Source organism: Oncorhynchus gorbuscha, linkage group LG19 (assembly GCF_021184085.1).
Source record: "Oncorhynchus gorbuscha isolate QuinsamMale2020 ecotype Even-year linkage group LG19, OgorEven_v1.0, whole genome shotgun sequence".
NCBI classification, from domain to species: domain Eukaryota; kingdom Metazoa; phylum Chordata; class Actinopteri; order Salmoniformes; family Salmonidae; genus Oncorhynchus; species Oncorhynchus gorbuscha.
In genome coordinates, this window is record NC_060191.1 from 19,860,014 (window position 1) to 20,003,460 (window position 143,447).

Genomic DNA, 143,447 nt, shown 5'->3' on the forward strand with positions numbered 1-143,447 from the left:
GTGTCTCCATTAAAACACAGATGGTGGTTTGAGTTAGGGCTATCATGGTGGTGTCTCCATTAAAACACTGAGATGGTGGTTTGAGTCAGGGCTATCATGGTGGTGTCTCCATTAAAACACTGAGATGGTGGTTTGAGTTAGGGCTATCATGGTGGTGTCTCCATTAAAACACTGAGATGGTGGTTTGAGTTAGGGCTACCATGGTCGTGTCTCTATTAAAACACAGATGGTGGTTTGAGTCAGGGCTATCATGGTGGTGTCTCCATTAAAACACTGAGATGGTGGTTTGAGTTAGGGCTACCATGGTCGTGTCTCCATTAAAACACAGATGGTGGTTTGAGTTAGGGCTACCATGGTGGTGTCTCCATTAAAACACAGATGGTGGTTTGAGTTAGGGCTGTCATGGTGGTGTCTCCGTTAAAGCACAGATGGTGGTTTGAGTTACAGCTATCATGGTGGTGTCTCCATTAAAACACAGATGGTGGTTTGAGTCAGGGCTATCATGGTGGTGTCTCCATTAAAACACTAAGATGGTGGTTTGAGTCAGGGCTATCATGGTGGTGTCTCCATTAAAACACAGATGGTGGTTTGAGTTAGGGCTATCATGGTGGTGTCTCCATTAAAACACTGAGATGGTGGTTTGAGTCAGGGCTATCATGGTGGTGTCTCCATTAAAACACTGAGATGGTGGTTTGAGTTAGGGCTATCATGGTGGTGTCTCCATTAAAACACAGATGGTATTTGAGTCAGGGCTACCGTGGTGGTGTCTCCATTAAAACACTGAGATGGTGGTTTGAGTTAGGGCTATCATGGTGGTGTCTCCATTAAAACACTGAGATGGTGGTTTGAGTTAGGGCTATCCTGGTGGTGTCTCCATTAAAATACTGAGATGGTGGTTTGAGTCAGGGCTACCGTGGTGGTGTCTCCATTAAAACACAGATGGTGGTTTGAGTCAGGGCTACCGTGGTGGTGTCTCCATGAAAACACAGATGGTGGTTTGAGTCAGGGCTACCGTGGTGGTGTCTCCGTTAAAACACAGATGGTGGTTTGAGTCAGGGCTACCGTGGTGGTGTCTCCGTTAAAACACAGATGGTGGTTTGAGTCAGGGCTATCGTGGTGGTGTCTCCGTTAAAACACAGATGGTGGTTTGAGTCAGGGCTATCGTGGTGGTGTCTCCATTAAAACACAGATTGTGGTTTGAGTCAGGGCTATCATGGTGGTGTCTCCATTAAAACACTGAGATGGTGGAATACTGTTCAAAGGGCTGTTGCCCGGTTTATTATTTCAGTGGAATTGAAGATAATGACAAGGTTGAAGATGTAGTGGTCTGGAAGGGAGATCAAGGGAAATATTAGTAACAAAACATAAAGGGGTGTAGACATGACAAAGGGTTAGGGTTAGGGTGCCAGGTGACTATTACAGGGAACTGGGTAATATAACTAGGCACTTAATTTGTCATATCACACACAAGGAAAATGATGGGGGCCACCCCATGGCATCGCCAAGCATAAACTATGCTAGTGCTTAGGGAGAAGCATGCTGCTTATATGGGGAAACAGACGAGCGAAAAAGGGAGGAGAGGTGATTATAGAAGTGGGAACTGGTGCGTGTATTTGACCTGTTGGGGAAGCCAAAGTGGTGATAGGATAAGGTGGTTAGCGATAGGATTAGGTGGTTAGTGATAGGATTAGGGGGAATGTCAGTCAGGTTAGGGACAATTCGACAACACTGATCTTTACAGCAGGGCTGTCAAACTCATTCCATGGAGGGCCTAGTGTCTGCTGGTTTTTCCAAAGACCTAGGCAATCAGGTGAGGGGAGTTCCTTCATAATGTGTGACCTTAACTCAATCAAGTACAAAGGAATAGAAAAATCCCGCTGACACTCAGCCCTCTGGAATGAGTTTGACACGTGCTCTACAGATTGTCCAAAAACCAATCCTGTGAAATGACGTAAACACATACTGGAGGAGTTAATGAGTAGCTACAAGTGGCTAGTTTAGCTAACAAACTAGCTACATTGGTCACTGCGCGCATGACACACCGAAGGCACACCCCATTTCTGTTAGAACCTTTTGGAGGTGCAGGAGTTTGACCGTTTTCATGTCCACCTGAGCGAGTCTGACCACAAGTCAGAGACCACTGTAACGGCAGATTTCCTCCTCTTCGTCTGAAGAGGTGTAGCAGGGATCGGAGCAAAATGCAGAGTGGTAAGGGTCCATATCGTTTATTCAGTTGTCCACTACTTCCGGCGCCGACTGAGATGGCCGCCTCGCTTCGCGTTCCTAGGAAACTATGCAGTTTTTTGTTTTTTTTACGTGTTATTTCTTACATTAGTACCCCAGGTCATCTTAGGTTTCATTACATACAGTCGAGAAGAACTACTGAATATAAGATCAGCGTCAACTCACCATCAGTACGACCAAGAATATGTTTTCCGCGACGCGGATCCTGTGTTCTGCCTTAGAAACAGGACAACGGAATGGATCGCATGCAGCGACCCAAGGAAACGACTCCGAAAAAGAGGGAAACGCGGCGGTCTTCTGGTCAGACTCCGGAGACGGGCACATCGCGCACCACTTCCCAGCATTCTTCTTGCCAATGTCCAGTCTCTCGACAACAAGGTTGATGAAATTCGAGCAAGGGTGGCATTCCAGAGGGACATCAGAGACTGCAACGTTCTCTGCTTTACGGAAACATGGCTTACTGGGAAGACGCTATCCAGGGCTGTGCAGCCAACGGGTTTCTCCATGCATCGCGCCGACAGAAACATACATCTCTCTGGTAAGAAGAGTGGCGGGGGCGTATGCCTCATGACTAACGGGACATGGTGTGATGAAGGAAACATACAGGAACTCAAATCCTTCTGTTCACCTGATTTAGAATTCCTCACAATCAAATGTAGACCGCATTATCTTCCAAGAGAATTCTCTTCGATTATAATCACAGCCGTATATATCCCCCCCCAAGCAGACACATCGATGGCTCTGAACGAACTTTATTTAATTCTTTGCAAACTGGAAACCATTTATCCGGAGGCTGCATTCATTGTAGCTGGGGAATTTAACAAAGCTAATCTGAAAACAAGACCCCCTAAATTTTATCAGCATATCGTTTGCGCAACCAGGGGTGGTAAAACCTTGGATCATTGTTACTCTAACTTCCGCGACGCATATAAGGCCCTGCCCCGCCCCCCTTTCGGAAAAGCTGACCACGACTCCATTTTGCTGATCCCTGCCTACAGGCAGAAATTAAAACAAGAGGCTCCCACGCTGAGGTCTGTCCAACTCTACACTCCAAGACTGCTTCCATCACGTGGACTGGGACATGTTTCGTATTGCGTCAGATGGAAATATTGACGAATACGCTGATTCGGTGTGCGAGTTCATTAGAACATGCGTCGAAGATGTCGTTCCCATAGCAACGATAAAAACATTCCCTAACCAGAAACCGTGGATTGATGGCAGCATTCGCATGAATCTGAAAGCGCGAACCACTGCTTTTAATCAGGGCAAGGTGTCTGGTAACATGTCCGAATATAAACAATGCAGCTATTCCCTCCGCAAGGCTATTAAACAAGCTAAGCGTCAGTACAGAGACAAAGTGGAATCTCAATTCAATGGCTCAGACACAAGAGGCATGTGGCAGGGTCTACAGTCAATCACGGACTACAAGAAGGAACCCAGCCCAGTCAGGGACCAGGATGTCTTGCTCCCAGGCAGACTAAATAACTTTTTTGCCCGCTTTGAGGACAATACAGTGCCACTGACACGGCCTGCAACGAAAACATGCGGTCTCTCCTTCACTGCAACCGAGGTGAGTAAGACATTTAAACGTGTTAACCCTCGCAAGGCTGCAGGCCCAGACGGCATCCCCAGCCGCGCCCTCAGAGCATGCGCAGACCAGCTGGCCGGTGTGTTTACGGACATATTCAATCAATCCCTATACCAGTCTGCTGTTCCCACATGCTTCAAGAGGGCCACCATTGTTCCTGTTCCCAAGAAAGCTAAGGTAACTGAGCTAAACGACTACCGCCCCGTAGCACTCACTTCCGTCATCATGAAGTGCTTTGAGAGACTAGTCAAGGACCATATCACCTCCACCCTACCTGATACCCTAGACCCACTCCAATTTGCTTACCGCCCAAATAGGTCCACAGACGATGCAATCTCAACCACACTGCACACTGCCCTAACCCACCTGGACAAAAGGAATACCTATGTGAGAATGCTGTTCATCGACTACAGCTCGGCATTCAACACCATAGTACCCTCCAAGCTCGTCATCAAGCTCTAGACCCTGGGCCTCGACCCCGCCCTGTGCAAATGGGTACTGGACTTCCTGACGGGCCGCCCCCAGGTGGTGAGGGTAGGCAACAACATCTCCTCCCCGCTGATCCTCAACACGGGGGGCCCCACAAGGGTGCGTTCTGAGCCCTCTCCTGTACTCCCTGTTCACCCACAACTGCGTGGCCACGCACGCCTCCAACTCAATCATCAAGTTTGCGGACGACACAACAGTGGTAGGCTTGATTACCAACAACGACGAGACGGCCTACAGGGAGGAGGTGAGGGCCCTCGGAGTGTGGTGTCAGGAAAATAACCTCACACTCAACGTCAACAAAACTAAGGAGATGATTGTGGACTTCAGGAAACAGCAGAGGGAACTCCCCCCTTATCCACATCGATGGAACAGTAGTGGAGAGGGTAGCTAGTTTTAAGTTCCTCGGCATACACATCACAGACAAACTGAATTGGTCCACTCACACTGACAGCGTCGTGAAGAAGGCGCAGCAGCGCCTATTCAACCTCAGGAGGCTGAAGAAATTCGGCTTGTCACCAAAAGCACTCACAAACTTCTACAGATGCACAATCGAGAGCATCCTGGCGGGCTGTATCACCGCCTGGTACGGCAACTGCTCCGCCCTCAACCGTAAGGCTCTCCAGAGGGTAGTGAGGACTGCACAACGCATCACCGGGGGCAAACTACCTGCCCTCCAGGACACCTACACCACCCGTTGTTACAGGAAGGCCATAAAGATCATCAAGGACATCAACCACCCGAACCACTGCCTGTTCACCCCGCTATCATCCAGAAGGCGAGGTCAGTACAGGTGCATCAAAGCTGGGACCGAGAGACTGAAAAACAGCTTCTATCTCAAGGCCATCAGACTGTTAAACAGCCACCACTAACGTTGAGTGGCTGCTGCCAACACACTGTCATTGACACTGACCCAACTCCAGCCATTTTAATAATGGGAATTGATGGGAAATGATGTAAATATATCACTAGCCACTTTAAACAATGCTACCTTATATAATGTTACTTACCCTACATTATTCATCTCATATGCATATGTATATACTGTACTCTACATCATCGACTGCATCCTTATGTAACACATGTATCACTAGCCACTTTAACTATGCCACTTTGTTTACTTTGTCTACACACTCATCTCATATGTATATACTGTACTCGATACCATCTACTGTATGCTGCTCTGTACCATCACTCATTCATATATCCTTATGTACATATTCCTTATCCCCTTACACTGTGTATAAAACAGTAGTTTTGGAATTGTTAGTTAGATTACTTGTTGGTTATCACTGCATTGTCGGAACTAGAAGCACAAGCATTTCGCTACACTCGCATTAACATCTGCTAACCATGTGTATGTGACAAATAAAATTTGATTTGATTTATAAAACATAAACTGAACACTAAGAACTACAAAACAATAAATGTGAACATGAACGAAAATCAAACCGAAAAAGTCCTGTGTGGTGACAAACACGGAAACAAACACTCACAAACCAAGTGAAACCCAGGCTACCTAAGTATGATTCTCAATCAGAGACAACTAACGACACCTGCCTCTGATTGAGAACCATACTAGGTCGAAACAGAAACACAAACATAGAAACACAAAACATAGACTGCCACCCCAAATCACACCCTGACCATACTAAGTAAAGACAAAACAAAGGAAAATATAGGTCAGAACTTGACAACCACTATGATGACACACCAAATGTATTAGATAGATCGCGGGAAAAGAGCAGGAATAGGCTTTTGTAGGCTACATTCCAAACTATGTCTTCCAATGGTGCGACTGCTGTCGGCATTGAAAGATGATCCATTTTGAATCCAGGCTTGGACGTAAGGATGACAGCAGTGGTGTGTAGTCTATAGCGACACGGACATCACTTATTATTGATATCTACATAGCGCGTTGATGTGAATCGCACAAATTGTGCCTTACGGATTGTGGTTGTTGTAGATGGCTGTTTACAAATCTAAATGTGTATTTGAACCCAATAATGGTTGAATTCAATACGTTCAAGCTGCCTATCAATCACTGTTTTTGAAACCAGTGGGCAGCCAGTGAAAAATGCGCTCTTGCAACAGCTCCATAGTGCGGATACAAACCTATGGAATAAAAGTGGGGCTTTTATTGCTCAATTTAATCCATGCTGATAAAAAAACAAAAATCCATTGGCCTAATGGACACATGCTCAAATTTTCACACTTTTGATAGACTTAAAGGCGCAATCTGTAGTTGCTACATCAATTTTTGCCCTTATACATTATAATATATATATATATATATATATATATATATATATATATATATATATATATATATATATATATATATATATATATATATATCCATTGATTCTTGAAGAATATCATTTACAAATGCCTCATGAGTTTAGTTCAACTGTCAAACTCCATGAGAACCCAAAATATATGCTTGTTTTACTCCAATGTTTGTAAACATTGTAAATGTAAACAAACATTGTATAGCCACATAACCTGATTAAAATAATAATTTTTATATCATGGATGGTCAGTCCTTGCATCCATAATCTGAGAGCGGTTACATTTCTCTAGGCCCATCCATCAGCTTTTTACCAAAACAGGCAGGGTGAACCATTTTGTTATTGTTTCATCTGTGGATTTGCCCTTTCAACAGCTGTATATGATCAAGATATCAAAGTGTCACCAACAAAAAGGTAAACAATAGGTCTATAACAAATGCAGCAGGCATTCATTTTTCACATGTAAATAGCACTTTTCAGTAGTCCTCAAAGCATGCCATTCCATGAGCGCAGCATTTATTTTTTAAACTCAAATCACTGAGCCCAATCAGTCCTACATGACAACACAATCATAAACAACAGAGTAGGGCTGGCCAGTAAGTCCTTAGTTTTGGTGTCATGTTGAGGTAAAACTACTTGGCTAATCTATACTTCCATATTTCCATGTCCTATTCTTGAAGATCAAAGGGTATAACATTAATTGGAATGACTGGAATTCTGATAGATTTTGGTTTTAATGCAAAGCTATAATTTAATGGTATTATACGTAGTAGAAAGCGATGGGTTAGAAGAGGTCTACATAACCAACCCATAAAGTAAAATCCATATATGGCCAGCTATGTAAACTTTAACTTAGATTGATCCTGCAATATATGTGGTTCAATTGGTAACATACATTTTTGCTTTCTTTTATGCCTCTTAAGGGGAAAGCAATCTAAAAGTAACAGAATGTAATCAGATTACATTACTGAGTATGGTTAATCCAAAGGTTACGTTGCTGATTACAATTTTGGACAGGTAACTAGTAACTGTAATGGATTATATTTAGAAAGTAACATACCCAACCCTGGTTATATATAAGAAGTGGAAACTTTAAAACTCGTTTTCACATGCAGTCTTTTGAACATTGAGACTCATTGTGCCCATACAGTAATAGTATTACGAGAAATGCCTTACATTGTGATTCTGTGCCAAGGCATGGCCACTCCTGAACATTGTTACTGAAAAGTGAAGCAATAGCATTACTACAGAGCTGGACTGATGCTTATCAGTGTAATTCCCATACAAAGACGCTTTGACGATACGTAGGGTTCAGTAGGCCTATGTCACTAGGAGGATGTCATTATGCCAAGACAGGAGGGTCAACTTCAAGGAATCATTTACAAAATGGAACCAGTCAGACATCAATTCACTGCATTGTCTCCACTGTCATTCTGTTGACGGTATGACCCACTGTCATTCATTCCACTTACTGTAGATCCCTGAGATGATATACAGTAGATATGATATAGAAAGCTATCTTTAGCAGATAACAGATATACCGGTAACAGATATTATTTATCTTTTGGTGTCGAACTTGGGGATTTCTTTGAAGACAATATAGCTAATTGGCAATAAAGCAAGTATGTGGAAATGTTTACTGAGAAAATATTATCAGTTGAATATATGCTGCTATGTCTATCAGAAGTTGTTTTGTCTCAGTTTTATTTGGATGTGTCTCAAATGTGTCTGGATGTGGATGTGTCTTTTTTAAATATTTGTTTTACTTGCTATATTGTATTTACTTCGCCACCATGGCCTTTTTTGCCTTTGCCTCCCTTATCTCACCTCATTTGCTCACATCGTATATAGACTTATTTTTCTACTGTATTGTTGACTGTATGTTTGTTTTTCTCCATGTGTAACTCTGTGTTGTTGTATCTGTCGAACTGCTTTGCTTTATTTTGGCCAGGTCTCAATTGTAAATGAGAACTTGTTCTCAACTTGCCTACCTGGTTAAATAAAGGTGAAATAAAAAAATTACATGAAAAAAAGTGGGTGAGTACGAGGTTTAAAATAGGTTTATAGGTTTTATAAGTTGATTGGACATGCTTTCTGGGCACCAAACTAAGTCTTACATTTGTCCTGGCTTGTCTAAATAAACTGCTTAGCTGCGGATGTTCATTTCCCTGAAGCTAAAGTATATACTACTTATTTGAGTGACCAATCTTTATTGGCAAGTCGTCTGATTCCAGTATTAGACATTCAGAAGCACACAACCAGTGAGTTAATGGCTAACCAGGCTAACTAACAGAGTTCATGTAGCCTATTAATACTCCATACATGTAGGTTAGAGGCACACAGCTCAGGGTTGACTGCTCTGACCTGGTGGTAAGTAGTAACACTAAGTAAATATAGACCGGCTTTAGAAGGAAGCTCCTACTTTCTGTAAAAAATCCTTCTCATCAGCCACTCATTGTGTCATATTTACCATCCGGTCTGACATTGGTCCGTGAGACATTAATCAATCACTCAGTTATAGTAGGCTGATATTGATTTAATCACTCTGCAAGGTCTAGTGTTAATCTAAGCAGTTTTTAATGGAGGAAGACCATATTGTCCTGGGTTCCTGGTACAATAACAATAAGATTGATAAATACTAATATTGAACCATTTCATGATTGGCCTATGCTTTATGGTGGTCATTATGCTGGGTTATGGTTTTGTCATGGGGTCATATGCATGTGAGGCATTTTACTGAATCAATATTATTGAAATGTTTGTTATCTTTTCTTCATTTGTAGGAATAGCTATCAGTCTTGGCTAGATAACCGATAAGCTTCTCTAAACTACGGGTACAGTAGGTATCATTGTGCAATAAAGCTATGCGGTTTTTTTTTCATGCAGATGCTACGTAGCATAGCAACAAGGAAGGGCATATTGCCTCTATGTTAAATTACAACAAACCCACACAGTAAGTAAATATTTATGAGTCAAGGAACCCTGCCAGATATGAATGTCAGTGGAGGCGGTGCACATCAGATAAGGAGATCAAGATCAAGACAGCAGTCTAACAGACTGTCCAATGAATTATAAACATCATAAATTGACCCTTCCAGCAGAAAGAAGGAATTCATTATCTAAATATTAAGCTCTATATCAAGAGCAGAACTCTGACCTGAAGTTTGAAAGGGTCCGTCTTAATAGCTGGTCTCCAGGAAGTAGCCATTGCCTATGTATATGCTACCCAATGTATACAGTACAGTAAACAAAGTGGAGGCTCTGAATACCTTAGACATTTTGGTATCAGAAAATACAATCTGCCAAAGATTTAAAAAATATATAATCCAGAATCTTTATTGAGAAAAGCAAGGGCTTCTGAAAATAAAATGTTTTCATTAAATTTTTCATCCCTTGGTATTACTCAAAATATCATAAAACATTGCTAGAATACCAAACTTAGTGTAGGCTATAGCAGGGGTTACCAAACTTTTTCACTCGGGGCCCCCCTTCCAACATTGGGGAACATTCCACGCCTCAAGCACTACACTAGCTGTTCACAGCCCTCTTGTTGGTGGAGAGAATTTCCTGCAATTTTACTAATTTTGTCATGGGGTGCAAAGAACATTTTGCAGTTTTAAAATAAATGTTCTGTAATTCTATACATTCTGCCATGTCTAATGTGTATTCATCTGATATTTGAGTGACAAAAAAATTACTACAATGGGCATTTTTGTTTTATATTGCTAAAAAACCTTAATAAAAAACATTAGCTGACATGTGCTAGTTGATCTGGACATTTCTGACAAGTTATAAATAGCTCTCCAAGGTATGCAATGACTAACATTAAAAGAGGAACTGGTGATGCACTACCCAATTTTGCAATTGCATCATGTACTATTACAACTTTCAAGAGTAAGTTTAAAGCCGGACTGAGTTCAGCCTAGGGGCCGCGCCCCACAGTTTGGGAACCACTGGGCTGTAGGACAACAATCAAAGGGTTCACTGACATATTTGATGAGATGTTAGAATATGTCATCTATGACAATCAGTTATTTTCTTAAATATTGGTGAAGAAAGTGTGTTGTAGGTGATCAGTCAGGTGTAGATGTAAGGAAGCAGTACATCTATGACAATCAGTTATTTTCTTAAATATTGGTGAAGAAAGTGTGTTGTAGGTGATCAGTCAGGTGTAGATGTAAGGAAGCAGTACATCTATGACAATCAGTTATTTTCTTAAATATTGGTGAAGAAAGTGTGTTGTAGGTGATCAGTCAGGTGTAGATGTAAGGAAGCAGTACATCTATGACAATCAGTTATTTTCTTAAATATTGGTGAAGAAAGTGTGTTGTAGGTGATCAGTCAGGTGTAGATGTAAGGAAGCAGTACATCTATGACAATCAGTTATTTTCTTAAATATTGGTGAAGAAAGTGTGTTGTAGGTGATCAGTCAGGTGTAGATGTAAGGAAGCAGTACATCTATGACAATCAGTTATTTTCTTAAATATTGGTGAAGAAAGTGTGTTGTAGGTGATCAGTCAGGTGTAGATGTAAGGAAGCAGTACATCTATGACAATCAGTTATTTTCTTAAATATTGGTGAAGAAAGTGTGCTGTAGGTGATCAGTCAGGTGTAGATGTAAGGAAGCAGTACATCTATGACAATCAGTTATTTTCTTAAATATTGGTGAAGAAAGTGTGTTGTAGGTGATCAGTCAGGTGTAGATGTAAGGAAGCAGTACATCTATGACAATCAGTTATTTTCTTAAATATTGGTGAAGAAAGTGTGTTGTAGGTGATCAGTCAGGTGTAGATGTAAGGAAGCAGTACATCTATGACAATCAGTTATTTTCTTAAATATTGGTGAAGAAAGTGTGTTGTAGGTGATCAGTCAGGTGTAGATGTAAGGAAGCAGTACATCTATGACAATCAGTTATTTTCTTAAATATTGGTGAAGAAAGTGTGTTGTAGGTGATCAGTCAGGTGTAGATGTAAGGAAGCAGTACATCTATGACAATCAGTTATTTTCTTAAATATTGGTGAAGAAAGTGTGTTGTAGGTGATCAGTCAGGTGTAGATGTAAGGAAGAAGTACATCTATGACAATCAGTTATTTTCTTAAATATTGGTGAAGAAAGTGTGCTGTAGGTGATCAGTCAGGTGTAGATGTAAGGAAGCAGTACATCTATGACAATCAGTTATTTTCTTAAATATTGGTGAAGAAAGTGTGCTGTAGGTGATCAGTCAGGTGTAGATGTAAGGAAGCAGTACATCTATGACAATCAGTTATTTTCTTAAATATTGGTGAAGAAAGTGTGCTGTAGGTGATCAGTCAGGTGTAGATGTAAGGAAGCAGTACATCTATGACAATCAGTTATTTTCTTAAATATTGGTGAAGAAAGTGTGTTGTAGGTGATCAGTCAGGTGTAGATGTAAGGAAGCAGTACATCTATGACAATCAGTTATTTTCTTAAATATTGGTGAAGAAAGTGTGTTGTAGGTGATCAGTCAGGTGTAGATGTAAGGAAGCAGTACATCTATGACAATCAGTTATTTTCTTAAATATTGGTGAAGAAAGTGTGCTGTAGGTGATCAGTCAGGTGTAGATGTAAGGAAGCAGTACATCTATGACAATCAGTTATTTTCTTAAATATTGGTGAAGAAAGTGTGTTGTAGATGATCAGTCAGGTGTAGATGTAAGGAAGCAGTACATCTGCAGCCAGAGCATATTTGTTCATGACGTGAATGTTTACTCCTTTCTTGCCACTCACTGGATACAATTTTATTAAAACTGTTTGTTCTACATTGTAATAACATTTATTGCCGACGTGAAGGTAATGCCAAAACAGTGAGTTACCCTTGGTTTGCAGTATAAATAAAGGAAAGGATTATGAGAACTTGGGGGATTGTACCTAACAGCCATGAGCAGAGTACTGTGTCTTATGAGAGTTAGTAGAAACATTCAGCCATGAGAATTAGTCTGCAAGAGGAATTTTAATTTCAGTAAAGGGGGATGAAGCAGTTCAGTCCCTTGTGTAAGGCATATCAACATATCAGCTGGTCTTGAACAGATAACAGCATCACCTCCACTAACAGGTACAGTTACACGCTTTTAAAAGATGCATCTTTAAATGTACTAGTCACAGGAATACTTTAAAGGTTCTCCATTGAGCATGCATTTTAGCCCAGAAATAGGTTTAATCTGGATCCAGGTAACAGCCTACTTAGAATGGCATATATCCTTTATTAGCTTTGCTATGGAAATTTGAGCATTTCACTTCCCAACACCACAACAGTAGTCGGAATTAAGTCAATAGATCAGTTGATGTGCATGCCAGAACTGACCATACGGTCCGGTCCGTGTTGAGAAATCTCACGTTCAGTTGCCATTTTCTAATTTTATTGCCCACAAAGCGAGAACTATACATTATAGGTAGAACATTATTGGTTGTTGGTATTCTTGATCTGGTTGCTTTTTGACTATTTTATCAATACTTTGCTGACTTCTACACTAAAGCCTAACTTCAAAGATGCACACTGTTGGACCATTCTTCAGTGCAAGCATGTTAATATTCAACCTGTAATAATCATGACAGTGATGGTAAACATGGATGTAAACATGCATCCATAGATAAGAGTGTCATGGCGATATTTCACAAATCTCTTCTCTTGGCTTTGAAACAGAAATGTGTGAGTAATGTTGGGCACAGACATAAATACTGGTAACATCAGAGTGAAATCCATTTTATTCCTCCCTATTTCCTCTAGTTGCAATAGAGGATTGAAGGACGTAAAGAGGAGACTATAGTCAAACGTCAATGATAAAGACCTAGAGAATGTAATAGATGTTGGTTAACAATCTTGTCAATCTTGTAATTTGTTAAACTTGACAGATTTTTCCATTCCTTTACAGATCGAAAATGTGCATGCACACAATGATTTTACTGGGTTTTGTGTGGTTTAGTCTGCCACTTCTTGTGGCCCTTGCCTCACCAACCCCTGCTTCGAATGATGAGAGAGGCCCCTGTCAAATCTACAACTCTGGTCGCTCCGCAAACTGCCTTGGTCAGCAACTGGATCATGTTCCATGGAAGCACCTCCCTTCCACGCTTGAAAGTATAGATCTCTCCTACAATGAAATTCATGCCATTCGTGTTAATTACTTTTCTCGCCTACCTCATCTTCGTGTCCTCGAGCTGCAGTTCAACAACATCTCTGTGATTGAGGACCGTGCCTTCCACAACAACCCCCTCCTGGAGCATCTTAACATCTTTAACAACTCCCTAGAGGAAATCCCTGCCAACGCCTTGCAGGACCTCTTCAATCTAAGGGAACTCCTTATGTCGAATAACCTTTACACCCAGGCCACATTGTCAGCTGATGTTTTCTCCAGATTGACCCACCTCAAGGCCCTGTCCATGGGCGGCCCCTTGGTCAAGGGTCTAAGGAAAGGGGACTTCCAGGCATTGAGGAACATTCAGTTGCAGGACTTTGCCATTAAAACTTCATCAAATATCAGTTACTATGAGCCGGGTAGTCTGAAGGTAATCCAGACAGGTAGAATGGGTTTTGACATGGCCATAGATAGGAAGCCGAATTTCCTACCTTTGATTCTACGAGACTTGGCCAACAAGACTTTCAGTCTCATCCAATTCAGGAACCTCTTTGAGTTCATGTATTACATGGGAGATGAGGATATTTTCAGAGGCTTGCAAGACATCAAAGTAGATTCGCTCATCTTTCACCGTGGAAAATTCAATGAGAACCTTATGAGGATGGCCCTATTTAATCTACAGGTCACCCCCCTTAAACGTCTGACACTTCAATACATTGACTTTGCTCGCTCGCCCAACTTTCTGGATAATGGCTTGGGATCCAGTATCAAAGACCTTGCACTGAGTAGACTAAATTTGTGGTAAGCATATCTTATTCTACTCTGTTAAATTACAAAAGCACTTTGCCTTACATTTCTACCCAGAAGACGCAAAAACAAATACAGGTTCCTAGTCACAAGTGTACGTTTTTCATCAATTGAAATCTTTTTTCATATCTATGTATTGGGAAAGTACCACTTATGTTATCATCTTAACCACATCATCTTGACCATGTTTTTTTCATGCTTACATTTCTTTCTTGCTTACTCCTCAGGCACATCAGTAATCCAGACATTTTGCGATTTGACTGGCGCTTCACATGGTTCAACAAAGTCCGACTGCTGTCCATCCAGAATGTCAACTTCAACTCTGTGCCTTGCGATGCCTGGCTTAATATGGAAGACATGGAGGTTTTGGACATCTCAAACAACCGCCTGCAGGACAACATCCTCTTCAACCAGAAATGTGACTACAGGGGCACCATGCCGGCTCTTCGTTCCTTCAATGTCAGCACCAACCAACTGACCAGCCTTAAAGACTTAGCCTCCCTGACCAGGGAGTTCAAACAGTTGAAGGTCCTGGATGTCAGCCACAACATGCTGGGCTCTGCTGAGAAGAGTCACAACTGTAACTGGATGCAGAACATCACCCTGTTGATCGCTCACCACAACCGCTTCGAAAGTGGTGCCCTCCAGTGTCTGCCCACCACAGTACAATTCCTGGACCTCTCGTACTGTGACCTGGACCAGCTGGACATGGCCTACTTCCAACAAACCATCAGCCTCAAGGAGCTCCTGCTCAATGGGAACAAGATCAAGTTCATCCCCTCTGGGTGGAGAAGTCACTCCTTGCAGTCACTGGCTCTGAATGGGAACTCATTTGGGCTCATCAGCATGGGCTCCTTCCAGGACATGCCCCAGCTGTCTCGACTGACGGCGGGGAACAACCCATTCCACTGCACCTGCGACCTCCATGCCTTCCTCCAGGACACAATTTCCAAGGGGAAAGTCAACATCACTGACTGGCCAGAGAACTACAAGTGTTACCATCCAGAGGCCCTGCTCAATACCGCTGTAGAAAGTTTCTTCCCGGGTCACGTGGCCTGCGATATCAGACTGGTCATCATCATCTGTGTGGCTACTACTGCAGCTGTGGTTTTAGTGTTGATGCTTATATGCTACATATTCAATGTTCCCTGGTACATCAAAGCCACATATCAGATCCTCAGAGCCAAATACAGGGCTCATCAGGAAGGAGCATCTGGAAAATCACAGATCTATGTTTACCATGCCTTTATCTCCTACAGCCACCCAGATGCAGACTGGGTCAGGGACCAGTTGTTGCCCTGCTTGGAGAACAGCAAGCCCCCCTACCGACTCTGTATCCACGAGAGAGACTTCATGCCAGGAAAGTGGATCATCGACAACATCATTGAAAATATTGAGAGCAGCGAAAAGGTAAGGGTGAGGACCCACCAAGACAAGTTAGAGGTGTTTTAACAAGTAAATAGTACTAGACTTTTAAATATAAAATGTCAATTGAACAACCCAAAATGTAAGATGTATGTTTTGTTTAGGTTTGTATCCTGATTCCTGCACTGTGAATTTGCCTAAATGAATACACCCTATCCTCTGAATGTTTTGTTTCCTAATCCAGGTCATATTTGTGTTGTCACACCACTTTGTGAACAGCGATTGGTGCAACTACGAGCTCTACTTTGCCCAGCAAAGAGCCATCGGCAAGACCTTCAGCGATGTTATTCTGGTGGTGAAAGAGCCCATCGACCCTGAATCTCTGCCCAGCAAGTATTGTAAGCTCAAGAAGATGCTGTACACCAAAACGTACCTAGAGTGGCCCCAGCAAGCCAAGCAGCAGACCTTCTTCTGGGCTCAACTTAGGAGCTGCCTGGGCAAGCCCACAGTGACTAGAGAGCAGGCTCTTAGTGGTAGGAGCAGCAGTGTATCCTCAGTGGGTGCTGTGCCTGTGATAGAGCTCCCTCTAGAGGATGGGAAACCAGCGATAGCTATGCCACATTTAGACAGAGAAGCAGAGCTCCACAAAGTAGTTCCTCAGGAGATCGAAAATCTTTCAGTGAGAAGTGCAGAGTTTTATGGGCAAAGACCAATCCATGTAGCCGTGGCATCAGACAAAATAAGCCAAGCATGTAGCTTGTAATGTGTATAGTGTCCCAAGACCAATCTCTGTCTGAAGTGCTGAGCTTGCGTGACTTCTTGGCCATGCTGTGGCAGATAATGTGTTTGCTAAGCTGCTGGTAGCATTTGCAAGTGTTTCATAATGATGACAGTGAATAACATGATCTGTCTGCCACCCACCCTTCTGACATGTACAGTGCTTACTCCCCCTTGAACTCTTTACATTTTGTTGTGTTACAAAGTGGGATTGAAATAGATTACATTTTTGTGTCATTGATCGACACAAAATACTCCATAATGTCAAAGAGAAAAAAAATAATAACAGATGTATAAGTATTAATTTATAAGCACAAGTATTCAGCTCGGGGATTTGATCTTTCAACCTTTTGGTTACCAGTCCAACACTCTAACCACTAGGCTACCTGCCGCCCCATGGACTCACTCTGTGTGAAATAATAGGGGTTGATGGTATTTCTGAATGACTACCCTTTCCTCTGTCATCTGTAAGGTCCCTCAGTCAAGTATTGAATTTCAAGCACAGATAGAACTACAAGAAGGGCAGTGATTGGTAGATGGTAAAAATAACAAATCAGACATTGAATATATCTTTAAACATGGTCAAGTTAATAAGTATGCTGTGGAGGATGTGTCAAACAACCCAGACACAACAAAGAAACAGTCGTCCTTCTGAACTGAGCTGCAGGATAGGAAGGAAACTGTTACGGGATGTCAACAAGCGGCCATTGCATTTTAAAACAACTACAGAGTTCAATTGCTGTGATGGGAGAAAACTGAGGATGGATCAACAACATTGTAGTGACTGCACAATAATGACCTAAATGACAGAGAAAAATAATAATACAAATATACAGAATAAAAAATATCCCAAAATATGCATATTTATGCAACAAGGCACTAAAGTAATACTGAGGGGGAAAAAACACAGCAAAGGAACACACTTTTTGGACTAAATGCAAAGCCTTACACATAATGTATGCCATTTAGCAGACACTTTTATCCAAAACGAATTACATTTTGTGTGCACATACACATGCCATGTAGAATCGTCTCTGCCATGTCAAAAGGCACGCAAGCCACAAATCTCATACGAAAAAGGAACCAGTGGGGACTGGATGTTAAATGACAGTTGTTTAGAATGAAAAATGTAGCTTATGCAATGTATTCATGTCCAGTAATATTGAGAAAAATGTGATGGTCCAAATATTGAAAACAATATAAATACAATAATGAAATATAGTTTCCTAAATATTTTTTACTTTTCTATACTCTATACATGCTTTAATGTACATGTGAATGTTATTGTTAATGTGAATGGTATTTACTAATTAAGTAAATAACAAATGAGTTAATTGCTTGCCTAATGCAAATGAATTTAAGCCAATAACTCTAATAAAACAGTGGTGTGTTTTATACTTGACTGTTGAGTGGGTATTTAGAAATAGGGATGTGTTAAAATGCAGTGTAATTCTTTTTTACAATATCAGTGTGAAGGGCTGCTTTGTGAAACCTGGCAATATTTATAACTGACCAATAGATGACACCCTTTTACATGTTCAGGAAGACACTTTAAGTTTGTTTGTGTGTGTGTGTGTGTGTGTGTGTGTGTGTGTGTGTGTGTGTGTGTGTGTGTGTGTGTGTGTGTCTTGAGGAAGAGATCAGACTTATATCACAGAAACTGGCAGATGTCAGACATGATATAACAAACAGCATCTGCCTGTAGTTATATGCCCAGCAAGACAACATACATACTTTTATTGTATCAAGTGTTTGTTCTATGCAACAGAATAGAGTATTCTTAACTATTGTATGTGTGTTCTACTGAGGATGGGCCTCTGGGAGATAACACTGACAGGAGATTTATAATGTATTTTGGGTGATAAAACCTAAAGAGCATTCCAGAGCAATGAGTTAATGCTTCTGTTCTATATGGTACCAGGGAGAGATGGTTCCAGTTTGGAGTCGGAGGGACAGACACTGGTCTCTATACAATGAAAACTGTTGACACAGCAGATACTGTCTGCTATGTATTATAGGTATCTTTCATACAGATCTTAACCTTGTGACCCATTCTATATATCTGTTGTTCGTCATGTAGGTTGAAAGGGGTGTGTCTTGGCTATAAAATACCTTTGTACTTTTGTCTCGGGGCTCTCAACGAATCATTTGATCGTGAATAGTCGACCAGCCATCATTATCGTAGAGCACTCAATTGATTCACTTTATATGTGTGCGTTGTATTGACCTGCTCCCTTATTAATAAGTAATTAAATATTTAGTTTAAGTATAACTCTGACTTGTGTGATAAGTTTGTCTTTCCTCATTTGATAGTAAAAAAAATGAACCACCACAGTTCCTATTCTAGTATGTCTCCTTATGTGTTTTTCCAATTGTTAAATGAGAAAATGGCTACCCAGACTAAATCAAAATGTATTATGTGCTGGCTATTTACAGAAATTGCCATCTGAGCACAGAACATAAGAAGAAAACATGTTATCACTCTACTCATTTTAAATCCCATGTGCATTATCATTGCTACCTGTATTTTCAGTATTCTGGAATAATAGGTGTGAACTGTACAAGATAATTGAAGGTACAATTAAGTTCAAGATTGCACAGGCTGTAAGAGATTCTAACAGTTGGTTCTGCTTCTCTGCACGGTAATGAGAGATGGTGGCTTTAGTTTCCCACACAAAAGGGAAAGGTGAGTGCTCTTTTTCTGGGTCACTCAAGTTGACATCTACTTAAGTGAGATCACCTTGGAAACGCATTCCGCAGAGCCCGCTTTTGTGGCCTTGACATGGCCAAGCCTCGATGAATGACTTCCACCAGACTTACAGTATTTGTCCTGGAGCTGTCTAATCTTGGAAGGTTAAGTAAAGTATAGCCTGCAAAGTAATACGCAAAGTATATGACATGCAAATACTTATGACAGAGGTCTGTATTCTGACCCCATAGACAGTTACCACATATCAGGCCTAACACCTTTGCCAAGATATCCTAGAAACTATGGCTTCTCAGGCATTATCACTTAATTGATCCCTTGGTTGTGTATTCTGCAAATATACATTTAAATTAGTGTTTGTTTTATTGAGTGTTTATCTAATCTACCGTAGTCATAGCATAAGAGCATGTAATCTTGAAAAGGGATAGAAGGACAGGTGTTGTATGTCAACGTGGACATTAGCATATGAATTAATTAGAATATCATAGAATATAGCATGTGTGATGAAAGATGGCTCATTCATCAGCTACAGCTGATTTGAATTTGGTAGTTAGAGTCTGTTATGAGCATACAGAGGGAGATTATTTCCATGTGATGTCATTTGAGGTGATAAATGCTGGCAAACCCTTTTGGGTGCCCAGCAAGGGACAATGGTGAGAGAGAGAGAATGAATGTATGGAACATACTGTAGTAGGCCTATACATATCTGACCTGCTGCTGTCATATCCCATGGCTTATGTACCATCATATCCCATGGCTAATGTACTGTCATATCCCATGGCTAATGTACTGTCATATCCCAAGGCTAATGTACCGTCATATATATATATAATAATATATATAATATAATATATGCCATTTAGCAGACGCTTTTATCCAAAGCGACTTACAGTCATGTGTGCATACATTCTACGTATGGGTGATCCCGGGGATCGAACCCACTACCCTGGCGTTACAAGCGCCATGCTCTACCAACTGAGCTACACAGGACCACTTATGTACTGTCATATCCCATGGCTAATGTACTGTCATATCCCATGGCTAATGTACTGTCATATCCCAAGGCTAATGTACTGTCATATCCCATGGCTTATGTACTGTCATATCCCATGGCTAATGTACTGTCATATCCCATGGCTAATGTACTGTCATATCCCAAGGCTAATGTACCGTCATATCCCATGGCTAATGTACTGTCATATCCCATGGCTAATGTACTGTCATATCCCATGGCTAATGTACCGTCATATCCCATGGCTAATGTACTGTCATATCCCATGGCTAATGTACTGTCATATCCCATGGCTAATGTACTGTCATATCCCATGGCTAATGTACTGTCATATCCCATGGCTAATGTACCGTCATATCCCATGGCTAATGTACTGTCATATCCCATGGCTAATGTACTGTCATATCCCATGGTTAATGTACTGTCATATCCCATGGCTAATGTACCGACATATCCCATGGCTAATGTACTGTAATATCCCATGGCTCATGTACTGTCATATCCCATGGCTAATGTACTGTCATATCCCATGGCTAATGTACTGTCATATCCCATGGCTAATGTACTGTCATATCCCATGGCTAATGTACTGTCATATCCCATGGCTAATGTACTGTCATATCCCATGTGTTATGCAGGTGAATGAGGACCCAAAAGCGACTTGGCGAAAACAGAGTTTTTAATCCAGTAAGATACTTAACAAAACAAAAGGCATAATACTACTCGTAAAGACGAGAACAGACTGGAGACTTGATCAAGAACTGCAGGTTGCCTCGGGAAGGCACTTGAACCTAGCAGACTCAGACACCTGCTCACCACGCAGCATCTGAGGGAAACACGACACGACAGGGCAAAACATAGACACAGCACGGTGAATATAGACAAGGATCCGACAGGGCAGGTACGGAAAACAAGGAGAGAAATAGGGACTCTAATCAGGGAAAAGGATCGGGAACAGGTGTGGGAAGACTAAATGATTGATTAGGGGAATAGGAACAGCTGGGAGTAGGAACGGAACGATAGAGAGAAGAGAGAGCGAGAGAGTGAGAGAGGGAGGGGGAGAGAGAGGGATAGAAAGAGGGAAAGAACCTAATAAGACCAGCAGAGGGAAACGAATAGAAGGGGAAGCACAGGGACAAGACATGATAATTAATGACAAAACATGACAGTACCCCCCACTCACCGAGCGCCTCCTGGCGCACTCGAGGAGGAACCCTGGCGGCAACGGAGGAAATCATCAATAAGCGAACGGTCCAGCACGTCCCGAGACGGAACCCAACTCCTCTCCTCAGGACCGTAACCCTCCCAATCCACTAAGTATTGGTGACCCCGTCCCGAGAACGCATGTCCATGATCTTACGTACCTTGTAAATAGGTGCGCTCTCGACAAGGACGGGAGGGGGAGGGAAGACGAACGGGGATGCGAAGAAAGGGCTTGACACAGGAGACATGGAAGACAGGATGGACGCGACGAAGATGTCGCGGAAGAAGCAGTCGCACAGCGACAGGATTGACGACCTGGGAGACACGGAACGGACCAATGAACCGCGGAGTCAACTTACGAGAAGCTGTCGTAAGAGGAAGGTTGCGAGTGGAAAGCCACACTCTCTGGCCGCAACAATACCTTGGACTCTTAATCCTGCGTTTATTGGCGGCTCTCACAGTCTGTGCCCTGTAACAGCAAAGTGCAGACCTCACCCTCCTCCAGGTGCGCTCACAACGTTGGACAAACGCTTGAGCGGAGGGAACGCTGGACTCGGCAAGCTGGGATGAGAACAGAGGAGGCTGGTAACCCAGACTACTCTGAAACGGAGATAACCCGGTAGCAGACGAAGGAAGCGAGTTGTGAGCGTATTCTGCCCAGGGGAGCTGTTCTGCCCAAGACGCAGGGTTTCTGAAAGAAAGGCTGCGTAGTATGCGACCAATCGTCTGATTGGCCCTCTCTGCTTGACCGTTAGACTGGGGATGAAACCCGGAAGAGAGACTGACGGACGCACCAATCAAACGACAGAACTCCCTCCAAAACTGTGACGTGAATTGCGGACCTCTGTCTGAAACGGCGTCTAACGGGAGGCCATGAATTCTGAACACATTCTCGATGATGATTTGTGCCGTCTCCTTAGCGGAAGGAAGTTTAGCGAGGGGGATGAAATGTGCCGCCTTAGAGAACCTATCGACAACCGTAAGAATCACAGTCTTCCCCGCAGACAAAGGCAGACCGGTAATGAAGTCTAGGGCGATGTGAGACCATGGTCGAGAAGGAATGGGGAGCGGTCTGAGACGACCGGCAGGAGGAGAGTTACCCGACTTAGTCTGCGCGCAGTCCGAACAAGCAGCCACGAAACGGCGCGTGTCACGCTCCTGAGTCGGCCACCAAAAGCGCTGGCGAATAGACGCAAGAGTGCCTCGAACACCGGGATGACCAGCTAACTTGGCAGAGTGAGCCCACTGAAGAACAGCCAGACGAGTGGAAACAGGAACGAAAAGGAGGTTACTAGGACAAGCGTGCGGCGACGCAGTGTGCGTGAGTGCTTGCTTAACCTGTCTTTCAATTCCCCAGACTGTTAACCCGACAACACGCCCATAAGGAAGAATCCCCTCGGGATCAGTAGAAGCCACAGAAGAACTAAACAGACGGGATAAGGCATCAGGCTTGGTGTTTTTGCTACCCGGACGGTAAGAAATCACAAACTCGAAACGAGCAAAAACAACGCCCAACGAGCTTGACGGGCATTAAGTCGTTTGGCAGAACGGATGTACTCAAGGTTCTTATGGTCTGTCCAAACGACAAAAGGAACGGTCGCCCCCTCCAACCACTGTCGCCATTCGCCTAGGGCTAAGCGGATGGCGAGCAGTTCACGGTTACCCACATCATAGTTGCGCTCAGATGGCGACAGGCGATGAGAAAAATAAGCGCAAGGATGAACCTTATCGTCAGACTAGAAGCGCTGGGAAAGAATGGCTCCCACGCCTACCTCTGAAGCGTCAACCTCGACAATGAATTGTCTAGTGACGTCAGGAGTAACGAGGATAGGAGCGGACGTAAAACGTTCTTTTAGAAGATCAAAAGCTCCCTGGGCGGAACCGGACCACTTAAAACACGTCTTGACAGAAGTAAGAGCTGTGAGAGGGGCAGCAACTTGACCGAAATTACGAATGAAACGCCGATAGAAATTAGCGAAACCTAAAAAGCGCTGCAACTCGACACGTGACCTTGGAACGGGCCAATCACTGACAGCCTGGACCTTAGCGGAATCCATCTGAATGCCTTCAGCGGAAATAACGGAACCGAGAAAAGTAACGGAGGAGACATGAAAAGAGCACTTCTCAGCCTTTACGTAGAGACAATTCTCTAAAAGGCGCTGTAGAACACGTCGAACGTGCTGAACATGAATCTCGAGTGACGGTGAAAAAATCAGGATATCGTCAAGATAGACAAAAACAAAGATGTTCAGCATGTCTCTCAGAACATCATTAACTAATGCCTGAAAAACAGCTGGCGCATTGGCGAGACCAAACGGCAGAACCCGGTACTCAAAATGCCCTAACGGAGTGTTAAACGCCGTTTTCCACTTGTCCCCCTCTCTGATGCGCACGAGATGGTAAGCGTTACGAAGGTCCAACTTAGTAAAGCACCTGGCTCCCTGCAGAATCTCGAAGGCTGATGACATAAGGGGAAGCGGATAACGATTCTTAACCGTTATGTCATTCAGCCCTCGATAATCCACGCAGGGGCGCAGAGTACCGTCCTTCTTCTTAACAAAAAGAACCCCGCCCCGGCCGGAGAGGAAGAAGGCACTATGGTACCGGCGTCAAGAGACACAGATAAATAATCCTCGAGAGCCTTACGTTCGGGAGCCGACAGAGAGTATAGTCTACCCCGAGGAGGAGTGGTCCCCGGAAGGAGATCAATACTACAATCATACGACCGGTGAGGAGGAAGGGAGTTGGCTCGGGACCGACTGAAGACCGTGCGCAGATCATGATATTCCTCCGGCACTCCTGTCAAATCGCCAGGTTCCTCCTGAGAAGTGGGGACAGAAGAAATGGGAGGGATGGCAGACATTAAGCACTTCACATGACAAGATACGTTCCAGGATAGGATAGAATTACAAGACCAATTAATAGAAGGATTATGACATACTAGCCAGGGATGACCCAAAACAACAGGTGTAAAAGGTGAACGAAAAATCAAAAAAGAAATAGTCTCACTGTGGTTACCAGATACTGTGAGAGTTAAAGGTAGTGTCTCAAATCTGATACTGGGAAGATGACTACCATCTAAGGCAAACATGGGCGTAGGCTTGTCTAACTGTCTGAAAGGAATGTTATGTTTCCGAACCCATGCTTCGTCCATGAAACAACCCTCAGCCCCAGAGTCAATCAAGGCACTGCATGTAGCACCCGAACCGGTCCAGCGTAGATGGACCGACATAGTAGTACAGGATCTAGATGAAGAGACCTGAGTAGTAGCGCTCACCAGTAGCCCTCCGCTTACTGATGAGCTCTGGCCTTTACTGGACATGAATTGACAAAATGTCCATCAAATCCGCAATAGAGGCACAGGCGGTTGGTGATCCTCCGTTCCCTCTCCTTGGTCGAGATGCGAATACCTCCCAGCTGCATGGGCTCAGTCTCTGAGCCAGAGGAGGGAGATGGTTGCGATGCGGAGCAGGGAAACACCGTTGACGCGAGCTCTCTTCCACGAGCTTGGTGACGAAGATCTACCCGTCATTCTATGCGGATGGCGAGAGCAATCAAAGAGTCCACACTGGAAGGAACCTCCCGAGAGAGAATCTCATCTTTGACCACTGTGTGGAGTCCCTCCAGAAAACGAACGAGCAGCGCCGGCTCGTTCCAGTCACTAGAGGCAGCAAGAGTACGAAACTCTATAGAGTAATCCGTTATGGATCGATCACCTTGGCATAGGGAAGCCAGAGCCCTAGAAGCCTCCCCACCAAAAACTGAACGGTCAAAAACCCGAATCATCTCCTCTTTAAAGTTCTGGTAATTGTTAGAACAATCAGCCCTTGCCTCCCAGATAGCTGTGCCCCACTCTCGGGCCCGGCCAGTAAGGAGTGAAATGACGTAAGCAACCCGAGCTCTCTCGCTAGAGTATGTGTTGGGTTGGAGAGAGAACACAATATCACACTGGGTGAGAAAGGAGCGGCACTCCGTGGGCTGCCCGGAGTAGCAAGGTGGGTTATTAACCCTAGGTTCCGGAGGCTCGGCAGGCCAGGAAGTAACAGGTGGCACGAGACGAAGACTCTGGAACTGTCCAGAGAGGTCGGAAACCTGAGCGGCCAGGTTCTCCACGGCATGGCGAGCAGCAGACAATTCCTGCTCGTGTCTGCCGAGCATGGCTCCTTGGATCTTGACGGCAGTGTTACGAGCCTCTGTAGTCGCTGGGTCCATTCCTTGGTCGGATCCTTCTGTTATGCAGGTGAATGAGGACCCAAAAGCGACTTGGCGAAAACAGAGTTTTTAATCCAGTAAGATACTTAACAAAACAAAAGGCATAATACTACTCGTAAAGACGAGAACAGACTGGAGACTTGATCAAGAACTGCAGGTTGCCTCGGGAAGGCACTTGAACCTAGCAGACTCAGACACCTGCTCACCACGCAGCATCTGAGGGAAACAAGACACGACAGGGCAAAACATAGACACAGCACGGTGAATATAGACAAGGATCCGACAGGGCAGGTACGGAAAACAAGGAGAGAAATAGGGACTCTAATCAGGGAAAAGGATCGGGAACAGGTGTGGGAAGACTAAATGATTGATTAGGGGAATAGGAACAGCTGGGAGTAGGAACGGAACGATAGAGAGAAGAGAGAGCGAGAGAGTGAGAGAGGGAGGGGGAGAGAGAGGGATAGAAAGAGGGAAAGAACCTAATAAGACCAGCAGAGGGAAACGAATAGAAGGGGAAGCACAGGGACAAGACATGATAATTAATGACAAAACATGACACCATGGCTAATGTACCGTCATATCCCATGGCTAATGTACTGTCAAAGCCCATGGCTAATGTACTGTCATATCCCATGGCTAATGTACTGTCATGTACTGCCAGAAATTGTGTACACATCATTGCGACATGGAGCTGTGCATTATCATGCTGAAACATGAGGTGATGGCGGCAGATAAATGGCACGACAATGGGCCTCAGGATCTCGTCACGATATCTCTGTGCATTCAAATTGCCATTGATAAACTGCAATTGCGTTTGTTGTCCAAAGTTTATGCCGGCTCATACCATAACCCAACCACCACCATGGGGCACTGTTCACAACAAACCACTCGCCCACACAACGCCATACACGCCACCTGCTCGGTACAGTTAAAACCGGGATTCTTCCATGAAGAACACACTTCTCCAGCGTGCTCGTGGCCATCGAAGGTGAGCATTTGCACACTGAAGTTGGTTACGACTCCAAACTGCAGTCAGGTCAATACCCTGGTGAGGATGACGAGCACGCGGATGAGCTTCCCTGAGATGGTTTCAGACGATTTGTGCAGAAATTCATGGGCTTATTTTTCGTGGACAGATTTTGGGCGGAGTAAAACCTCTTGCTTCACCTCTTCCTCTCTACTTACAGCTGGTCACTGTCGTGGGTTCTCAGCAGATGTGTATGGAAGACAGCTGGCTCCATGTGAACTACTCCCGACGCTCTGTTTTAACGTTCAGAAACGTTAATAATTATACCTTGCAATATGGTTTTGGAAACATAAAGCCTTCCACTTTCACATCAAAATAATTTCACAAATGCTAAATAAACACTTAATATACAATGTTTTAACCGGTTTTAACACAGTTGCAGGCAGCAGCATTTTTCAGTTACAACACTATTACACACAATTGTTAGGAGACGCTTCGATAGCTAATTAGTAAAATAAAGGTAAATAAAAAACAACTCATTAATTATAACAGGTCGTCTTCTTCAAATTTCAGTCAGTCGTCTTCTTCAAATTTGTATTGGAGGACCGCAACAAACTTAAAGGTGCATACACCACCACCTACTGTATTGGAGTGTGAGGACGGTCCTGTGTTTCCACCTACTGTTCTGGAATGTGAATTCATTACACTTTGACACAAAAAGGGAAGGGGACAGGGAAAAGGGACCAACTAACCTTACATCCATGAAAAACCTCACAACTTTTCCACTACTTGGCTCCATCTGAATCCTACACCAGGCTGACATCCTGGGAGGACGAGACACTATCATTCAACACACATTGTAACTCAACTGCAGTAAAATCTCATACACCCAAATACCTGTCTGCAGCTGCCACCACAACATCTATTTGTGTGATTTACGTTCCATTCCTGAGGTACAGTTGATAACCATGGCTATGCCTCACTCTCTATTGGCCACAGCCTGCTCACAGGGATCATCTTAGGATCTTTAGCCCTGTACCCATCTTCCTCTTCTACTCTCTTCACTGTCTGGGCATACAAAACTTTCTGTACTACTCTGATCCAAGCAACTTCAGCCTGCCTTTCTCTCACTGGAAACTTCTGATCCTCAGCACCATGGGTACCCCCACAGTTAACACACAACTGTTTTCACCGATACTGCATATTCCTTTGTCTCATGCCCCCCTGCACACTTCTCACGGTCGCCTGTCTTCCGTAGGCCTAAATAAGCGCTATAACATGGAAATATGGCAGCCCTACATGGACCTCTAATCCTAAAAAGGTGTGTAGTCATTTAGCCTTTTGTTTTTTCATAAATACCATCTCACCGATGTGAAAGTTATTCCAAATATTTCCAAAACAGTATCTCTTCGTGCGAGGTATAGGCCTATTTGCGTTTAGACAGAGCATTTGGGAATTGTCACGGCATTTCTCTCAGAAGGCTAAAGGGTACGTCCAATGGCTCATGCAATGCAATAGAATACATGTTACATGCGGTATATTCATTCATTACGCCAATTTTGTTGCAAAACGTTTTGCAACAGAAACCATTTAGCCTACGCCAAACGGTAAACGTTTTGCAAGAGTTTCTATTGGACAAATTCAGGTAGGTCCCGTCACCGTTTCCTCTGAGTGCATCAGTGTGGTTCTTAAACCATAAACGGTTTCCGTAGCAACTAAACTCGGAATGGAAGTCGGTCTTTTTAGTTGCTTTAAACCAATAGGTCCCATCATTTCAAGACGTCGTTGTTAAATACAGCCTATACGACTGTATACCGATACTGTCTTGTTTATGCGATAGGCTAATACATTCTGTATAATACTTATAATTAGTAGTTGCACAGCGAAATGTAACCTTACATGGTTAAATTAATTAGGCATACCTGTGTCATTTGCATCCGTGACGTTGTAGGTTTCACCGGTGGGGGGCGCCTGATTTGAATTTAGTCTCAAGTGAGATGCATAAAACAGGTAAGATGAGAGTCGACGCCACTTCTGCTTCGTTTGTCATCAGCTTTGAGGTGAGTAGCGGACCTGTTTGTGGTAATATATATATATATATATATATATAACCTGTATGCCTAGTTCTTGTTGAGCATATGTTCATGTTTGGCCATGCAGCCTATTTTTATTTGTTATACCTTTATTTAACTAGGCAAGTCAGGTAAAGAACAAATTCTTATTTTCAATGACTGCCTAGGAACAGTCAGGTGAGTGAAATCAAATGTCCTTTTTTGGGGGACTGTAGCATTGGGTTTCTATTTTATAGTGGTTCTCTTTTGGTAATTGCACAATTTGCCATCTGTTTTATAATTGGCTTAAACTAGGCCTACAAAAAGTTTCAGCAAATGTGCTTTGGGCCTATACTGACTGGAATAACAACTATACAGTGTACAAAATATTAGGTAGACCTTCCCCTTTTGTCCTAAGAATAGCCTCAATTCGTTGAGGGCGACGTACTCTACAAGGTAAAAAGCGTTCCGCAGGGATGCTGGCCCATGTTGATGCCGACACTTCCCACAGTTCTGTAAAGTTGGCTGGATGTCCTTTTGGGTGGTGAACCATTCTTAATAAAAACGGGGAAACTATTGCGCAGCGTTGCATTTCTTGACATACTCCAACTGGTGCGCCTGGCACCTGTTAATTTGAACAGAAGTCTTCTGTCGTGCCCTTTCACCCTCAATAGCACACATTCTCAAGACTTAAAATCCTTATTTTAACTTGTCTCTACCCCTTCAACTACACTGAAGTGGATTTAACAAGTGACATCAATAAGGGATAATGGCGTTCACCTGGTCAGTGTCATTGAAAGAGCAGGTGTTCCTTATGTTTTGTTCACTCGGTGTACTTTCAGTCCAATTGCCTCAACAGCCCGTGGTGTTTTAACGAGGGTGTTTTCACAGAGCTGATCACATTTGTAAGGTACAGAACCACACAATCTAAACTTATCAAATAATGCTTGATTCAGGGGTGTTGTGTGCTTTAGATGCATCAAACATTAGGCCTACCCCTTCAGAGCTTGAATTACTAGGATAGCTGCACACATCACGTAAGAATGGGCTACATTTGTGTCTCTGGGGATGACAATTTTATAGCTTGTGAAACCATCTATAACCTTACTGAGACAACCAATCCTTTTTGAATGTTTATCATGGACCCCCTGAGAACAGCAAGGTATGACTGTTTCCTCTGTAGGCTCACCAGGACAACCAATAGCAATGTCTCATTCTCCTTTGGATCAATATTTTTCAATCCTAGTTGCTGCTGGAGTTGATGTCTTATTTAAAGATCTTAATTCATGGGTTGCTAGTTATCGGATGCCTGTCTAGATCATAATTGAGAATTGACTTGTTTTCAAAGACTACATTTGAAAGGGGGATAGAATTTAACCCACATGATCATTTTGAACTGGATTAAATGCTAAAAACTGGCCCCAGTGGCTGTTGCATACAGTTTACAATATTCTACACTGACAAATGTTTCATGTAAAAATAAACAGGAACCAGTAAGGAGTTCACTTCATGCAAATTGACTTTTACTGTAAAATCTAATTGTCCATACAGTTTATACACTGTCATGGATTGACCTGTCCCTCACGTTTCTTTTAGGTATTCACAGCAGTGTAAAATGGGTTCCAAACTCGAGAGTGCAATGGAGGGGCTAATTCAAGTGTTCCACTCATATTCCTCAAAAGAAGGGGACAAGTACAAGCTGAGCAAAGTTGAGCTGAAGAATCTATTGCAGGGTGAACTGAGTGAATTCCTGGCGGTGAGTTTGATTCCTAATGCTGTCCAGGCGAGGGATATGTGGGTTCAATTACATTTTAAGTAGACATAAACAAAATGTAAAACTGCCCCAAAGCAAGTCATGCATGCAAGAATTGGAGAAGTCTTGATTTATTGAACAGTTGTGGGACCATCACCTTCACAACATATTGTATTAGAATCATTTAAATAATACAATGGCCTTGCCTAGAAATGACACATCACCTAGACATTTCATAGATCTGAAATGATTTGATGGTAAAACAATGGCATGAGATGGATTTTTCCATCTGATTGGCTTTGTGCAATTTCCTGCGCATTGCTTATTCCAGTTCTTATCTACAACTGTTCTAAGAGTCATGTGGCTGCTTCTGGTCTTGGCCTACCTTTCAATGCATTAACTGTTTCTACTCCTCTCTCAGGCATGCAAGGACCCTATGGTTGTAGATAAGATCATGAGTGATCTGGATGAAGACAAAGATGGCGAAGTGGACTTTAAGGAGTTTGTCGTCTTGGTTGTTGTGCTGACAGTGGCCTGTAACGAGTTCTTTGTAGAGGGCCTGAATGAATGAGTTGGGGGGGGGCGGTCTGTGACCAAATTTCTACTCATTATTCCTTGTTAATAAAACAAACGTATGCTGTCATTTGATTGAAATGACTCTCTCCTTGACAAAAAGGCAAATGTTTGAATATTCTTGTCACATAATGGTCATTTCTAACAAAGGCTCTTTTCACTGTTGTAAAATGATTGCTTCTGGAGAGAATCCTGCAATGGACTGTGCAGTTTCAGTGTACTATTGCACTAGTAGTTAACATTCTGCTCAGATCAATGAAGGTGATCATTGCTCTTTCTAAATGTTACTCAGCTCATTTGACTTGAATGCGTGTTACTGGTACATGTCTTTTACATGAACTCTGGGCAGTATGAATCAATTGTCTCGGAGTAGGAGTGCTGATTTAGGATCAGTTTTGCTTTTTTGATCTGTGAATAAGATTACATGGACGGTAGGGACTTGATCATAAAAAAGCACTTATACTGAGATTCTTCATATGGCCCCTGGTCTGCCACCTATGCTTAAACATGGCAAACCGCACCCAACATTTTAGGGAAGGCTTTGTACTGAAATGCACAACACTTTTAGCCAAACATGGTTCTAAACTAACTTCCAAAGTGACTTCCCCTCAGGTGTGCACTGCAAAGCTCCAGAGAGGAAGGGGGGAAAAAAAACAATTTCCCACACAGACTGGCTGCATCCTAAGTTTCCCCAATCTTAATGAAATGCAAAGCTTGATTTAAATCCATGTAAAAGATTGCTTTAGAGCCTGTTTGCGGCAACAGAACACTGCAGTCTCTGACAACTTAATACTGGAGTCTGGATGCTTCAGCCATTTGCGTTGAACACTTCCTGTAACTTAAAATATGAGCGTGCACTGAGCAACATGTCAGGGTTTCATGTATGACTGCTGCTGTGAGAAATTTGCCACCTTAAACTATTTCAAGCAGCCTTCAAAACTAGTAAGACTACTAGAAACAGGCTTTGGAAAATTAACTAAGGATTCATCAGGTGAAATCTAAATACTAGTCTTCATTCATTTACACAATTAGCCAGAAAAGGGGTACATTCTCTCAAGCTATTTTGTCCAGACAATATGGAAAAGCAATTGCATTACATGTATGGTTGCGTGCCCTTCTTTCCACACTCTGAAATATTAGTCATTAGGCTCTGGCCATGTCTGAATACCCATACATTTAAAATCCATTATACTTTAAATGTGCAGATGTCATACTTATTTCAGCTTTGACAACCAGATATGGGGATATGCTATCAAAATTAACAAAAACACGAAATGATGCATTCTCAGTATAGAAAAAACATTTTTATAGTATGTAATTTTCAAAAATCAGGTATTGCTTAAATGTTACTGATTTCAGTTCATCTAGAATTCGATGCACATTTTTCCACAGTACATAGGAAGAGGTGGGCTGCGAGTGATTGGCTACTTGGAGAACTAGGACCAAAATTAGGCAACTTAATTGGAAAGATGCCAAATAGCAAAGCTTCTGCGGTGGTGTTCAAATGTACTGTAGGCCAAGTAGTTTTTGTTTTCTTTAAAATGATGCGTGTTGCTGCATCAGGCTACATCTTTTGAAAACATTTATTGACGCAAAGTGGATTTCTGTTCTCATTAAAGTATTGTTCATCAGAGCTTTTAAAGTAAACCATCTTTAGATGTTTTAATGCGTCAGTAGTGGGGACCCTGGATGTGGCTGCGTTATTGTCATGTTAATCAGGCCTTTTGATTTGAACACATGGATTGTTTTAGGTTTGAAGGCCTTAGCAGTCATTCTGATCTCGTTCCCAGTTATCAGTGCTTTAGTTTTCTGTTGCTGTCCAACAGTTTTGAATCTGCGATGCACCGGCATGTCTACGTTTTTTGTTGATTTTAACATTTGAAAAATGTTGGTGTGTGTCCTCGGTATTTGATTTAATGTATATATGCACTTGGGTTTCACTAAATATGTTAACGAAACCAAAACCAGATTTAAAGTGCCTTTGAACGGAGTATGGTAGTAGGTGCCAGTCATACCGGTTTGTGTCAAGAACTGCAACACTGCTGGGTTTTTCACACTCATCAGTTTCCCATGTATATCAAGAATGGTTCACCACCCAAAGGACATCAAGACCACTATTACGTCATGACTATTAAGAGTTTAGAGAAATTAACTGAATTGGAAATGGGCTGGTTAATTAATGCATGTCTTTTGAATTTTGAAAAATCCCCCCGTACTCTGCACCGCCCCACCTACTCAGACAGTCAGGAGCCGCTACTGCGTTGTGGCCGTGGCATACTTTTTACTAAACGGTACGTGCAAAATAGTTTGCGACAATGAGTACATAGTATGCAGTTTAAGTGTGTAGTACGGATATTCGGACACAGATACTCACTTCTAAACTTCCACTCCAAAGTCTTTGAGCACCAATGAGTAAGGGAGTAAACTCTGAACACAACACACGATTTTAGAGATGTCCTTGGTTATGGAAGTGTACACTCGGCCTCCTTGTCCCTTGTCGGCTGCTTCAGTACCAGGTTTCAGGGAGAGAAAGCAGGGTCAAAGAGTGGCACCAGCTGACTCTTTATACCTACACCAACAATCAAGCAATAACAAATAACACCTTTACTGTTAGCACTGCACTCACAAAACAAATACAAGATCTGATAACACACAGTCTCTGTACATTTCCTCACCTTTCTCCTGAAGGTATAGCATCCTGTCCAGCAGCACCAGAGTCTACACCACCGGTAGAATTTGAATTTGGTAGTTAGAGTCTGTTATGAGCGCATAAGTATACAGAGGGAGATTATTTCCATGTGATGTCATTTGAGGTGATAAATGCTGGCAAACCCTTTTGGGTGCCCAGCAAGGGACAATGGTGAGAGAGAGAGAGTGAATGTATGGAACATACTGTAGTAGGCCTATACATATCTGACCTGCTGCTGTCATATCCCATGGCTAATGTACTGTCATATCCCATGGCTAATGTACTGTCATATCCCATGGCTAATGTACTGTCATATCCCATGGCTAATGTATTGTCATATCCCATGGCTAATGTACTGTCATATCCCATGGCTAATGTACTGTCATGTACTGCCAGAAATTGTGTACACATCATTGCGACATGGAGCTGTGCATAAATGGCACGACAATGGGCCTCAGGATCTCGTCACGATATCTCTGTGCATTCAAATTGCCATTGATAAACTGCAATTGTGTTTGTTGTCCAAAGTTTATGCCGGCTCATACCATAACCCAACCACCACCATGGGGCACTGTTCACAACAAACCGCTCGCCCACACAACGCCATACACGCCACCTGCTCGGTACAGTTGAAACCGGGATTCTTCCATGAAGAACACACTTCTCCAGCGTGCTCGTGGCCATCGAAGGTGAGCATTTGCACACTGAAGTTGGTTACGACTCCAAACTGCAGTCAGGTCAATACCCTGGTGAGGATGACGAGCACGCGGATGAGCTTCCCTGAGATGGTTTCAGACGATTTGTGCAGAAATTCATGGGCTTATTTTTCGTGGACAGATTTTGGGCGGAGTAAAACCTCTTGCTTCACCTCTTTCTTTCTACTTACAGCTGGTCACTGTCTTGGGTTCTCAGCAGATGTGTATGGAAGACAGCTGGCTCCATGTGAACTACTCCCGACGCTCTGTTTTAACGTTCAGAAACGTTAATAATTATACCTTGCAATATGGTTTTGGAAACATAAAGCCTTCCACTTTCACATCAAAATAATTTCACAAATGCTAAATAAACACTTAATATACAATGTTTTAACCGGTTTTAACACAGTTGCAGGCAGCAGTATTTTTCAGTTACAACACTATTACACACAATTGTTAGGAGACGCTTCGATAGCTAATTAGTTAAATAAAGGTTAAAAAAAACTCATTAATTATAACAGGTCGTCTTCTTCAAATTTCAGTCAGTCGTCTTCTTCAAATTTGTATTGGAGGACCGCAACAAACTTAAAGGTGCATACACCGCCACCTACTGTATTGGAGTGTGAGGACGGTCACAGACTCCCTATTAATCTATTTCTCTTATCTAGCCCTGTGTTTCCACCTACTGTTCTGGAATGTGAATTCATTACACTTTGACACAAAAAGGGAAGGGGACAGGGAAAAGGGACCAACTAACCTTACATCCGTTAAAAACCTCACAACTTTTTCCACTACTTGGCTCCATCTGAATCCTACACCAGGCTGACATCCTGGGAGGACGAGACACTATCATTCAACACACATTGTAACTCAACTGCAGTAAAATCTCATACACCCAAGTACCTGTCTGCAGCTGCCACCACAACATCTATTTGTGTGATTTACGTTCCATTCCTGAGGTACAGTTGATAACCATGGCTATGCCTCACTCTCTATTGGCCACAGCCTGCTCACAGGGATCATCTTAGGATCTTTAGCCCTGTACCCATCTTCCTCTTCTACTCTCTTCACTGTCTCGGCATACAAAACTTTCTGTACTACTCTGATCCAAGCAACTTCAGCCTGCCTTTCTCTCACTGGAAACTTCTGATCCTCAGCACCATGGGTACCCCCACAGTTAACACACAACTGTTTTCACCGATACTGCATATTCCTTTGTCTCATGCCCCCCTGCACACTTCTCACGGTCGCCTGTCTTCCGTAGGCCTAAATAAGCGCTATAACATGGAAATATGGCAGCCCTACATGGACCTCTAATCCTAAAAAGGTGTGTAGTCATTTAGCCTTTTGTTTTTTCATAAATACCATCTCACCGATGTGAAAGTTATTCCAAATATTTCCAAAACAGTATCTCTTCGTGCGAGGTATAGGCCTATTTGCGTTTAGACAGAGCATTTGGGAATTGTCACGGCATTTCTCTCAGAAGGCTAAAGGGTACGTCCAATGGCTCATGCAATGCAATAGAATACATGTTACATGCGGTATATTCATTCATTACGCCAATTTTGTTGCAAAACGTTTTGCAACAGAAACCATTTAGCCTACGCCAAACGGTAAACGTTTTGCAAGAGTTTCTATTGGACAAATTCAGGTAGGTCCCGTCACCGTTTCCTCTGAGTGCATCAGTGTGGTTCTTAAACCATAAACGGTTTCCGTAGCAACTAAACTCGGAATGGAAGTCGGTCTTTTTAGTTGCTTTAAACCAATAGGTCCCATCATTTCAAGACGTCGTTGTTAAATACAGCCTATACGACTGTATACCGATACTGTCTTGTTTATGCGATAGGCTAATACATTCTGTATAATACTTATAATTAGTAGTTGCACAGCGAAATGTAACCTTACATGGTTAAATTAATTAGGCATACCTGTGTCATTTGCATCCGTGACGTTGTAGGTTTCACCGGTGGGGGGCGCCTGATTTGAATTTAGTCTCAAGTGAGATGCATAAAACAGGTAAGATGAGAGTCGACGCCACTTCTGCTTCGTTTGTCATCAGCTTTGAGGTGAGTAGCGGACCTGTTTGTGGTAATATATATATATATATAACCTGTATGCCTAGTTCTTGTTGAGCATATGTTCATGTTTGGCCATGCAGCCTATTTTTATTTGTTATACCTTTATTTAACTAGGCAAGTCAGGTAAAGAACAAATTCTTATTTTCAATGACTGCCTAGGAACAGTCAGGTGAGTGAAATCAAATGTCCTTTTTTGGGGGACTGTAGCATTGGGTTTCTATTTTATAGTGGTTCTCTTTTGGTAATTGCACAATTTGCCATCTGTTTTATAATTGGCTTAAACTAGGCCTACAAAAAGTTTCAGCAAATGTGCTTTGGGCCTATACTGACTGGAATAACAACTATACAGTGTACAAAATATTAGGTAGACCTTCCCCTTTTGTCCTAAGAATAGCCTCAATTCGTTGAGGGCGACGTACTCTACAAGGTAAAAAGCGTTCCGCAGGGATGCTGGCCCATGTTGATGCCGACACTTCCCACAGTTCTGTAAAGTTGGCTGGATGTCCTTTTGGGTGGTGAACCATTCTTAATAAAAACGGGGAAACTATTGCGCAGCGTTGCATTTCTTGACATACTCCAACTGGTGCGCCTGGCACCTGTTAATTTGAACAGAAGTCTTCTGTCGTGCCCTTTCACCCTCAATAGCACACATTCTCAAGACTTAAAATCCTTATTTTAACTTGTCTCTACCCCTTCAACTACACTGAAGTGGATTTAACAAGTGACATCAATAAGGGATAATGGCGTTCACCTGGTCAGTGTCATTGAAAGAGCAGGTGTTCCTTATGTTTTGTTCACTCGGTGTACTTTCAGTCCAATTGCCTCAACAGCCCGTGGTGTTTTAACGAGGGTGTTTTCACAGAGCTGATCACATTTGTAAGGTACAGAACCACACAATCTAAACTTATCAAATAATGCTTGATTCAGGGGTGTTGTGTGCTTTAGATGCATCAAACATTAGGCCTACCCCTTCAGAGCTTGAATTACTAGGATAGCTGCACACATCACGTAAGAATGGGCTACATTTGTGTGTCTGGGGATGACAATTTTATAGCTTGTGAAACCATCTATAACCTTACTGAGACAACCAATCCTTTTTGAATGTTTATCATGGACCCCCTGAGAACAGCAAGGTATGACTGTTTCCTCTGTAGGCTCACCAGGACAACCAATAGCAATGTCTCATTCTCCTTTGGATCAATATTTTTCAATCCTAGTTGCTGCTGGAGTTGATGTCTTATTTAAAGATCTTAATTCATGGGTTGCTAGTTATCGGATGCCTGTCTAGATCATAATTGAGAATTGACTTGTTTTCAAAGACTACATTTGAAAGGGGGATAGAATTTAACCCACATGATCATTTTGAACTGGATTAAATGCTAAAAACTGGCCCCAGTGGCTGTTGCATACAGTTTACAATATTCTACACTGACAAATGTTTCATGTAAAAATAAACAGGAACCAGTAAGGAGTTCACTTCATGCAAATTGACTTTTACTGTAAAATCTAATTGTCCATACAGTTTATACACTGTCATGGATTGACCTGTCCCTCACATTTCTTTTAGGTATTCACAGCAGTGTAAAATGGGTTCCAAACTCGAGAGTGCAATGGAGGGGCTAATTCAAGTGTTCCACTCATATTCCTCAAAAGAAGGGGACAAGTACAAGCTGAGCAAAGTTGAGCTGAAGAATCTATTGCAGGGTGAACTGAGTGAATTCCTGGCGGTGAGTTTGATTCCCAATGCTGTCCAGGGGAGGGATATGTGGTTTCAATATGACAGTCTGTTCAATTATATTTTAAGTAGACATAAACAAAATGTAAAACTGCCCCAAAGCAAGTCATGCATGCAAGAATTGGAGAAGTCTTGATTTATTGAACAGTTGTGGGACCATCACCTTCACAACATATTGTATTAGAATCATTTAAATAATACAATGGCCTTGCCTAGAAATGACACATCACCTAGACATTTCATAGATCTGAAATGATTTGATGGTAAAACAATGGCATGAGATGGATTTTTCCATCTGATTGGCTTTGTGCAATTTCCTGCGCATTGCTTATTCCAGTTCTTATCTACAACTGTTCTAAGAGTCATGTGGCTGCTTCTGGTCTTGGCCTACCTTTCAATGCATTAACTGTTTCTACTCCTCTCTCAGGCATGCAAGGACCCTATGGTTGTAGATAAGATCATGAGTGATCTGGATGAAGACAAAGATGGCGAAGTGGACTTTAAGGAGTTTGTCGTCTTGGTTGTTGTGCTGACAGTGGCCTGTAACGAGTTCTTTGTAGAGGGCCTGAATGAATGAGTTGGGGGGGACGGTCTGTGACCAAATTTCTACTCATTATTCCTTGTTAATAAAACAAACGTATGCTGTCATTTGATTGAAATGACTCTCTCCTTGACAAAAAGGCAAATGTTTGAATATTCTTGTCACATAATGGTCATTTCTAACAAAGGCTCTTTTCACTGTTGTAAAATGATTGCTTCTGGAGAGAATCCTGCAATGGACTGTGCAGTTTCAGTGTACTATTGCACTAGTAGTTAACATTCTGCTCAGATCAATGAAGGTGATCATTGCTCTTTCTAAATGTTACTCAGCTCATTTGACTTGAATGCGTGTTACTGGTACATGTCTTTTACATGAACTCTGGGCAGTATGAATCAATTGTCTCGGAGTAGGAGTGCTGATTTAGGATCAGTTTTGCTTTTTGATCTGTGAATAAGATTACATGGACGGTAGGGACTTGATCATAAAAAAGCACTTATACTGAGATTCTTCATATGGCCCCTGGTCTGCCACCTATGCTTAAACATGGCAAACCGCACCCAACATTTTAGGGAAGGCTTTGTACTGAAATGCACAACACTTTTAGCCAAACATGGTTCTAAACTAACTTCCAAAGTGACTTCCCCTCAGGTGTGCACTGCAAAGCTCCAGAGAGGAAGGGGGAAAAAAACAATTTCCCACACAGACTGGCTGCATCCTAAGTTTCCCCAATCTTAATGAAATGCAAAGCTTGATTTAAATCCATGTAAAAGATTGCTTTAGAGCCTGTTTGCGGCAACAGAACACTGCAGTCTCTGACAACTTAATACTGGAGTCTGGATGCTTCAGCCATTTGCGTTGAACACTTCCTGTAACTTAAAATATGAGCGTGCACTGAGCAACATGTCAGGGTTTCATGTATGACTGCTGCTGTGAGAAATTTGCCACCTTAAACTATTTCAAGCAGCCTTCAAAACTAGTAAGACTACTAGAAACAGGCTTTGGAAAATTAACTAAGGATTCATCAGGTGAAATCTAAATACTAGTCTTCATTCATTTACACAATTAGCCAGAAAAGGGGTACATTCTCTCAAGCTATTTTGTCCAGACAATATGGAAAAGCAATTGCATTACATGTATGGTTGCGTGCCCTTCTTTCCACACTCTGAAATATTAGTCATTAGGCTCTGGCCATGTCTGAATACCCATACATTTAAAATCCATTATACTTTAAATGTGCAGATGTCATACTTATTTCAGCTTTGACAACCAGATATGGGGATATGCTATCAAAATTAACAAAAACACGAAATGATGCATTCTCAGTATAGAAAAAACATTTTTATAGTATGTAATTTTCAAAAATCAGGTATTGCTTAAATGTTACTGATTTCAGTTCATCTAGAATTCGATGCACATTTTTCCACAGTACATAGGAAGAGGTGGGCTGCGAGTGATTGGCTACTTGGAGAACTAGGACCAAAATTAGGCAACTTAATTGGAAAGATGCCAAATAGCAAAGCTTCTGCGGTGGTGTTCAAATGTACTGTAGGCCAAGTAGTTTTTGTTTTCTTTAAAATGATGCGTGTTGCTGCATCAGGCTACATCTTTTGAAAACATTTATTGACGCAAAGTGGATTTCTGTTCTCATTAAAGTATTGTTCATCAGAGCTTTTAAAGTAAACCATCTTTAGATGTTTTAATGCGTCAGTAGTGGGGACCCTGGATGTGGCTGCGTTATTGTCATGTTAATCAGGCCTTTTGATTTGAACACATGGATTGTTTTAGGTTTGAAGGCCTTAGCAGTCATTCTGATCTCGTTCCCAGTTATCAGTGCTTTAGTTTTCTGTTGCTGTCCAACAGTTTTGAATCTGCGATGCACCGGCATGTCTACGTTTTTTGTTGATTTTAACATTTGAAAAATGTTGGTGTGTGTCCTCGGTATTTGATTTAATGTATATATGCACTTGGGTTTCACTAAATATGTTAACGAAACCAAAACCAGATTTAAAGTGCCTTTGAACGGAGTATGGTAGTAGGTGCCAGTCATACCGGTTTGTGTCAAGAACTGCAACACTGCTGGGTTTTTCACACTCATCAGTTTCCCATGTATATCAAGAATGGTTCACCACCCAAAGGACATCAAGACCACTATTACGTCATGACTATTAAGAGTTTAGAGAAATTAACTGAATTGGAAATGGGCTGGTTAATTAATGCATGTCTTTTGAATTTTGAAAAATCCCCCCGTACTCTGCACCGCCCCACCTACTCAGACAGTCAGGAGCCGCTACTGCGTTGTGGCCGTGGCATACTTTTTACTAAACGGTACGTGCAAAATAGTTTGCGACAATGAGTACATAGTATGCAGTTTAAGTGTGTAGTACGGATATTCGGACACAGATACTCACTTCTAAACTTCCACTCCAAAGTCTTTGAGCACCAATGAGTAAGGGAGTAAACTCTGAACACAACACACGATTTTAGAGATGTCCTTGGTTATGGAAGTGTACACTCGGCCTCCTTGTCCCTTGTCGGCTGCTTCAGTACCAGGTTTCAGGGAGAGAAAGCAGGGTCAAAGAGTGGCACCAGCTGACTCTTTATACCTACACCAACAATCAAGCAATAACAAATAACACCTTTACTGTTAGCACTGCACTCACAAAACAAATACAAGATCTGATAACACACAGTCTCTGTACATTTCCTCACCTTTCTCCTGAAGGTATAGCATCCTGTCCAGCAGCACCAGAGTCTACACCACCGGTAGAATTTGAATTTGGTAGTTAGAGTCTGTTATGAGCGCATAAGTATACAGAGGGAGATTATTTCCATGTGATGTCATTTGAGGTGATAAATGCTGGCAAACCCTTTTGGGTGCCCAGCAAGGGACAATGGTGAGAGAGAGAGAGTGAATGTATGGAACATACTGTAGTAGGCCTATACATATCTGACCTGCTGCTGTCATATCCCATGGCTAATGTACTGTCATATCCCATGGCTAATGTACTGTCATATCCCATGGCTAATGTACTGTCATATCCCATGGCTAATGTATTGTCATATCCCATGGCTAATGTACTGTCATATCCCATGGCTAATGTACTGTCATGTACTGCCAGAAATTGTGTACACATCATTGCGACATGGAGCTGTGCATAAATGGCACGACAATGGGCCTCAGGATCTCGTCACGATATCTCTGTGCATTCAAATTGCCATTGATAAACTGCAATTGTGTTTGTTGTCCAAAGTTTATGCCGGCTCATACCATAACCCAACCACCACCATGGGGCACTGTTCACAACAAACCGCTCGCCCACACAACGCCATACACGCCACCTGCTCGGTACAGTTGAAACCGGGATTCTTCCATGAAGAACACACTTCTCCAGCGTGCTCGTGGCCATCGAAGGTGAGCATTTGCACACTGAAGTTGGTTACGACTCCAAACTGCAGTCAGGTCAATACCCTGGTGAGGATGACGAGCACGCGGATGAGCTTCCCTGAGATGGTTTCAGACGATTTGTGCAGAAATTCATGGGCTTATTTTTCGTGGACAGATTTTGGGCGGAGTAAAACCTCTTGCTTCACCTCTTTCTTTCTACTTACAGCTGGTCACTGTCTTGGGTTCTCAGCAGATGTGTATGGAAGACAGCTGGCTCCATGTGAACTACTCCCGACGCTCTGTTTTAACGTTCAGAAACGTTAATAATTATACCTTGCAATATGGTTTTGGAAACATAAAGCCTTCCACTTTCACATCAAAATAATTTCACAAATGCTAAATAAACACTTAATATACAATGTTTTAACCGGTTTTAACACAGTTGCAGGCAGCAGTATTTTTCAGTTACAACACTATTACACACAATTGTTAGGAGACGCTTCGATAGCTAATTAGTTAAATAAAGGTTAAAAAAACTCATTAATTATAACAGGTCGTCTTCTTCAAATTTCAGTCAGTCGTCTTCTTCAAATTTGTATTGGAGGACCGCAACAAACTTAAAGGTGCATACACCGCCACCTACTGTATTGGAGTGTGAGGACGGTCACAGACTCCCTATTAATCTATTTCTCTTATCTAGCCCTGTGTTTCCACCTACTGTTCTGGAATGTGAATTCATTACACTTTGACACAAAAAGGGAAGGGGACAGGGAAAAGGGACCAACTAACCTTACATCCGTTAAAAACCTCACAACTTTTTCCACTACTTGGCTCCATCTGAATCCTACACCAGGCTGACATCCTGGGAGGACGAGACACTATCATTCAACACACATTGTAACTCAACTGCAGTAAAATCTCATACACCCAAGTACCTGTCTGCAGCTGCCACCACAACATCTATTTGTGTGATTTACGTTCCATTCCTGAGGTACAGTTGATAACCATGGCTATGCCTCACTCTCTATTGGCCACAGCCTGCTCACAGGGATCATCTTAGGATCTTTAGCCCTGTACCCATCTTCCTCTTCTACTCTCTTCACTGTCTCGGCATACAAAACTTTCTGTACTACTCTGATCCAAGCAACTTCAGCCTGCCTTTCTCTCACTGGAAACTTCTGATCCTCAGCACCATGGGTACCCCCACAGTTAACACACAACTGTTTTCACCGATACTGCATATTCCTTTGTCTCATGCCCCCCTGCACACTTCTCACGGTCGCCTGTCTTCCGTAGGCCTAAATAAGCGCTATAACATGGAAATATGGCAGCCCTACATGGACCTCTAATCCTAAAAAGGTGTGTAGTCATTTAGCCTTTTGTTTTTTCATAAATACCATCTCACCGATGTGAAAGTTATTCCAAATATTTCCAAAACAGTATCTCTTCGTGCGAGGTATAGGCCTATTTGCGTTTAGACAGAGCATTTGGGAATTGTCACGGCATTTCTCTCAGAAGGCTAAAGGGTACGTCCAATGGCTCATGCAATGCAATAGAATACATGTTACATGCGGTATATTCATTCATTACGCCAATTTTGTTGCAAAACGTTTTGCAACAGAAACCATTTAGCCTACGCCAAACGGTAAACGTTTTGCAAGAGTTTCTATTGGACAAATTCAGGTAGGTCCCGTCACCGTTTCCTCTGAGTGCATCAGTGTGGTTCTTAAACCATAAACGGTTTCCGTAGCAACTAAACTCGGAATGGAAGTCGGTCTTTTTAGTTGCTTTAAACCAATAGGTCCCATCATTTCAAGACGTCGTTGTTAAATACAGCCTATACGACTGTATACCGATACTGTCTTGTTTATGCGATAGGCTAATACATTCTGTATAATACTTATAATTAGTAGTTGCACAGCGAAATGTAACCTTACATGGTTAAATTAATTAGGCATACCTGTGTCATTTGCATCCGTGACGTTGTAGGTTTCACCGGTGGGGGGCGCCTGATTTGAATTTAGTCTCAGGTGAGATGCATAAAACAGGTAAGATGAGAGTCGACGCCACTTCTGCTTCGTTTGTCATCAGCTTTGAGGTGAGTAGCGGACCTGTTTGTGGTAATATATATATATATATATAACCTGTATGCCTAGTTCTTGTTGAGCATATGTTCATGTTTGGCCATGCAGCCTATTTTTATTTGTTATACCTTTATTTAACTAGGCAAGTCAGGTAAAGAACAAATTCTTATTTTCAATGACTGCCTAGGAACAGTCAGGTGAGTGAAATCAAATGTCCTTTTTTGGGGGACTGTAGCATTGGGTTTCTATTTTATAGTGGTTCTCTTTTGGTAATTGCACAATTTGCCATCTGTTTTATAATTGGCTTAAACTAGGCCTACAAAAAGTTTCAGCAAATGTGCTTTGGGCCTATACTGACTGGAATAACAACTATACAGTGTACAAAATATTAGGTAGACCTTCCCCTTTTGTCCTAAGAATAGCCTCAATTCGTTGAGGGCGACGTACTCTACAAGGTAAAAAGCGTTCCGCAGGGATGCTGGCCCATGTTGATGCCGACACTTCCCACAGTTCTGTAAAGTTGGCTGGATGTCCTTTTGGGTGGTGAACCATTCTTAATAAAAACGGGGAAACTATTGCGCAGCGTTGCATTTCTTGACATACTCCAACTGGTGCGCCTGGCACCTGTTAATTTGAACAGAAGTCTTCTGTCGTGCCCTTTCACCCTCAATAGCACACATTCTCAAGACTTAAAATCCTTATTTTAACTTGTCTCTACCCCTTCAACTACACTGAAGTGGATTTAACAAGTGACATCAATAAGGGATAATGGCGTTCACCTGGTCAGTGTCATTGAAAGAGCAGGTGTTCCTTATGTTTTGTTCACTCGGTGTACTTTCAGTCCAATTGCCTCAACAGCCCGTGGTGTTTTAACGAGGGTGTTTTCACAGAGCTGATCACATTTGTAAGGTACAGAACCACACAATCTAAACTTATCAAATAATGCTTGATTCAGGGGTGTTGTGTGCTTTAGATGCATCAAACATTAGGCCTACCCCCTTCAGAGCTTGAATTACTAGGATAGCTGCACACATCACGTAAGAATGGGCTACATTTGTGTGTCTGGGGATGACAATTTTATAGCTTGTGAAACCATCTATAACCTTACTGAGACAACCAATCCTTTTTGAATGTTTATCATGGACCCCCTGAGAACAGCAAGGTATGACTGTTTCCTCTGTAGGCTCACCAGGACAACCAATAGCAATGTCTCATTCTCCTTTGGATCAATATTTTTCAATCCTAGTTGCTGCTGGAGTTGATGTCTTATTTAAAGATCTTAATTCATGGGTTGCTAGTTATCGGATGCCTGTCTAGATCATAATTGAGAATTGACTTGTTTTCAAAGACTACATTTGAAAGGGGGATAGAATTTAACCCACATGATCATTTTGAACTGGATTAAATGCTAAAAACTGGCCCCAGTGGCTGTTGCATACAGTTTACAATATTCTACACTGACAAATGTTTCATGTAAAAATAAACAGGAACCAGTAAGGAGTTCACTTCATGCAAATTGACTTTTACTGTAAAATCTAATTGTCCATACAGTTTATACACTGTCATGGATTGACCTGTCCCTCACATTTCTTTTAGGTATTCACAGCAGTGTAAAATGGGTTCCAAACTCGAGAGTGCAATGGAGGGGCTAATTCAAGTGTTCCACTCATATTCCTCAAAAGAAGGGGACAAGTACAAGCTGAGCAAAGTTGAGCTGAAGAATCTATTGCAGGGTGAACTGAGTGAATTCCTGGCGGTGAGTTTGATTCCTAATGCTGTCCAGGCGAGGGATATGTGGGTTCAATTACATTTTAAGTAGACATAAACAAAATGTAAAACTGCCCCAAAGCAAGTCATGCATGCAAGAATTGGAGAAGTCTTGATTTATTGAACAGTTGTGGGACCATCACCTTCACAACATATTGTATTAGAATCATTTAAATAATACAATGGCCTTGCCTAGAAATGACACATCACCTAGACATTTCATAGATCTGAAATGATTTGATGGTAAAACAATGGCATGAGATGGATTTTTCCATCTGATTGGCTTTGTGCAATTTCCTGCGCATTGCTTATTCCAGTTCTTATCTACAACTGTTCTAAGAGTCATGTGGCTGCTTCTGGTCTTGGCCTACCTTTCAATGCATTAACTGTTTCTACTCCTCTCTCAGGCATGCAAGGACCCTATGGTTGTAGATAAGATCATGAGTGATCTGGATGAAGACAAAGATGGCGAAGTGGACTTTAAGGAGTTTGTCGTCTTGGTTGTTGTGCTGACAGTGGCCTGTAACGAGTTCTTTGTAGAGGGCCTGAATGAATGAGTTGGGGGGGGGACGGTCTGTGACCAAATTTCTACTCATTATTCCTTGTTAATAAAACAAACGTATGCTGTCATTTGATTGAAATGACTCTCTCCTTGACAAAAAGGCAAATGTTTGAATATTCTTGTCACATAATGGTCATTTCTAACAAAGGCTCTTTTCACTGTTGTAAAATGATTGCTTCTGGAGAGAATCCTGCAATGGACTGTGCAGTTTCAGTGTACTATTGCACTAGTAGTTAACATTCTGCTCAGATCAATGAAGGTGATCATTGCTCTTTCTAAATGTTACTCAGCTCATTTGACTTGAATGCGTGTTACTGGTACATGTCTTTTACATGAACTCTGGGCAGTATGAATCAATTGTCTCGGAGTAGGAGTGCTGATTTAGGATCAGTTTTGCTTTTTTGATCTGTGAATAAGATTACATGGACGGTAGGGACTTGATCATAAAAAGCACTTATACTGAGATTCTTCATATGGCCCCTGGTCTGCCACCTATGCTTAAACATGGCAAACCGCACCCAACATTTTAGGGAAGGCTTTGTACTGAAATGCACAACACTTTTAGCCAAACATGGTTCTAAACTAACTTCCAAAGTGACTTCCCCTCAGGTGTGCACTGCAAAGCTCCAGAGAGGAAGGGGGGAAAAAAACAATTTCCCACACAGACTGGCTGCATCCTAAGTTTCCCCAATCTTAATGAAATGCAAAGCTTGATTTAAATCCATGTAAAATATTGCTTTAGAGCCTGTTTGCGGCAACAGAACACTGCAGTCTCTGACAACTTAATACTGGAGTCTGGATGCTTCAGCCATTTGCGTTGAACACTTCCTGTAACTTAAAATATGAGCGTGCACTGAGCAACATGTCAGGGTTTCATGTATGACTGCTGCTGTGAGAAATTTGCCACCTTAAACTATTTCAAGCAGCCTTCAAAACTAGTAAGACTACTAGAAACAGGCTTTGGAAAATTAACTAAGGATTCATCAGGTGAAATCTAAATACTAGTCTTCACACAATTTGCCAGATAAGGGGTACATTCTCTCAAAAGCTATTTCGTCCAGACAATATGGAAAAGCAATTGCATTACATGTATGGTTGCGTGCCCTCCTTCTTTCCACAATCTGAAATATTAGGCTCTGGCCATTTACGAATACCCATACTTATGTTCTAAATAGTAGGCCATTTTGAAAATCCAGTATACTTTAAATGCGCAGATGTCATACTTATTTCAGCTTTGACAACCAGATATGGTGATGTGCTATCAAAATTAACCAATACACAAAACAATGCAATTGTGCATGATTCATTCTCAGTATAGAAAAAACATTTTTATAGTATGTCATTTTCAAAAATCAGGTATGGCTTAAATGTTACTGATTTCAGGTCATCTAGAATTCGATGCACATTTTTCCACAGTGCATTGGAAGAGGTGGGCTTGCGAGTGATTGGCTACTTGGAGAACTAGGACCAAAATTAGGCAACTTAATTGGAAAGATGCCAAATAGCAAAGCTTCTGCGGTGGTGTTCAAATGTACTGTAGGCCAAGTGTCACAATATTGAGTGAAGAGGTGTGGAGTCAGGCGCAGAGAGCAAAGATGTGGGAAAAACAACACGCTTTAATGTCCCGAAACACAACATGTACAAAGTGAAAACACAAATGAACAGAAATATAACCGGACAGCGTGTAACCCAAAAATACAACAAAATACACTCAACCAACAAAACAGACGAACAAGCCCGCACGAAACAGAAGCGGGCTAAACAGACTATATATACCCTATCCTAACAACCAAACTAGAAACAGGTGCTACCAATTAGACAAAACTAAACGAACACAGAACAACGGATCGGCGATAGCTAGTAGACCGGCGACGACGACCGCCGAGCGCCACCCGAACAAGAAGGGGAGTCACCTTCGGTAATATTCGTGACACCAAGTAGTTTTTGTTCTCTTTAAAATGATGCGTGTTGCTGCATCAGGCTACATCTTTTGAAAACATTTATTTACCCAAAGTGGATTTCTGTTCTCATTAAAGTATTGTTCATCAGAGCTTTTAAAGTAAACCATCTTTAGATGTTTTAATGCGTCAGTAGTGGGGACCCTGGATGTGGCTGCGTTATTGTCATGTTAATCAGGCCTTTTGATTTGAACACATGGATTGTTTTAGGTTTGAAGGCCTTAGCAGTCATTCTGATCTCGTTCCCAGTTATCAGTGCTTTAGTTTTCTGTTGCTGTCCAACAGTTTTGAATCTGCGATGCACCGGCATGTCTACGTTTTTTGTTGATTTTAACATTTGAAAAATGTTGGTGTGTGTCCTCGGTATTTGATTTAATGTATATATGCACTTGGGTTTCACTAAATATGTTAACGAAACCAAAACCAGATTTAAAGTGCCTTTGAACGGAGTATGGTAGTAGGTGCCAGTCATACCGGTTTGTGTCAAGAACTGCAACACTGCTGGGTTTTTCACACTCATCAGTTTCCCATGTATATCAAGAATGGTTCACCACCCAAAGGACATCAAGACCACTATAACGTCATGACTATTAAGAGTTTAGAGAAATTAACTGAATTGGAAATGGGCTGGTTAATTAATGCATGTCTTTTGAATTTTGAAAAATCCCCCCGTACTCTGCACCGCCCCACCTACTCAGACAGTCAGGAGCCGCTACTGCGTTGTGGCCGTGGCATACTTTTTACTAAACGGTACGTGCAAAATAGTTTGCGACAATGAGTACATAGTATGCAGTTTAAGTGTGTAGTACGGATATTCGGACACAGATACTCACTTCTAAACTTCCACTCCAAAGTCTTTGAGCACCAATGAGTAAGGGAGTAAACTCTGAACACAACACACGATTTTAGACATGTCCTTGGTTATGGAAGTGTACACTCGGCCTCTTTGTCCCTTGTCGGCTGCTTCAGTACCAGGTTTCAGGGAGAGAAAGCAGGGTCAAAGAGTGGCACCAGCTGACTCTTTATACCTACACCAACAATCAAGCAATAACAAATAACACCTTTACTGTTAGCACTGCACTCACAAAACAAATACAAGATCTGATAACACACAGTCTCTGTACATTTCCTCACCTTTCTCCTGAAGGTATAGCATCCTGTCCAGCAGCACCAGAGTCTACACCACCGGTGCCAGTAGCAGAGTCAGGCTGAAGTATACCACCACACGACTCTCCTGCCTCAGCATGGCCCCCACTCTGCAGGTGTCCAGGGGCAGGCCCAGACGGGCATACCTGTGGGTACATGGTGAGAGGGGGTCAGGGTTGTTTGACCTAAATGCTATGTAGAGAGAACGCAGATATTGAATTCCTAAATGTGATCATCAAAATGATTATCATTATACACAAGGATAATACCAAATAGTAAAGGTTTTTCTGAGACAAATGCAAGGATGAATTTCTTAGGTTTTCATCCTAACATACAGTGAAAGCTGCTGCCTAATGATACAGACTGAAGAGGTATGGATACAAACTTGTGTAAACACTCACCCTGTAAAGGGTAGTAGATGTGCTTTCTTTATTGCCTGGACTCCCGGCCCGCGCAGTCCCGGCTTCACCTCCCTGATAACTGTCTTCAGCGTTGCCCGATAACAGTGCATCCTTAGCAACCCACTCTCCTCCCGCAGCCTGTGCACGTAGTCCTCGATGGCATGACACACCCCCTCCCGCGCTTTATAGGACAGCTGGTGTCCTGGCAACCCCTGCACCGAGGAGCTCATAGGGTAGCCAAACTCTGAGTGATATGTCTCATTGGTGGGCAAAGGGGAAAGGGGACGGGCTATGAGGCCAGGGGGGTTTGGGTTGTAGCCCGTGGTGATCTTCATGTAACAGCACGCCACTGAGGTGATGCCATGAACGTGAGGGGAGCTGGCAAAGTGGAGAAGTAGGGTGGCGCTGAGGTCCCCGCAGGCATGGAGGCATGTTAGGATGAAATCTGGACATCCCTGCCCCTCTTCCACAGGGCAGACAACAACTTCAGTGGATGAACACTCTTGGCAGAGTAGGTGGACATATGGGCCTTGTCCGGCTTTAGTCTTGCAGAGACGTTTTGGAAACGAGAGTGAGCTAGACCGGGGTTCATGTTTTACACTAGGAAAAGAGTTTGTACATGCATTGTCATTATTCTTGAGCGGGGATGCAGCCTGGCCATTGTCTCAACAACCCAGGAATTCTGATTCTGCAGTCAACACAGTCTGGTCTCCAAGCCCATGTTGCTGATCAGCTTCTGACATGGACCCCCCGCTGTCTCTTCTTACTGAGTCCAGCCAGAGTGGTCTGATCCTCACAGACACAGTTACCATTTCCTACCTGCTTGATGCTTTGTGGTTGACCCAGCCAGCCACATGGTAGGGTGAGGGGCCAGATCTAGAGAGGGGAGGTCCATTCTGAAAGAGTATGAGCAGTATAAATATTTAATGCTTCATCATATTGCATATTAGCAATATTTACCAAATTGCTTCACTCTTTCTTCCAAAAAACTCCTAGTCAACTGGGCCTTTCTTGCACTTTACTACTGAGCGTTCTGGTGCATTACCTTCCTCTGCCGCTCCTTCTCCAGCGTCCACAGAAGCTGTCCATCATATTTGGATGCCATGGATCTAGAGTGGGATCAGCCTCAATTCCAGTCCCAGACAGACCGAGCCCAAACGACAAGAAACAAGTCAAATGGCCCCAGGGAGACCAGTAGGGATATACAACATCGTGACAAATCATATACCGTGACAAATCTCATTGTTAGGCAGATTACAAAAAGTAATATTGTGTGACTCCTAGGTCTGATAACAAGACTGAATATTAGGTTACCTGTCCAGAGCCCACATCCACCACACTATTGCAGTCTGTCAGGTCACAAAGCTGCTTCACCAACTGTGGAGAGAGATGAACAGATCAGTATCCACAACTGAAATGCTTATTTGAATCAGCAGTATATATAAAAAAGTATTATGCACATCCATATATGTAAAGTAGTATGCACATCCATATATGTAAAGTAGTATGCACATCCATATATGTAAAGTAGTATGCACATCCATATATGTAAAGTAGTATGCACATCCATATATGTAAAGTAGTATGCACATCCATATATGTAAAGTAGTATGCACATCCATATATGTAAAGTAGTATGCACATCCATATATGTAAAGTAGTATGCACACCTTTACCTTGCCCAGACTCCAGATCTCATGCTGCTTTTTGGGTTCCACATGTTTCCCAGCAGTGAGCTCTGACTCTTGTTCTCCAAGAACTCCTCTGGCTTCAGCATGCCCACTTCATGTCCCTGCTTGCCCTGGGGTGTCATGGGGAGCGTCAGGGCATGCGCAGTGGCCCGGAAAGCCAATAGTGAAAGAGGCAATAGTAGCTGAAATTAAAAATAAATAAAAAAGTAAATTGTATAAGTTATTTAACTGTTTTATGATATAGAATCCAATTCAAATTGAACGAATACACTGGTATGACTGAATACCTTTTTTATATTTATTTTATTTCACCTTTATTTAACCAGGTAGGCTAGTTGAGAACAAGTTCTCATTTACAACTGCGACCTGGCCAAGATAAAGCAAAGCAGTTCAACACATACAACAACACAGAGTTAGTTACACATGGAGTAAACAAACATACAGTCAATAATACAGTAGAAAAACAAGTCTATATACAATGTGTGCAAATGAGGTGAGATAAGGGAGGTAAGGCAATAAATAGGCCATGGTGGCAGAGTAAATACAATATAGCAATTAAACACTGGAATGGTAGATGTTCAGTAGATGGAAAAACAATTCAATTCACATTCAATCTGTTAGCTATTTGTGGGGGTGACAGGTCACAGAGGAACTATTGCCATCTGGTAGGTGTAACAGTATAACTTTAGACCGTCCCCTCGCCCATACCCGGGCGCGAACCAGGGACCCTCTGCACACATCAACAACAGTCACCCACGAAGCATCGTTACCCATCGCTCCACAAAAGCCGCGGACCTTGCAGATCAAGGGGAACCACTACTTCAAGGTCTCAGAGCAAGTGACCTCACCGATTGAAACAGTATTTAGCGCGCACCTCTAACTAGGCTAGCCGTTTCACATCCGTTACATAGGCAATGTAGCCCATAGATCCTCACTGAATAATTCCCATGGCAGTAGAAAACATGATCAATAACACATTAATTGATGAGTAGCTAGAGAAATCTATCCAGGGGCCATTTTGAGCCAGGGATCAAGCTTCATGGGAAACTTTGAGCCAGGGATCAAGCGTGTAGGGTGAAGTTGCCTCTAGACGCTGACCTTTGGTCAGTTTTACATTTATCCTAATAATGGCTTAGGTCAGGATTGAGGGAGGGGAAGTTGATCCTAGATCTGTAGGGGAAACTTCAACCTGGAGCGGAGGACTCAAGACCTGATAGCAGTATATCACGTGATCATCTTATAATCAAATAACAGCAGGTCTCGGTAAAAGTAGTAAGCTACTAAAACTCTTATTGTGTCGCTTATGTTATTTTGTAGTAACAAGGAATTCCCCTTGTGTTCTCAGACTGGGAAGAATGGGCACTCGTCCGTGGAGGACGCCAAAGCCACCATGGAACTGTACAAAGTTGTGGAGGTGGAGTGGGAGAGGACCTTAGCCTCCAAATAGCAGCTTAATTAACTTTTTTTAAACATGTAAATAGAATGCGTTGCTTGCTACGTACAATTATGAAGGAATCGGAGATGTGTTTGTATGTCGACAGAAAATATGTAAGATTTCTTGCCAACTCTCTTTGCTGCTCTGCTGAAAGTGTCCGTGAGCACATCATTCGACTGTCGTACATCAACTGACTGGCTACAACAACTGGTTACGAATTGTGAACATTAATTGTGAACATTAAACATTTCAACAATAGGCTATTTCAACAGAGTCCGAGTGAAATAGTTGTATATAACGACGATGAGAAGTGTTTGTGGCTCTTCCTCATAACGTACGTCCATTATGTATATCACAACACGAACTCTGAACACCGGAAGTAGTCGACTGTTTGGCTGTTAAGGAAGTCGGAGCATGGTGCTATGTTTATAGGTCGGTGTATAAATGTAATTTGTTGTATAACGCTGATTTGTGCACCACCATATTATCAGGATACAATTTGAGTGAAGACATACAGTTAAATTAGTCTGTCTGGAGAATATAGTTTCATTCCTAGCTAGCTAATGTTCGAGTCGACGCTTAGCATTATAGCTAGCCAATGACCCAGTTCTAGCTCGCCTAAACCGTATTTTCGACTGTAATATCATCCTGACAGCTAACGTTTACACTACACGGATTACACATACTTTTCGAAAATACCTAACGTTAATTGTGGCTAGCTAGCTAAATTTGATCAATGTGTTTCATACTAAGATATTACCAAACTAGCTAGATTATATAAACGGCTAACTAGCTGGCTTCTTTGTTTGTCATTCATGACTATAATATATTCCTACAATTTCAGACATATCAGCTGCTTTGTTAACAGAAACCAATTTTGTTTTTGTCCAGGTATCACAATACTGCTTCCATTGATGTCATGATAATTGGGTCAGAATGACATTTGATTAAAGCAAATATTTGAACCTAAATTTGCACAGCAGTGAATGCCTTTATGTCCTGTTGAAGGGAGTGGGACGTAAACAGTTTTAGTCCAAGAACAAACCCAGCCCCAGTTGAGGAAGATTCCCCTCCCAAGATGTCTGACATTATGTTAAACCTGGACTGTTCGGGCAGCAGTGGACCCTGTAAGGACTCATCGGGAAGGAACACACACAAGGCATTCATCAACAGGCGGCGACTCTTGGAGAAAAGGGGTTACCTCAACAAAAAGCAGAACCAGCACAATCACAGACAGGGGAATACACATCAGGGCCCACCTCACTGGCACAATGGGGCCAATCGGCCGTCTCAACCCAATGCTGCACACAACAAAAGCATTGCTCACACGCAGAATACTCACAGTAAAAGTTCATATCACATACCCAGGTCAGATCATGCTAGAAGCGTTGCTTCCAAGCCTGCATCATCCACAAGCAGCTCAACATCGTTGACCATAACTGTGGAGAATTCCACCAATCCTGAGCAATCCACTTCGACTATCACCCCGGGGCACCAACCCCCACCCACCAGGACTGTTGCTCGCTATGCCTCTGTCCCAAGTAGGTCGGCCCCCCTTTGTAACCCCCTGAAGTACCTTGCCTTGGACTGTGAGATGGTCGGCACGGGCCCCAAGGGTCGCAACAGTGAGCTGGCACGATGCAGTATTGTCTCCTATGACGGAGACGTGGTGTATGACAGGTACATCAAGCCCACCAACGCAGTCACTGACTACCGGACTCGTTGGAGTGGCATCTCCTGGCATCAATTGGTCAAAGCCATGCCATTTCAACATGCCAGGAAGGAGGTAAGGCTCCCGGAAGAGAACGATCAAAGGAGGAGGAAAAATATGTTTTCCGTTTAACCTTTTTCCACCGTAAAGGACCTATGAGCATATCAAATTGGGTGTTAAATGAAAGCTAAGAGTCTATATTTTGGGGAAATGAAGGCATAGATACATTTTTCAACTATTATCCATCTTGAAAATGTGATATTAGCAAAGGCTTTGATTTCTGGATAAACAGGTGGAAAAGGGGTCTTAGAAAACATATACCAGAAAAGTCTTAAAATGTATCAGAAATACATCAAAACACAGTAATGTTGAAGTAAAGACCCCTGCCAACTAATAGCAAAACTAATTTTGAACTGGACTGTTTTTACAGCATTGAGCGGTCATGAGTCGATGCGCTTGTTTTGAGATCAAAGTGAGAGCTACGTGTAGTGACTTGTGCATATTTGTTCATATCCTTTGCTAGTTAGTGAGTTATTTGTAGTCGGCAATGGAGGATCGATTGCTTCCTACAAGAGTACAAAACGTGAGCATTTTCTTTATAAAGCGAGTCAGGTAAATATCTTTGTAGTGTTGTATTTTGAGACCGGCTTGAATAAGCTAAGTAACCAATAGGCAGAGCGTAGCAATGGTATGGGAATAATTATGTATTTTATTTTGTAAAGTGGTTTCTTGCATCAAACAACACAACATTTGTTGTCGTCTTGTCTAAAGGTCAAGTGGATTAACAGGTTAATGTCAAGCCCTGGATGTTTTTTTTTAATGTAATGTAAACCTACATTGAACCCCACACATTGGCTGCTACTGTTGATTTTTCTACTCACAGTAGCCTACTTGACCACTGTTAAAACTAACCTAAAGCGGGAACAGCATCAGTGTTCACAGTAAACCGCGCCGGAAGTTGCACTGAATTTTCACAACTTTCAAGTTTGCACTCAGCAGACCTGAAATTTGCTCAGTGATAATTTTTTTAGAGGGAACATTGGTTGTATGGTTTGTTAAACTTTCAAATCAATGATTTTTGTTTGCCATACATTTTCAAGTGAAAAAACGGAGTCAAAGCGTAAATCTGTTACAGTGGAATTGCCCCTTAATCTATTCTATTTGGACCTTTACTTTGCTAAACATGACCATGATATCATTTGATCTCTTCTGTATTCCCCCCTCCTATAGATACTGAAGATCCTTGCAGGAAAGGTGGTGATAGGGCATGCTGTCCACAATGACTTCAAGTCCCTGAGTTACAGTCACCCTGCTGTCTTAACGCGGGACACATCCCGCATTCCTCTCCTCAACCAGAAGGCTGGCTTTCCAGAGAAAGATGTTGCCTCACTGAAAAGACTCACCAAGGCCCTGTTCAACCGCAACATCCAGGTGAGAAGAGAATTCTGATTGAAACGGGATTGATTTGAATATAATCTATAGTGATTCAGTCTAGGTTGTTGTTTCTCGTCTCGGCAAAAGTAGTAAGCTACTAAAACTCTTATTGTGTCGCTTATGTTATTTTGTAGTAACAAGGAATTCCCCTTGTGTTCTCAGACTGGGAAGAAGGGGCACTCGTCCGTGGAGGACGCCAAAGCCACCATGGAACTGTACAAAGTTGTGGAGGTGGAGTGGGAGAGGACCTTAGCCTCCAAATAGAAAAAAAGCCAGTGAAAGACAGTATGGACTGAACTGGTGAAAGGGTTGAGTGATGGTATGGACGTATCATGTTTAACATAATTTTAACATTCAGAAATCACTATCAGGTCTTCCACTTCTCACCTCAGCCACTTCTGTCTGTTTTTCTAATTCTGTAAAAAAAAAAAAAAAAAACAGTTGCCTTCAGGGTTGCAGTAGTTTATTTTATGCTGGATGACCTATGGCACAAGATGGCAGTCCTCTGCCACAATGTTGCAGTCTATTTTCTTGGTTTTTATTCATTAATTCCTAATACAGTACTGTGATGTTTTGCTTTGAATTGTCTAGAGTTATTTGTTCAGACATTTCTATTTTATATATTCAATTGTTAACATACAGTATCTCAGTACCTCATGTACATGTTCATTTTGCCGGGTGAAAGTTAAATTAATTTGAATACAACTGCAGTATAATGAACAAATTGGTTTTAAATCATTATTGTAATGGCAAACATGGCAAAAAAAATAAAAAATTACAATTTCAAACTTTTAAGCCTACATTACTTATTGATATAATGAATGGCGCCCAAGAACATGGCTGACGTTTTGCATTTTTTTACTTATTGTGTACATAATGTTGCTGCTACCGTCTCTTATGACCGAAAATAACTTCTGGACATCAGAAAAGCGATTACTCACAGCGGGCTAGAAGAAACTTTTTCCTTTAACGAGTGACGAAGGATATCCTGCTTTCACCGGAACAGGCCCAGATCTACGCCTTTTGTGTGAAGAAAAGATGCCGGAAAAGGGGCCACAGATCAGGCATCCTTCTGAGAATCCGGAGACGAGCGTGTTAACTCCCACTGCCTTCCATTCTTGCTAACTTGCAATCATTGGAAAATAAAATTGATGACCTATGATTAAGACTATCCTACCATAGTGCCCACAAAGCTCACCGCTAAGCTAAGGACTCTGGGACTAAACACATCCCTCTGCAACTGGATCCTGGACTTCCTGATGGGCTGCCCCCAAGTGGTAAGAGTAGGCAACAGCACGTCTGCCACGCTGATCCTTAACACTGGGGCCCCTCAGGGGTGTGTACTTAGTCCCCTCCTGTACTCCCTGTTCACCCACAACTGTGTGTCCAAACACTACCCCAACACCATCCTTAAGTTTGCTGACGACACAACAGTGGTGGGCCCGATCACCGACAGTGATGAGACAGACTATAGGGTGGAGGTCAGAGAACTGGCAGTGTGGTGCCAGGACAACAACCTCTCCCTCAATGTGAGCAAGACTAAGGAGCTGATCGTGGACTACAAGAGAAGGCAGGCCGAACAGGCCCCCATTAACATCGACGGGGCTGTAGTGGAGCAGGTTGAGAGTTTCAAGTTTCTTGGTGTCCACATCACCAACAAACTATCATGGTCCAAACACACCAAGACAGTTGTGAAGAGTGCACGACAAAACCTATTCCTTCTCAGGAAAAAAAAAAGATTTGTCATGGGTCCCCAGATCCTCAAAAGGTTCTACAGCTGCACCATCGAGAGCATCCTGACCAGTTGCATCACCGCCTGGTATGGCAACTGCTCTGCATCTGACCATAAGGCACTACAGAGGGTCGTGCGAATGGCCCAGTACATCACTGGGGCCAAGCTTCCTGCCATCCAGGACCTACAGTTGAAGTTGAAAGTTTACATGCACTTAGGTTGGAGTCATTAAAACTCGTTTTTCAACCATTCCACACATTTCTTGTTAACAAACTATAGTTTTGCCAAGTCAGTTAGGACATCTACTTTGTGAATGACGCAAGTCATTTTTCCAACAATTGTTTACAAACACAGTGAGTTATAAGTGAAATAATCAATCACAATTCCAGTGGGTCAGAAGTTTACATGCACTAAGTTGACTGTGCCTTTAAACAGCTTGGAAAATTCAGGAAAATTGTCATGGCTTTAGAAGCTTCTGATTGACTCAAATGATGTCAATTAGCCTATTGGAGGTGTACCTGTGGATGTATTTTAAGGCCTACCTTCAAACTCAGTGCCTATTTGCTTGACATCTTGGGAAAATCAAAAGATTGATATCAAGACCTCAGAAAAAAAAATGTAGACATCGACAAGTCTGGTTCCTCATTGGGAGCGATTTTCAAACACCTGAAGGTACCACGTGCGTCTGTACAAACAATAGTATGCAGGAATAAACACCATGGGACCACGCAGCCATCATACCGCTCAGGAAGGCGATGCTTTCTGTCTTCTAGAGATGAACGTACTTTGGTGAGAAAAGTGCAAATCAATCCCAGAACAACAGCAAATGACATTGTGAAGATGCTGGAGGAAACGGGTCTATAACCACAGTAAAATGAGTCCTATATCGACATAACCTGAAAGGCCGCTCACCACCATAAAAAAAAGCCAGACTACGGTTTGCAACTGCAAATGGGGACAAAGATTGTACTTTTTGGGGAAATGTCCTCTGGTCTGATGAAACAAAAATAGATCTGTTTGGCCATAATGACTGGATGTTTGGAGGGAAAAGCCGAAGAACACCATCCCAACCATGAAGCACGGGGGTGGCAGCATCATGTTGTGGGGGTGATTTCCTGCCAGAGGGACTAGTGCCCTTCACAAAATAGATGGCATCATGAGGATGGAAAGTTACGTGGATATATTGAAGCAACATCTCAAGTCATCAGTCAGGAAGTTAAAGCTTGGTCGAAAATGGGTCTTCCAAATGGACAATAACCCCAAGCATACTTCCAAAGTTGTGGCAAAATGGCTTAAGGACAACAAAGTCATGGTATTGGAGTGGCCATCACAAAGCCCTGACCTCAAGCCTATAGTGCATCTTGCCATCTTTATGTAATACATGTATCACTAGCCACTTTATGTTTATATACCCTACATTACTCATCTCATATGTATATACTGTACTCTATACCATCTACTGCATCTTGCCTATGCCGTTCTGTACCATCACTCATTCATATATCTTTATGTACATATTCTTTATCCCTTTACACGTGTGTGTATAAGTAATGGGCCAAAATTCCCCCAACTTATTGTGGGAAGGTTGTGGAAGGCCACCTGAAACGTTTGACCTAAGTTAAACATTTTAAAGTCAACTTCTGACCCACTGGTAATGTGATGAAAGAAATAAAAGCTGAAATAAATCATTCTCTACCATTATTCTGACATTTCACATTCTTAAAATAAAGTGGTGATCCTAACTGACCAAAGACAGGGAATTGTGAAAACTGAGTTTAAATGTATTTGGCTAAGGTGTATGTAAACATCTGACTTCAACGGTATATAATTGGCAGTGTCAGAAAAAAGCCCATAAAATTGTCAGAGACTCCAGTCACCCAAGTTACAGACTGTTTTCTCTGCTACCGCACGGCAAGCAGTACCGGAGTGCCAAGTCTCGGACCAAAAGGCTCCTCAACAGCTTCTACCCCCAAGCCATAAGACTGCTGAGCAATTCATAAAATCACCACCGGACAATTTACATTGACCCCCCCCCCCCCTTTGTACACCGCTGTTTGTTTTTTTACCTATGCATAGTCACTTCGCCACCCACCTACATGTACAGATGACCTCAACTAGCCTGTACCCCCGCACACTGAGTCGTAACGGTGCCCCATGTATATAGCCTCGTTATTCTTATTGTGTAACTTTTTATTTTAGTCTGCTTGGTAAACAAAAGAAATCTTGAACTGCACTGTTGGTTAAGGGCTTGTAAGTAAGCATTTCACGGTAAAGTCTACACTTGTTGTATTCGGCGCATGTGACAAAGTTTGATTTGATAATAACCATGACACAAAGGCAATTGCATGTCTGTCCAGGGACTTGAGATTGAACAGGGGTTTCCAGAATGGGTCTTTGGAAAGTAGACTGTGGTCCTATTGACTCACAACTGTTACCAAGACACCGTTCAACACAACAGTGTGCCAGAACAGTGTGATTAGACTACAGCCCCAGTAGTCAACCTCATGCATTGTCGTCCAGTGGTTTCTTTTCAGTGGATAATGTAGCGACGCATTAGCTCAATGGCAATACTTAATTTGAAAAAAATTGTGTCAAATCTAAAAACGATTTCAATTACAAATCAAATGTATTCATGTTAATGCTGTTGACTTATACTTCAGTGCTGTGGGACCCATAAAGAGAGTCCCCCGTTGTACCTTCTCCTGCCCGGGTCAGGGTGTGAAACGTGTGCTACTGCCTTTGGGTGTTTTGCCCCCCCCCCCCCCCCCCATTGAAGACCTATGCTAGGTATTCAAAGAGAACTGTTCTGTTCTTTTCATGTCAGCCTTGGCCTACATCTATTGACCAAGCAGGCAACTGAAAACCACGGTATTGCCACCGCTTGTGCCAGAGCTCCTGATGGCGAAATCCAGGACATTACACCTTCTCGCCAGAATGTACCAGTGATTCTGAGAGGGTACGCCACTCTATGCCAGTCTTCCCGGCTGCCACCAATTCACTGGTTACGTGGATCCTTGTTTTTACATTGACGGACATCGTGACTCTTCACAATAACTATCCACTGAGGTTAAAAGACATTTCATTTCACAAAGAATCTTTGACCTGTTGGAGCTTTCCATCGTTTCCTCTTGTCAGGTGGTTTTTACCATTTCATGTCAAGGAATAAATTGTCTCTCATGCATATTCACTTGTAACTCCACTCCCACTTGTGTAGGCACCGCAGAGTGGACCTTTACAAATGGCAGAGAAGCCTGAGCTCTAAATTCTGCCACAAAATGCCTGCAGGTACTATGCAGAGAAGTCATTGCGTAAGGTTGAGAAATGACCTATCAACGCATTCATCAGTGACACAGCTGAAGAAGTATGTAGTCTGTGAGATAAGCCAAACAGGTTCTCATTAATATTGATTTAAAAAGGTAGTAAAGTATTACAGCAGTGGAACAATCAGGTCAGTGATCAGATTTAATCCCAGGTGGAATGCATGTCTTTGTGCCATGAAGGGATATAGCTGGATGAATTGGGAAACGTTGCCTGGAATGAAAGTATTCCCAGAGGAAGTTATTAACGTTGTAACATACATGTATTTTCTACAATTATGTTTTGGCACCTCACATCATTATCAATTATAACATTGACATGGATGGTCGCAATAACCAAGAATGAACTAGACATTGGGTGGGAAGTGCATGGCGAAAATATCGGGCGACTCTCTCTGAGCCAGCCTACCATTATATCCATGCCTCTGGGCCTGCAGTCCAACAGCGGGGTCCATCCCACTGGCTTCCCAGCACCCATGTTGACCGTCCCGCACCATGCCTATATGTTAGATTCCTCCACAGCCCGCCACTCGGCCGCGACTGTCAGCTGAGCAAGGCTATGAACAAAGCCGTATTCACCCTCCCCTCTTACCAAGACCTCTTGCTCAGCACTACTACCATGCTATACCCACATTTCTAACTTCTGTCTGTTCATACCGTTGCACCATTAAAACCTCTGTGGGTGGCCAGCATCCACCCTCTGTCCACAAGTGGTGAGCATAGCAGACATGAATCACGACTCTGACTCTGCAGCCTGTCTGCGAGAAAGCAAGGTCCTGCTTTGTGTCTAGTTGGAAATCTGTACATAATCGTTTCCCACATCATTTCAACCTGTATCATGTGTTTGACTTTTATAGGAAACTGGGTTAACTCTGATGGCTGTGAAAGGACAAATAGTTCCTCCAACATACTCATATTGTTGAGCAAGTAATCTAATACAGGTCTTGATGAATCCCACAGAGATTTTGTTAAATTGGGAACTGAAATTGCATAAGCATCCAAAATGGAACTCAAAGCAATGTGATTGTGACACTTGACCTTTGTTTGGCCTTTCATGTTGTCGGCAGGTTGAGCAAAAATATCTGCTATCATCCACATGTTAATCAAGATTGTCTCAGATTAATAACCCTTAATTAATCCCTTTGTGCAGGGGCACATAATGAGGATAATTTTAGATTGTTCACCATTAGCTGTTAACCCTCAGTTTTGGATTAATTGCTATTTTCTTGAGAGCCTTGCAATATTTCAGGGGAGCTTATAGGAGGAGTATTTTCATGAAGATTTCCTCTCCTTTTTATGAGTGATCAGCGATGGTCATAACTGGTCATATTCTTCATGACAGGCAATAAATAGGCCTAATCAAATCACCATGATATGTGCTCTTCTCACTGAATTTGGAGCATGGAAACAAATTATTAAAGTGGTTTACACGTTTGGTTGGTCAATTTTAACATTTACACGATTGCTCTAACTAAAGAAATTGAAAAACAGACTGAAGTGCTGTTTTCTTTTAATTGTAGTATAGGTAACTGGAGTATGTGAATGGGTGCTGCTGGTAGCTTATAGGCCTCTATTGTAGTCCCACTGCAGCATCCTCAGTGGTACCCTCTGCTGCGAGATGGTGTGGGATCGCAACTTTGAATTCAGGCTATTGACTTCTGATATTAATATCCCCTAAAGTGATTCCTTCAACCTGCATGCTCGTGGGCGATTGATGGTGTGGGATCGCAACTTTGAATTCAGGCTCTTGACTTCTGATATTAATATCCCCTAAAGTAATTCCTTTAACCTGCATGATTCCTTCAACCCCCCCCCCCCCCTCTTGGTCGGAGGAAGAAAGTGGGCTGTTCAAGATTTTGGTGTGCATAATTCTCTGCTCCCCAATCCCTCTTTACTTTGCTTCCTTCGCTGGCGGACGGAGCTCAAGTCGTTCTTTAGCTTTTTCAATTCAACTTGGGAAATCCTCGTACCTGACAACCCATTGTCTAATTTCATTCAAATTTGGTGGAAAAATAATTATTAGAAGTTGCACCTGTCGAGTCTGCTTCAAAATACAGAGGTCCGCAGAAAGGATACTTTGAGAGGGTCGTTTAAATGAGGTAGGTGATGGATTTGTAAATCATATATCTTTGGCATGTCCTTGACAAATATAAGCATACATTTCTGTCGCAAAATAACACGTTTTGTTCATGAATTAGCCAACAAATGTTTTTTCGTTGTGTAAATCAAACATAAAATGCTCAATACATTTTGCCATAATTCTAGCTATTTAGAGACATTTTCGAAAAACGTTTTAAACAATATAGCCTATATTTTCCGTCAAAAATATATAATTAAATATTTTATATCACCTCTTTTAGCCTACTGTTATTGCTATTCTGTAGGTCAAAATGACAATTTTATGGACGTTTATTTTGATATAAAGTTATTTTGACTTACCACGAACCCACAATCTCAAGTATTCAATGTAAAATAATATTTTCCTGATGCATTGTTTGCTGAGCACAGTTAAGCTGGATCCAGACAGATTGTACCTGCTACAGTGCTGTGTAAGGATTCACTCCAAACTGATTTTATTAAGTAAATCGCATGGGGCCATGCACACTGTTGTTCTAGGCCTACTTGTACCTATAGAAATACAAGTTGTACTGTACTCCAAACTGGCTACATATGGACATTCTGTGACAGGGAATACAACATATTTTCCCCAACCAACTACTGTATTGACATTAAGACCAGTGGCTTTGTTTAAACATATTGATTAAAGACATACAGATCTCTGAACTGGAAAGGGAAAGGGGGATACCTAGTCAGTTGCACAACTGAATGCATTCAACTGAAATGTGTCTTCCACATTTAACCCAACCCCTCTGTATCAGAGAGGTCCAGGGAGCTGCCTTAATCGACATCCAGCCCGGGGAACGACTGCCCGTCAAAGGCTTGGACCTTTTGATGCCAGTTGATATTTGAGTAGGCTAACACAGCTGTTTTGTGGAATGTCAAGTGATAGTTACGTTGGAACAGGTAGCTAATTGCTCTACACCTCTCACAGTCAGCATACCTATTTGGCTAGTTTTCTTCATAGTCATACTTACAATGTATAGGCTATTTCACGACAGCTCAGTGTTGATTTATCAACACCTCTGTTTCTAAGTTGATGTTGTATCATTTTAAAAGAGCTAACATCGACCCATACAGTACGATGACCTAGTTTAGTACTATGTCCCAAGCAGGACCTTTCTGATACAGTATGTATGTCAACAAGCCTTGTACTTTTACATGGAAAAGTGGAACTGTAAACGTTTACGTGTGAGAGAGGCCCCACCCCAAGCCCAGCCCCTGGATGTGCTCATCACTCAAGCCCCAGGTAGGGACAGCCATGAGGAGCTCCCTGAAATATGAAGAGGGGTGTGAGGTGAGCAGAGGGAGTGACACGCATGCCCTACCCAAGTGGACTCTACTGCATGGAGTGGAGGGAGAGAGAGAGGGCAGGGTGAGTGCATTACCATTCTGCTGTCCAAGAAACAGAATAATGAACTTCTATTTGTGAGCTTGAAACTATTATTGTTTTTATATTTAAATATTCAGCCAACCAGTCACCGGAAAAACGAAAAGGAGGTCTGTATCATAGTATATGCCATTTAGCAGACACTTTTATCCAAAGCGACTTACAGTCATATACTGTATTTTCGTGTGTGGCCCCTATGGGAATCGAACCCACAAACCTTGGCTTAGCAAGCACCATGCTCTGCCAACTGAGCCTCACAGGACCATTATTATTATCTCTTCCATAAAGAAAGTAGAGGCAAATAAAAATAAAGGTGCACTTTGATGACACTTAGCTGAGTTTTAACAGGGCTGGATAATGCCCTAGTTGTCAGCCTAACTTTTACCGGCCTCTTAATCATGTTCCTATGTACGATCAAGTAGCTATATCCTCCTTGCAGCCTGACTGTCAAGACAGACACTTTGATGCTGTGTTATCTGGGTTATCCTTCTCAGTTTGACTAACCTTGCAAATATGACTGTCTATTGCAAATATGAGATCACTGGTTTCTAAATAGGTCATTGCACCATCTTCGTGCTGTTGAATGACGAGAATGGACTGATTTGGTGTACTGCTGTGAGTGTTGCCACAGTTTGTCTTGACAGTCTCCCATAAGCCCTTTAAGCGCTCAGAAGCCCTACATTTCTGCCTAATCAGCCCGTGGCACAGGCTACAAATTGGCCAAGGCCCCCTCCCCCATCCACCTCCATGAGTCAGTCCCTTTGGCTGGAGTGGCTAACGGCTAAAGCTAATAACAATATGGCTAATGTCACTCCTCAGCTGGGCCTTCTGTTGTGTCCTGCCCTGCCGGAGGGGCACTGCTCAATCACACCAAAGCTTCCTTCCTGTTGACTTTCTCTCTCTCTCTTTCTCTCTCTTTCTCTCTCTTTCCTCTCTTAGTGCACTCTCTCATAGCCCCTTTCTTTCTCATTCTCACCCCCCCCCCTTTTTTTTTGCTTCCTACCAGCCTGGGTCTGTGATGGGGTATGGGTTGCCCCTAGAGATGGGCAGATGGAGTCATTCGAGGTAGCACGAGGCAGGATTGGAGGATGGGCGAGGTGGTGGGCTGGAATGAGGCCGGATAATGGAGGGTGGCAGACTGGCAACGGTGGTGGTCGGTGCCATTTCCTTGAAAGGAGGGGGAGTCACTCAGATTTGGGAACTATACGAAAATAATGACTAGGACAGCTGGTGTTCGATAAGCTACAGAGGAGAGAGGCTGCCGTTGGCCAGGTGTCTGTGTTGGTGTTTACGGTATCTCATTCTATTTTTACCATAGAGAGTGATGTATCAAACCATTACTTAAGCCAAAAGAGAAATAATCTGTTAATAAATAAATAAACCTCATTGAATCAGTCCAAGAAAGTATAAGTCCACTTACAGAGGTACTTACACACCCACACACTTCCCCCTTCCCACCACCATCATCCCCATCACCAACACTGTATACTGCAGCCCTACATCCTGAAATGACCTTTCTTGGTCAGACCAAGGTGAAGTCATTGGTTATTCCAGCCACTTGTGATGCACATCTAAGCACTTCTGAGGTTGCCTGGGATGCGTTCCCCCCCCCCTCTCTCCCCAGAGGAAGCCCTCTCCCTCTCTCTCCTTGGAGTATGGAAATGTGTCATGGCTAAGGGCCATGTGCCCAACACAGCAGGGAAGAAAACTACTGTGTGTGTGTGTGTGTGTGTGTGTGTGTGTGTGTGTGTGTGTGTGTGTGTGTGTGTGTGTGTGTGTGTGTGTGTGTGTGTGTGTGTGTGTGTGTGTGTGTGTGTGTGTGTGTGTGTGTGTGTGTGTGTGTGTGTGTGTGTGTTTGGCGATATTAACAAAAATCCATATCATGATAAATTTACTGAATTATCATTATAATGATAAGTTGAACGATAAGTTTACAAGTTAGTTATTTATATTACACTTAAAACTACTTATATCTCTTTGAATGTTGTGGCTACCATTGTCCCGTTTCATTTCAAACTTCACATTCCTCTAGTAAAGGCTACTTATCATTATTATCGATATCAGTAAAATGCCCTTGATAAATGGTTGGTTCGGTCTGTATTGATCATTTTGGGGTTTATTGTCCCAGCGCTAGTGTGTGTGTGTGGATATTGGGGGGGGGGGTGTTTTGGGTGTTGGGGGAAATGAATACATATCAGTGCTGTCTGCTTATATACCTAATTAACAGTCATAGGATTGAGGAAGATTGAATGGAGGGTAATTGAGGAACCGGACAAAAAATACTTAATTTTCCTAGAAACCGGAGCTGAGACAAATAGGAGAGGGAAGGCTGCCAGTGTGACAGTTAATTTGCTTGTCCACATTCTCTCCATCTACTGTTATCGATACTGCCACAGATCTATCAGCTCCCCAATTTCATTTCAACTGACAGTTATGATGTGGATGATTTACCCAATGATTTTCTTCACAGGTTTGAGACAGTTTTGTTCATGTGTAATTTACCAACTTTTATCTTCACCACTAATCTCCACTGTATTATCAGAGTGTCACGACTTCCGCCGAAGTCGGTCCCTCTTCTTGTTCGGGCGGTGTTCGGCGGTCGACGTCACCGGCCTTCTAGCCATCGCCGATCCATTTTTAATTTTCCATTTGTTTTGTCTTTGTTTTACACATCTGGTTTCAATTCCCCAATTACATGTTCATTATTTAACCCTCTGTTTTCCCCATGGTTTTTGTGCGTGATTGTTTTACTGTAAGTTCAGTCCGATGTTTGTGGGCTTGGTATTACTTCATGTATTTGGACATTTTGAGTAAGGTTCCTTGTGTTACACATCTCTGCTGTCCTGCACCTGACTTCTCTGCATTTGCTACACCCAGATCCTTACACAGAGATCACACTCTAACAACCCCCATGTTTACTAATGGATTTACAGTTTATGTTATGCAATAGGTCACTTTCCTTCAAACTTTGAAAAGAGAGTTTTACATGGGAACTTTGGGTAATTGATCATTAAGCAACAATCGGATTACTACAAAACCAACATTAATCTCTGCCTTGATTTCTAGTTAATCTAGTTCTTCTTGACCTAATTCCAGTTCCTGATGTGATTTCCCACAATATCAGGATTCTATATAAAAGGGAAGCAACAATCCAGACAGGCAATGTAGTGTATAGGTTGAGATTCTCTTCCTCTAACCTCGTCACTGGTTGCTTGTAAAATAGCTTGTAAAATTGATTAAAGGGTCTGGATGTGACTGTGGGCTGTCAGTAGACATTTCCTCCTGCTTCTCCATTTAGCAGAATCATCACTTCCTCCTAAGTCAAACTTTAGGACATCAAGACATTTGAATTATAGGGATATATCTGCAGATAGAATAATTATAAAGATAATTGGCCTAATGGCACATGAATGCCACCTACAGTATTAGATAGTTTAGGTTGAATAAAGCATTCACATTGACTATATGGCTTAAGTTACACTTGCATTTGAATAAAGGCAATGTACTGTACACTGAGTGTACAAAACATTAAGAACACCTGTTCTGGCCATGGCATAGACTGACCAGGTGAATCCAGGTGAAAGCTATGATCCCACATTGACGTGTAGACAATCAGTGTAGATGAAGGAGAGGAGACAAGTTCATTAAAGAAGGATTTTTAAGCCTTGAGAAAATGAAGACATGGATTGTGTATATGTGACATACAAAGGGTGAATGGGCAAGACAAAAGATTTAAGTGCCTTTGAACGGGGTATGGTAGTAGGTGCCAGGCTCACCGGTTTGTGTCAAGACCGGCAACGCTGCTGGGTTATTCACGCTCAACAGTTTCCCATGTGTATGAAGAATGGTCCACCACCCAAAGGACATCCAGCCAACTTGGAACGCTTTTGACACCTTGTAGAGTCCATGACCTTGTGAATTGAGGCTGCTCTGAGGGCAAAAGGGGGCTGATCAATAATAGGAAGGTGTTCTTAATGTTTTGTCCACCCAGTGGGGGGGGGGGGCTCTATTCATGTATACATTTTTGCACCCTCTAAGAAACACACTGCTTATTTGAATACACCGGCCTGCTCAGAATGGGTAATGTGGCGGTCCTATCGAGTCAGTGGGGGAAATGTGTAGCTGTGTCTGTGTGTCTTTGGAGTGTAGGTAATGTTAATGGGGTGGGGGTGGTTGGGGTTTAACATTTAGGTTGCTAAAAGGGATATAACGATGATAAAGCAGTGGAGTTGGAGAAAGGGCTTTGTGCCATGCCATCCTGGGGGAATTTGTGGGACATCAGAATTCTGCTCACACTCGAGAGCTCCCAAAGGCTGACTCATGCCAGCTGGATAACACCAAGGCCACACAGACAGTTACTCTCTAACACACTCTAGTTGAATGATGCAGGAAGGCACATACTTTATCAACACACACACACACACACGTACACGCACACGCACACACACACGCACACGCACACACACACACACACTATCTGACTAATGACACACTTGACTTAAAGAAATGTATATACACATGTAAAACCACAATACCCCACAAACAGATATCCATAATCTCATCAATTAACTTATTGGAAGCTCAACAAAATTCTGCAGAACTAAAGAACAATCCCTCACACTTGTCATACAAATCAATTTGTCAAAATGAAGAATGAATATTTGTTATTTCAAAGGGACTTCAGCTTTGATCAGGACTGACGTTGCATGTGATGGATTAACACACCATCCTATCCGTTCTCAAGGTCTCTGCTAAATGACAGCGCTGATGTCTTAGCCACGGCTTTTACTTTACGGTCGCAGAGGCTGAGGTGGTTGGTGAAAGCTGGCCACTTGCCACTGTCTAGTAATATACTCTGAGGTTGATGAATGACTGTAAGCATGAATCAATATTTGTATATATATTTTTTATTCTTGTCTCTAGGTATCCAAAGAGGCCACAGGACCCTCTGAGACTTATTGAGGGAGTCATCCCTACCTCTTCGCCTCTTCTCACTTTCTCTACAGCACTTCTCCATTTGTCTATTAAGCTGTCACTATAATGATAATGTCTTTCTCTCTTTGTGCCTCTCTCTCCCCCGCCACCTCTCGTTTTTCTCTCTATTGCAGATTGGAGATGCTCCTGTCTTTGCTGCTGTGTGCCATCTGTCCGCTCGTCCTACCGTCCTCCTCTACCCCCAGCCAAGCCTCAGGTGCGTGACTACCCAGTCAGCCCCGGCTATACTGACATCCATTCAATTATCCATGAGCTTTGACTTCTAAGGGTATAGGGGCATTTTTTAGTCACTCCCCGATCATTCATAGTCTTTGCTGACACACACACTCTGGAAACAATTTTAGAAGGTGTGACTTTAGAAGCAGAAATCAAGGTTTACTGATGTGCCCAGCTGTGTCTCATCCGGTATTTGTGTCAACAACACCGTGACGGCAAGTGGCAACTGGCAATACTTTTGAATGGGTTCCAGACTTTAACAAATAACATTAACTGCAACCTGAGATGCCCCCCCCCCCAAACTGTGAACTTTTTGACTGTATAAAGTCAGCAATTGAACCCCTTCATTCTGCACTCTCCAGATGACTCCAGACTCCTACAGGTGACCATCCCTACGACCCCTCCCTTATCTGCCGTCTTGGGGGGCTCTCTTACCCTACCCTGCCTGGTGTCTCTGTCCTACCCGCCCCCCAACACAAATGGCCGCCACGCCGTACTCTCCCTACCCAGGGTCAAGTGGAGCGTGCTGTCCCAGGGACACGAGACTGAGATCCTGGTGGCCCGAGGGGACAGGGTGAAGGTCAGCGAGGACTACAAGGACCGAGCCTCCCTGCTCCATTACGTCTCCTCCCCAGCCGACCTCACCCTGAGGCTGGAGGGCCTGCAGTACAACGACTCTGGCTTCTACCGCTGTGAGGTGCAGCAGGGCCTGGAGGATGCCGACGATGTGGCTCAGGTCAAGGTCAAAGGTGAGGCCAGGGTTTGATGTCATAGATGTAGGGGATAAGCCAGAGTTCCTGACCCGTGACAGTAACAACTCAGGAGTGCGTGTGTCAAGACTTGTGCCTTGTGAATTTAATAGTGAATTCACTTGTTAAATCAACTTCAATTAGTGTAGATGAAGGGGAGGAGACAGGTTATAGGAGGACTTTTAAGCCTTGATACAATTGAGACATGGATTGTATATGTGTGCCATTCAGAGGGTGAATGGGCAAGACAAAAGACTTAAGTGTCTTTGAACGGGGTATGGTAGTAGGTGCCAGGTGCACCGGTTTGTGTCAAGAATGGCAATGCTGCTGGGTTTTTCACGCTCAACAGTTTCCCGTGTGTACTTGGGCCAGAACCCCTGTGGAACGCTTTCAACACCTTGTAGAGTCCATGGCCCGACGGAATTAGGCTGTTCTGGTGCAACCCGATATTAGGAATGTGTTCTTTATGTTCTGTACACTTATTGTACATTTCTGTACCTTTATAATGTCATACAAATTCTGCTGAGATTAATTGGTTGTCCCACCCTATGCACCCAGCAAGTAATAGAGTATGGATTGCCTGACCAGAGCAGTTTGTAACATAATAAATCAGATATAGCCTTCCCTTGTGAATGTAGCTGTAGTTCACACAAAATACTGAATCTGAAATAACGCCAAGACTGTGGACCTTCAACAGGGGTGGTGTTCCACTACCGGGATGCTTCCAGTCGCTATGCCTTTACCTTTACGCAGGCCCGGGACGCCTGTGAAGAGATCGGGGCTCACATCGCCACCCCAGAGCAGCTCTTGGCAGCCTACCACAGTGGCTATGAGCAGTGTGATGCGGGCTGGCTCTCAGACCACTCAGTGAGGTAAGGGCCACAGGCAGATAAAAGACCACTGTGAATGTTCTCTCATATCAAGTGGACACAGATAGAGAGATGCTTTCATCCACTTCAATAGACCCCCCCCCCCCCCCCCCCCCCCTGTTATAACAGTTGTTTAACACTATGTGGTATCAACACTCTTCTTCACAGATATCCCATCCAGATGCCACGAGAGGGATGTTTTGGAGACATGGACGGGCATCCTGGAGTGAGGAACTATGGGCTGATGGAACCTGATGAGCTGTACGATGTATACTGTTATGTGGAGAATATAGAGGGTAAGAAAATCTGTTATTTATTGGAGTATTTCATCAATTTGAATAAGTGCAGATGATCAAAATCTGATTTCTCCTTCCATATATACAGGGGAAGTGTTCCATGGCTCTTCCCCCCCGAAGTTTCACCCTGTGGGAAGCTAAGGCCTATTGTCTGGCTCAGGGAGCAGAGCTGGCTACCACAGGTCAGTTGTATGCAGCCTGGAATGACGGACTGAACGCCTGCAGCCCGGGGTGGTTGGCTGATGGGAGTGTACGCTACCCCATTGTCACTCCCAGGGAGCGTTGTGGTGGAGGGGAGCCTGGGGTCAGGACTGTCTATCGCCATTTGAACCAGACAGGCTTTCCAGAGGCACACACTCGCCACGACACTTACTGCTTCCGAGGTAAGAGATTTCAAAAGCGTAGGTATTGATGTTATACTGGGCTTCAGTAGTGGCATCCAAACTCAGTTCCTACTGTATTCTAAGTCATCCTCTGGCCTAACTTTTATGCATTGCCCTTGCATCTGACAGGCAACAGCAACACTCACACCGAATCTCCCCATGATTACCTGGCTACAGAGCCAGAGGACATCGGCCAGGACATTGTGACGCTGTCTGAGCCTCTGGAGGAATTCAGCCTGCGTCAGGTGACAGAGCAGGTGGTGAGCAAAGAAGCTCAGGGCTCCCTGTCTGCCATCCTTGTTCCAGAGGAGCAGCACGCATCAGAGCATATAGAGGAGCAAGGGGCTGTCCCTGGGGAGCAGTACCCAGAGCAGAGGGCTGTCCCTGGGGAGCAGTACCCAGAGCAGGGGGCTGTCCCTGGAGAGCAGTACCCAGAGCAGAGGGCTGTCCCTGGGGAGCAGTACCCAGAGCAGGGGGCCGTCCCTGGAGAGCAGTACCCAGAGCAGGGGGCTGTCCCTGGAGAGCAGTACCCAGAGCAGAGGGCTGTCCCTAGAGAGCAGTACCCAGAGCAGAGGGCTGTCCCTGGAGAGCAGTACCCAGAGCAGAGGGCTGTCCCTGGAGAGCAGTTCCCAGAGCAGGGGGCTGTCCCTGGAGAGCAGTACCCAGAGCAGGGGGCTGTCCCTGGAGAGCAGTACCCAGAGCAGAGGGCTGTCCCTGGGGAGCAGTACCCAGAGCAGAGGGCTGTCCCTGGAGAGCAGTACCCAGAGCAGGGGGCTGTCCCTGGGGAGCACGGAGAAGAACAGGGGTTTGTTCCTGGAGAACACGGAGCGGAGCAGGGGGCTGTTACTGAGGAGGCATACACCAAGGAGGATGGAGAGGAGCAAGGGGCTGTGCCTGGGCAGCACGGAGAGGAACAGGGGGTTGTTCCTGGGGAGCAGTACCCGGACCAGCCTGGAGAGGAACAGGGGGCCGTCGATGGCCAGGGCCCTACTGTTGTCTATCACGCCCTACCCTTTCCGATTGAACCCCAAGACCCATTCACCCCCACATCCTTCCCCCAAGACCTGGAGCCCACAGAGGACACCTGGCAGCCGGTGAAAGAGGTCAGCAACCCAGAAACATATCAGCCTGCCCCTAAGGGGGCAAACGTAGACTTACACTACCCAGTCACACCCTATGATGAGCTGAATGCAAAATCAACACTGTATCCACCTTCTCGCGAGACAAATTATGACTCAGGTGATCTTACAATTGCTCATGAAGACAACATTAGTAGCCCCGATCCCTACCAGCCCTTGTCAGAGTCAAACGTGGAATCAGGAGAGCTCTCAATAGAGGGTGTTCCAGGGACTGCTCTGGAGGCCCCCGTGCCCACCACAGGGTATGAGGAGGTGGACAGGTCCAGTGATCCACAGCCCATGCCTGGCACAACCCCTGAGAGTGGTGAGTCTCAGTATGGTATTTCAGAGGAAAGCCATCTGCAAACAGGGATCACCCAGGAGACCGAACACTACACTTTTACCTCTGAGACCGCAGGCTACAATGTATCAGGAGTTGAAGCCACTACTAGTCATGACGGCTCTCCTGAGGAGCAACTGGAAAGTGGGCTGCCCACACCTCCTGAGGACTACTCCGGAGATGAGCATGTCATCCAGGAGCATGTCACAGACACAGACTCGGCCTACCCAAGCACCTCTTACGACCTCTCAGAAGGGTCCATCAGGCCTGAGGGAGCCATCGCTGGGGGTGTTGAGGAGACATCTGTATCTTCCACTTCACCTCACGAGGAAACGGAGCTCTTCCCTGACCAGCCCACCACTCAGCCTCCATACTGGGAGAGCACATCTGAATACCGGCGTACCAACTCTGTGGACCACAGTGCCAGTGTCCTTCTCCCTGAGGAGCATACCACATCACTGGACTCATTGGTCCTCCAGACATGGGAGAACAGTGGCTCTGCTACGGCTGAGTCAGGAGACCTGGCTACCCTAAGCCCAGTGGAGATGGACCCCTATGAACTGATCCCTACCTCTGAATATGGTGAGTCCATAGAGAAGCCTTTCTGTGCCAAAGGTCTATTTTTTTAAACACTTTTATTTATGTAATGTACTGAAGATTTAGTGCAGTAAATATTCAGATGTGTATTTAATGGTATTGAATGACATAAAAAGCATGAGCTGGTGCGCCCCTAAAAAAGGTGGTAGCGGTGCTGACTAATGGCGTGTAAATTGTATTCATACATTTATCTAACCTTTATTTGACCTGGTAAGTTGACTGAGAACACATTCTCATTTACCACAACGACCCGGGGTGTAGTTACACGGGAGAGGAGGGGGATGAATGAGCCAATTGGAAGCTGGGGATGATATGGTGACCATGATGGTATGAGGGCCAGATTGGGAATTTAACCACTGGGGTTAACACCCCTACTCTTACGATAAGTGCCATGGGATCTTTAGTGACCACAGGTAGTCAAGACAACCATTTCACGTCCCATCCGAAAGACAGCACCCTACACAGGGTAATGTCCGCAATCACTGCCCTGGGGCATTGGGATATTTTTTTAGACCAGAGGAAAGCGTGCTTTCTACTAGCCCTCCAACACCACTTCCAGCAGCATCTGGTCTCCCATCCAGGGACCGACCAGGACCAACCCTGCTTAGCTTCAGAGCCAAGCCAGCAGTCAGATACAGGGTGTTAATTCTATAAAAAGCTATAAAATTGTAGGCTATTAAAAATTCAATAAAAAGAGAGTCACACACTCTATATACAAGCTCCCAGTAATTGATTTGATAAACCACCAACATTTCAGCATCACTGTGCCTTCTTCAGGGTAATGTCATGAATGCTCGAACGTGAATGTCTACATAACCTGAAGAAGGCACAGTGATGCCCGAACATTGGTGGTTTACCCAATAAATTACTCGAAGCTTGTACAGTATTTCTTTTATATTTTACGTTGATTTAACAGGGCAAGTCAGTTGAGAACAAATTCTTATTTTCAATGACGGCCTAGGAACAGTGGGTTAACTGCCTTGTTCAGGGGCAGAATTACAGATTTTTACGTTGTCAGTTCGGGGAATCGATTTTGCAACCTTTCGGTTACTAGTCCAACGTTCTAACCGCTAAGCTACCTGACGCCCCGTATATAGACTGCAACTCTCTTTATTAAATTACATGAAAACATCTGTGCATATGTAATGTGTGATAAAAAAAATATTATTAAGAGCTGAACACTCAAGTGTGGACAGGGTTACGCTAACTGTAGGCTTGAATAATGTTTGTGATCTGTTTCCTGGCAGCTTTTGACCCCACTCAGGAGCAGTCTGGTGTCACGTCACCCGACTCCTCTACCCTAGATGAGCATGTGGAGCAGGAGGCAGGAGGCACAGTGGACTCATTACCAGAGGTTTCCATGGGCTCCACTGACCTGGGTTCAGTTCCAACTGACAAAGTCCTCACAGTTACTTATGACACTGGCTCTAGTGAAGCCTCTGGGGTCCACGAGGGAATGCTTGACGTAACCCTCTTGACATCCCCCAAACCTATTACCTATTCCCCCCCGACCCAGCGATCCGTGGAAGCAGAGGCCAGCTCCCCAGGTGACTTCATAACCTTCATCCCAGAAACCAGCGTTCCATCTGGGTTTGATCCCCTGGAGGAAGAGCTGGAGAAGATGGAGCAAGAGGGGTTGGGTGAAATCCCAGAAGTAGTTGAAACTACTACCCCAGGGACAGCTTCTGGTGAGGAGGGGAGTGGAGATGAGCAGAATGGTCAGGTGGTGAGTGGAGAAGAGGAGAGTGGTCAGGAGGCGAGTGGAGACGAGGAGAGTGGTCAGGAGGCGAGTGGAGACGAGGAGAGTGGTCAGGAGGCGAGTGGAGACGAGGAGAGTGGTCAGGAGGCGAGTGGAGACAAGGAGAGTGGTCAGGAGGCGGTTGAAGACAAGGAGAGTGGTCAGGAGGGGAGTGGAGACGAGGAGAGTGGTCAGGAGGCGAGTGGAGACAAGGAGAGTGGTCAGGAGGCGAGTGGAGACAAGGAGAGTGGTCAGGAGGCGAGTGGAGACAAGGAGAGTGGTCAGGAGGCGAGTGGAGACGAGGAGAGTGGTCAGGAGGCGAGTGGAGACAAGGAGAGTGGTCAGGAGGTGGTTGAAGACAAGGAGAGTGGTCAGGAGGCGAGTGGAGACAAGGAGAGTGGTCAGGAGGCGAGTAGAGACGAGGAGAGTGGTCAGGAGGCGAGTGGAGACAAGAACAGTGGTCAGGAGGGGAGTGGAGACGAGGAGAGTGGTCAGGAGGTGAGTGGAGACAAGGAGAGTGGTCAGGAGGCGAGTGGAGACAAGGAGAGTGGTCAGGAGGCGAGTGGAGATGAGGAGAGTGGTCAGGAGGCGAGTGGAGACAAGGAGAGTAGTCAGGAGGCGAGTAGAGACGAGGAGAGTGGTCAGGAGGCGAGTGGAGACGAGGAGAGTGGTCAGGAGGCGAGTGGAGACGAGGAGAGTGGTCAGGAGGCGAGTGGAGACGAGGAGAGTGGTCAGGAGGCGAGTGGAGACAAGGAGAGTGGTCAGGAGGCGAGTGGAGACAAGGAGAGTGGTCAGGAGGTGAGTGGAGACGAGGAGAGTGGTCAGGAGGTGAGTGGAGACGAGAAGAGTGGTCAGGAGGTGAGTGGAGACGAGGAGAGTGGTCAGGAGGTGAGTGGAGATGAGGAGAGTGGTCAGGAGGCGAGTGGAGACGAGGAGAGTGCTCAGGAGGCGAGTGGAGACAAGGAGAGTGGTCAGGAGGCGAGTGGAGATGAGGACAGTGACCAGGAGCTGAGTGGAAATGAGGACAGTGACCAGGAGCTGAGTGGCCAAGAGGGAGTAGAGTCCGGCTCAGGCGAGGAGCACTCTGCATCTGCTGATTCTGCTGATTCTGGAGAAAGCTCACAGATCCTTCAACCAGAAGTCCTATACATCAATGAAACTGTCACTCCCATCAATGGCACAACTGTCAATAGCACAGATGAAAGCGAGCCTGAGTCGAGCACAGATGCGCCTTCTACTGACATGGAGATCACGCTGCTCCCTGATTTGTACCAGACCCCCGTGCCCTCCCCCACCGTACCCCAGGAGTCCCGGGCCGATGCAGATCTGGAGTACAGTGGGGAGACCTCAGTCACGGAGGACCCTGACTCCATCACTCCACCCACTGAGGAGCCTGAAGAGACCCCCAGCCCGACGCCCACCACAGAGGACTACGATGACCAGACTACGACGGCAGCACCCCTATATCCAGAGGACGTTGATGAGGAGAAACTGATTACCATTCCTACTACTCCAAGATTTGGGAACATTTCAGGTAACGTTCAATGCAACTCAAACCATGACAATTATTTGAATGCATGTGTTAATGCAAATCATAATTGCATCATTTCTACCATATACCTCACCTTAAATTACTCACTTGACTCTTGTATTTATTTTATGGTCTCATGCCTCCCCCACTCTGCTTAGTCATTAGAACGTTTAAAAAAAATGCTATCACATGGCAGTCAGAGTAAACAACTGACTCAGCAAAAGAAGGGGATTATCATTGTTTCGGTTGGAGGTAAACACACAGCAGCTGTCTCTGTTTATAGCAGCAAAGGATTGGGAACATAATATGCAGTGGCCTCCAAAGGTATTGGTACAGTGACAATTTTTCTTTTTCTTTTGGCTCTACTCCAGTACTTTGGATTGAAATGATACAATGACTATGAAACCCTAAACACTTCTACATGAATGTGGATGCTACCATGATTACGGATAACCGTGAATGAATGGTGAATGATGATGACTGAGAAAGTTACAGAGGCATAGATAACATACCCCTCCAAAAGTGTTTTGAGACATATTCTGTTCTTATTTCCAATACAAGTGACTCCAAAATGACACATTACATTATTCACCATTCATTTGTATTGGGCACAAAATAATCTGAAACACAAACAAAACAAATGCATCCAACAGGTTTGTAGTCACAAGCTTGATGCACTGTATTTAGTCATTGTTTGCTAGGAATATTGGACCAAATACTAATCTTTCAACTACTTGAATACACATACGTGAATTTGTCCAAATACATTTGGTTGCCTAAAATGGGGGGACTATCTACAAAAAGTGCTGTAAATTCACCCGATATGTATGAAAATACCCTGACATAAAAGCTGAAAGTCTGCACGCTCATAGTCATTGTATCATTTCAAGCATCTGCCAAGCAGGGCTGTGTTTGTAAATATATTTCAATTTCAATTTGTATCAACAAGCTCACACATAAATGTCTGTATTTTTAAATTATTTTTATTAACCTCATTGGTATTTTTTCAATGGCAAAATGAGGCTCAGGAAGTTATTTTCAAGTAGTTATTTTCATTTATTAGACATATACAGTGATGATCTAAAAATAAAATGTAAAAGACTGCATGGGGGGGGGGCATTAACAAAATGGCATGGTAAAAAAGAGCATGGAAGCATATGTGCTCCACTTCATATATGCATGTGAAAAAGTCACCTATGTCTGAAATTTCCTCAGCACAGGGGCTTGAAAAGGTCAAATTCTATTTTCTATAAGCTGAACACTCAGGCCACTGTAGGCCTATAGTCAGTCAGTGATGAGGATGAGTGCTGTTGGTATAATGGCTCCCTCCAGTGGCAGTTAAAGAAATTCACATGTAAATCAACAATAAAGTGATCCTGTCATATCTGTCCTTTACATTGACACTATATAGAGGAGATTCCAAATGATTTGTACTGCATTTACATTGGTGCCAATGTTTGTCCTCTCCTACGTTTGTGTCTCAGATGCCTGCCTAGATAATCCTTGTTCCAACGGGGGAACATGTGTGGACAGTGGGTCTTCAACCAAGTGCCTTTGCTTGCCCACCTATGGGGGAGACATGTGCCAGACAGGTACAGTAACAGATAGCATGTTTTGTTTTCTCAAATATAAGGTTGAAATAATGAACATATCGCTCCCCCATATGTATATTTTTGTCTCCTCTGTGTGCATCTAACCTCTTCTTCTTCATGTTGATCAGACCTGGAGGTGTGTGAGCCGGGTTGGGAAAAGTTCATGGGCTTCTGTTACCAACATTTCACCAAGCGTCAGGGCTGGGAGGTGGCAGAGCGGCACTGTCGTTTGTGTGGCGGTCACCTGATCTCGGTCATGACCCCTGAGGAACAGGACTACATTAACGGTACAGCGGACCTGAAAACATGTCATTTGATCTTGTAACAGACAGCTCCGAGTGCTCTGCATAACTTGACCTGTGTAACCCTCATCCGTGGATTGTTAAAAAGGTGTAATTCAATCACTTACATGGGAAAATGTGTTCATTTAACTATTTATCATAGCTTCATTCAGTGTGAACAGAACTTACAGTCCTAAAATGCATAAACTGAATGCGTAATGACACCTCTGTAACCCCAGTACCATCTGTGAGGAATATTTTGTAAACAAATGAATTTATTTGTTTAAAGGTTGTATGGTCCAGGGAAGACGCAACATTGTCTTCGTTCATGTCTTACCTGCCGTTCACTCATTTTACCTTGAAACATAGGAGAGCCTTGATGCCGGTGTTGATATTGTGTCTGGAAATATGGAGGAGATGATTATCTAGCATTCCTTAGTTGTTTCCCATGGCCTGTAGTCTTACAGCGGCCCCTACTTGCTAGTGAGCGAGTGTTTGCAGGCCCAAAGTTACAGTGAGCTCTCTCTTTCCCTTTAGATAAGTACAGAGAGTACCAGTGGACGGGACTGAATGACAGGACCATAGAGGGAGACTTCCGCTGGTCTGACGGGAATCCTCTGGTGAGTCTCACATAGTCTGTGTTCCCATAAAATAAGTCTAGGTTCTCCATAAACATAATGTTGTTTGCATGAACGTGCCTCTGGGATTGTATCCCATTGGTACACAGAAGATCCTCACTTATGTTTTGTAAGACCTGATGCAAAAATAACCTCCTCCTGGTATGTGATCTGCTTCTCATGCTACTTCTCAGCTGCTGTATATGTAATAATATAATAATAATAATAATATATGCCATTTAGCAGACGCTTTTATCCAAAGCGACTTACAGTCATGCGTGCATACATTCTACGTATGGGTGGTCCCGGGGATCGAACCCACTACCCTGGCGTTACAAGCGCCATGCTCTACCAACTGAGCTACACAGGACCACATATGTGAACTAACAGTATTAAAACTCGTCTACTTCTTCATCATCCTTCCCATCTTTCTCTGCCAGTTGTATGAGAACTGGTACCGGGGCCAGCCGGACAGTTACTTCCTGTCTGGAGAGGACTGTGTGGTGATGGTATGGCATGACGGGGGGCGCTGGAGCGATGTGCCCTGTAATTACCACCTCTCCTACACCTGCAAGAAGGGCACCTGTGAGTACACAACCATAATCACCACGGTAGTGTAGCATAGAAGTCCTCAACCTCTCAGCATGGTTTTAATGTATTTGCACCCCTAACAGCATTATTTTTGTTCAGCTTTCTGTGGCCAACCCCCCATTATTGCCAATGCCAAGGTGTTTGGTAAGTCGCGTCTGCGCTACGAGACCAACTCCAAGGTGCGTTACTACTGTGAAGAAGGATTCCTCCAGACACAGAACCCCGTCATTAAGTGCTTATCCAACGGCCAATGGGAGGAGGCTTTGATCACCTGTCACCCTGGTGAGGACAGACATTCATTCCATTGACTGACATGAAACAAAATAAATGTATGATGTGTGTGATAGGTCTCTAATGTTATCATTGTATGACTCGCTTAAGTTATTTTGTGCTCTATTGTGATAATGACATGATGTACCTGCTATGTTTTTACAGCCGTGACCAACTTGGCAGAGGGAGAGCAGGTCACGACGCCACCCTATCAGAACGAGGGGGTGGAGGTGGTGGACACAGCCACGGAGAAAGCCACTTCAGGGTTCTGGGACATCAAGTGGAACTAATAAGCTCATCAAACTCAATATGCCCCTTCCCTCTGCCCCCTTCCCTGGAATCCTATGTTCCAGTCAAAGACTGTCCAACCTTGTCCCTCCAACAAGGTGGAGCCTTGTAAAATAAATGTTCTCCCTGAGAACGAGTCATCACATTCCTGTCACCAGCGCTTTCCAGGATAAACCCATTTAGAACATCAACAGACTTGATGTTACTCGGACCTAGTGCCGATCGATCACACTTACAATAAGAGTACATCCCAACATAAGGCCACGATTAGAGGGAATGGATCGAATTTGCACAGTACAGTTTGTCATTGGAATGAGCTTTAACGAAGATGTCCCATCCATCATTGGGCTTGTTTGTTGTATAAGGATGTGTGATTGTTGACTAGTGACATTCTTTGATATCCACCTGTGCTACGACACTGTTGCATTACTGTATTTGACTGAGTAACATATATTATGACATGTTTATGAGGGTGTACAGTAAGATTTTGATAGAGAGTTTCAGAAAAGTGCAACCTAAATCTCAACCTCAGCTGGTCTGACATTAACCGAAGCCACTTTCCCACCCTCTGCCACAAAGTCAGAATTAAGATGTCCACTTCCGTATGCTATTGTATAATAAAATCTCCTTGTCAATCCATATCTTCTCAATTCCTACAACACAAAGCATTTTCTCAACATGTCCTCTTATCTGGTGCTTTGTTTTATCAGGTGTCTTACGAACTTTGGACCCAATATTAGAAGCCAATTTCCACTTTTAAAGTACTTGGTTTGAAAATAGCCAGAATCCAAAGTTTGTTTTTTTATACTCTCGTAAAAACGTAATCACTAAGATACTAGGAAGAACATGTGAAAATGTCCACAATGGTATTTCTGTTTTCATGCACCAATGATGTCATTGTCTTAGTTCCAGTGGAAGTAATACTGTACGTTGGTAGTGTTTAACAGTAATCAAATAATGCTAATTGTAAATCCCATTTGTGACTGCACAATTGCATATTGAACTTGTTATGAAAGAAAAAATGTAATTGTACAACTAATTAAAAAGGAGATGGATTAAATAAGAAAAATATAGTTTTTGGAGAGTAGAAAATAAATATCTAATAAAATGAATTGATTACAATGTATTTATCTATGTGAATATGGTTGCATTTGAATGATATTTTCATGCCACATATCAAATACACTGTCAAGATATTTTATTGTATTACAGTTATGCTCAGTGTGTATACTTTCTCCCATTCTGCTATTTACACACTCTCTTACATCAGCTAAGAAGCTAACAGTAGCATTTTAGGAATTTGTCATTGTGTAATAACTATCCTGTTACACTAGAATAATGCTTCTTGGATAACAAAGTTCACAAAACAAATGTTACACAAGCGCAGGAACACATGTACAGCAGTTGTTACCTGTAGCAGTAAAGTTCATTAAAGAGGCAGGCTTTTGTTGATGTGTCCCATGGAAAAAGGCATTAAGCCTTCGAGGTTTCCTGTTATAACATATTGTAGTATTGCAGAAAATCGCAGTGCTACTTGTATCTTTTTGCCGTTGTTGAGGAACCAGTTCCTAGCCTTTTGACTACCTGTATCTGCAAGCCCTACGTACTGAAACCTGTAGGGGGTCACTGGTAGTCTTCACAATGGTTCTGCGTCTTGGATCTATGAAGTCAGTGGAAGTAGGCTCCACACGCTATGGGTCTCATGAAAGCTACCTGTAGCAGTAGGCACCATAGAGACGGAGGGTCTTGTTGGGGTACCCAAAGGTGCGCACCCCAGCCTCGGGAATACCGCCACAGCGCTCTCTAGGGGTGGTGATGGGGAAACGCACACTGCCGTCCTTCAACCAACCTCCATCACAGCGGTCATAGCTCAGGAAACGCCAGGCCGAATAGAGCTGTCCAACAAGAGCTAACTCTGCTCCCTCACCCCTACATGCCTGCATTGCCTCCCCAAATGTGAGTGGCTGTCCAACGAAGAACACAAAGCCTGGAAGAGAGGAAGGAGAATGCAAGTTCTTTAACCTGCTAAAGCAGTGTTCCCCAACTGACGTCCCATGATCCGAATTTGGCCTGCGGGTGATTTTATTTGCCACCCCCCAAGTTTTGAGCATTTTTTAAATTGTTGGACATAAAAGGCTGTAAAAACACCAGCATGCATATCAGCTCCAAGTGATTTTCATTTTGGAAATCTGTTCCAAAGTATATGTGTGATCATATACAAATGTAAGCAAGATTTAAAATGATCATCTGTTATATCTGTTTGGGCTTCTTGCTGTCATTTTATGCAATCTACAAATTATTTGTAAATATGTCCCTGCCCCCCTGACCATCTGCTCAAGAAAATAAATCGTCCCTCTGCTGAATCTAGTTGATAATCCCTGTGCTAAAGCATAAGAAGTCATTTGTTGTATCAGTCATTCTGGATCTAAAGTGTTGACATGCAACAATATCATTACTGTTATTTAAGGTAAGTATGGTGCTGTATCCATGCCTATATGGCAGCGATCATCAACTAGATTCAGACACAGATTTCTTCAGAATTATAATAATTACAAATAGTTTGTAGACTGCAAATTGACCGCAAGAAGCTCAAGCAGATATAACATTTGACTGAAACATAATCATTTCAAACCTTGCCTACATTTGTATACGATAACATACAGTTGAAGTCAGAAGTTTACATACACCTTAGCCAAATACATTTAAACTCCGTTTTTCACAATTCCTGATATTTAATAAAAATTTCCCAATGAGGAACCAGACTTGTGGAGGTCTACATTTTTTTTCTGAGGTCTTGGCTGATTTCTTTTGATTTTCCCATGATGTTAAGCAAAGACTCACTGAGTTTGAAGGTAGGCCTTGAAATACATCCACAAGTACACTTCCAATTGACTCAAATTATGTCAATTAGCCTATCAGAATCTTCTAAAGCCATGACATCATTTTCAGGAATTTTCCAAGCTATTTAAAGGCACAGTCAACTTAGTGTATGTAAACTTCTAACCCACTGGAATTGTGATACAGAGAATTCTAAGTGAAATAATCTGTCTGTAAACAATTAAAATGACTTGTGACATGCACAAAGTAGATGTCCTAACCGACTTGCCAAAACTATAGTTTGTTAACAAGAAATTGGTGGAGTGGTTGAAAAATGAGTTTTAATGACTCCAAGTGTATGTAAACTTCCAACTTCAACTGTACCTCCATTATGGGTGGGAATACTTTCAAACATATTTCCTAAATTAAAATGTACAGTCATTTATGTCCACAATTAACAAAATGTAAACTTATTGGGGAACCGTGCTATATGATAAAACCACCCTCTGTCTTTACAATTCAACATTTCCACTGAAGTTTTTATTTTCCGATTACAGTGGATGTTCTAATGTCCCTAAAGGGCAACTAGTTTCCCACAGCTGGACTTGTTTACAAGTGGGCCTGAACAACAGCCTTTATTGTCCATCCCCATCCTCTCAGGACCATTAACGAGCCCACTCCTATGAATCGCCAAAGGTTACCCTGTTGGTATGGAAAGTTTACAGTCAGAATGACCTAAGAGTGTTCAGAACACAGTCTTTTGCCAATACTATAATATAATTGCATGCTTACTAATGTTTGATTAAATGTTGGTTCCAGACTATTTTTAAATGTACAACATCGCCCAAATCCAATTGAACTAATTTTTATTAAATTTCAGTAAGCAGCATCCCAAATGAAAAAGGATGGAACTAATTTGGCACATCAAGACTATACTGACATTGCTATTTGACAGCTTCACAAAGCACCAAAACCCACTCAGCTGACCTGTGGTTCTAGAGGTGAAACAGAAGGCATCAAAGTGGTCCCGGATCCTGTCCCGGGGGCCATAGCTGCGAATGCCAGGTAGCAGCCCCCCCCCACATTCTGCTCGTGGGTGCAGGATGGGGTAGTGGACTGTCCCATCGATGAGCCATCCCGCGTTGCACCAATCCAGACCCTCTGTCCAGGCTACACAATGAGAATGTGTTACTGTTTACTTTGTGAAAGTTAGCGGTACATAAACCTCTATGGCATGGGTGTCAAACTCTGGCCGGTGGGCCAAATTTGGCCCGCGGGGTAATTATATTTGGCCCGTGAGACAATACCAAATTACTACTAGAGCTGGCCCACCGGTATTATACAGCGCATTCACCACTAATACTACGAATCCCATAATGCTCTGCTGTTTTCGCGCGCCAATCAGGACAGGACCCAGAAACGCTCTCTCCTCTGTGACAGTAGTCATAGCAACATAGACGCTACAACTGTCAGCGAGCTAACCCTTCCCAAAAATGGCGAAAAGAAAGGCAGAAAACAGGAGCTTTCTGGACAAGTGGGAGGCAGAATATCTGTTTACATATGTAAAAGACAAACCTGTTTGTCTTGTTTGTGGAGTCAACGTGGCTGTAAGTAAGGAGTACAACATTAGACGACACTATGAAACGAAACACCATGACAAATACAAGGACCTGGACATGACTCAAAGGAGCCAGAAAGTAGAGGAGATGAAAAGAAGTTTGGTTTCACAACAGAATATGTTTAAAAAAGCCACATCACAAAGCGAGGCTGCTGTAAAGGCTAGTTATATAGTGGCAGCAGAGATCGCAAAATCAGCCCGGCACCTTTAATGAGGGAGAGTTCATGAAAAAGTGCATGATGAAGGTTTGTGACCTCGTATGCCCAGAGAAAAAACAAGCATTTTCAAATGTGAGCCTGAGCAGGAACACAGTAGCTGATCGCACATGTGATCTTGCCACCAATCTGTATGACCAGCTGATGGAAAAGGGAAAAGATTTTGTTGCGTTCTCCCTCGCTGTGGATGAGAGCTGCGACGCATCTGATACTGCTCAGCTGTCAGTCTTCATCCGTGGAGTGGACTCAAATCTGTGTGTTACGGAGGAGCTATTAGGATTCAAATCAATGCATGGCACAACCACAGGAAAGGAAATCTTTGAGGAGGTTTCCAAATGTGTAACTGAAATAAAGCTGCCGTGGGATAAACTCGTTGGATTAACGACAGATGGTGCGCCAGCGATGTGCGGTAAAAAGAGTGGACTGGTGGGCATGGTTCGGGAGAAGATGCAGGAAGAAAACTGTGCAGGTGAGCTAACTGTTTACCACTGCATCATACATCAGGAAGCACTGTGTGCCAAAGCCCTAAAGATGGAACATGTTATGACCACAGTAACACAGGTAGTTAACTTTATAAGAGCCAAAGGTCTAAATCACCGCCAGTTTAAATCTTTTCTGGAGGAGTGTGGTTCGGAATACGCAGACGTGCCGTATCACACAGAGGTGAGATGGCTAAGCAGAGGAAAAGTACTGAACAGATGTTTCGAGCTGCGTGAGGAAATATGTCAATTCCTGGAAACCAAAGGGAAGGATACAGCAGAGCTCCGGGAGCAAAAGTTCCTATGTGAGCTGGCCTTTCTCTGTGACATCTCGAGCCATCTCGATGCGCTGAACCTGCAGCTTCAGGGGCGGGGGCGCATCATCACAGACATGTACGCTGCAGTGAGGGCCTTCAAAACTAAACTGTGCCTGTGGGAGAATCAGATGCTGCAAGGAAACCCTTGCCATTTTCCCTGCTGCCAATCCATAAAAGCGCAGATCTCTACCGCCGTGTTCCCATGCGCACAGTTTGCTGAAAAACTCTGAGTTTAGCCGGCCGCTGAGTTTAGCCGGCCGCTGAGTTTAGCCGGCGATTTGCCGACTTCGATGCCCAGAAATGCAAGTTTGAACTGCTTAGTAATCCCTTCGCAGTTGATGTGGAAAATGCACCAACCAACATCCAAATGGAGCTGATTGAACTCCAGTGCAACGACACGCTGAAGTCAAAGTATGATGCTGTGGGCGCCGCACAGTTTCCACGGTTCATCCCTGACACAATGCCTCAGCTCCGCACCCGAGCTGCTCAGATGCTCTCCATGTTCGGCAGCACTTATCTATGCGAGCAACTTTTCTCCTCGATGAAGATGACCAAAACAACTCACAGGAGACGTCTGACTGATGAACATCTTCGCTCGATACTGAGGATTTCTTCAGCTCAGAGCTTGAGCCCAGACATTGATGAACTAGCATCCAAGAAGAGATGCCAGGTATCTGGCTTGGGCACATCAGATTAGACCAGTGTGCAATAATTAACGTTTTCTTTATGCACTTTTTCTTGCTACAAGGCATGGGCTTGAATGGTTGATTGATTTATTATCATTTTATTTGTAAAATTATTAGCCAGTGGAAAAAGTTTATTTTGGTATTTAAATTAGAAGGCTGCAAATAGAAAAGAGGCATACAATTTTTATTTAAATTTTATTTATTTAATAAATGAATGCCATTGATGTGTTTTTTTCATTTGAAATTCGATTTTGCATGTCTCCACTATTAAATTATGTATTGTATGGTAATAAGCGATGCTTGTTCCATATTCAATGTTAAAGCAAAACTTGTTTGGGTCCATATTAAAAGGTTAATTTGTTCAATGTTGGCCCGTGACTTTGTTCAGGTTTTACATTTTGGCCCACTGGGTATTTGAGTTTGACACCCCTGCTCTATGGCATCAGTAACGATACAGAGTAAACTGTCAATGTTTTGCTGATTGAATATTAAATACCTCTGTATAGCTGCTTGAATGTGGCCAATGTGCCATCCTGTTCAGCACAGGCCTCCTTAGCTTCCTTGTAGGTGAATTTGTAACGGCCATTTCTGCTCTGATATGGAAACACCATCCCTGAAAGGAATTAGAAGTTGTCTCTTTTTATGTTGATGTTAAGTGACACAACATATTAAAAACTTTGTCTGATTTGCCTTTCTTTTTTTTCAAATATATTTTCATCTGAATAGCAAGCCATAAGGTTACTTTACAACATTTGAAATGTTTAGAAAGGTTACATGAATCATCATAATTTACCTTCTATCCTCAATGTAATGATGACGCTCTCATCCTCAATACCGTTGATCAGCTCACAGCGATATCTACCATCGTCTTCTAGTTCCAAGTTGCTGAGTTGTAGTGAGGCATCCATGGCATGAGCCTTACGAAGCGAGGCCCGTGGCCCAAGCAGGCCATAGGGTTTGTGGGCTGAACCGTTTGTGATCATGACAATGTTCTCGCTTCCACGACGAAGTGGTTCCAGTTTTGTCCATTTCACCTTGTAATGTCTTGGTTTGAATCGCAGTACACATGGCAAAGTGGCATTTCCTCCCCGAGGGCTGGTTACTTCAGCATAAACAGGAGGCTCAAGCAGATACTTCAGTTTCTTTGTTTCTGAGGGAATTAAAACAGCTTCCTTGTAAGATTATAAGATTCCTCCATTATTCAACAATCAAAGTCTCGTACATTACATTGGGTTAGAATGATTTTATGGTCATCATTAAGCAATGTCACTGACCTATAGCTAGTGCACTTCATGAACTAAATTGACCAGATTCAATAGATGGATACAATTCTCCATACTCTCCTGTCATAAGCTAAAATAACTTTTATCCTCAGAATATGACAAAACATACCTTGTTTGTTTGGCAGATAAATAGCAGACGTCCAACTGAAACAACTTGCGGTTAATATCAAAATAGCAGCACAGTTCATAATGAAGCAAGTCCCCCTCCCTGTCACTGCAATAGAATAACAGCATTATCTGATTTAGAATGGTTACATAATGTGGTAGAGCATCTTTGATTGTACTAAGAAGAACAGTTTTATACATAGAACATTTGCCCCTAGGAGGACCACAACAGATCAACAGACACCAAAAGAAAATCCCAAAGCTCTAACCTGCAGCAGTTGATGAGATGAGGATTTATTTTCTCTTCAAAACAGCGGTGACTGATCACCTTTGAGGGTTGTTCAGTCAAACATGACCGTTTTCCGTTAGTGGGATAGTTCGGAAGCAAAAATATCTTCTTTATTTTTCTCTGAGCCCATTTCTGCCACTGTGATCTCTTCTTCCTTTGACCCCAAGGTCTCTCTCTCTCTCTCTCTCTCTCTCTCTCTCTCTCTCTCTCTCTCTCTCTCTCTCTCTCTTCCCTTGACTATATCTCTCTCTCTCTCTCTCTCTCTCTCTCTCTCTCTCTCTCTCTCTCTCTCTCTCTCTCTCTCTCTCTCTCTCTCTCTCTCTCTCTCTCTCTCTCTCTCTCTCTCTCTCTCTCTCTCTCTCTCTCAGACCAGTGCTCATATGTCTCAGGCCGTGGTGGCCAGTGTAAACTGGGTTGTTCTCTGTTCTGCTCCAGATGTTAATGAGGATGTGATGTGACAGGCTGCCATTGTGTCTCTCTCTGCCTCCATCCTCTACTTATCAATAAGGGACAAGTAAGAGGAAGTGAGGAAGAGTTGCCTGTTTTCAAAGAGTTTGAACCTAGAACATGTCTGTTTACTGTATTTATGTAATAGAGAGAGTTCGACAAAGGGATATTTATACATATATAGTTTTGAATCTGGTATTGTGTATGGGTAAAACAGCAGTATATCCCCATGGAAGTAACCATGTTGCTGGTCAATGCTGTAGATTTCAGTAGCAAGGTTGTAGCCTACTGCTGGCTCAACCACTGAATCTAATGCGTCAGCCGCTCATGAAGTTTAGACTACTTACTAATCACTGTCCATGGTTCTTAAATTGCGACGTCTACACGGCTGCCTATCAGATTATGTGGTGCTAATGCTTGTCGTAGCCTATAGCTTTGCTTTAATGGATTCATGTTTACTTTTATTTGGTCTGCATTTTCTCATGTTAAGCTTAACCTTTATGTTTCACGGAGCTATAGGCTACTGCTATTTAGAATGATGGCTGGCGGCAATATTGTATGTACTTGTACAGCAATTAAAGTTGGAAATTTAAACATTGCAGATTGTACAATTAATTTTCCATGTAACAGCCCCGATGTAGATTGAACAACACAAACACTTTGCTTGCTACATGTGGACATTAAAAAGGAGCTACGGGGGTTTCCCCTACGCCAGTGAGCTCAATTTATCATCTCAAAACCTTATTGATGGCAAGCCTGCCTGTACGCTGAGGCCCTTGCCATCTTGCACGGAGGGAGGAAGCTGTGTGAGCCCTGGCTTATTCTGGCCCTGTGGCCCCAGACACAAGGGCTGCATTGTGAGAGCCACAGTCTCCTTTCCCCCCCAAAGACAACAGGCGGCAGGGCTGGCATACAAACACGAGGAGAAGGGAAAAATGAAATAATAGAATTCCTCTGCTTCCACTGTCCCTTCTCCATTGTGCTCAGCCATCAATGGAACTCATTCTGGCTCTTTAGTTCACAGCAATTAGTATTCATCAGGACACTCTTAAGTGACAACTGTCCCGTCTCTGTCCCTCCAACTCTATCTCTTTCTCTCACTGTACTTCGACCCCAGCTCTACATGTATTTTCTATTATACTGTATGTGTTGGTCTTATTGACATATTTGAGTTAAGTTCAGAAGTTAGATCAGGGGCGTCAAACTCTTTCCATGGAGGGCAGAGTTGCTGTTTTTTGTCATTTCCCTTTAGTAGCGGTGCGTGGGTAAAATCACTGAGGAAGCCAAGCCAATAAAAAAATCCATATACCAACCTATGTTGTGATGATTGTGTTGTTTGCTCTGTAACCCAATTGTTCCTACGCCACTGTGATATACAATAAAGCCGTGACAACAAAAACACAACAGTCACACAGTGGCAGAATAAATGATTTTGTTTCATCACAAAACCGGAGAGCAACATCTGTCCAGTGAAGTCCACAAAGAAAATATTGCATGCAACAAACCGTTATATCACCTGCAGAATGGTCAAGCAAGTTCATGTTTGACAGTTTACTAAACAACTAATGATTTAGAACCACGGAGTTACCGTAAGTTTGCACAAATACAACAGGTGCACTGCCTCAGCTATTTCAGCACTATTTCAACATAAACACTTAAACATTGCCAAATCAACGCTATACACTGAAAACAAACTTAAAGGTACCAAAAATGATTTAGTCCAATCAATGTTGTGTGTGTAAGTGTGTGTGCGATCAAGCTAAAACAATTTGGGACTCACCCTGCTTGCAGACTAGAACGCCAATGCCATCCTCCTCTCTTTTATGTTGACAAAACGGTCCATGGCTCTGTCATATAGTAAGTACAATTTCAGTTTTTGTTGTCCTAGGCTACCTAGCTAAAATGCTTGCTAGCCTAATTTCCTAACCAACTAAGTTAGCTAGCTAGTTAACTTGAGCCTAAAAGGGCTAGGCTACATCTAGGCTAGATATTGAACTTCATTCGTCTCAGGCCAGTGGCACAGCATATTCGTTAATGGTTAGATCATAATCGCATCATAATCATTGGCCTGTACAGAGACTTAAGTCAAAACCACAAGTCCAAATCCCCATCTCCAAATCCCCATCTCCATCCATGGATTAGGAAAGGGCCAATAGTGACTGCAGGACATCAAACAAGTAGACCAGAAACGAAAATGACATGTTGCTTAGGGTGAGATTTGATTGGGGTGAAGCTAAATCCAAACTGGCCTCCCTTGGTGAAGCACCAGGATAACCCACAGTTGAGCTCAGCTAATTGGCTAATTATCTTATAATTATTTTATTAAGAGAGGCTAAATGATTGCTGGCATCAATCAATCAAATGCTACAGCCATAACATGTCATACTCTTTTAGTCCAGGCAGCATCAGAGACATGAGCTACACACACTGAGACAGAGGAGTGCCATTTCCCACGCTTGGAGGATTTCCCCGGTGAGATTCAGTCACTTGCGAATTGACGGAAAATGATGAAAACACAGAGAGACGAAAGATAAATTATTTAATAATTTATATGTTTTTATTGGTCAAATATTTGGTATAATATTCTGGCTTTCCTTTCGATTTGTGAAAAAAAGGTGCTATCTAAAACCTAAAAAGGTTCTTTGGCTGTCCACATAGGAAAACCCGTTGATGAACCCCTTTTGGACCAAGGTAGAAGAACCCATTTGGTTTGAGGTAGAACCATTTTTGGTTCCATGTAGAACCCTTTCCACATGGAACCCAAAAGTGTTCTATTTGGAAGCCAAAAGGGTTCTACCTGGAGCCAAATAGGGTTCTCATATGGGGACAGCCGAAGAACCCTTTTGGAACCCTTTTTTATAAGAGTGTACAACTAAGATCTAGACAACCAGGTGAGGGGTGTTTCTAACTAATCACTGACCTTAATTTGTCAATCAAGTACAAGGGAGGAGCGAAATCCTCAGGCACTCGGCCCTCCATTGAATGAATTACAGGTGTTCAGGCGAAGTTTGTAGGTAGGTATATGCAGGTAGGAGAGTTAGAGCGAGGATAACTCCACTGTGTCTTTCTTATTTCCCTGTCTTTCTCCATCTCCTTTTTCTCATTCTCAATCAATTACCTTTTGATTGAGAAAGAGCTTTCTTTGTCCTGATCATATCTGTCTCTACCTCACTTTCTCAGTTGCTGTCCTCTGTCTCATCATCTCCATAACCCAACTTTCTTTTAAATCATACTCCTCTCTGCTGAGTCAATGAAACGCTGCCCTCTGGTGCATATTTGTATAAGATACGCACAAACAATACCTACTCCTCAGTGCTGAGGGTCAATGAAACACTGCCCACTGGTACATATTTGTAATGTAGTTACGAAAGTTCAGGTTACCCTATCAGTATAGCCAGTATTTATAGGAAAATGTTTATAATGTTACCTCATTAGCATAGGGCACCTTGTCATCAGCATCTGGCTCTGAGGAGCGTTCCTCGAAGACTCGAAGCCTACCCAAAACTAGTCAATAAAATTCCACATTGTATTCTGTCTCTGTCATTAATGTGTGTTAACCCGTGTTGTGATAATTGCGTTGTTTGCTCTATAACCAGTTAGTTCATATGCCTTGATACCGTGATATATTGGCCTAAGGCTGAGACAATAAGAAGACACAGTGGCAGAATAAATTCAAACAAACCTTTGTTTCATTACAAAACCTGAAGTCCACAAAACATATTGCATGTAACAAACAGTTGATTTACAGCATGGTCAAGCAAGTTTAACAACTATTGATTTAGAACCTTTGAGAGCAGAGGAGGCTGGTGGGATGAGTGATAGGAGGACAGGCTCATTGTAATGGCTCGAATGGAATCAATGGAACGGTATCAAACACATCAAACACATGGAAGCTCTGTTCCATTAATTCAATTCCAGCCATTATAATGAGCCCATTCTCTTATATCTCCTCCTACCAGCCTCCATTGAAAGAGAGTTAAGAGTTTCTGTGTGCGTGTGTGTGTGTGTGTGTGTGTTTTTGCATGCGTGCATGCCAGTAGAAAAAACATGTTGACTCACCCTACTTGTAGGGAAACGCCAATGCCTTCCTCATCTTTAATGTTGCAGAAACGATCTAGGACTCTGTCATACAGTACACGATTTTCGTTTTTGTTGTCCTATGCTACCTGGCTAGAATTCTTCATCACTAGCCTAACTTCCTTTCATGGGCAACGATGTGCCAGGCCAGTTAGTTTGTAGCATTAGCCTACTACATCTACCTACATGTTGAACTTCCATCCTCTCAATGTACGAATTAATGGTTGGATCAGAATCACCGTTATAATCATTGGCCAGTATGGAGAATTAAGTAAAACCACAAGTCCAAATCCCTATCTCCATCCATAGCTAATTTAGGAAAGGGCTGATTTTAGCTAGCTACATGCAGATGCAACAATTCAAGTTCTTTCTGTCAAAGACGTTTAGCTTCTGATGTGATTGGTTTGAAGCCAAATCCGAACCGGCTTCCCTTGATACTTTTTTTTTGGTACGCCAGAACCATTCACAGCTGAACTCACTCAGTTTAGCTCAACGCTGATTGGATATTATTTTATACGGTTTTTATTAAGGGAGACCAAATGCTTTCTGGCTTCCCTTGCATTCAATGCTACAGGCGGAAACATCATACTCTTTCTGACCAAATAGCATCAGATAGATGAGCTACACATACTGAGACAGAGGGGCACTCTTTCATTCACTTGGATGCTTTCTCCAGTGAGATACATTCAGCCTCTTGAAAATGTAAGGAAATGTATGAAGCACAGAGAGATGACTGTATTTTTTGTTTAAAAAAATTATTGGTAAAGTTTTGGGGAAGCCTGGCTTCCCTTGGCATCCATGAATACGCGCAACTGTCATTAGGGCCACGAGGTAGGGTAGAGAGACTAATGCAAGACTAACTGACAGGTTCTCTCTATGTGTTTTCTAAAAGTGTACTATTGTATGTACTCTGTGTTGGAAGTTATCACAAATGTATCGACCCCTCTCTGTATTGCTTCTCTCCGTTATCGCTCGATCCCATTCTCATTATAAACATTTTTACTCTCACCCTCAGGTAAACAGTATTAAATAACCCAACTCAAGTAAAGACATGTTCGTATGTTTCATTTCAATTTGATTTATGGACTTTTTTGTGGCTTCTCTGAAATAATCTTTGTGGTAAACCGACAGGTTTTTCAAGAAGCTAGGGTCATGAGTATCATGGATATTACAGTGGAGCTGCAGTACTTATTTAGTGTACGCTAACTAACCATGAATGAAATGGATGTACAGTAAAAAGGTAACTTGTTTTCTATACCTAACTAGATATTTTAGTGTAATTTAGCTCATCACTTCCAGAAGTGTGAAGAGGTACAGTATTACACTATAGATTTCAAATATAGTCTGTAAACCTATTGTCCACAACGTTAACATGACATTTCATAATTTTGGGGTGTCAGTTGAACTAGAGCTTTTGAATGACCTTTTCTTTGCCTATATCATAGATCAGAAAGAATGATAAAGAGCAGGTTTGGCCGACCAGCCCTGAAGCCCTTATGTAGTATCAGTTCACTGGGATCACCAGTGCATGACTGTGTTGACGAAAGCTTGGCACACACATCGGGGTCATGAAGGCTTTTCAAAGCCAAAGGCACACATTTCTGACAGGTCTTTATCAACTTGCAAGAGGCCCTTTCCCTCCAGTTAAATACATGCTCCGGAACTTTGGTGATTAGTAAGTAATTTTACAACCTCCCGCTTTGGGCTGGATGTGTCAATGTGTAGTTCATGAACTCAGCAAAAAAAGAAACGTCCTCTCACTGTCAACTGTGTTTATTTTCAGGAAACATAACGTGTAAATATTTGTATGAACATAACAATATTCAACAACTGAGACATAAACTGAACAAGTTCCACAGATGTGACTAACAGAAATTGAATAATATGTCCCTGAACAAAGGTGGGGTCAAAATCAAAAGTAACAGTCAGTGTCTGGTGTGGCCACCAGCTGAAACCTCTCTGGGATAGGGGGGACGCAAATGTCTCACCTGGCCAATTGCCAGGAAAAATGCAGAGCGCCAAATGTAAAAATAATGCTATAAAATTCAAACGTTCATTAAATCACACATGTACGATACCAAATTAAAGCTACACTCGTTGTGAATCCAGCAAGCATGTCAGATTAAGAAAGGCTTTTCAGCGAAAGCATAAGAAGCTATTATCTGATGATAGCACAACAGTAAACAAAGAGACAATAGCATATTTCAACCCTGCAGGCACCACACAAAACGAATAAATAAAATATAAATCATGCCTTACCTTTGACGAGCTTCTTTTGTTGGCACTCCAATATGTCCCATAAACATCACAAATGGTCCTTTTGTTCGATTAATTCCGTCGATATATATCCAAAATGTCCATTTATTTAGCGTGTTTGATCCAGAAAAAAACAGCTTCCAATTTGCACAACTTCACTACAAAATATCTCAAAAGTTACTTGTAAACTTTGCCAAAACATTTCAAACTACTTTTGTAATACAACTTTAGGTATTTTTAAACGTTAATAATTGACCAAATTGAAGACGGGTCTATCTGTTTTCAATACAGGAGGATTAAAAATTAACGCTACTTTTCAAGTCTAGCGCAACTCTCAAACAGTACACATAACGTTACCCTGTTCCAAGATGGCCGTACTTCTTCATTGCTCAAAGGAATAACCTCAACCAAATTCCAAAGACTGGTGACATCCAGTGGAAGCGGTAGGAACTGCAAACAAGTGCCTAAGAAATATTGTTTCCCAATGAGAACTCATTGAACAGACAGTGACCTCAAAAACAAATAATTCTGAATGGTTAGTCCTCGGGGTATTGCCTGCTACATACGTTCTGTTATACTCACATATTTCAAACAGTTTTAGAAACGTCAGAGTGTTTTCTATCCAAATCTACTAATAATATGCATATTTTATATTCTTGGCATGAGTAGCAGGAAGTTGAAATTGGGCACGCTATTTATCCAAAAGTGAAAATGCTGCGCCCTATCCCAAAGAGGATTTATTAAGTACTGTAGTGCATCTCCTCCTCGTGGACTGCACATGATTTGCCACTTGCTGTGAGATGTTACACAACTCTTCCACCAAGGCACCTTGGTGAAGTTCCCTCACATTTCTGGGTGTAATGGCACTAGCCCTCACCCTCCGATCCAACAGGTCCCAGACGTGTTCAATGGGATTGAGATCCGAGCTCTTCGCTGGCCATGGCAGAACACTGACATTGCTGTCTTGCAGGAAATCATGCACAGAACGAGCAGTATGGCTGGTGGTATTGTCATGCTGGAGGGTCATGTCAGGATGAGCCAGCAGGAAGGGTATCACATGAGGGAGGATGTCTTCCCTGTAACGCACAGCATTGAGATTGCCTGCAATGACAACAAGCTCAGTCCGATGATGCTGTGACACACCGACCCAGACCATGACGGACCCTCCACCTCCAAATCGATCCCCCTCCAGAGTACATGCCTTGGTGTAACACGCATTCCTTTGACGATAAATGCGAATCCGACCATCACCCCTGGAGAGACAAAACCGCAACTCGTCAGTGAAGAGCACTTTTTGCCAGTCCTGTCTGGTCCAGCAACGATGGGTTTGTGCCCATAGGCAACGTTGTTGCCTGTAATGTCTGGTGAGGACCTGCCTTACAACAAGCCCTCAATCCAGCCTATCTCAGCCTATTACGGACAGTCTGAGCATTGATGGAGGGATTGTGCATTCCTGGTGTAACTCAGGCAGTTGTTGTTGCCATCCTGTACCTGTCCCGCAGGTGTGATGTTCGGATGTACCGATCCTGTGCAGGTGTTGTTACACTTGGTCTGCCACTGCGAGGATGATCAGCTGTCCGTCCTGTCTCTCTGTAGCACTGTCTTAGGCGTCTTATAGTATGGACCTTGCAATTTATTGCCCTGGCCACATCTGTAACCCTCATGCCTCCTTGCAGCAGGCCTAAGGCACGTTCACGCAGATGAGCAGGGACCTTGGGCATCTTTCTTTCTATTTTTTTCAGAGTCAGTAGAAAGGCCTCTTTAGTGTCCTAAGTTTTCATAACTGTGACCTACCGTCTGTAAGCTGTTAGTGTCTTAACGACCGTTCCACAGGTGCATGTTCATAAATTGTTTATGGTTCATTGAACAAGCATGGCAAACAGTGTTTAAACGCTTTACAATGAAGATCTGTGAAATAATCTGGATTTTTACAAATTATCTTTGAAAGACAGGGTCCTGAAAAAGGGATGTTTCTTTTTTTACTGAGTTTACATGCATAATCTATGAACAGAATTACAGTCTTACTTAAATTAGCCATGAAATCCCTAGTTTGAAAACGACTGTTTATTGAAAGCTGTTTGGTGACATTTTCCCTAAATTTTCATCCACTTGGGCCAGCCCCTACCAATTCAAGATCAAGCCAATGAACTTCAGCCAGTGGAGACTCCTCAGAGGAGGAAGGGGAGGACCATCATTCACAGTGAATTTCATAAAAGTAGTAAAACATTGAAATAGTTATCATTTTTAGATATAAATTTACTAAATATATTTATGTCACCAAATAATTGATTAAAACACTGTTTTGCAATGAAGCTCTACAGCAGCTTCAATAGCACTCTGTAGGGTAGCACCATGGTGTAGCCAGAGGACTTCTAGTTTCTGTCCTTCTTTGGGTACGTCAATACAAAACCTAGGAGGCTCATGGTTCTCACTCCCTTCCATTGTATTTTCACTTTCACTTAGCTAGCGAATGTACAGTAGCTAGCTAGTTTAGCCTACTCAAACACGCTAAACACCCAGCTCATAAAGAGAGGAATGCTATGTTAGCTAGCTGGCTATGGCTATCACATTGGAACTGTCACACCCTGATCTGTTTCACCTGTCTTTGTGCTTGTCTCCATTCCCCACCAGGTGTCTCCCATCTCACCTCATTATCCCCTGTGCATTTATACCTGTGTTCTCCGTTTATCTGTTACCAATTAGTTTTGTTCGTCAAGCCTACCAGCGTTTTTCCCCTTGCTCCTGTCTTTTCTAAAGTTCCTGTTTTCTAGTTTTCCTGGTTTTGACCATTCCTGCTTGCCGTCCTGTACCTTGTCCCACCACACTGGATTATTGACCTCTGCCTGCCCTGACCCTGAGACTGCCTGCCATTCTGTACCTTTTGGACTCTGATCTGGATTACTGACCTCTGCCTGCACTTGACCTGTCGTTTTGCATACCCCTGTTCCAGTAACACACTTTTGTTACTTCGACACTGTCTGCATCTAGGTCTTTCCTGAAATGTGATGGCCATGACCGACCCAGCAGACTCAGACCAGCTCCCCAATGCTGTCTCCCTGCAAGGAGCCACCATTGGACGACACGAGTAGTTACTGCAATGTCTTATGGAGAGACTCAATACCCTGGCAGAACGCCATGACCAGACGTTCAAGACTTTGTTGTAGCAATTCCGTGGATTCCCCACTGGGCAGCGGGTCACACCCGTAATCTCCCAGCCTACCCCAGTGTCCCAAGAACCCTGCTTACCTCCTCTGGGGCGCTACGCTGGAGATTCCGGAACCTGCCGGGCTTATCTCTCCCAGTGCTCCCTCCTTTTCAAGTTGCAGCCTTCTTCGTTTCCCTCGAACCGCTCGAGGATAGTGTACATCATAACGTTGATGTCTGGGAGGGCACTCACCTGGGCTACGGCGGTATGGGAGCAACAGTCCACATCTGCCTCAGTCTAGAGGAGTTTGATGCGGAAGTTTGGAAGGTGTTTGATTCTCCGTTGTGAGGCTGCTCGTAAGCTGCTCCAGCTACGTCAAGACTCCCGTAGTGTGGCAGACTGCGCAGTGGATTTTTGCTCATTGGCGGCTGAGAGTGCCTGGAACCCGGAAGCATTGTTTGACATGTTCCTTCACGGATTATCGGAGGTGGTCAAAGATGAGCTTGTAGCCGGGAGTTGCCCATGAACCCTTAGTCCCTCATAGCCTTGACTTTGCCCAACCTGGATCGGTGGGTTGCCTGGTACGGCAACTGCTCCGCCCTCAACCGTAAGGTTCTCCAGAGGGTAGTGAGGTCTGCACAACGCATCACCGGGGGCAAACTACCTGCCCTCCAGGACACCTACAACACCCGATGTTACAGGAAGGACATAAAGATCATCAAGGACATCAACCACCCGAGCCACTGCCTGTTCACCCCGCTATCATCCAGAAGGTGAGGTCAGTACAGGTGCATCAAAGCTGGGACCGAGAGACTGAAAAACAGCTTCTATCTCAAGGCCATCAGACTGTTAAACAGCCACCACTAACATTGAGTGGCTGCTGCCAACACACTGTCATTGACACTGACCCAACTCCAGCCACTTCAATAATGGGAATTGATGGGAAATGATGGAAATATATCACTAGCCACTTTAAACAATGCTACCTTATATAATGTTACTTACCCTACATTATTCATCTCATATGCATACGTATATACTGTACTCTATATCATCGACTGCATCCTTATGTAATACATGTATCACTAGCCACTTTAACTATGCCACTTTGTTTACTTTATCTACATACTCATCTCATATGTATATACTGTACTCGGTACCATCTACTGTATGCTGCCCTGTACCATCACTCATTCATATATCCTTATGTACATATTCTTTATCCCCTTACACTGTGTATAAGACAGTAGTTTTGGAATTGTTAGTTAGATTACTTGTTGGTTATCACTGCATTGTCGGAACTAGAAGCACAAGCATTTCGCTACACTCGCATTAACATCTGCTAACCATGTGTATGTGACAAATCAAATTTGATTTTATTTGATTTGGGCGGCTTCGAGAACGTAGGAGGGAGGGGGAATCTGTGCCCTGTCGCCCTCGTTCGCCCTCGATTCCCACCTCGAAGAATCCCGGAGACCCCCGAAGTCTACATCTCCGATTGAACCCGATGTCACACGAGTTCTCTCAGGAATCACGAGGGCTGCCGACTCGCCTCCTTCCGACTCACACCTTGGCAGGGCTAGATTGATTCTGGCTGAGCGCTTACGCCGACACCAAGAGCTTTCTATGTTGTGGACCTACGGGACATTTCGTGACTACCTGCCATTTAAAAATCCTTGCTCATCAATAAGGGGTGAATACTCTGGTGGGCTTTATAGAAAACTTTTCCTCTCCCCTTACTCGCACCACTTTCCATGCCATCCTGCTGTGGGGGAACCAGTCTAAATCTCTCCGGGACTCTGGGGCCGATGAGAGTTTTTTTGGACGCTACCCTGGCGTCCGAGCTGGGCGTCCCCACTCAGCCCCTCTCCATCCCCACTCAGCCTCTGTTAGAGCGCTGGATGGGCACTCTAAAGGCCAGGTCACTCACAATACCACTCCCATCAACCTACGAGTGTCAGGGAACCACAGCGAGGCAATCCAATTCAGGTTCTCGTGGTATTGGGATTCTCTTGGCTCCAGCGACACAATCCCATCATAGACTGGACTGCTGGTGCCATTATGGGCTGGAGCCCGCTCTGCCACGCCCATTGTCTGAAGTCAGCGCAGCCTGCCCGGGACATTTTCCTGTTGGCTTGGAAGTTGCCCTGGACCTCTCCGCCATTCCCGCGGAGTACCAGGACCTCCAGGAGATGTTCAGTAAGGCCCGGGCCACTTTGCTTCCTCCGCACCGACCCTATGACTTTGGGACTGACCTTCTCCCAGGCATCACTCCGCCCCGGGGACGACTGTACTCTCTGTTGGGTCCGAAGACCAAGGCTATGGAGACATTGAGAACTCCCTAGCTGCAGGGTTCATCTCTCCTTCTGCCTCCCCCGCCAGCGCAGGGTTCTTCTTTGTGGAGAAGAAGGACAAAACCCTGCGCCCGTGACTTGACTACCGGGGTCTCAACGACATCACGGTGAAGAACAGCTACCCGCTACCCCTCATCTCCTCAGCCTTTGAGACACTCCAAGGGGCCACCATGTTCTCTTATTTGGACCTACGGAATGCCTACCACCTGGTGCGGATATAGGAAGGGGAAAAGTGGAAGACTACCTTCAACATGGCCAGTAGTCACTACGAGTATCTGGTCATGCCATTTGGCCTTACTAACACCCCTGCTGTGTTCCAGGCTCTTGTTAATGATGTTCTCCGTGACATGTTGAACCGGTTTGTCTTCGTTTACCTCGATGACAACCTTCTCTTCTCTCGACAGGTTCTCTCGACAGGTTCTCCAACGCCTTTGTAAAAGCAGAGAAGTGCAAATTCAGATGGATCCCAGGAAAGGTGAGAGCGATGGTAAATTCGCCCAGCCTATGTCCAGGGTGCAGCGAAAATGTTTCCTGGGATCCACCAACTTTTATTGACGCTTTATCCGGGGTTACAGCACCCTGGCTTCCCCCGTCTCAAATCAAATCAAATTTTATTGGTTACATACACATGGTTAGCAGATGTTAATTCGAGTCTAGCGAAATGCTTGTGCTTCTAGTTCCGACCGTGCAGTAATATCTAACAAGTAATCTAACAATTACACAACAACTACCTTATACACACAAGTGTAAAGGAATAAATAAGAATATATACATATAAATATATGGATGAGCAATGGCCGCTCGGCATAGGCAAGATGCAGTAGATGGTAAAGGGTACAGTATATACAGTTGAAGGCGGAAGTTTACATATACTTAGGTTGGCGTAGTTAAAACTCGTTTTTCAACCACTCCACAAATTTCTTGTTAACAAACTATAGTTTTGGCAAGTCGGTTAGGACATCTATTTTGTGCATGACACAAGTCATTTTTCCAACAATTGTTTACAGACAGATTATTTAACTTATAATCACTGTATCACAGAAAATGATGTCATGGCTTTAAAAGGTTCTGATAGGCTAATTGACATCATTTGATTCAATTGGAGGTGTACCTGTGGATGTGTTTCAAGGCCTACCTTCAAGCTCAGTGCATCTTTGTTTGACATCATGGGAAAATCAAAATAAATCAGCCAAGACCTCAGAAAAATAATTGTTGACCTCCACAAGTCTGATTCATCCTTGGGAGCAATTTCCAAATGCCTGAAGGTTCATCTGTACAAACAATAGTAGGCAAGTACTATGTTTTTCAGTCTCTCGGTCTCAGCTTTGATGCACCTGTACTGACCTGGCCTTCTGCATGATATCGGGGTGAACAGGCAGTGGCTCGATTGGTTGTTGTCCTTGATTATAGTTTTGGCCTTCATGTGACATCGGGTGGTGTAGGCGCTGTGCAGATCTCACTACCCCCTGGAGAACCTTACAGTTGTGATTGGAAAAGTTGCTGTACCAGGCAGGGATACAGCCCGACAGGATGCTCTCTATTGTGCATCTGTAAAAGTTTGTGAGTGTTTTCGGTGACAAGACAAATTTCTTCAGCCTCCTGAGGTGGAAGAGGGGCTGTTGCGCCTTCTTCACCACGCTGTCTGTGTGGGTGGACCATTTCAGTTTGTCTGTGACGTGTACGCCGAGGTACTTTCCACCCTTCACAACTGTCCTGTCGATGTGGATAGGAGGGTGCTCCCTCTGCTGTTTTCTGAAGTCCACGATCATCTCCTTTTGTTTTGTTGACGTTGTGTTCTCACCTCCTCCCTGTAGGTCGTCTCATCGTTGTTGGTAATCAAGCCTACCACTGTAGTGTCGTCTGCAAACTTGATGATTGAGTTGGAGGCGTGCATGTCCATGCAGTCATGGGTGAACAGGGAGTACAGGAGAGGGCTGAGAACACACCCTTATGGGGCCCCAGTGTTGAGGATCAGCGGGGTGGAGATGTTGTTTCCTACTCTTACCATCTGGGGGCGGGACGTCAGAAAGTCCAGGACCCAGTTGAACAGGGTAGGATCTAGACCCAGGGTCTGGAGCTTAATGACAAGTTTGGAGGGTACTATGGTGTTAAATGCTGAGCTGTAATCGATGAACAGCATTCTTACATAGGTATTCCTCTTGTCCAGATGTGTTAGTGTGCAGTGTGATTGTGATTGCCACGTCTGTGGACTGATTGGGGCGGTAAGCAAATTGGAGTGGATCTAGGGTGTCAAGTAGGGTGGAGGTGATATGATCCTTGACTAGTCTCTCAAGCACTTCATGATGACGGAAGGCTTTCTTGGGAACAGGAACAATGGTGGCCCTCTTGTGGCCCTCTCGACTGGGCTGGTTTCTTTTTGTAATCCGTGATTGACTATAGACCCTGCCACATACGTCTCGTGTCTGAGCCGTTGAATTGCGACTCTACTTTGTCTCTATACTGACACTTAGCTTGTTTGATTGCCTTGCAGAGGGAATAGCTGTACTGTTTGCACTCGGTCATGTCTCTGGTCGCCTTGCCATGATTAAAAGCAGTGGTTTGCGCTTTCAAATTTGCGTGAATGCTGCCATCAATCCACGGTTCCTGGTTGGGGAAGGTTTTAATAGTTACCGTGGATACAACATCACCGATGTCCTTGCTAATAAATTTGCTCACCGACTCAAAGTATAAATCAATGTTGTTGTCTGAGGCGGGCCAATAAACTGGGGGGAGAGTTTGCGGGATTCCACCCGGATGGGTAGATTCCAGGTAAACAGCCATACCTTCTGCTCGAGATAATAGCTGGGAGCCGGGATCCAATGGCGATCCGCTTGTCATCGATACCTGGAGGTGGTCTTGAGAAGGGCCGACCAGGCTCTCTTCCAGGTACGGTGATAGCGGCGGACAAACATCTGGGCCGAAGGTATGCTAACCTCTTCCTCCTGCTCAGGGAAGAGCGGGGGCTGATACTCCAGGGAACACTCAAAGGGAGATATAGCTGTGGCAGAGCAAGGACGGGTCTTGTGGGCGTATTCGACCCACACTAGTTGCTGGCTCCAGGTGGTGGGGTTGGCAGAGATCTGGCAGCGCATTGTGCTGTACCATGAAACGTGCTCATGAAGACGTGCTGTACCATGAGCTAGTCTCTTTGGCAGAGGGTAGTTTGGATAGAGGAATGAAGCGGGAGGCTTTGGAAAACCGATCCACTACGGTCACGATGGTGTCGTTGCCATCAGACGTGGGGAGATCCGTGACAAAGTCCAGGGATATGTGAGACCAGGGAAGGTGAGGAACAGGCAGAGGTTGAAGGAGACCAGCCAGAGTCTTGTTCTGTGTACAGATTGTGTATGCGGTGACCAACGCGGAGACGTCAGGAACCATGATAGGCCATCAAAAGCGTTGTCGCACGAAGGCCAGGGTCCGCCAGGAGCCCGGGTGGCAGGTAAGCCTGGAGGAATGTGCCCACTCCAGGACCAAGGAGCGGACTGCGTCAAGAACGAACATCTGGTTATCTGGGCCTGTGGTTCGGCTGGGAACGCTGCACCTCACAAATCTGCTTTCCTATTCACCAGCTGAGTGCCGTCGCCAGGCATGAGGTGGGGTGGATGGTCTCAGGTTCCGGGGTTCAAGCCGTGGGGCTATAGCGGCTTGACAGCGCATCTGGATTGAGAGGGAGAAGTTGAACCGGGTGAACAGCAGGGCCCACCTTGCTTGCCTGAAATTGATGTAATTGGCACTGAGATATTCCAGATACTTGTGGTCAGTCCACACAATGAACGGATGTTCCGCCCCCTCCAGCCAGTGCCTCCACTCCTCCAATGCCATCTTAACGTGAGGAGCTCACGATTACCCACATCGTTGTTCCTCTCTGTGGCATCGAGGCGTGGGAGAAGACGGGGCAGGGATGTAACTTGAGTTCCAGCGCAGAACACTGGGACAGGACAGCCCCCACTCAGACATCCGAAGCATCAGCCTCCACCATGAACTGGACCGGTCAGGATGAAACAAGATTGAAGCTGTGGTGAAGCGGTGTTTGAGATCCTGGAAAACCCGGTCAGCAGCTGGGGACCACGTAAACGGAACCTTGGGAGAGGTGAGTGCAGAGTCTTATTACATACAATCCAAGAACTATTGGATTTAAGAACAACATCAACTTACCAACATTATGACCAGGAATACAACTTTCCCGAAGTGGATCCTCTGTTTGGACCACCACCCAGAACAATGGATCGGATCCCAGCAGGCAACCCAAAACAACAACGCCACAGAACGGGCAGATAGAGCGGTCTTCTGGTCATGCTCCGTAGATGGGCACATTGCTCACCGCTCCCGAGTATCGTACTTGCCAATGTCAAGTCTCTTGACAACAAGTGATACGAAATCGAGCAAGGGTTGCCTTCCAGAGAGAAATCAAAGATTGTACCATTCTCTGTTTCACGGAAACATGGATCACTCGGGATACGTTATCAGAGTTGGTACAGCCACCCAGTTTCTTCATGCATTGCGCTGACAGAAACAAACATTTCTCTGGTAATAAGAAGGGCGGGGGTGTATGCCTTATGATTAACCTCTCTGGTACAAGTGGGACGGTAGCGTCCCACCTTGACAACAGCCAGTGAAATTGCAGGGCGCCAAATTCAAAACAACAGAAATCCCATAATTAAAATTCCTCAAACATACAAGTATTATACAGCTTTTTAGAGATAAACTTCTTGTAAATCCAACCACAGTGTCCGATTTCAAAAAGGCTCTACTGTGAAAGCACACCATGCGATTATGTTAGGTCAGAGAGGAGAGGGCTCACAAAAGTCAGAAATAGCGATTAAATTAATCACTAACCCATGATGATCTTCATCAGATGGCACTCATAGGACTTCATGTTACACAATACATGTATGTTTTGTTCGATAAAGTTCATATTTATATCCAAAAATCTCAGTTAACATTGGCGCGTTATGTTCAGAAATGCATTGTCTCAAACAAACATCCGGTGAAAGTGCAGAGAGCCACATTAAATTACAGAAATACTCCTCATAAACATTGATAAACGATACAAGTGTTAAACATAGGAATAAAGATAAACTTCTCCTTAATGCAACCGCTGTTTCAGATTTCAAAAAGGCTTTATGGCGAAAGCACAATTTGCGATTATGTTAGGTCAGCGCCTTGTTTTCTATCCAAATCTACTAATTATATGCATATCCTAGCTTCTGGGCCTGAGTAGCAGGCCTGTCTTAAAGATTCCCTGTCTTAGGTCAGTTAGGACCACCACTTTATTTTAAGAAAATGAAATGTCAGCTTTTAGTTCTTTCATAGCCTCAAACGAATTAGCATAACGCAGCGGACATAAATACCCCTAGAAACTTTTCCTATTCATGAATATCGCAAATGAAATATATTCAAACACAAGCTTAGCCTTTTGTTAATCACACTGTCATCTCAGATTTTCAAAATATGCATTACAGCCAACGCTAGACAAGCATTTGTGTAAGTTTATCATGGCATAATGCTATGCTAGGCTCTGCTGGCAGCAAGCAACATTTTCACGCAAATAAGAAAAGCAACCAAATTAAATAATTTACCTTTGAAGAACTTTGGATGTTTTCACTCAGGAGACTCCCAGTTAGATAGCAAATGTTCCTTTTTTCCATAAAGATTATTTTTGTAGGCGAAATAGCTCACGTTTGTTCATCATGCTTGGCGGAGAAATCCGCCGGAAAATGCTACCACTACAACGCCAAACTTTTTTCCAAATTAGCTCCATAATATCGACAGAAACACAGCAAACGTTGTTTAGGATCAATCCTCAAGGTGTTTTTAACATAGATATTCGATAATATATCCGTCGAGGCAATTGGTTTCTCATAAGAAGCGATTGGAAAAATGGCTACCTCAGTATTTTACACAAGATTTTCTGCGGGAGACACCATGTGACCACTTGCTAAATATGGTCCCTTACGGCTATTCTTCAACGGAAATGCGCAAAAAGACGTCACAATGCTGTAGACACCTTGGGGAATACGTAGAAAACGCATTCGCAGCTCATTCACAGCCATATAAGGAGTCATTGGCATGAGGCGGTTTTAAAAAATGCAGTACTTCCTGGTTGGATTTTTATCTGGGTTTCGCCTGTAACATCAGTTCTGTTGCACTCACAGACAATATCTTTGCAGTTTTGGAAACGTCAGAGTGTTTTCTATCCAAAGCTTTCAATTATATGCATAGTCGAGCATCTTTTCGTGACAAAATATCTTGTTTAAAACGGGAACGTTTTTCATCCAAAAATTAAAATAGCGCCCCCTACCACCAAGAGGTTAACTTGGGTAAAACATTTTGGGTAGGCTTCCACAAGCTTCCCACAATAAGTTGAGTGAATTTTGGCCCATTCCTCCTGACAGAGCTGGTGTAACTGAGTCAGGTTTGTAAGCCTCCTTGCTCACACACACTTTTTCAGTTCTGCCCACACATTTTCTATAGGTTTGAGGTCAGGGCTTCGTGATGACCACTCCAATACCTTGACTTTGTTGTCCTTAAGCCATTTTGCAACAACTTTGGAAGTATGCTTGGGGTCATTGTCCATTTTGAAGACCCATTTGCGACCAAGCTTTAACTTCCTGACTGATGTCTTGAGATGTTGCTTCAATATATCCACATAATTTTCCACCCTCATGATGCCATCTATTTTGTGAAGTGCACCAGTCCCTCATGCAGAAAAGCACCCTCACAACATGATGCTGCCATCTTCGTGCTTCACGATTGGGATGAGATTCTTCGGCTTGCAAGCCTCCCCCCTTTTCCTCCAAACATAACGATGGTCATTATGGCCAAACAGTTCTATTTTTGTTTCATTAGACCAGAGGACATTTCTCCAGAAAGTACAATCTTTGTCCCCATGTGCAGTTGCAAACCATAGTATGGCTTTTTATGGAGGTTTTGGAGCAGTGGCTTCTTCCTTGCTGAGAGGCCTTTCAGGTTATGTCGATATAGGACTCATTTACTGTGAATACAGATACTTCTGTACCTGTTTCCTCCTTCACATGGTTCTTTGCTGTTGTTCTGGGATTGATTTGCACTTTTCGCACCAAAGTATGTTCATCTCTAGGAGACAGAATGTGTCTCCTTCCTGAGTGGTATGGCGGCTGCGCGGTCCCATGGTGTATATACATGCGTACTATTGTTTGTACAGATGAACGTGGAACCTTCAGGTGTTTGGAAATTGCTCCCCAGGATGAACCAAAGTTGTGGAGGTTGTTAAGAGATTTTTATCAAGGTTTAACATGAATTATTAAATAATTCTACTCAGAAACTTAACCGGTTAGTCCTATAGGGGCAGTATTTCATTTTTGGATAAAAAGACGTGCCCGTTTTTAGCGCAATATTTTGTCACGAAAAGATGCTCGACTATGCTTGGAATTGATAGTTTTGGAAAGAAGACACTGACGTTTCCAGAACTGCAAAGATTTTCACTGTGAGTGCCTTAGAACAAAACCTACAGGCAAAACCAAGATGTTTGAGCGACCAGGAAATCAACAGGATTTCTGATGGCACGTTTTCCATGATCGCCTTATATGGCTGTGAATGCGACAGGAATGAACGGACACTTCCTATCGTTTCCCCAAGGTGTCTGCAGCATTGTGACGTATTTGTAGGCATATCATTGGAAGATTGACCATAAGAGACTACATTTACCAGGGGTCCCGCACGGTGTCTGTGTGGAAATTGGTGCGCAAAAGTCAGGTACCAGTATTTTTCCATCCGAATCTGAGAACAATGCAGGCTTCCAGGAATGGCATTTCAATGAAGAGATATATGACAAAACACCTTGAGGATGGATTCAAACAACGTTTTCCATGTTTCAGTCGATATTATGGAGTTAATTCGGAAAAAGTTTGACGTGTAGGTGACTGAATTTTCGGTTAGTTTCGGTAGCCAAATGCATAGTAACAAAACGGAACGTTGTGTCCTACACAAGCATCTTTCAGGAAAAACTGGACATCTGCTATGTAACTGAGAGTCTCCTCATTGAAACATCTGAAGTTCTTCAAAGGTAAATTATTTTATTTGATCCCTTTGCTGGTTTTTGTGAATATGTTGCGTGCTAAATGCTAACGCTAAATGCTAAGCTAGCTATCACCACTCTTACACAAATTATTGATTTTCTCTGGTTCTAAAGCATATTTTGAAAATCTGAGACGACAGGATTGTTAAGAAAAGGATAAGCTTGAGGATAGGCATATTTATTTCATTTCATTTGCGATTTTTAGAAATCGCTAACGTTGCGTTATGGTAATGAGCTTGAGGCTATGATTACGCTACCGAATACGGTGTGGGTAGGACTAACAGGTTAACCATTAGGGATTAGAGGTTATGTAGCATGGATAAGGGGTAATTGGAAGTGATAACCATTGTGGAATAAGGAATGTATGTGTGTGTGTCTAAAGTAAGCAAAGAGGGTCATTAACCTATGTTTGAGCCGACTCAGATATAAAATAAGACAGCGAGAGCCCCTCCAGGTTTTCCTTATCTGAAACTATCTGCTAAGTGGTAATAAACTATGGTGAGACTTCAGGAGTTAATCCAAATATAGTGTGTCAGCTAGTGAGTTGGAATGAACTTTTGAAACTGCTTTGTCCTGGTCGAGAGGAGGAGAGACATTTTAAAACCTATGACGTAATATGTGATATATAAGCTGTTGTCCATTGTTCTATGTCCATCACTCTCGAGAATAAATGCTATTGGCTAATTTTGGTAGACTGGTCTCTGTCTATTTTATGCAAAAAAGGATCTTACAAATTCTTAGAAACAGACTGAGTGATTTTAATTGAATTGGTTAATGAACACATATAGGAATTGTTAAATTCCTTTGACAGAGGTCTACAATTTTTTTCTATGAGGTCTTGGCTGATTTCTTTTGATTTTCCCATGATGTCAAGCAAAGATGCACTGAGTTTGAAGGTAGGCCTTGAAATACATCCACAGTTACACCTCCAATTGACTCAGATTATGTCAATTAGCCAATCAGAAGCTTCTAAAGCCATGACATCATTTTCAGGAATTTTTCCAAGCTGTTTAAAGGCAAAGTCAACTTAGTGTATGTAAACAATTGTTGGAAAAATGACTTGTGTCATGCACAAAGTAGATGTCCTAATCGACTTGCCAAAACTATAGTTTGTTAACCTGTTGCGACGAGCCATCCCGGATCCGGGATCGTGAATACAGCCTCAAGCTCATTACCATAATGCAACGTTAACTATTCATGAAAATCGCAAATGAAATTAAATCAATATGCTAGCTCTCAAGCTTAGATTTTTGTTAACAACACTGTCATCTCAGATTTTCAAAATATGCTTCTCAACCATTGCAAAACAAGCATTTGTGTAACACTATTGATAGCTAGCGTAGCATTTAGCATAGCATTTAGCGTTAGCATTCAGCAGGCAACATTTTCACAAAAACCAGAAAAACATTCAAATAAAATCATTTAACTTTGAAGAACAGATGTTTTCAATGAGGAGACTCTCAGTTAGATAGCAAATGTTCAGTTTTTACAAAAATATTATTTGTTTAGGACAAATCGCTCCGTTTTGTGCGTCACGTTTAGCTACGAAAGAAACCTGTGTCCAGGATTGTGTAAATCTATCCGCAAGCTCATTAGCATAACGCAACGTTAACTATTCATGAAAATCGCAAATGAAATGAAATAAATCTATTTGCTCTCAAGCTTAGCCTTTTGTTAACAACACTGTCATCTCAGATTTTCAAAAATATGCTTCTCAACCATTGCAAAACACGCATTTGTGTAACACTATTGATAGCCTAGCATAGTATTATGCCTGATATTCAGCAAGCAACATTTTCACAAAAAAACAGAAAACATTCAAATAAAATAATTTACCTTTGAAGAACTTCAGATGTTTTCAATGAGACTCTCAGTTAGATAGCAAATTTTCAGTCTTTACAAAAATATTATTTGTTTAGGACAAATCGCTCCATTTTCTGCGTCACGTTTAGCTACAAAAGAAACCTGTATCCAGGATTGTGTAAATCTATCCGCAAGCTCATTAGCATAAGGCAAGTTAACATTCATGAAAATCGCAAATGAAATGAAATAAATCTATTTGCTCTCAAGCTTAGCCTTTTGTTAACAACACTGTCATCTCAGATTTTCAAAAATATGCTTCTCAACCATTGCAAAACAAGCATTTGTGTAACACTATTGATAGCCTAGCATAGTATTATGCCTGACATGCCTGACATTCAGCAAGCAACATTTTCACAAAAACCAGAAAAACATTCAAATAAAATAATTTACCTTTGAAGAACTTTGAAGAACTTCAGATGTTTTCAATGAGGAGACTCTCAGTTAGATTGCAAATGTTCAGTTTTTACAAAAAGATTATTTGTGTTGACAAATCGCTCCGTTTTCACCATCACGTTTGGGTAAGAAAAAAAGCGAAAATTAAGTCATTAAAACGCAAACTTTTTTCCAAATTAACTCCATAATATCGACAGAAACATGGCAAACCGATGTTTAGAATCAATCCTCAAGGTGTTTTTCACATATCTATTGACGATAAATCCATCGTGGCAGTTGACTTTCTCTTCTGAAGAAATGGAACGCACATGGACCTAGAGATTACGCAATAATTTCGACACAGGACACCGGGCAGACCCCTGGTAAATGTAGTCTCTTATGGTCAATCTTCGAATGATATGCCTACAAATACGTCACAATGCTGCAGACATCTTGGACGAATGGCAGAGAGCATAAGCTCGTTCACGGCACATTCACAGCCATATAAGGAGACGATAGAAAAACAGAGCTTCAAAAATTCTGCTCATTTCCTGTTTGAGTTTCCTCTTGGTTTCGCCTGTAGCATGAGTTCCGTGGCACTCACAGATAATATCTTTGCAGTTTTGAAAACTTCAGAGTGTTTTCTTTCCAAAGCTGCCAATTATATGCATAGTCGAGCATCTTTTCGTGACAAATTATTGCGCTTAAAAAGGGCACGTTTTTTTATATCCAATAATGACATAGCGCCCCCATAGGTTGAAGAGGTTAACAAGAAATGTATGGAGAGGTTGAAAAATGAGTTTTAATGACTCCAACATAAGTGTATGTAAACTTCCGACTTTAACTGTACGTGCGAAAAACAGTTTTTTTTAGGTTGAGTTTGAACGTTGTGCAGCAAATTATTTTAGTCTTTCATGCTATCTAAAGTGCAGTATGTTCCTTTGGCTATGATATAAATATAACTTGTCACTGACATTAATAGCGTAATAGATTAATTGTTAAGTAATTAAAGCATATCAAAGCATAATTGGACGCTGGTTCACTTCCAACTGGGCACACACTGGTTGAATTAACGTTGTTTCCACATCATATAAATGAAATTTAATTGAACCAACATAGTTTAGATGTTGAATTGACGTCTGTGCCCAGTGGGTTGGTTGTTGTTGTTGGAGGAAGTCTTTACATTGTTGTTGTGTAATCGAAGAAATGCCACTAAAATGTTTGTATCGAATTTGTCATGCAGGTGAAAGAGGACCCAAAAGCGACTTGGCGAAAACAGAGTCTTTAATCCAGTAAAGTAAATACAAACAAAAAACACAACTTTCACTCGAAATGACGAGGACAAACTGGAGACTCGATCTTGAACAGCAGGTGAACAGCAGGTTGCCTCGGGAAGGCACTTGAACCAGACAGACTCAGACACCTGCTCACCACGCAGCATCTGAGGAAAACACGACACGACAGGGCGATACACAAACACAGCACGGTGAATTCTAGACAAGGAACCGACAGGACAGGAACGGAACACAAAGGAAGAAATAGGGACTCTAATCAGGGGAAAGGATCGGGAACAGGTGTGGGAAGACTAAATGATTGATTAGGGGAATAGGAACAGCTGGGAGCAGGAACGGAACGATAGAGAGAAGAGAGAGCGAGAGAGTGAGAGAGGGAGGGGGAGAGAGAGGGATAGAAAGAGGGAAAGAACCTAATAAGACCAGCAGAGGGAAACGAATAGAATGGGAAGCACAGGGACAAGACAAGATAATAAATGACAAAACATGACAGTACCCCCCACTCACCGAGCGCCTCCTGGCGCACTCGAGGAGGAATCCTGGCGGCAACGGAGGAAATCATCAATGAGTGAACGGTCCAGCACGTCCCGAGACGGAACCCAACTCCTCTCCTCAGGACCGTAACCCTCCCAATCCACTAAGTATTGGTGACCCCGTCCCCGAGAACGCATGTCCATGATCTTATGTACCTTGTAAATAGGTGCGCTCTCGACAAGGACGGGAGGGGGGAGGGAAGACGAACGGGGGTGCGAAGAAAGGGCTTAACACAGGAGACATGGAAGACAGGATGGACGCGACGAAGATGTCGCGGAAGAAGCAGTCGCACAGCGACAGGATTGACGACCTGGGAGACACGGAACGGACCAATGAACCGCGGAGTCAACTTACGAGAAGCTGTCGTAAGAGGAAGGTTGCGAGTGGAAAGCCACACTCTCTGGCCGCAACAATACCTTGGACTCTTAATCCTGCGTTTATTGGCGGCTCTCACAGTCTGTGCCCTGTAACGGCAAAGTGCAGACCTCACCCTCCTCCAGGTGCGCTCACAACGTTGGACAAACGCTTGAGCGGAGGGAACGCTGGACTCGGCAAGCTGGGATGAGAACAGAGGAGGCTGGTAACCCAGACTACTCTGAAACGGAGATAACCCGGTAGCAGACGAAGGAAGCGACCAGAGCGTATTCTGCCCAGGGGAGCTGTTCTGCCCAAGACGCAGGGTTTCTGAAAGAAAGGCTGCGTAGTATGCGACCAATCGTCTGATTGGCCCTCTCTGCTTGACCGTTAGACTGGGGATGAAACCCGGAAGAGAGACTGACGGACGCACCAATCAAACGACAGAACTCCCTCCAAAACTGTGATGTGAATTGCGGGCCTCTGTCTGAAACGGCGTCTAACGGGAGGCCATGAATTCTGAATACATTCTCGATAATGATTTGTGCCGTCTCCTTAGCGGAAGGAAGTTTAGCGAGGGGAATGAAATGTGCCGCCTTAGAGAACCTATCGACAACCGTAAGAATCACAGTCTTCCCCGCAGACAAAGGCAGACCGGTAATGAAGTCTAGGGCGATGTGAGACCATGGTCGAGAAGGAATGGGGAGCGGTCTGAGACGACCGGCAGGAGGAGAGTTACCCGACTTAGTCTGCGCGCAGTCCGAACAAGCAGCCACGAAACGGCGCGTGTCACGCTCCTGAGTCGGCCACCAAAAGCGCTGGCGAATAGACGCAAGAGTGCCTCGAACACCGGGATGACCAGCTAACTTGGCAGAGTGAGCCCACTGAAGAACAGCCAGACGAGTGGAAACAGGAACGAAAAGGAGGTTACTAGGACAAGCGCGCGGCGACGCAGTGTGCGTGAGTGCTTGCTTAACCTGTCTTTCAATTCCCCAGACTGTTAACCCGACAACACGCCCATAAGGAAGAATCCCCTCGGGATCAGTAGAAGCCACAGAAGAACTAAACAGACGGGATAAGGCATCAGGCTTGGTGTTCTTGCTACCCGGACGGTAAGAAATCACAAACTCGAAACGAGCGAAAAACAACGCCCAACGAGCTTGACGGGCATTAAGTCGTTTGGCAGAACGGATGTACTCAAGGTTCTTATGGTCTGTCCAAACGACAAAAGGAACGGTCGCCCCCTCCAACCACTGTCGCCATTCGCCTAGGGCTAAGCATATGGCGAGCAGTTCACGGTTACCCACATCATAGTTGCGCTCAGATGGCGACAGGCGATGAGAAAAATAAGCGCAAGGATGAACCTTATCGTCAGACTGGAAGCGCTGGGATAGAATGGCTCCCACGCCTACCTCTGAAGCGTCAACCTCGACAATGAATTGTCTAGTGACGTCAGGAGTAACGAGGATAGGAGCGGACGTAAAACGTTCTTTTAGAAGATCAAAAGCTCCCTGGGCGGAACCGGACCACTTAAAACACGTCTTGACAGAAGTAAGAGCTGTGAGAGGGGCAGCAACTTGACCGAAATTACGAATGAAACGCCGATAGAAATTAGCGAAACCTAAAAAGCGCTGCAACTCGACACGTGACCCTGGAACGGGCCAATCACTGACAGCTTGGACCTTAGCGGAATCCATCTGAATGCCTTCAGCGGAAATAACGGAACCGAGAAAAGTAACGGAGGAGACATGAAAAGAGCACTTCTCAGACTTTACGTAGAGACAATTCTCTAAAAGGCGCTGTAGAACACGTCGAACGTGCTGAACATGAATCTCGAGTGACGGAGAAAAAATCAGGATATCGTCAAGATAGACAAAAACAAAGATGTTCAGCATGTCTCTCAGAACATCATTAACTAATGCCTGAAAAACAGCTGGCGCATTGGCGAGACCAAACGGCAGAACCCGGTACTCAAAATGCCCTAACGGAGTGTTAAACGCCGTTTTCCACTCGTCCCCCTCTCTGATGCGCACGAGATGGTAAGCGTTACGAAGGTCCAACTTAGTAAAGCACCTGGCTCCCTGCAGAATCTCGAAGGCTGATGACATAAGGGGAAGCGGATAACGATTCTTAACCGTTATGTCATTCAGCCCTCGATAATCCACGCAGGGGCGCAGAGTACCGTCCTTCTTCTTAACAAAAGAACCCCGCCCCGGCCGGAGAGGAAGAAGGCACTATGGTACCGGCGTCAAGAGACACAGACAAATAATCCTCGAGAGCCTTACGTTCGGGAGCCGACAGAGAGTATAGTCTACCCCGAGGAGGAGTGGTCCCCGGAAGGAGATCAATACTACAATCATACGACCGGTGAGGAGGAAGGGAGTTGGCTCGGGACCGACTGAAGACCGTGCGCAGATCATGATATTCCTCCGGCACTCCTGTCAAATCGCCAGGTTCCTCCTGAGAAGTAGGGACAGAAGAAACGGGAGGGATGGCAGACATTAAACACTTCACATGACAAGAAACGTTCCAGGATAGGATAGAATTACTAGACCAATTAATAGAAGGATTATGACATACTAGCCAGGGATGACCCAAAACAACAGGTGTAAACGGTGAACGAAAAATCAAAAAAGAAATAGTCTCACTGTGGTTACCAGATACTGTGAGGGTTAAAGGTAGTGTCTCAAATCTGATACTGGGAAGATGACTACCATCTAAGGCGAACATGGGCGTAGGCTTCTCTAACTCTCTGAAAGGAATGTCATGTTTCCGAACCCATGCTTCGTCCATGAAACAACCCTCAGCCCCAGAGTCTATCAAGGCACTACATGTAGCACCCGAACCGGTCCAGCGTAGATGGACCGACAAAGTAGTACAGGATCTTGATGGAGAGACTTGAGTAGTTGCGCTCACCTGTAGCCCTCCGCTTACAGATGAGCTCTGGCTTTTACTGGACATGAATTAACAAAATGTCCAGCAACTCCGCAATAGAGGCACAGGCGGTTGGTGATCCTCCGTTCCCTCTCCTTAGTCGAGATGCGAATCCCTCCCAGCTGCATGGGCTCAGACTCTGAGCCAGAGGAGGGAGATGGTTGCGATGCGGAGCAGGGAAACACCGTTGATGCGAGCTGTCTTCCACGAGCCCGGTGACGAAGATCTACCCGTCGTTCTATGCGGATGACGAGAGCAATCAAAGAGTCCACATCTGAAGGAACCTCCCGGGAGAGAATCTCATCCTTAACCACTGCGTGGAGTCCCTCCAGAAAACGAGCGAGCAGCGCCGGCTCGTTCCACTCACTAGAGGCAGCAAGAGTGCGAAACTCAATAGAATAATCCGTTATGGACCGTTCACCTTGGCATAAGGAAGCCAGGGCCCTAGAAGCCTCCCTACCAAAAACTGAACGGTCAAAAACCCGAATCATCTCCTCTTTAAAGTTCTGGAACTTGTTAGAGCAATCAGCCCTTGCCTCCCAGATAGCTGTGCCCCATTCTCGAGCCCGGCCAGTAAGGAGTGAAATGACGTAAGCAACCCGAGCTCTCTCTCTAGAGTATGTGTTGGGTTGGAGAGAGAACACAATCTCACACTGCGTGAGAAAGGAGCGGCACTCAGTGGGCTGCCCGGAGTAGCAAGGTGGGTTATTAACCCTAGGTTCTGGAGGCTCGGCAGGCCAGGAAGTAACAGGTGGCACGAGACGTAGACTCTGGAACTGTCCAGAGAGGTCGGAAACCTGAGCGGCCAGGTTCTCCACGGCATGGCGAGCAGCAGACAATTCCTGCTCGTGTCTGCCGAGCATGGCTCCTTGGATCTCGACGGCAGTGTAACGAGCGTCTGAAGTCGCTGGGTCCATTCCTTGGTCGGTTCCTTCTGTCATGCAGGTGAAAGAGGACCCAAAAGCGACTTGGCGAAAACAGAGTCTTTAATCCAGTAAAGTAAATACAAACAAAAAACACAACTTTCACTCGAAATGACGAGGACAAACTGGAGACTCGATCTTGAACAGCAGGTGAACAGCAGGTTGCCTCGGGAAGGCACTTGAACCAGACAGACTCAGACACCTGCTCACCACGCAGCATCTGAGGAAAACACGACACGACAGGGCGATACACAAACACAGCACGGTGAATTCTAGACAAGGAACCGACAGGACAGGAACGGAACACAAAGGAAGAAATAGGGACTCTAATCAGGGGAAAGGATCGGGAACAGGTGTGGGAAGACTAAATGATTGATTAGGGGAATAGGAACAGCTGGGAGCAGGAACGGAACGATAGAGAGAAGAGAGAGCGAGAGAGTGAGAGAGGGAGGGGGAGAGAGAGGGATAGAAAGAGGGAAAGAACCTAATAAGACCAGCAGAGGGAAACGAATAGAATGGGAAGCACAGGGACAAGACAAGATAATAAATGACAAAACATGACAGAATTGCCCCAAATTGAACTTGTAATGTTAGTTTTTTGTCGACAGCAACCTTTACAGTAGATCACAAGATACATTTTCCGACACATTCCCTTGTGAGTCGTTCATATGAATATTAGTCAGGCGAACCTAGAAGGCATGCTGACCTGAGAAAAAATGCTCAACATGTGAGAGACGGTACTCTTGTTTTTACTGTCTGCCTCTCTGCACTTTCAGTTGGGCATTTGACTGCATTATGCCTTCACAAACTGCCATTGTACAGGGAGAACTGATAAAGGGTCTACACACATACCTGAGTGAATGGTTATGTGTTCAGTTTTTGTGCCATATTTTCATGGTCTACTGATAGTTGTCTAAAATGTGTCATGTGATGTTCTGGTATACAGATTGCCTAGGTGACAACCAGATGCTCCTCCCATTCACACATAGGTTGTTACGGATTGGCTCATTCAAAACTCTGCTGAACCAGTTCTAGTGAGACTGATCTCTGTGCTCACTTGAAAAGCTGAAATGTTCATCATTGTCATGAGCCTTCCACCACAATGAGTTACCCATGCCATTACATTGTTTCTCCATAGGTATTGGATACTAATTGTACTCATCACCCCTGGAACCTCCATGAAAAATAAAAGCCAAGCTTCTATATGTGCTTTGTAGATATGCCAAGGCCTACTGTCCAATGTGTAGCGCACAGTAAGGCATCTCTTACTTAGACATTATTATCAGGGTAGCTTATAGTGACATCACTGATTCACTCACTATAGTGAACCAAAGCTCTGGGAGGTTAGGTGAGACGCTATCTCTTCATCTCTGTTATTCCTGACCTGTCGCCCAGGCGTCACTATCCACACATGTCAATTTTTGCACCCCTTGGTGACAACAACATACTGGATAACCCCATAGATTCCCAGTGTAGTTGGTTTTGGGGCATGTGGTCTCCCCATTTGATGGGAAGTCACATAGGCAGAGATCAGAGATAAGGCTCAGGTATAGGACTGTTTACTTGTCTCTTTCTCGCTCCGTTTCCCCTGCAGCTATTCCGCACCACTCTGTGTTCTAACAACACACTGCATGCCATAGATGCTGACGGACATCACATGAGGAAATGTGTGTGTGTGTGTGTGTGTGTGTGTGTGTGTGTGTGTGTGTGTGTGTGTGTGTGTGTGTGTGTGTGTGTGTGTGTGTGTGTGTGTGTGTGTGTGTGTGTGTGTGTGTGTGTGTGTGTGTGTGTGTGTGTGTGTGTGTGTGTGTGTGTGTGTGTGTGTGTGAGAAGAACTGTCTTTTGGTTTGGAATGTAATCACAAGAATCCCTTCCTAAACACACATACCTGACTTGCACATCACCTGTGGAAGAGGAGTTTATAGGCGCACTCTCACATCTACAGTCTTCGACGGAGTCCGCGACTTCAGAATTTCTCTCCTAGCCTCAGTTCTGAGCATGCAAGCATAGTAGTACTATAACGTTCCCGTAACACATACACCTCCACACACACAGGTTTGCAGGCTATGTGTGAAGTACCTGTATGGTGTATGTTATCACAGGCTGCATAACGGACAGGTCCTTTCTTGTGCTTATCGCATCAGATCAGGTGCCAAGGCTCCAGTAGCCAGTTCTGTTACAACGCAAGTCCCTTCTTTGAACCCCCCCCACACACACACAAGCAACTCCCCCGTCACCACATGTCCCATCGGCCTTGCCTGATGGCCAGATTGTCTTATCTGAGAGGCCCAGGACCCAGCCTGCAGATGGAGTGACAATAGAACACTTCATAGGACATCTCTTGCACGCATATTTGTGGTAGTGCAGCTGCTGGAATTCTACAGTTGATGCCTGTGGGGGCAGGGGTGGTTGACACACTGAGGTGTGTGTGTGTGTGTGTGTGTGTGTGTGTGTGTGTGTGTGTGTGTGTGTGTGTGTGTGTGTGTGTGTGTGTGTGTGTGTGTGTGTGTGTGTGTGTGTGTGTGTGTGTGTGTGTGTGTGTGTGTGTGTGTGTGTGTGTGTGTGTGTGTGTGTGTGTGTGTGTATAAAATGTAATTTCTTTGAAATGTGTGTCTATGCAAATGAAATGTAATTAGTCAATACATAGGTGTATTGGAACTGCATTATGGCATATCACAATGTCTAGTGTTCATGTTTAATAGATTAAATATGTTACAGAGTTTGAGACTCTTAGCAGAACAAAGGAAATGACAACAGAGATAGTGTTTGTGCCAGCACAGGACATGATTGCATCTGGCTTACGAAACTGTTGGGGCACCATGTGTGTCTCCCCACTATGCCTGAGTGTGTGTGCTGGAATGACAGGCATTCCTGGCATCTCACTGGCATCCGTCATAGCCAGCCTAATCACACCTAGGTCTATATCGCACATCTTTAGCCGTGGTTACACCTTGCATTAACATGTGGTTCTCGTCATCTGATCAAGACAAATAAATTCCAAGATGGCTTAGCAGTCGGACAGGTGTTTGTCTTGTCACGTCCCATGTAAATAGTCATTTTTCTTCATTTTTCCCGTATACATTTAGTATATATTTTACTCACTCTTTCCATCTATGGACTGAATATACTTTCCTGCAATCTGCCTCACCCTATGTGGTAATGATCTGCTATTTTTATACTTTAGAACCGGAACCCACATCAGAAGCTAGCCAGCTAACTAGCTACAATCTAGTAGGCAGTTAGCCACTGCCAGCGGTCTTCACCGTTAACATGGACACCAGCCAGCTGCTGCTCAGTCAATAGCTGCCAGTCTACACAGCGCTATATAAACCCAGAGCATATCGGACTGCTTTTTCTCTACCACATCACCGGAATCCTATTGCAAGCTCTGAACCAGTACAACGCATCATCGCAGCTAGCTAGCTGTAACCTGAGTGGCTACTGCTGGCTGAGTGGCTAAGTGGCTAACACCTCTGTCCCGAATCAAGCACCAGTTAGCCTTGAGCTAGCCTCAAGTTAGGCCCATCTCCCGGCTACGCGAAGAGTCCTCATTCTGTCTGTAGAGGATGCCTGGTTGCTCTTTAAAAGTTATTTCCTCACCATCCTAAATAAGCATGCCCCATTCAAAAAATGTAGAATTAAGAACAGATATAGCCCTTGGTTTACCCCAGATTTGACTGCCCTTGACCAGCACAAAAACATCCTGTGGCGTACTGCATTAGCAACGAATAGCCCCTGCGGTATGCAACTTTTCAGGAAAGTCAGGAACCAATATACACAGTCAGTTAGGAAAGCTAAGGCTAGCTTTTGAAACAGAAATTTACAGCCTGTAGCGCTAATTCCAAAAGATTTTGGGACAATGTAAAGTCCATGGAGAATAAGTGCACCTCATCCCAGCTGCCCACTGCACTGAGGCCAGGAAACACTGTCACCACTGATAAATCTATGATAATCAAGAATTTCAATAAGCATTTGTCTACGGCTGGCCTTGCTTTCCACCTGGCTACCTGGAATAATTTTGCACGCCCAATTTTTCAGTTTTTGATTTGTTAAAAAAGTTTGAAATATCCAATAAATGTCGTTCCACTTCATGATTGTGTCCCACTTGTTGTTGATTCTTCACAAAAAAAATACAGTTTTATATCTTTATGTTTGAAGCCTGAAATGTGGCAAAAGGTCGCAAAGTTCAAGGGGGCCGAATACTTTCGCAAGGCACTGTATATCCATCCTGCCCTGCCCTTCTAAAATCTTCGAATGCCAAGTTAACAAACAGATCACCGACCATTTCAAGTCCCACCGTACCTTCTCCACTACGCAATCTGGTTTTTGAGCTGGTCATGGGTGCACCTCAGCCATGCTCAAGGTCCTAAATGATATCATAACCGCCATCGATAAAAGACAGTACTGTGCAGCCGTCTTCATCGACCTGGCCAAGGCTTTCAACTCTGTTAATCATCGCATTCTTATCGGCAGACTTAATAGCCTTGGTTTCTCAAATGACTGCCTCACCTGGTTCACCAACTACTTCTCTGATAGAGTTCAGTGTGTCAATCGGAGGGCCTGTTATCTGGACATCTGGCAGTGTCTATGGGGGTGCCACAGGGTTCAATTCTCGGGACGACTCTTTTCTCTGTATATATCAATGATGACATTCTTGCTGGTGATTCTCTGATCCACCTCTATGCAGACGACGCCATTCTGTATACATCTGGCCCTTCTTTGGACACTGTGTTAACAAACCTTAAAACAAGCTTCAATGCCATACAATACTCCTTCCGTGGCCTCCAACTGCTCTTAAACTAAATGTATGCTTTTCAATTGATTGCTGCCCACACCCACCCACCCGACTAGCATCACTACTCTGGATGGTTTTGACATAGAATATGTGGACAACTACAAATACCTAGGTGTCTGGTTAGACTGTAAACTCTCCTTGCAGACTCACATTAAGCATATCTAATCCAAAATTAAATCTAGAATCGGCTTCCTATTTCGCAACAAAGTCTCCTTCACTCATGCTGCCAAACACACTCTCGTAAAACTGACCATCCTACCGATCCTCGACTTTGGCGATGTCATTTATAAAATAGACTCCAACACTCTACTTAGACTGCATCCAATTTGTTATCACAGTGCCATCCGTTTTGTCACCAAAGCCCCATATACTACCCACCACTGCGACCTGTACACTCTCGTTGGCTGGCCCTCGCTTCACTCTCGTCGCCAAACCCACTGGCTCCAGGTCATCTACAAGTCTCTGCTCGGTAAGCCCAGCCTTATCTCAGCTCACTGGTTACCATAGCAGCACCCACCCGTAGCACACGCTCCATCAGGTATATCTCACTGGTCACCCCCAAAGCCAATTCATACATTGGTCGCCTTTCCTTCCAGTTCTCTGCTGCCAATGACTGGAACGAACTGCAAAAATCACTGAAGCTGGAGACACATATCTCCCTCACTAGCTTTAAGCACCAGCTGTCAGAGCAGCACACAGATCACTGCACCTGTACATAGCCAATCTGTAAATAGCCCATCCAACTACCTCATCCCCCTACTGTATTTTTTTTATCTTGCTCCTTTGCACCCCAGTATCTCTACTTGCACATTCATCTTCTGCACATCTACCATTCCAGTGTTTAATTGCTATATTGTAATTACCTCGCCACCATGGCCTATTTATTGCCTTAACTCCCTTATCTTACCTCATTCGCACTCACTGTATATAGACTCTTTGTTTTCTTCTTTCTACTGTATGATTGACTGTATGTTTGTTTATTCCATGTGTAACGCTGTGTTGTTGTATGTGTCGAACTGCTATGTTTTATCTTGGCCAGGTCGCAGTTGCAAATGAGAACTTGTTCTCAACTAGCCTACCTGATTAAATAAAGGAGAAATATATATATTTTTTAAATCATCCTCCAACTTGATTGGAGTCCACCTGTGGTGAATTCAATTGATTGGACATCATTTGGAAAGGCACACACCTGTCTATATAAGGTTCCACACTTGACAGTGCATGTCAGAGCAAAAATCAAGCCATGAGGTTGAAAGAATTGTCCGTAGAGCTCTGAGACAGGATTGGGTCGTGGCACAGATCTGGGGAAGGGTACCAAAAAATTGCTGCAGCATTGAAGGTCCCCAAGAACACAGTGGCCTCCATCATTCTTAAATGGAAAACGTTTGAAACCACCAAGACACTTCCTAGAGCTGGCCACCCGGCCAAACTGAGCAATCGGAAGAGAAGGGCCATGGTCAGGGAGGTGACCAAGAACCTGATGATCACTCTGACAGAGCTCCAGAGTTCCTCTGTGGAGATGGGAGAAGGACAAGCATCTCTGCAGCACTCCCCCAATCAGGCCTTTATGGTAGAGTGGCCAGACGGAAGCCACTCCTCAATAAAATGCACATGACCAGCCCGCTTGGAGTTTGCCAAAAGGCACCCAAAGACTCTCAGACCATGAGACACAATATTCTCTGGTCTGATGAAACCAAGATTGAACTATTTGTTCTGAATGCCAAGCGTCACATCTGGGGGAAACATGGCACCACCCCTACGGTGAAGCATGTGGGTGGCAGCATCATGCTGGAGGGGTGTTTTCAATTTCAGGTACTGGGAGATTAGTCAGGATCGAGGGAAAGTTGAACTGAGAAAAATACAGAGAGATCCTTGATGCAAACCTGCTCCAGAGTGTTTAGGACCTCAGACTGGAGCGAAGGTTCACCTTCCAACAGTACATCGACCCTAAGCACACAGACAAGACAACGCTGAAGTGGCTTCGGGAAAAGTATCTGAATGTTCTTGAGTGGCCCAGCCAGACATGAAACATCTCTGGAGCGACCTGAAAATAGCTGTGCAGCTATGCTCCCCAGCCAACCTGACAGAGCTTGAGAGGATCTGCAGAGAATGGGAGAAACTCCCCAAATACAGGTGTGCCAAGCTTGTAGAGTCATACCCAAGAAGATTTGAGGCTGTAATCGCTGCCAAAGGTGCTTCAACAATGTACTGAGTAAAGGGTCTTAATTCTTATATAAATGTGATATTTCAGGGTTTTTTTTATATACATTTGCAAAAATGTTTTTTTTTTTACGTCTTTGCTTTGTCATTATGGGGTATTGTGGGAAGATTGAGGAGAAAAAAAAATATTTAATACATTTTTGAAAAAGCTGTAAAGTCACAAAATGTGGAAAAAGTGAAGGGGTCTGAATACTTTCCGAATGCACTGTACCACAGATTCCTTCAAGGTCTCAGACTCGAGGATCCTTACAAGAAAGAATCAGATGAAGACCGAGACAGTTGTCGATTTCCATTTTGTAATGTTAAAAAGGTTTAAAAAAAGACAATCCCGTTTTCTAAATGATCTATATTTTATAAATTGTTTTTGCAGATTCTGCCATTATTCTCCTGAAGTTGCCAGTAACAGGCTACACTAAGAGTAGGCAACCTTTCTCAAGTGGAATGCCAATTTATCTTACCATATCTACCAATATGTGTGCCAGTTATGGTTTTCATATGCACATTTTTATGAAAAGGTTTCATTTAATTTATAATGACGTCTTCAAATCTCAAAATCATTATCATGTGGTTAATCAAAATTCTAAAATTCTATCCATATCTAAATGAAAATGATACAAACCTAAAAATGTTTTTTTTATTGCGTTGCCAACTATGTAAAAATAGCCTACATAAAGCCAACAAATAAAAACATTGCAGTCCGCAAGACAGCCCTTAGACGTGGTATATTGGCCATATACCACACCTTCTCAGGCCTTATTGCTTAATTATACAACGGGTGGCTCTAATCCTGAATGATGATTGGTTAAAACCGCATTCCAGCCGGTGTCTCGTCCACAAGTTACCACTGGCTAAATCTATGAAGTTAAAATGCCTATTTACTCTGTTCCATTTGACTGCGCAATCCACTGTCTCATCAGCCCAGCCAGGCAACTTATAAACTTGATCTCCACTATGATAAACATCTAGACATTATCTCACGTTTCTTTTAGACTAACATTTCGCTTTCAACAGTGGAGATTTGTATAAACCTTGCTGTCAATCTCTCCGACATTTGCAACTTTGTTTTAAATATTCAAATTTGATTTCCAACTGTCCCTAATTAATGACGGTGTTGGGAGTTAGGACGAGACAAATAGGCATTCATCTTCATGAATCAGCTGGCATCATTTTTTATGAATATGTGTCAAACATTATTTGAATATGTTGGTAACCCGTTGTATACACGGTTTGCCGGCCCTCGACTTCGCCTAACAACACCTATGCCAATATATCCTCCAAACACCAGCTTCTCGGGCATTATCACTTAATTATAGGAATTAACGGTAAATGTACTACTGGTAATATACAGTAGGTAATGGGGAATTGATATAGACTAACAATCAAACGCAAACAATTCACACAATAAAGCTATGAAACAATTTGAATGTGCACAAATTGGCGGGAGAGAGCTCATTCTGGAGAGAGAAGTCCATTGTGCATCTTGGTGCATGGTCAATCTGACGTCTGCATTGGCCATGCAGCATTTACCGTAATACGGCCTCAGCAGAAATCAGGGGCCAGGGCAATCTTTCCTGCTCTTCACGGAGCAGTGCAGAGATCTTGTCAAGGAAGTGAGTTTGTGTTTATTCAGGATATACCGCCCCCATCTACCGTCAACAAATCATGTCAATGTGGAGCTATACAGAGCCCTCCGCATTGCTACAAAATTTGGAAGTGACATGTATGCGGTACAGAGCTCGATTTGGCCTCTGCATGCCTCTGGAGGCTCCGCAATTACATCATACCCTCCATATGGAGCACCGACCACATTTTCGGATCAAGCATTAATTGGCTTTTAGTCTAGGCCTCGGGAATGAATAAGTTCACTGAGATGGGCGCAAATTTACAGTATATATATTTGTTACTGTTCGACTTAAACACCCGGTCGACCAACAGCCTAACGACCAAACAAATGACCAGCCGACTAATTGGGTCAGCCCTAAATGTACTCAATAAAACACTGCCCTCCTTTATAAATGACTAAAGAGATCCCTTACACCAGGCTAACCTCTGTCAAATTCATATTTTGCCCATGATCCAGGGCTTTTGTTTGTTGACTTCAAAAGTCCCATTAATCAAGATGGCGAGGCACTATGTACAGAACATGGTCAATACATTATCCGCTCTGCCCATCAGTGTCCCAACCTGGGCAAGCATGTCATTTACTAATCTGAGAATATGCTATCAGTTTAGAGAAGAATGCCCCCGAGTTAAACTGTGGGGCTAAGTAGGTGAAACTCAATTGTTTTGAAGAGGCTGATGATTTAAACGTGCCCTGTAGCCCAACCTGTCAACGTACCGTGCGGAGGAATGGTAGTGGGTCCCACATAAAGACAGGATGAAACATGTTACACTAGGTAAATCACAGTTGACTTATTTATACCTACTCCAGAATACTTGTTTTCCAAATTCTGAGTAACAAATATTTTGCTTTATTTGCAACGGTAAGCCAGACAAAATTAAATGAGCTTGTTTAAATAATGTATACGAGTTTGGAGGGGGGGGGGTATTACATATTAAAGCATTAAACCTCTCCCCCTTTCCTGCAGTCAAATGACCTAATGGTCTCATGGGTGGAATGTTATTCATATTTTTCCTCATTTCATAATTAAACATTATTTCCAAAGAAATCTGCCAACAATCTGGTGTTTCTATGTCACAGCAACGGTAAGCCAACGGTAAGCTAAGTTTTTATTTTACTTTTTGTCTAACTTTGAGGAGTCAATGGCATAATGGAGAGACACTGCTTACAATCACAGGAGCAATATGTTAGATCCTGTGCATGTCTGACTCTCTGCATGCATCTGTTTGTGTTTTTTAAATTCACAGTGGGCCTTGAAACATCAACCTAATGTTTTACCGTAGATAAGTTATGAGAAATGATTTCAATGTGAAGGGCAACCTGATGAAAATAGTTTTTAATGGGTCATTTTCGTTCTCTATGAATCTAGAGGAGTAACTGGTCATTTTAAGGAGTACTAACTCATTCCAGACCACCTTAACAGCAGCAATAGTGAAGGGGAGGAGCTGAGGTTTTCATTCAGCCTATGATTGGAGGCACACAGAAAGGTGGTGGGCATGAACATTTGCCACCAATACGCACCAATTAAGTCAGACCAACTCATGTGTCAGCTTGAGTCCTCACTCCCTGCACTCCCTGCACTCCCATCGCATCACTGCAGTCACCAGTGCTTGTGAGTGTTAGTGTGTGTTGCTGTGTTCCCCGATCTGGAACTGAGTTGGACTTTTAACCATTCACCGCTAAGGCCATAGTGCAGAGCCAGGAGAATACCCAGGTAACCCCACAGCCATGACGAACTCAGCGACTAACTTGCGGCTGAAGCTGCCCATAGCCTGCATCATCCTGGAGGTGATCATCATCATCCTCTTCGGCACTCTGGTCCAGTACGACGATGAGACAGACGCCAAGCTCTGGCACAAGGAAATCGCCAATGGCTCCTCCAACTATGACAACGACTTTTACTACCGCTACCCCAGTGAGTGACCGCAGCGAGAGGGGTAGGGTTGGGGTAACGAGACCGGTGGGGTAGTAGACATCCATAACCACTGATACAGGGTCAGATACGTTTTCCTCCTTTTAATGGTTATGGTTATGATTAGGTAGTATGGTGATCTGACCCTAAATCTGTGGATAAGGGTAACTATTACCTTGTGAGGGTGGAGAGGATGGGGGATGTGGAGTCCATCTCTAGAAATTAAATGATTGTTCTTTTCCTTCTTTGTTATGTTTTGTCAATGTGTCGACGACTTGCATGGTAGCAGAAGCAGATATGTTTTTTGTTTAGGCAAGTGTCTTGTGTCATTCATTGTCAGGCCACACATGTTTGTCAAGACAATGAACATGACAGAAAAGTTGTCTGAAGCTCAAACGAATCTGACGACTAAATCGGAAATGATTTATTTTCCTTCTGTGTTACTCCAGTGATGTGTTGGACATTGCCTTCCCACCTAGGGAGTCTTCCCCATCTGTCTTTCTTTGGGATGTTACATACGGGTGTGTGGAGGAGATGGGGAGGTGGGTGGGGATGGTCATGGGTAATTGAGGTGAGCTGTTTGTAAGGGTTTGTAGAGGGCAAAGCAACTCTGTTTTATGTTTGATCTGTTCGCAATGCTGTAGATTAGCATTCCTACTCTGAGTCCCTTTGATACATAGGGCAGAGTGGGGTAAGAGGAGCCAAAGGGGTAAGTTGAGCCACCCTTGTTTCTAGGAAACCATAAAATTAATAATATGACCAAATATTTGGGAAGAGATCATGGATTCTGTGAAGGAAGAAATCACATGGAAAAGTAGTAAGGAAGTTAGGTCCAAAAAATGATTTTCACCAAGTCAAATTAATTTATTGTGTTAGAGTTTTCATGATGCTTGTATCTAAACCAAAGATACTTAAGATTATACATCAGTTGGGGTGTCTATAAGCTTCAATATGAGGTCCTAAACCTAGCACGAAAGTACATCCTTGCAGCTGTTTGGGCTAATATAGTCAAAATGTTTGTCCTTCGGTAAATTGAGCCAATGGCCATGGAGTAAGTTGTGCCAATGGCAAGTTGAGCAAATTGAAGTGTTTTCTTCCCAGCTATAATGCAAGGCCTTATCGCCGGGATATGAGGTAACAACAGAGCCTGGCCTATGTTAAAAGTGTTTGTCAGGTGTTAATAAGCCTGTGTTAAAAGATGCTTAAAATAATTAAAAGACAAAAAAAAAGTGATGGTGTTGAATTGTGTTTGGGAAATAAAGATAGACATGGTTTTAAAAAGGTAGTGGTCATATTTAATTCAGTACAGACATTTGTAGGCGGCGTCCCGGGGTAAGTTGAGCCAAGAGAACACTTTTTTTGGACACGCTATGTTTTCAAAACTGTAATGTTTACATGAATGATTGATTATCGGATTATTTCCAGGGATACACAACATCCCGAAATATACGTTAATATCTTTGTTAAAAAGAATACTATATTTCCCTTTGACCAAGTAATGCTGAATGTAACATGTATCAACTTACTCCACTCTCCCCTACAACCCCTGAGCTCTTCAGTGTTCAATGTGAGTTTCACAAGCAGCAAAGCAACAAATGGTTCATTTGTTTCCTAATAAGTGGAGGTTTAGGTTGCCAAATGTTTCGGGAGAGATCTGCGGAGAGACTACTGTCCTTTGATTTAACCCTTTAGTTTCTCAGATCTTTCTTTGATGAGCGTCAAACCCCTCTAACTCATAGGCTACTTTCAACAGCAAGATGGAAGGAAGTTTGATCTCTGAATAGGTTACAGCATGTCTGTTGTAGTGGGTGTCCAATCAGTCACCAAAGGCAAAGGTATACTTTTCCTCCTATGAATGTTGCTGTTCCACCTTAACAGATCAGTAATGAAATGCAAAGGAAGACTGTTGGGGGGAGGTGGCGGAGGTATTGGGTGTGTCCAATTCTTAGCCCTTTTAAAAGTTCCTGTGTGCAACTAGTCCTAGCTGTCACCACACCTTGAGGCATTCCCAATACTGTCCCTGTACTATATGTCATGCAGATAAATGGGTGCAGGTAAGCCCCAGGGTAGGAGTGTGAGAATATCTGATATACAGACATGGGAATGTGTAGGAGGAATGTTTCATTTTCACATTCACCACATCACTGTCCAATTAGTGAAAGGCCAGGGGGATAGGGGCTTCTGCGTGAGAAAGGGGCACGTTGGGGAGGAGTGTGAGGGGAAACAGTTGAGTGAGAGATGGGGTACAGGAGGGAGGGTGAAAAGGAGAGAAGGGGTTAGGAGGGAGAGAGTGATTGTTTTCAGAGAGAAGGAAAAGTTTGCTGTGGCAGTCTGATTTATGTGTTTATTGTCATGCCAGCAAGGCTTGTCATATGGAGGACTGAGATACACAGAAAGAGAGTTAGGGAGAGAGAGAAAGCAAGAGAAAAAGACTGTGTGGCAGAAAAAGGTCATTAAGGATCCAAAGATGAGCTGTCCAGTTTTTCCATGGTTTTCCCTGGTTTAGGCCTGGTAGTCATAGCCTGGTCAATCACACTGACCACTGTGGTCAGTGTGGTTGACTAGGCTATGGGAGTCATGGGAAACTTTGGGAGTTGAATTACGTGAATCTCTAAGAGTTGGATCATGTCCGTTTGACTTTGAATTCAATTCATCTTTGAGGTTGAAGTCTGTGACTCTTGAGATTTGAATAAATTGAGCATTTGCGGATTGGACCTTCACTTAAGCAGGTGAAGCTGCTGATGCACGTTATGCCAGGCTCACTATTTATGCTCTTTGCCTCAAGCTATTGAGTGATTGAGTACACTGATTTTGACACAAAGTAGAAACCTGTTCAAGGTTGGGTAAATTGAAAGAGGATGCACTAAAGGTCCATTGTAAGTAATTATTTCAGATAAACTTTAACCTGTCACATTCACTGATGAATGGAAGATCACCTTCAAGAATGAAACACACATACATACACACATAGAGTACACACTTGCACATCTGACTACTCTCATTGATCATGTCCTGTTTGGAACTTCAAACGTTTAAGGTGTAGTAAAACAAAATTACGGGGAGCTCGCCCCCCGAATGAGACATGAGCTTCCCTAAATTCAACAGAAGTCAAACTTTGGGGGGACTCTACATGGTATCGACTGGGTCCAACCCTTTAGCGAACTTGCAACATTGTTTCAACTGTGCCCTCAATTTCCCCTGCGGATGAGCTCGTGAGAGACAACTGTATTTGTGTCCCCATTTGTCAGCAATACGCATCCATTCATTCAGGTCATGTACTGTGTACTGTAGACTTAATGACAATCGCCAAATGCCATTAGACTTTTTGGTGTTTTGTAACAGATGTCTCTTTACCTTCGTCAGATGGCGGGTGCACAGGGCACCGTTTGGATGAATGTGTGCAGGTAGCTGACTTTTTAAAGTGATTTGTTATATAATAAAACATAATCACTGGACAAATTCTATCTGATTGAAAGATGCAGTCAGAATTAAGAGAACTGTAAATAAATCATTAGAATACAACTGGTTTGTATGTTGGTTCATGAGTGCAGGTGATAGATTGCCTTTAGGGCTTTTACAATAAATGTCAATGTGTGCAATTTTCATTTTTTTATTTACATCCTCATAGGTGTTGCCTGTGTGTGTGTGCATGTTACATTTTCTCACCTCTCTGTAGGTGTCCTTCTAATCTAAGAGATGGCACAGGGTATTTGGGCCAGCCTGCCAGTGGGGAGTCGGGCAGTGGGAATATCCTCCATGCCAATGATCAGTTGCCAGGCAACGACCAATAGATATTGTCCCTACTCCCCAGTGCCATGTGGATGAATACGTCCAGTGGGCAGGGGGAGGTGTAGTAGGCCGGGTTAACAAGGCCAGATAGCAGGCTGAATGGAGCTATGAGACACAGGGTAACTTCTCTGTGTCCTTCTATGTAGGTCAACTGAGGCTCCCAAAGCCCCCTGTCCCACTCAATTTAAATCACAAAATGTTGACTAAAAGGGGTTGTTGGTGTTTTGTGGGGAAGTCACCAGAACTTTCAATTAGTTGAAAGATACTGCTATACCACTGTCATAAGACAGATAGTCTTTCTCAACAAACCATAAGAAGGGGATTGTTAATGTGTTTACGAGACTGACCACACAGGCACTTCAATAGTGACAATGTGCATCCAAAGTAATACAATAATGTTCTCTTCCTTTGTTCAGGCTTTCAGGATGTGCACGTGATGATCTTCATTGGCTTTGGTTTCCTCATGACGTTCCTTCAACGTTACGGCTTTAGCAGTGTGGGCTTCAACTTCCTCATCGCAGCCTTCGCTCTGCAGTGGGCCACTCTCATGCAGGGCTTCGTCCACGGTATGCACGGGGGCAAGATCCATGTCGGAATAGAGAGGTAGGGCTCATGCACACACTAACCTACATTTCCTTACTATAATAAACACAACACACCAGCAGATACATGTAATGTGTATACGTGGCATATCATACGGGTGTAAGTGTATACTGTAGTGCATCCCATAATAAACCCTATCATTAAGAGTTGAGTGTTTGTCCCTCCTGCAGTATGATCAACGCTGACTTCTGCACAGGCTCAGTGCTCATCTCGTTCGGGGCGGTCCTGGGGAAGACCAGTCCAGTCCAGCTGCTGGTCATGTCTGTGATTGAAGTCACCCTGTTCGCAGTCAATGAGTTCATTGTGCTTTCTGTTCTGGGGGTGAGTGTGTGTATTTAGGTGTACCATTAAATGTACAATTCATACTGTATATGTCTGTATACAAACCTACACTAAAACTGTTTTACATACTATTATGCCTACTCTCCTATTAGGCTTTCTCCTCACTATTGAAAACTCTACTTATAGACGAAGCTTTTTACACCCCTTAAATAAGATAATTTCCATCTTTAGGCCAAGGATGCTGGTGGCTCCATGACCATCCACACCTTTGGAGCTTACTTTGGCCTGATGGTGGCTCGTGTTCTCTACCGCCCCAACCTGGACAAGAGCAAACACAAGAACTGCTCTGTCTACCACTCTGACCTCTTCGCCATGATTGGTAAGAATACCTCCTGCTCATTGTTAGCAGGAAGCCCGTACTTTAGATACAATTAGCCACCATCAACAAGTCGGACAACTTAACCTTCATTTTCTGAAGACGCCAGTTATGTTTTGACTGTACATACGATGCATACCAATATATGGGAATCTGTGTCATAATTAAGAGTACATCCACCTCCCCAGGAAAAAAACATTACCTGTAAGCTTGCTAAACTGAAGGACTATATTACATACCGGTATGCTAATACTTATTTTTCACTGACTGCTCAGGCACCATCTACCTGTGGATGTTCTGGCCGAGCTTCAACTCTGCTGTGACGGCCCACGGAGACGACCAGCACCGCACGGCTATGAACACCTACTATTCCCTGGCTGCCTGCACCCTGGCCACCTACGGCCTGTCTGCCGTTGTGGCTCATGATGGCAAGCTCGATATGGTGAGGGAGCTAGTACAGTGTGGGGACTTAAGAGGAAAATCAGGTCCCTAAAAGTAGTATAGGGCTAGACAGGTGATGCAGACTTGGGGAGACAAAGTAGGGAGAAGTAGGATTCTACAGGGACTATGCAGTGGAAATGAGGGGTTTAAAGTGGTCTTCCCAGATCATTTCGAGTGGGAGTGAGGGACTAGACATGGTAGGGGAAGGAAGATTTCTCCCTGTGTTTGTTGACATTACAATCTGGTTCAACTGTATGTTGCATCATAGGGCTACAGTACAGATAGTAGACCGATGACTCCTTTGGGATTAAATCCTTATTGGCAAACTGAATCATCATGCAGGATGTTTGCACAAACACAACTCTAGATTTCTACGGTACTTACGTTATTATTACTATTACATTTACTCCCCTCACACTAGCTCTTAAATGATTTAGGCTATTAACATGAAACTTCCAAATGTGCAGACTGCACCAACTTAGATTGCTTGAAAAACGTTTTGATAGCATTTAACTCACCAACCATAACTCCTGAAGCGTTCACCAAACAACACCAGGCCAACTTTCACATGTTCAGGCTATCCTACCAATCAATCCAATCAATCAATCTTTTCATCTACCCACTTTTTCAACTATAACCAGTCACTACCATTACTACTGCAGTCACTACCACTTCTTTAACTTATTTTAAAAACAAATACTTTTAAACAAGCTAGCAAGCACACAGATTTTCTTCTGAAATGTACTTTTCTAGTTTAGATTGGATTTATCTATTCTAAACTACCAAACTATGAATCATCAAACTTTTTCACGAGATACGATTTAAGAATGCCGAGATTGGAAACCATCCCAAAAAATGCATGCTGAAGCATCACACCATAGTTACTATCTACCTTTAGAGATACAGTCATGTGAGCCAGACAATATATCTAGTTGCTATGTCCCTTGAGGACATGGCTGTCATCTGCATCTCATTCTGAAATCAAGACGGTCCACTACATTCCTGTCTAGATGGCAATCAATCTGAAGTTGTCTTTTCTATACAATGGAGGGAGTGTAGGAGTCAGTGAACATAGCACATGACCTGGTGATAGTAGTGCCGTTCAAATCAGCTCAGATTATCTCATAGTTGTTGAAAGGGTAGTGTGTCCGCAGCATATCATCAAATCTGTCTGCAATCTAACAAGCGTTTCGCTACACCCACAGTAACATCTGCTAAATTTGTGGATGTGATCAATAAAATTTGATTTGAACTCTACACGGTCACACACCTCCACTTTGCATTATGGTGATAGCAAATTGTCACACAAGGATCCTTTGGTTGGGATTTTTTATTATTCAAATATTACATCAATCATCCTACCTTCTCGTTCCTTGACATTGGTACCATGTAAAATTTGAGAACAGGGATAATTAAAATAAAGGTATGAATGGACAATCAACCATTTTGAACACCATTTAAAAAACGTTGTCTCTCTCCTCTCTTTAGGTGCACATCCAGAACGCTGCCCTTGCCGGTGGGGTTGCCGTGGGAACTGCTGGTGAAATGATGCTCACTCCTTTCGGCTCCATGATTGTGGGCTTCCTGGCTGGAACCGTCTCTGTGCTGGGCTTCAAGTTCCTCTCGGTAAGGCCAACCTGCCATTGGTAAGACAGGATATAGGACATAAGTGTATGGAAATTAACATGTATTATCCTCCTGAGACCCAGCAATTAAACATATCTGTAAATAAAAAGAAATGATATTACATAAGAAGTGTTTGGGGTGAAAAAGACTTCTACAGAAAAAGAAAACAATGAACAAATATAGGTTTATGTATTTTCCATTGTATGTGCACTGTAGTGGATTTAATAGATCAGTTGATAGTAAATATGAACAACAGTAAAAAAGTACAGTGGGTAAAATAACTACAGAGAACATAAATAAGCTCTTATTTGAAAAATGATGGCACTGCTCTGAAAACTCAAACTATTCCTGAGATATTTACTTACTAAAAGCACTGGAGTATAAAACTCACAAAAAAATGCTAATTACACACACTTACCTTTCCATAAAATGTGCTAATTGTGTTGGCAGCCATTTTAACAAACCTGGAAGAGAAAGTTATCCAGGTCACACTCCCACATGCGATATCATTGAAAAGCCCAGAATGTACCCTCAAAGGGTCTCAGTAGGATATGACCGTTAATGATGCCAACAGAACAAGAGTATCTATTTACAACATAAACAGTCATGTTGAGAAACACATCCACTTATGTGTATATGGCACCTTTTGAAGGACATGAGGGTGCTAGGGTACATAGACATCACAGACACCCGCACTCATGGCACTGACAACTTTCCACCCCTGGCCTCTCAGCCTATCCTGGAACAAAAGCTGAAGATACAGGACACGTGTGGCGTCCACAACCTGCACGGCATGCCTGGAGTCCTGGGAGCCATCGTTGGCGCAGTTACTGCTGCTCTGGCAACCAAGGACGTCTATGGAGATGGGTTAGTCTGCCTTTTTTTGACAAGTTGGGAAAGTGTGCCCTCCCCTGGTTTTATGGTGAAGCTCCCCCTACTGCGCAACAAACAGACGCCATCAAAGTGTGCATTCACACAACAGTTTCATTCAACTCCCTGCTCTCTGTGTTGCAGGATGGCTGATGTGTTCCCTGACATCCACTCTGGTGATGTGGAGGCCTCGTTCCAGGGCGTACGACAGGCCATCTCCCTGGCCGTAACCCTGGGCATCGCCCTCCTGGGCGGTCTTATCACCGGTATGTTGAGGGACTAGCTAGAGGATAGGGGGGATTTAAATATTACCAGCTCACAGAATGTTGTAAGCACACATAGGCATTGCTTTGACTTGTTTGTTTCACAAATTCCTGGGGATATTATAACTATGCTCTTTTGTCCCTGTATATAGGCCTATGCCTTGTGTCTGTGTGTAATTGTATCATGTCCTTGTCATGCAATTTATATGTCCTCGTCTTCTAGGTTTTATTCTGAAGCTGCCAATTTATGGTGCTCCTCCTGACACCATCTGCTTTGAGGATGGCATCTACTGGGAGGTAAGTTTAGCTATTACACCCAGTCACTTTGTATCGATGAATGGACACGCAGGACTCACAGATTTGTACATAGTGTTTGTGTGAGAGTGCAGGGCCATTCAGGCCCATGATGGGTTAAAGATTGCGAACGATGGCATGCAGTTGGGCCCAATGTTGTGCAATATGATATGTGGCCACAAGGTGTCATGCTTGCATTTGGTTACTGAACTCAAATAACTGCATTTCATCATAAGCAAAGCAGTCACCCTCGGGAATACCAGGTGGTACCATTTCACATGGTCAATGCATCTATAATCAGCAATTGATCATCTGTAATTCTCTTTATAAAAAAATATACAGATTTAGGAATGTCTTGAAATTAGATAGGCAATAGGTATACTTGCATTTTTAGGACTAGATAAAGGTCTAAATAAATCACCACTACATATTTTTCTCTATCCATTTATCTCTCTCTCTCTCTCTCAGCTGCCTGGTGAGGAGGGCTCACAAGAGGAGTTGACCACTGTCAGGACACCAGACGAGGCAGAAAAGCTCAACGCATAAACACATAAACACACACACACACACACACACACACACACACACACACACACACACACACACACACACACACACACACACACACACACACACACACACACACACACACACACACACACACACACACACACACACACACACACACACACACACACACACACACACACACACACACACACACACACATAGTGGATTGTACAACCAGGATGTGGCAGCACATGGTGCTTTGTGTATGTCTGCCATATTTCAATGTGCCAATACCATATCTGATTCACTAGTATGGTGGTAGTGTGTGTTCAAACACTCCAGACCATCAGCATAAGTGCCTTTCACTCTCAAAAGTAAACAATCTCAAGGTAACCCATAATGTGTTTATACCAGACAGAAGCATGCTATCCTCCAAGCAGCATGGGTTGTGGACAGTCCATTGCAATATACCTCCTACCAACTGCCTTATGTTATGGTTCTATATTATGCTATGAAGCTACAGTATATGACAGAGGTATAAACTTGAATCGTGGTCTGAGAATTTGGATACGACTAGTGAAACCTGTTTGATGATACAAAAACAATGGATTAAGCAACTTTTTAATTGAGTGTTTTTGAGATATTTTTGGCTTCTCCACTCTTCTAAGAGATGTTACATGCACCAATGTTAAGGGAATTACACTTTTAGCCACTTTTAATCATCTGATTGACTAAGGGAAAGACAAATTCGCAGTAGGCCTATGTGTTGTAAATTCAATATAAAACCAAAGAAAATTGTACCTCGCATGTGATTAATGTAAATCGCGGATGTTTTCATGAATAGTGAATAGTCAATCACTTTTATAGGTGCATGTCCATCACTAAAAATGAAAAGTATTCCAAACTAAAGCTATGCATAGATAGTTAAAGTAGAGTTTTGACTATTGAATATTCTCTCTGGGTCGGGATTCTCCTTTTGTTATATTTCTATACTATGAAATGTATTGGGTCTAGAGTAGAGTTGCTATTGTACAATTATGTACAGTTGTGTATTGTACATAAATGTTTAGACAACATAAAATGTGATATAATTGAAACGACTAGCTTCACCACTACAGACAAACAAACCATTGAATCAAATGGATTATTTGCTACAGGGAAGGAAATGGTGCCCAGACTTTGTTACACTGGATTGCTGTGAATTTAAAATGATAATTGAATAATACCTGTAGCACATTTTGGCAGAAATAAATCTTTCAAATGTGATATAAATATTTTTTTGTTATTATTTTATCTTGTTCATTGGACATTTTGAGGAGTTTCGTCTGAAACGTTCCTTTAATCTGTTCCTGAATATATAATTTAGCCCGTAAATACCTCCGAGTTAATGCCCGAAATCCAAATGTTTTTTTTTTCATATACCACATGATTAACACTTTCTGGGATCAAACATCCTAGGGAAGCAGGTGTGTTCGGCTGCATTTAGACAGGCAGCCATATTCAATTTTAATCAATCAGATGAGCTGAAAAAGAGCTGTTGTGAAAAGATCTAATTCGTCAAAAGACCAAAATAGCCTCGTTAAAAGTGCCGGGAGCCAGTTCATGTTCATGTGAGGGAAGGAAAAAAAAGGTTCCTGCAATGACATTTAGGGGTTCCTCCGATTGCATCGCCGATTGCATCAACTCCTACTCTTGTGATTGGTCCATGCTTTTTAACTAATATATATATAACCCTATGTAAAGTGAATATATATATTATATATATTATAAATAAATTCATGCTCATAAAAGTGTGATGAATGTGTACATTTTCCTGTTTCAAAAACAAGCTGTTCAGTTACTACTCTGCCCCTCAGTGACTGCCAGCAGCAGAAGTTTTGCCTCTGCAGGCACATAGGCCATGCGGACACTGCATGGATTGTTTTTCCAGCTATTTTCTATGAGGGAGAACTGCCCCAATGAAATCACAGCATTTCATAGCATAAACTATAACAGCAAAAAGTGAATGGACCCTCCTGCGGTGCTCAAATGTGAGTCCGTTCAGTCAGAACTTGTGAGTCTGTTCTTGTCTCCATCCCAATGAGTCTCTGACGCCAGATGGCTTACTTCCGCACGTGAGACCAGATGACAGATGAGGCTAAAGCAAAAAAGAAAGCTGTAAATGAGTAATCATAACAGTCATGGGAGCCTGGAACCTGATAAACTACATCCAGCGAGTCAAAGAACAGAGCTAGAACCAAAGATGTTTATAACTAACCTAAGATAGACCACAGTGTTATTTCAAATGGGAACAAATGAGCAATAGTGGGCAGAACAAGCAAGAAGGGGGGCAGAGCCAAGCACCAGCTAGCAAGATCCTATTGGCGCGTTTTAGCATGTATTTGCATATTCCATTAGGAAAACGCCTACTCTGTGAAGTGCAGGTGTGCAATAACTCAATTTGCCCTCGTACTTCTTCTAAACAATGCAATTTTTGGAAACTTTGGAAAGGGGAATGTCCACAAAATGTAGTCCACTCTGTTCATAACAGTTTCTAGCTTTGGGAACAGAAAACTGTATTGCGATCAAATCTTTCATCGATGAGAACCTTTGCAGAATGTAAGCCAAAATCCATCTTCTCCCACTGCCAGGCACTGGGCTTCCTCTCACCACCATATGCGGTAGTGAGTGGAAACGCCAAGCGGATGCTTCACATTTACACATCCAGTGAAATATCATTGTTTTATCTGTGCTAGAACATTTTCATTGCAGATCAAGTAGGACAAAAAAGCATGGACAATTTGGTTTCACCCCATGTTGTACATCAAGTTATAATGTAGGTGACAGGGTGACATGTTGTGTGGACTAAAACAGCATAAACCTGGGTGCATCACAAAGCATAATCAAATGAATTAGCCAGTTAGTCATTTTGAGCTAGTTGGTACCTTGCTAGCTAATTAGCTCCCATGCCAATTTCAAGTCTTTCTAAACTAATATCGGACCAATATCTGACTAACTCTGAAAAAGTTATTTCAGAATGAAAGTTTACTGACTAGGGCATCATGCTTTGTGACATTATGTTAGCTAGCTATCCCCAATAAGATAATGTTTTCACTTATTGCGTCTGCATGCTTGTTGTGTTCTCCCTGGTTTCCACTAGTTATCACAGCCACAAAGTCAATATTGTTTGGCTATATTGTTCATGAAAACAACAATGCATTTAAGATTGGGCATAAGGTTGGCAGCGTGGTTATTGTTAGGGGTAAGGTAAGGTTCAAAATCCAATTTTAAGAAGATAAATTGTAGAAATAGGCAGACTATGAATTTCTAGCTGTGGTAACAAGTGACGACCATTCACCCTATGCTGCTTGTTCTAAATAGTACAATCTGTTCAAAACAGTGGCAGCATGTGCAGCAGTGGTCACTCGGTTGTTGACGTGAAATAGGTGTATTTATGCTGTTGTTCAAATGCAGAGATCATTTTTCTTTACTGACATGCTACAGGGGGGAAATGACAACACACAATTAGAATTGTGGTCCTTCTGTAGCTCAGTTGGTAGAGCATGGCGCTTGTAACGCCAGGGTAGTGGGTTCGATCCCCGGGACCACCCATACGTAGAATGTATGCACACATGACTGTAAGTAGCTTTGGATAAAAGCGTCTGCTAAATGGCATATATTATATTATTATTATATTAGAATTCACTAGAATTATGAACAACACTTAACACTCCCACAAATAATAAGCAGGGGGAAATTCCCAAAGGCGAATGTAAAATTCCGAGGACTCTATTAAGTCATTATGTTCTACTTTAGATTGGGGGCGATGGGGTCTGACATCAGTAGAGCGCAATAGGAGGCCTTAGCTGGCTAGGACCCCTAACCTCCAAAGGACCCCAAGGGTCTCAATATCGTTCCCACTACCTGGTAGCCATTGGGCAGAGGCCATGATAATCTTACCCCAATACTCTCTCTGTCCAAATGCCTGCAATTAACATGTTGGCCTATTATTGTATTGTTATTGTAATATTATTGTTAAAACTTAAGTTTGTTTCTCTTAGCTGTATTTTCCCTCTAAATGTGTATTCATTATCCTATTTTAAGCTCTCCATAATCCATCAGTTTAATTGATATTGATCCAGATTTTGAGTGGAATATTTTGGTGATAAAAAATCATTACACATCATATCTGCATTGTTTTTTCCAAAGGCATTTACTAACCATGATTCTAGAAACGGTGGGAAATGAAATAGTTAGGCTACCATAATCATAATCATCATAATTACTTTCTACATTTGAATCGGCCCAATAAAGCTCCATTAAGTACTTCAGCATTTGCGCCTATTAAGTAAACAGCTGTCCACCTGTCCCCTCCTTCCTGGGGAAAGACCATGGTGCCTGTTCATGTCGAGGTACCCTCACCAACTATGAGGCTACATGGGAAGAATTAGGGACAGTGCTGCTGAACCAAAGCCCCCACCGCCAAGTGTGCTGTATGTCACAATCAGGGTGTATATTTCCCAGCAGACAAACAAATCATGCAGTTGGTAGGGTGTCCAATCAAAAACACACGTTTTGACCAATTACTAAAATAATATATTAATTGTGTATATAATCTTCAAAGAAAACCAATAGTCCAAACCTCATTTCTCCATCATAATCAGTTCAGAAGTTATTGGAGATTTTACTAGGATTGGGAAGACACAAAAAACTTCTTTAGGAAAACAGCCCTAATGTTGGAAACAAACATCATTATGTTGTCATCCAGAGTCTCATTTATTTATTTCCAAGCTACAGCACACAATACTTTACATACAGCAGGTTTTTAAAGGACCAAAGAGTCTGTTTTATGTAAGATTGATATTGATTTGATGTAGTATTTTCATATTTTAGTATAGGCTTTTCATATTAATTTGAAATTACTCACAAAAACAAGCGTATGTCTGTGAAATGTCAACGGAGCACTGAGCATATAGGCAGTGGTGTAAAGTACTTAAGTAAAAATACTTTAAAGTATTAAGTACTACATTACTTTTACTCAAGTATGACAATTGGGTACTTTCCCCCCCATTGCTATAGGTCTTTCAAGCCTTTTATTTTCAAAGCCTTTTACATTTATGTCATGCTAATTTTGCAAATTGCAGTCAACAGAAACAACTTTGAAGACAATGACTACAAAATGTAAAATCCTCAAAAGTTATAAAAACCTGTACCGCTATGTCAATATACTGTAGCTCAGTCTTATTATTGGATGTTTTAGGTTACAAATCCAACTTTTTGGATATAATGCTAATGATATGTTAAAGACCCAACTGAACAATTCATAACATGAATAATCATATTTGGCTTGGTAAAATGTATTTAATAACATAAGGAAGTGAAATTTCCTCACCCAAACGCCTTTCCACCCAGTCTGGGGAGAGTAGATGGACACCCTAAAGTAAATGCAAAGGAAGTTGTGATACTGTGTAAGGTTTGCTCAGTTCATAATTGACTGTTTTAAATAATACTTGAATCTTAATCTTTTTCTCTTAAAAAAAACTACTTCTTACAGTGTGTATAGTTCCCTTCACCTACAATGAGAATAGAGGTGAATCCCTTTGCCAATGAGAGACACATCCAGCTCTCCATGGGATTTTTAAAAAGATTGATCATTAACAAGATTTCAGTCATTCTGGCTTTGTCAGAACCATCTGGACGGTAGCGCTAAAGACAGCAGTAAGTCTAGTGCTGGACTTGGGCAGGAACTCACCGGAGCTGAGTACTGGCACCTCCATTTTTTTGCTTACAGCTCGAGTTCCTGCACCTCTTATAGAATCATCCAAATTATTGGGGGGGGGGTTTGGACACTTGAATGAATGGGAAACTACCTTGGTGCTCTAGGAGTACTTATAGTAAGTGTGTGAATGGGAAACTACCTTGGTGCTCTAGGAGTACTTATAGTAAGTGTGTGAATGGGAAACTACCTTGGTGCTCTAGG

General features: G+C 43.2%; 9 protein-coding genes across 13 annotated transcripts; 7 read left to right on the plus strand and 2 right to left on the minus strand.

Annotated features, from left to right (window-relative positions):
* The first annotated feature begins 13,506 nt into the window (after positions 1-13,506).
* On the plus strand, positions 13,507-18,810 carry LOC124005693 (toll-like receptor 2 type-2). The gene is made up of 3 exons (XM_046315172.1): positions 13,507-14,501; positions 14,735-15,917; positions 16,117-18,810. Exons 1-3 carry the CDS (start codon positions 13,507-13,509, stop codon positions 16,633-16,635), a joined length of 2,697 nt encoding a protein of 898 aa, XP_046171128.1. The 3' UTR covers positions 16,636-18,810.
* A 9,855-nt stretch (positions 18,811-28,665) lies between these two features.
* LOC124005044 (protein S100-A1-like) lies at positions 28,666-32,101 on the plus strand. Of its 2 annotated transcripts, none has more exons than XM_046313909.1 (3): positions 28,666-28,810; positions 30,398-30,557; positions 30,976-32,098. In XM_046313909.1, exons 2-3 carry the CDS (start codon positions 30,417-30,419, stop codon positions 31,123-31,125), a joined length of 291 nt encoding a protein of 96 aa, XP_046169865.1. In that variant the 5' UTR covers positions 28,666-28,810; positions 30,398-30,416; the 3' UTR covers positions 31,126-32,098. The 2 variants fall into 2 exon arrangements, with proteins under 2 accessions (XP_046169865.1, XP_046169864.1); XM_046313908.1 differs by lacking the exon at positions 28,666-28,810 and adding an exon at positions 29,926-29,963 and having other exon boundaries at positions 30,976-32,101.
* A 489-nt stretch (positions 32,102-32,590) lies between these two features.
* LOC124005043 (methyltransferase-like protein 25B) lies at positions 32,591-53,496 on the minus strand. 2 transcript variants are annotated; one of them, XM_046313906.1, is made up of 10 exons: positions 53,362-53,496; positions 52,172-52,225; positions 51,845-52,041; positions 51,214-51,545; positions 50,988-51,064; positions 50,169-50,768; positions 49,756-49,913; positions 41,274-41,403; positions 33,803-34,777; positions 32,591-33,696 (listed from the first exon to the last, which is right to left on the minus strand). In XM_046313906.1, the coding sequence occupies exons 4-7, from the start codon at positions 51,271-51,273 to the stop codon at positions 49,799-49,801; spliced, it is 852 nt and encodes a 283-aa protein (XP_046169862.1). In that variant the 5' UTR covers positions 51,274-51,545; positions 51,845-52,041; positions 52,172-52,225; positions 53,362-53,496; the 3' UTR covers positions 32,591-33,696; positions 33,803-34,777; positions 41,274-41,403; positions 49,756-49,798. The 2 variants fall into 2 exon arrangements, with proteins under 2 accessions (XP_046169862.1, XP_046169863.1); XM_046313907.1 differs by lacking the exons at positions 32,591-33,696; positions 33,803-34,777; positions 41,274-41,403 and adding exons at positions 42,475-42,549; positions 49,455-49,649.
* LOC124005046 (protein S100-A1-like) lies at positions 36,433-38,909 on the plus strand. Of its 2 annotated transcripts, none has more exons than XM_046313913.1 (3): positions 36,433-36,577; positions 38,157-38,316; positions 38,752-38,909. In XM_046313913.1, the coding sequence occupies exons 2-3, from the start codon at positions 38,176-38,178 to the stop codon at positions 38,899-38,901; spliced, it is 291 nt and encodes a 96-aa protein (XP_046169869.1). In that variant the 5' UTR covers positions 36,433-36,577; positions 38,157-38,175; the 3' UTR covers positions 38,902-38,909. The 2 variants fall into 2 exon arrangements, with proteins under 2 accessions (XP_046169869.1, XP_046169868.1); XM_046313912.1 differs by lacking the exon at positions 36,433-36,577 and adding an exon at positions 37,685-37,722.
* Positions 44,207-47,037, plus strand: LOC124005045 (protein S100-A1-like). 2 transcript variants are annotated; one of them, XM_046313911.1, is made up of 3 exons: positions 44,207-44,348; positions 45,931-46,090; positions 46,509-47,033. In XM_046313911.1, exons 2-3 carry the CDS (start codon positions 45,950-45,952, stop codon positions 46,656-46,658), a joined length of 291 nt encoding a protein of 96 aa, XP_046169867.1. In that variant the 5' UTR covers positions 44,207-44,348; positions 45,931-45,949; the 3' UTR covers positions 46,659-47,033. The 2 variants fall into 2 exon arrangements, with proteins under 2 accessions (XP_046169867.1, XP_046169866.1); XM_046313910.1 differs by lacking the exon at positions 44,207-44,348 and adding an exon at positions 45,459-45,496 and having other exon boundaries at positions 46,509-47,037.
* On the plus strand, positions 53,422-57,230 carry LOC124005042 (interferon-stimulated 20 kDa exonuclease-like 2). Its single transcript, XM_046313904.1, has 4 exons — positions 53,422-53,726; positions 54,186-55,080; positions 56,236-56,436; positions 56,602-57,230. The coding sequence occupies exons 2-4, from the start codon at positions 54,373-54,375 to the stop codon at positions 56,701-56,703; spliced, it is 1,011 nt and encodes a 336-aa protein (XP_046169860.1). The 5' UTR covers positions 53,422-53,726; positions 54,186-54,372; the 3' UTR covers positions 56,704-57,230.
* A 6,159-nt stretch (positions 57,231-63,389) lies between these two features.
* Positions 63,390-82,637, plus strand: LOC124006141 (aggrecan core protein-like). Its single transcript, XM_046315949.1, is given in 15 exon segments — positions 63,390-63,587; positions 70,105-70,187; positions 70,570-70,956; positions 71,654-71,828; positions 71,994-72,121; positions 72,210-72,241; positions 72,243-72,504; positions 72,634-74,544; positions 75,807-77,831; positions 79,313-79,420; positions 79,549-79,707; positions 80,239-80,321; positions 80,759-80,903; positions 81,009-81,191; positions 81,345-82,637. Coding segments are annotated over 15 exon segments (5,811 nt in total). The 5' UTR covers positions 63,390-63,582; the 3' UTR covers positions 81,470-82,637.
* A 6-nt stretch (positions 82,638-82,643) lies between these two features.
* Positions 82,644-89,456, minus strand: LOC124006142 (hyaluronan and proteoglycan link protein 2-like). The gene is made up of 6 exons (XM_046315950.1): positions 89,257-89,456; positions 88,992-89,096; positions 88,393-88,749; positions 88,096-88,212; positions 85,272-85,454; positions 82,644-83,454 (listed from the first exon to the last, which is right to left on the minus strand). Exons 2-6 carry the CDS (start codon positions 89,068-89,070, stop codon positions 83,177-83,179), a joined length of 1,014 nt encoding a protein of 337 aa, XP_046171906.1. The 5' UTR covers positions 89,071-89,096; positions 89,257-89,456; the 3' UTR covers positions 82,644-83,176.
* Positions 89,457-128,036: 38,580 nt separating this feature from the next.
* Positions 128,037-138,754, plus strand: LOC124006136 (ammonium transporter Rh type B-like). Its single transcript, XM_046315935.1, has 10 exons — positions 128,037-128,437; positions 132,640-132,826; positions 132,997-133,147; positions 133,340-133,487; positions 133,760-133,926; positions 135,414-135,551; positions 136,285-136,418; positions 136,566-136,687; positions 136,908-136,981; positions 137,447-138,754. The coding sequence occupies exons 1-10, from the start codon at positions 128,251-128,253 to the stop codon at positions 137,522-137,524; spliced, it is 1,386 nt and encodes a 461-aa protein (XP_046171891.1). The 5' UTR covers positions 128,037-128,250; the 3' UTR covers positions 137,525-138,754.
* The last annotated feature ends 4,693 nt before the right edge of the window (positions 138,755-143,447 follow it).

Coding starts and splice junctions, on each gene's coding strand:
- LOC124005693 (XM_046315172.1), top strand. CDS start 13,507: ATGTGCATGCACACAATGATTTTACTGGGTTTTGTGTGGTTTAGTCTG. Junction 14,502..14,734: donor CTGAGTAGACTAAATTTGTG/GTAAGCATATCT, acceptor CTTACTCCTCAG/GCACATCAGTAATCCAGACA. Junction 15,918..16,116: donor ATATTGAGAGCAGCGAAAAG/GTAAGGGTGAGG, acceptor TTCCTAATCCAG/GTCATATTTGTGTTGTCACA.
- LOC124005044 (XM_046313908.1), top strand. CDS start 29,932: ATGTTTATCATGGACCCCCTGAGAACAGCAAG. Junction 29,964..30,397: donor GACCCCCTGAGAACAGCAAG/GTATGACTGTTT, acceptor CGTTTCTTTTAG/GTATTCACAGCAGTGTAAAA. Junction 30,558..30,975: donor AACTGAGTGAATTCCTGGCG/GTGAGTTTGATT, acceptor CTCCTCTCTCAG/GCATGCAAGGACCCTATGGT.
- LOC124005046 (XM_046313912.1), top strand. CDS start 37,691: ATGTTTATCATGGACCCCCTGAGAACAGCAAG. Junction 37,723..38,156: donor GACCCCCTGAGAACAGCAAG/GTATGACTGTTT, acceptor CATTTCTTTTAG/GTATTCACAGCAGTGTAAAA. Junction 38,317..38,751: donor AACTGAGTGAATTCCTGGCG/GTGAGTTTGATT, acceptor CTCCTCTCTCAG/GCATGCAAGGACCCTATGGT.
- LOC124005045 (XM_046313910.1), top strand. CDS start 45,465: ATGTTTATCATGGACCCCCTGAGAACAGCAAG. Junction 45,497..45,930: donor GACCCCCTGAGAACAGCAAG/GTATGACTGTTT, acceptor CATTTCTTTTAG/GTATTCACAGCAGTGTAAAA. Junction 46,091..46,508: donor AACTGAGTGAATTCCTGGCG/GTGAGTTTGATT, acceptor CTCCTCTCTCAG/GCATGCAAGGACCCTATGGT.
- LOC124005043 (XM_046313906.1), bottom strand. CDS start 51,273: ATGGCATCCAAATATGATGGACAGCTTCTGTGGACGCTGGAGAAGGAG. Junction 50,769..50,987: donor AACCACAAAGCATCAAGCAG/GTAGGAAATGGT, acceptor CTCTTTTCCTAG/TGTAAAACATGAACCCCGGT. Junction 49,914..50,168: donor CATCTACTACCCTTTACAGG/GTGAGTGTTTAC, acceptor ATGTACCCACAG/GTATGCCCGTCTGGGCCTGC.
- LOC124005042 (XM_046313904.1), top strand. CDS start 54,373: ATGTCTGACATTATGTTAAACCTGGACTGTTCGGGCAGCAGTGGACCC. Junction 55,081..56,235: donor TTCAACATGCCAGGAAGGAG/GTAAGGCTCCCG, acceptor CCCCTCCTATAG/ATACTGAAGATCCTTGCAGG. Junction 56,437..56,601: donor TGTTCAACCGCAACATCCAG/GTGAGAAGAGAA, acceptor TTGTGTTCTCAG/ACTGGGAAGAAGGGGCACTC.
- LOC124006142 (XM_046315950.1), bottom strand. CDS start 89,070: ATGAACTGTGCTGCTATTTTGATATTAACCGCAAGTTGTTTCAGTTGG. Junction 88,213..88,392: donor CATTACATTGAGGATAGAAG/GTAAATTATGAT, acceptor AATTCCTTTCAG/GGATGGTGTTTCCATATCAG. Junction 85,455..88,095: donor ATTCAAGCAGCTATACAGAG/GTATTTAATATT, acceptor CTCATTGTGTAG/CCTGGACAGAGGGTCTGGAT.
- LOC124006136 (XM_046315935.1), top strand. CDS start 128,251: ATGACGAACTCAGCGACTAACTTGCGGCTGAAGCTGCCCATAGCCTGC. Junction 132,827..132,996: donor ATCCATGTCGGAATAGAGAG/GTAGGGCTCATG, acceptor TCCCTCCTGCAG/TATGATCAACGCTGACTTCT. Junction 136,688..136,907: donor CCTGGGCGGTCTTATCACCG/GTATGTTGAGGG, acceptor CTCGTCTTCTAG/GTTTTATTCTGAAGCTGCCA.